At 51.7% G+C, this 125,484-nt stretch overlaps 1 protein-coding gene, 1 long non-coding RNA gene and 1 pseudogene across 11 annotated transcripts; 2 read left to right on the top strand and 1 right to left on the bottom strand.

The window, feature by feature from the left end:
- Positions 1–5,740: 5,740 nt before the first annotated feature.
- Pde2a (phosphodiesterase 2A) lies at positions 5,741–97,742 on the top strand. 10 transcript variants are annotated; one of them, XM_021243220.2, is made up of 32 exons: positions 5,741–6,025; positions 35,152–35,230; positions 45,714–45,775; positions 68,325–68,414; positions 71,853–71,941; positions 79,593–79,702; positions 80,534–80,589; positions 85,297–85,356; positions 85,975–86,128; positions 86,351–86,403; positions 86,614–86,688; positions 86,799–86,840; positions 87,343–87,411; positions 87,612–87,742; positions 88,468–88,579; positions 89,012–89,051; positions 89,150–89,213; positions 89,600–89,672; positions 89,820–89,997; positions 90,488–90,600; positions 91,320–91,397; positions 92,240–92,362; positions 92,806–92,876; positions 93,150–93,272; positions 93,634–93,721; positions 93,909–93,956; positions 94,867–94,941; positions 95,078–95,177; positions 95,429–95,541; positions 95,900–95,938; positions 96,069–96,175; positions 96,497–97,742. In XM_021243220.2, exons 2-32 carry the CDS (start codon positions 35,212–35,214, stop codon positions 96,705–96,707), a joined length of 2,766 nt encoding a protein of 921 aa, XP_021098879.2. In that variant the 5' UTR covers positions 5,741–6,025; positions 35,152–35,211; the 3' UTR covers positions 96,708–97,742. The 10 variants fall into 10 exon arrangements, with proteins under 10 accessions (XP_021098879.2, XP_004863352.2, XP_087068010.1 ...); XM_087211886.1 differs by having other exon boundaries at positions 5,742–6,025; positions 88,456–88,579; XM_004863295.4 differs by lacking the exon at positions 45,714–45,775.
- LOC110345559 (uncharacterized) lies at positions 33,867–37,750 on the bottom strand. Its single transcript, XR_002388962.2, has 3 exons — positions 37,615–37,750; positions 36,055–36,151; positions 33,867–34,022 (listed from the first exon to the last, which is right to left on the bottom strand). It is a non-coding gene; the product is annotated as an uncharacterized LOC110345559 (long non-coding RNA).
- Positions 97,743–115,789: 18,047 nt separating the features above from the next.
- On the top strand, positions 115,790–117,261 carry LOC101720861 (cyclic nucleotide-gated channel alpha-1 pseudogene; annotated as a pseudogene).
- The last annotated feature ends 8,223 nt before the right edge of the window (positions 117,262–125,484 follow it).

Here is a 125,484-nt window from a genome sequence, read left to right as displayed (position 1 = left end):
AACAGGAGCAACAGAGCTGGGGGCCCAGGAAGCGGGGGTTGCTGGAGTCCTGCAGCACTTGAGGGGGATGGAAGGGGTGGGGCTCAGTGGCCAAACTCTCACCTTTCAGACCTCAGTTCTTTGACCTGGTCACCTGCCTTCCACCCAGCTCAGCAATCACTAGGGGCCAAGAGGTCAGTCTGTCAGTTCCAGTACCTGGGAAGTCTCCATCCTGTCCTTGCTGTTGGCAGCAATGATGATGGTGCAAAGGACAATGCTAGTAAGTCAGAGAGCACTCACCACCTACTGTGCTAAGGCTTTGGATGTGTCAGCCCACCTCATTCTTAGAGACCTGTCAGGAAGGTGACCAGTAAGTAGCTAGTCAGACCAGCATCGCAGGTCCTTCCCAGGTGGGACAGACAGGCTCAGCCTTCATGCATGGAGCCCACCCTGGTAGGTGCTCTTGATGAATGGTGAACTTTCTTCAGGTCTGTTTTTCTTGCTGGAGAGAGTTCGTGGGAGAAGATCTGGGGCACGATCTGGTCTAACCTGAGGGTTTCCAGAAACCAGAGGGTTGTTTTTCTAAGAAGATAGGAAATAGGGCCTTCCTCCTGTGGTTAGACCCAGGAAAGCTCTTTTCTTACAGACCAGCAATGCAGAGACTAGCTACCCATTCCCAGGTCCTTTGAGTCTAGTCTGCTGCCCAGGCTGGAGCCTAGGGATGGAGGGGATGAGACCCCTGCTCCTCAAATTGCCTCCCAACCTTGATGGAATTATCACGTTGCAGCTGACTTACGTAATCATTCAAATATAGCAGCTGCCTTTATCCCGGAATCACACCCCCTCCATCCCCCCTCAGGTGCGGAAAGTTGAGGGGAAAAAGGTAGATCAGGGCTGAGTAGGACGCTCGTGTCTCCCAGCAAGGAGGATCCTAGTGTGCTGGATTGAAGGGTGGTGGTGAGGGAGCTGGGCCTTGGTCCCTAAGGAGAATAAAACCTTCCAGAATACGAAGCCACAAGGGTCACTTCTGCCCTGACCCATCCCTGCTGAAATTCCACACTGTGTATGTGGGGATCCCCTCCCCAGGGTCACAAGCCTTTCCTGGGTCTCTGTCCCAACTGGGGAGGTAAGTGAGGGAGAGGTGGAGAATTGTGGGGAAAAGGGGAGTTTGGGCTGTCCTATGCCGAGCCCTGTCCTTTACTCACTTTGTGACCTGGTGCATCTCTGCCCTCAGTTTCCCTGTCTGCACAATGAGGGATCGAACCCTACTGGCTGTAGCATCTTCTCCTTCAGTCATACTCCTGGAGATGCTATCAACCTTAGGCAGAAGGCACCCAGAGTCAGGTCCAACTCCATTCTAGGCTGACTTCCTTCTTTTCTCTGCCCATCCCAAATCTACTCAAGCTTCCTGAGCCTGAGTGGCACATTCCACCCGTGGGATAGGGTAGACAGGAAGAGTCACTGGCTTTTGGGCTGAGGGCTGAGCAGCCTTGAGCTGCCTCTCTCCTGACTTGACATCTGTCCTGCTGCCTTATCCCTCTGCCCAGTAATGGAGAGGTCATAGGACAACTTTCACTGATCTTGGAACCTGAAGCTGGCCCATAACTCCTCCACCCTGGGTTCTGGGTGCCCAAAGCCACTTTCCTGAGGTGTGGAAGAAGCTGTTTAGTGGTGGTGGTAGTCTTTGGTTTCCTTGCCAGCAAAGCAAAGGCTTTGTCATCCATGGGATGATAGGGTCCATGCCTAGTGTAGGAACACAGGGAACTAAGCCAAGCTCTTCCCAAGGACATGGTGCTCTTCCTCAGTCATCAGAGCTACAGGTAGCAGCTTCCTGGCTATGGAAGAAGGGGAGAAGCACTGAGTGGCTCCCTGAAATCCCCGCTCCACCAATCCTCCTGATTCTGGGTTCCTGATGACAAGACTCAAGTGTGGGTTATTCTGGTCCCCAGCCAGAGGGGGTCATCAGGGTGCTAAGGCAAACCTCTGTGAAATCCATGTTCCTCCAATTACCAGCCTTTCCCCAGAGGACTGAGAGCTGCTTCACACTGCATCTTCAGCCTGTCCTGGGGCTGGGGGGATGGGCACAGAGCAGGCCACCAGGGCCTTCCCCCTGCACACACCCCCATCCAGGCCTTACTCCTGTGTGATCCCAGGGTGAGATATGATGTGCACTTCTGTCCTTCCTGCTGACTCCTCTATCAGAATTTCTCCCTTGTACCTGTTGAGGCTGCCCAAGGGTAGGGGCTGAGCTGAATAGGACATTGGCCTAACCTTGAGGAAAACAGTAGAAAAAAATGAGATGAACCTGAGCAGAGGGGTGAGGTAATGGGACAGATGGCAAGTTAAGGATAGGAGAGGCAGCCAAAGGCTGCTCAACCCCTCAGCTCCGATCCTGTGGGAGGTGGGCAGGGTGTGTGTTCAACTCGGTGAGGGAGGGTGGGCTAGGACTTAGAATGGGCAGAGAAAAGGAAGAGGAGGGGAAATCAGGCCAGGGAGAAGCACACTATAAAATCTAGGGCAAGGGAAGGATGAATGTGTGCTTAGGGACCAGACCCTGCTCCACCTGGAACAGAGGACGGAGATGTCTGCCAGGGCCACATCATGAAGACCTCAGGCGCCAGGCTGAGGAGCTTGGCTTTGATCCTATGGGCACTGGGGAGCCACGTGAAGGCTTTGAAGAGGTGCTGCATGATCTGTTGGTTGTCTCAGGAAGCTGCCATTGGGTGCAGGGTGAACGTCAAATAGAGGAGCTGAACTGGGCTGGGGCTGGGGAATGACCAGGGGAAGAGGGAGGAAGCAGAGGATGGGGGCTGGAGGAAGCAGGCTGACGTGAGAGAATCCACAGACCTTCCGTCAGACTTGACACAGAAACGGAGGGGAGGGAGACCTGGGGGTCAGGAGTTTGCTGGTAGCTCTGAAACAAGCGTGTGTTGGGTGTGGAATATTTGAGTGTGAGGGGATGTTCCCAGAGGAGATGTCCAGGAGGCAGCCCGGAGCAGACCTGGAGTTCCAGGCAGGGCCAGCCTGGGCAACACGCCGAGCTGTTGGTGTGCTGGGGGGTGGCTCCCTGCGTGGGCGTGGGGAGAATGAGGAGAGACGGGCCTGTGCTCCTGTGAGGAGCATACGGATTGAGGGGGCGAAGATAGGATGAGCCAGGGAGGGAGACAGAGGAGGGGCCGTCTGGAAGGTGGGAGGGAAACAGCCGCACAGAAGGGGGCGCGGGCGGCGCTGAGAAGTCGCCTTCTCGGGTAGCTTCTCGAGGAGGTAGCTGGAGCCTACGGAGCCTGCAGTCCTCCCAAGGCAGTGGGGGCAGCGCAGAGCCAATTCCAGAACTGCACCCTCCCATCACTTTGGGCAACCACGCCGCTTCCCACTGCGGCCTGTCTTACTCCTTTCTGTCTTGCCCTAACTGGCAACAAATGGTGTCTGCGGACCTGTGGGCGGGGTCAGGGCCCGAGAACGCAGCGCACCGCTCAGCACCTCGGACAGCGGACACCGGGGCGACCGCCGGGGCCTTAGGGGCTGGCTGGAAGAGGGAGAATAGTCTTGGGGGGGTCTCCAGCTCCCTCCCCTTTCCACACCTCAGCCATCCTGGCACTACCCTGCAGGAGTTCCTACCCCAACACGGGGCCGTCACTCCCCTGGCTCCCCCAGTTCTACTTCCTCAGTGGAGACAAGGGACAACTATTTACTGGAACTTTAGAGACAACCCCCAAAACCTCACAATCTTTTGAGCTTGGATTTGTGACCCTATCATATTTCAGATAACAAAAACTAACTGGAGTTCAGAAATGTGAAATAATTTGTCTAGGTAGAAGGCAGAGCTGGGATTTGAATCCCACCTGCCTGGATCTAAATCCTGGAATCCCCTTTGGACCTTGAGTCCCGGACCTTGACCTTGTTCCTGCAGACCTTGTGTTTGTGGGGTCTGGTGAGGCATTGGAATGGGAAGGGGACTCTCTTGCCCCTGAAATTTCTCAGGATAAAGCCACCACTATGGTTTCCAGGGTGCAGAAGGGGGTTGAGGGGCCAGGTGAGGCCATGTAGTTGCACCTGCACCCACCCACACTCAGGAGGTGGCTTCCTTTGAATTCTTCTGACTCAGCTTCTTACTGCAGGCTTCCTGGCCCAAAAGTGGGTTCTCTAGGTGTGAAGGGGAGCTGTAGACCAGTACTGGCCTTAGTCCAGACCCTGGACATCATCCCAGCAGGCAGGAATAGAGCAGCGAGGTCCCAGGAATGGGTTAGGCCAAGAAACAAGACCCAAGTTTTGGGCTGGCTCCACTGGTTCAGACCCAATCTGACCCTTGTTCCCTATGAGTAAGACAGATGTCTGCCCAGAGCTTTCAGAGGTCTTCCGTTCTGCCTTCTGGAGCCTCCATGGGAAGCAAAGGCCACCTCACATTTTCTTCCCTGCACTTTCTAGACTACAAGACAGTTGCTTTTCACAGCACTCAGCAGGACAGGCCTCCTGCGTAGGTTGGGTCACTCCTGTCCATCTCCCTCCACAACACCCCCATGGCCTTCAGCATGGGTCAGGTTTCTATCAGTCTCAGGAGCTTCTCTGCCTGGAGCCTATTGTGTGGGTGGGGGGCATTTTCTCCCTGGCTCAGGGAGATGGGGGTCACTGGTGAGGGTCATTTGCTTAGCTCTTTCTCCCCTGGAATATACCCTCTTCTGCTTATAGTAGTCCAGCTCAGAACCTGTCCTCCAGAAATGCTTGCCAACCCCTCTAGCTGGGTCAGAGGCCCCCTCTGGTCTCCAGAGGCATGGGCGGTTCCCTCTGTCACAGTCTACACATCTTCCCTCCCCCAACCCAGCCTGAGTGCTTCTCTAGGGCGAGGGACATTTGAGCCCTGTCTGATGAGGCTGGCGAGTACTAGTGCTTGGATGTGTGACTGGATTACTGGTGGAGCCAAGGCTCCATCCCTTCTCCTGCCTCAAAGTGTGGAGCTTTTTCCACCTGCATATAACGGGAGCTCTGCTGAAACAACTCTTGTCACATTGCCTAAATTGCCCCATTCCACTGGGCTAAACTTTGTTCTGAGGAGTGTCCTCTGGGGCCCAGGCAGGGGTACAGCAGCCTCCCCAGACCTATAGCCAGAAGCAGTGAACACTCTTAATAAAAGTTCTTGCTTAGGCTTCAGCTCCACAGTATCCCAACTAAGCAGAGCCACCAAGAGGTGGTCTCTATGATAAGGTTCTGAGTCCAAAGACTTCAAGCAAAAGTCCCCCAAGTCAGCTACGCACCATCTCCATGATACAACCAGGTGGGAGAACCCAGAGGGTGGCACACAGTTCTGCATGAAGTCTGGCCCTCTCTGACTTCTAGAGAGCACAGGTGTGTCCCCCACCCTGAAGGACCCTGGTGGGGCAGCAGAAGGTCTGGGTCATGTCCACCTGCCCCTTGAGTCCCCAGCCCCGTCCCTTCTCATGATTGTAAGTCATTCATCCTCACTTCTCTCTGTCTCTCCCTCCCTCTATTTCAGCCTCTGTGTGTTTACTCCATGCCTCTCTGATCTCTGTATTTCTATCTTGATTTCTCCAATCCTCTGATCCCTCTCTTCTCTCCTTAATCATGTATTTCCCTCCTGTCTCTGCTTATCTCTCAGTCTCTCTGTCTATGTGTGTCTTTTTCCTCCCTCCAGTCAGTCTCTCTCCACGCCTCCCTCCCTCTCTCCCTCTCTGTCTGGGCCTCTCTCTGTTCCTCCTCCCTCCTCCCTCCCCCTTCTGCATTATCAGACCTGCTCCTGCCTCCTCCTAGAGCCAGCCTAGCAGCAGAGGCAGTGGCAGTGGGAGAGGCGGAGCAGCCAGGGCAGCAGAGGAGGATCTGGGTGTAGAGTCCAGGCTGAGGGGGACAGGCCATTGCTCTTGGACTCTCTGCCTGCTGGGGGTGCCTTGCCCAGAACTCCGGGCAGGGGGGTACAGGGCAAGGTGCCACTTTAGTCTGGCTAGGGAGGCAGACGATGAGGAGTGATGGGGCAGGCATGCGGCCACTCCATCCTCTGCAGGAGCCAGCAGTACCCGGCAGCGCGACCGGCTGAGCCGTGAGTACCAGCAGAGGGCTGGGGTCTGGATGAGCTTGCGCTCAAGAGGCAGGCGTCACATGCTGGGTCCTAGGAGTCCCTGCAAGGGGCCAGGGATGACATGGGACTGAGCCACGTGGGAGGATCGATTGTGTTCCAGGGCACATGGTTGCTGGACTGCAGCCTAGTGAGGGCTTCTGGGCAGGGTGGGGGTGCCTGGCATCAACCTTGGTGGTGATGAGGCTGGGGTCCCTTAGTCTGAGGGAGGGGTTGGTGATGAACCTGAACCATCCCTTTGGGAGCTGGGGGTGGGGAGTTCTGTCAAGGAGTTCCAAGGAGCTCTGGAGGCTGAGCTAGGATGGTCCAGGAGTGTGATGGTGTCCCCAGACCACCAGAGGAGTTCGAGTTCGAGTGTGTGTGTGTGTGTGTGTGTGTGTAAGAGGGAAGGAGGAGGAGAGAGAATATGAATATGAATCATAATACAAACACAGCAGTGGAACAGGTCAAAGGTTATCATCCTCCATGAGACTGGGAATTGGGGTTCAGGGCCACCAGTTTATGCAACTCTACTGCAAAGCATCTGTCCCAGGATAGGGTAGAGAGCTGCAGAGCTGGTTGGGACAGACCCCCATGCACCAGCCTCCTGTTTGGCCATGTTCAGGGGAGTGCACATGCAAGTGAGGGGTGGGCTCAGGGGAGCTGCCCCCTTAGGGATGCTGAGGTGGCAGGCAGATGTTGTGTGTCTGTTCAAGTCAGTAGAGATGCAGGTCTGTTCCAGGCTATGTAAGGGTGTGTACACGTATGTGCATGTGCAGTGTTAGGGATGTGTTGGGTGTAAAGGGGCCTGCATGGTTCTGGGATTCTTGGTGGTTGGATGTGAAACATCCTGTTTTGGAATTGTGAGCATCCTTATGTGACTGTGGGTGTTCCTCTGCACATGTTTGGGTGTGAGTGAACACTGGTGTGTATGTGAGTGTAGGTGAATGTGTATTGGGTTGAGTTTTCATAGTGATAGGCATGTGAATATGTGTGCTTTGTCTGTAGAATAGAGTGACTCAGTATGCATATTTGATCCATTTCATATGCATTCATATTTGTGTTAGTGTGCGAATTACAAGGTTGCTGTGTGTGTAGGTGGATGTGGGTGTTAACATAAGTGTTCTGGTGTGGGTGTGTGATTATGGTGCTAGTTCGCACAAATGTGTGTGTATCTTGGTGCTTGTGTAGTTGTTGTGCATATGCATGTCTGAATGTGTGTGTATGTGTGTGTCTATACATGCTTGTTCACCTGAATGTGTGGGTAGCTATTTCCTTTGCCTGCTGCTTGAGGACACAACTAGGACACTGTGGCCCACTGAGGCAGGGAGGGGGTGGCTGAATGTGTGACCACCTCTGTGAGCCCAAGATAATTCATTCTTCACCCTGTTGGGAGATGCAGAAAAAAAATAGGCAATAATGGTTCTGCCCTCTGGGGCCTCCTAAGCTTTGTAGACATAAAATAGCTTGAGAATAATTAAGGAATAAAGATCAGCATCAAGCTAGCAGGTGGAGTGGCTTTGGGAACAGCATAAGCAAAGGTCCTGGGTTGGGAGCCAGCATGTGTGCAGAGCTTGTGTAGAAGAGGGTTGTGGAAGTAGCAGAACTTTGAACTTCAGGTTTCTTGGACTTTGTCTAGAAAGCCCCAGAGAGCCTGGAAAGGTTTTATGCATGAAAGGAACATGATAAGATTTGGGCTTTAGAAATGTGCCTCGGGGATGCTGTCAAGGTTGAACTTGAAGAGTACTGAAGTCAGGAGGCCAGGGTGGAGGTCAAGCCAATGCAAGGAGCAGTGACATTGTGGCTAAGTGGTCCAAGGAACAAATAAGACCAGGACTTTCTGCAGGGAGGTCTTAGAGAACTTGGGAAAGGTTGGATGAAAGAGGATGGAAAAGGAAAAATCCAGGTGACTGGGGTGGGAAGACCTCAGAAAATCAGAATATCAAAGGAAAACGGCCCCTGGCTGCTTAGTCAGGCTAGATGTGGGCTTAGTTAGTGGGGCAGACCCTTGTGGAGTTTCTAGCCAGGATGCACAGGATCAGAGACCACAGACCCCCCCACCCCACCCTTGCCAGACAGGGAGACAGACTGTGGTCTTGTCAGGCTCCTCTGGCTGCAGACTTGGACCCCCCCACACACCTTCCTTCTACTTTGAGCCCCAGAACCTCTTGGCTGACTGAGCTGGGTCAGCTCACTGAGGGTTAATTTCCTTTACACTCCCTGAACCTCCCGGCTCCCCCTGCCCCACCAAACAGCTCCTGCCACTCTTCCTGCTTCCCACTTCAGCCTCTTGTCTCCAGGGACTGCTGATGGCTTGGCTGGGATCTAGCCAAATGGTGTTGGGGGTGGGCAGAGCTGCCGCAGTACCTCCTCCAGGCTTAATGGACTCAGAGTCTGACACTCAGTCATGTTGCTGTCAGGCCAGGTCTACACTTCCCTGGCTTCTGCTGCTGCTTTGGCCCACAAAACCTACCTACTCAGCATGGTTGCATTACTTCACTCACCCACTCACTCACTCATTCATTCAACAGGGACTCTCCAGTGTTTGCTTGGTGCTTTCTGGGCTGTCACTGGGGACACAGAGAGGACACTGCCTCGGTCTCTGCTTTATGAGGGTACCAGTCTGATTAAAGAGGCAGAAGTGGAAACCAACAGCATCCCAGTATAAGACATGTTGTGCAAAGGGAAGCTCTGGAAATTGTGGGGCCCACAGTAGCCAGGGCTTCCAAGAAGAGACACTCAAACTACACCCGATAGGATGGGTAGAAGTTGCTCAAGCAAGGAAGAGCAGGAGAAGCATGTAAAGGTGGGCAGATGTGAAAGAGAAAAGTATGCTCATGGGACAGAAAGAGTTTGGGTGGCCAGAGCCAGAAGGTGCATTGAGAAGCTGGTGACAGGACAGAAGGGACCAGCTTCTGTAGGGTCTCCAGTGTCAGGTTAAGGCGGGGGTGGGGGGTGTCATAGGGAACAGAGTGGAGAAAAAGTATTTGAATAGGGTGCCTCCCCTAGGAGGCCCTCCTTGGATGCTGTCTGATTGCATGACCTGTCCTGAAGTCTTTGTCCGTGATGGTATAAGATCGAGGCTGTGACTCAAACTTGGCCTTCTCCATGATGTCACCTATATGTGAATCCCTTACCTGGTCAACCAAGGAGTTTCCCAAAGACAGGAGCTACCTCATCTGGCTTCCTACCCCACTGATGGCTCAGGGCTGGGTACCCAGGCGAATGCTAGTGCAGCCTCCGAGTGGTAGAAGACATGGACAGCATCTGGACCACCTTCTAGCAGTTGCTTTCTTCCTTTCTGCCATGTGCCTGTGAATCTGGTGGCCCCTACTTACACACCCACGGGAATGGGATGCTCATTCCCTTCTTTCTGGGCAGCCCTTCCTTTGTGGTAGTTATATCTACCCTGGGCCTTTTCTACAGGCCTGGCTATCCAAGGCCACCTCACCTGGCCTTATGTCCTTTCTCCATCCTGGGTCATCATCCTTTTCTTAAGTGGGGCCAATCTGGGCCATAATGATCCAGGAGTGGTACAAACACATCCTAGTCAGGGAGAGGGAGAAATGAGCAGTTTTTATTCCAGCTACACATAGTGAAACTGAGTTGGAGATAGACTTTGACTCCTCTCCAAAAATAATGATAAAGAAATAGTCATGGCTTGAAAAGGGAGGGAGGATAGACAACAGGAAGAACTTTCTTCTAGTGTAGAAGGGCTGTGGAATCCCCTGGTGGTGTGAGAGTAGGCCGTAAGGGCAAGAGAGGAACTTTCCTAGGACAGGAGGGGAGCTGGAAGGGGAGGTGAAGTCCACCCTAACCCTCTTGCAGGTGACTGAAGTGAGCTAGGGAGTGAGAGATGGGCTCAGAGAGATGAGGGGATGGGACTCCTACAAACATTCAGTAGCCAATCAGTGGGCTGCTGCCCAGCAGAATGTGGCAGCCTTGAGAGGAGAGGGACAGAGCCAGTGACCATGTGTGAGAAGCCACCTTCCCAAGCTGTGCAAGTCAGGGGCTGGCATTTAGGAGAGCAGGCCATTGGTGCTGGCCTCAGAAAGAAGAGTCACTTCAGGCTGAAGTGAGGGGCCGCTCCAGGAAGAGAGAGCACCATGGAAGAGAGAGCACCATGTGCAAGGGCTGGAGGCAGAGCTGGCACAGTTTCCTTTATGCCAGGTCTGTGCGGGTGCAGAGTAGCCTAAGTATGAAGTGCAAGGATGGAGGGAAGCTTTGGGCAGAGACGGAGTGGGAGAGGAGTAGGGAATTGAGGTTAGACTATAGGAAACACTTTCTTCCAGGGAAGTGTCCCCAGCAGCCTTGACACCCTTGTGCATGTGAAACATCTTGGCCTCTCCCTGAGTCCCACAGCAGGACCTGCCAAGGGGCCCCACCCCACTTATGACTGGCAGTTCAGTGAATAAACAGACCCTGGAAATGAGGAAGTGGCAGAGTTTGAGGTAGCACTTTCAGAAAGTGGCATGCAAATGAATGCAAAGCAACATGCAAATCAGTCAGCTTGGGCTTGGCAGCTTTGGCTGGGAGAAAGAGGCATCACCCATTCCATGCTGGCCTCCCAGCCTCTCTGCCCCAGGCCCTGGGACAGCTGGAGCAGCCTTGTCTGCTGCTCAAGCACCCTGGTTTGCCTGAGCCATGAGACTGTGGCCTCCTAGGTGGGGGCCACAGGCTCCCTGTAAGCACCCCTATCCTCCCGAGAAGTTGATATATTTAGTAACAGGGATGTTTCCACACATTTGTTTCCCATTGTTCAGCTGCACGCTCCCTAGGAAAGGCCAGGTCCCCAGAGATGTGACCCATTTTTTGAAGTCCCTAAAGTCACTCTCTCACTGCCCTCCTTGAAAAGCAGGAGGCAACAAAGGCTTGTTTGGTGCAGCAGAAGAAATTTGAGTCAGCTATCTGGGAGGGCTTCCCAATAGTATTGTTGCTGAGATGTGCACACCCTGAGATTTCTGGGTGGTCTTTGGATGGTTATCTTGGGCTCAGAGTCTTCGAAGTCTTCGAAGATAGACTAGAGGATGTTGCAGTAAAGGTGCAGACAGGCATCATTACTCCATAGCTGTGAGGTCAGGTCCCAGGCACATTGCTTAACTTCCCCCAGAACCTCATGTAAGTAGTACAAGGGAGTTAATCAGACTTTTCTGGCAGGATGGTGGTGAGGAATTTCAAAGAGCAGAACTTAGTGCCAGGCAAGCAGCAGGTGCTCATAAAGGTTAGGGGCTGCCATTATGAACCACCCACACTCACCTACTCTTTTAGAAAGATGGGGTGGGGGAGGGAGAGACCACAACTAGGGGCCCAGAGGCCATCATTGTGTGGGAGAGACAAGGAGGCCTGTAATGCAGCTGTGGTGGTAATGGTGGGTATGGGGAGAAACACAGTTGCTCTGTGTGTGTGTGTGTGTGTGTGTGTGTGTGTGTGTGTGTGTGTGTGTGTAAGGGGGTGTCTCAAGACATGACCACCTTTTTAGGCTGCCCTTGCCTGGTCTGAGGCCAATCCCCAGAGAGAACAGTGGAATAAAGGGCTGGATAAGGAAGGGGTTACGCCTACAGCCATGCCCATGGCAGCTAGTGATGCATCCTGGGAGTTGTAGTCTGGTGTGAATTTCAGGAAGCATACTTTGTGCGGCCTCCTTCCGTCCAAAGGCACACTCTGCTGCTGAGGCTGACTGGTGGCAGGCCTTGATGGGTGCTGGGGGGTGTAGATCCCTAAGGAAAAGCAGCTTTGACCCCATCCTACAGGGATTACTCTCCTTGCCACGTGCTGGAGAAAGTAGGTGGAAAGGGATAAAAGGATTAAGCCATAATTATGGCTCCTTGCACATTCATACAGAAGTTTACAGCTGCCTGAGTCCTGTTTTCACATCTATGATCTCATTTAATCCTCACCACAAACTCAAGACACTGTTGTTTTCTGAATGAAGGAGCAGAGGGTCTGAAAGGGGAACTGACTTGCCCAGAGGTAATGAGCCAGTGATTGGTGGGGCCTGGAGCACAGGTCCCTCTGCCCCCGAAGCTCTTGCTCTTTGCATGGATTATTGTTCCAGATGGCAAAGGCTGAGCCTTGAAAAACAGGCAAGATATGGACAGCCAAGTTGGAGGTGAGATATCTCAGCAGAAGAGCAGCTGAGCAGAGAGCTGCTCAGATAATGGGAATCAAGGGCTGGGTTCTCTGGACTATGAAGCTGAGAGGTGCAGTAGGCAAGCCCCAGATAAAGACCTGGTTTCAGTTTGGGTGCTGTGACCCACCAGGATCAACTAAGAGTTTTGAGCAAGAGTGGACCTGGTTAGAGTTGGGGTTTATGAGGGTTGATTTTGCAGACTGGGCTGAATGGATTGAAGAGAGAAACCCTACAGTTTAAGACTTCTGAACTCCATCCTTGGAAAATCCATTACTTTGTGCCTCTTCCTTCTTTTCCCCTTGGTCTTCCTCCCCTCTCCTTCCCTTTCCTCCACAGGCTGGAGAGTGAAGACTGTGTACCATACAGCCGTGCTGTCATGTCACATGTAACCAACAGGGGGTGCTACACAGAGTCCATTCCTCCCTGGATCTTATACTTGAAGGGTCAGCAGAAGAGTGCATCAGGAGCAGAGATGAAGGGTGAAGAGAGAATAACCTGGTGTTCCTTGCCTTCCCTGACCAAATGAGAGGTCCCTGCTGCATTGGCATGCTGTGGAGGAATGAAGGCTGAACCCCACCCAGCAGAGACAGCACACAGAAAGAATTAAGCCAGGGAACAAAAGCTTCTGGAATAGGCTAAGATTTGGAAATGGATTTTAGAATGACATTGTATTTGAGGTCTGGATTTCTACTAGGTCATGATTTGCTTGCTACTGAGATGTAGGGTGAGATTGGTGGCTTATTTATGTCTGAGTGTGTGGGGGGGGGTGTGCACGCGCACGCGTGCGTATATCTGAATGTGAGCTTCCTGTTGTGCATGTATATATACAGGTCTGAGAAGGTGAGAATGTTGTGGATCTGTGTTTGTCTGAAAATGTGGATGGCTCATCTGAGTGAGTGTGATTATGGTAAGTTGTTATGTGTGCATGAGGGTAGCCTGTGTGTGTGTACATGTGCTTGGAATGTTAATACATACGCGCTAGTGAAACTGTGTGAGTGTGTATCTCCTGGCACAGTGCCTTGGTGAGTGTGGGGATGAGAAGATGTGTGTGGAGGTCTCCACCCCTGCTCTGCTGACCCAGCAAGACCATACCCAGGGTTGGGCCATTCACCACTTTCTCTCCTGAGTCCCACCTGCCTGATGGTAGAGATGAGATGTATGTAAACTTGGGCTGGGGAATTGTCAGGCTCCTCATCCATGTGTGTGGTGGCGCTCCCTTCTGTGGATTCTGCCAGTCAGTCAGGGCACTAGAGGATCAGGGTGTCTTTGTGTTCAGGTCCATGGTGGGCCAGCCAGGATCCTAGGGAATCAGATTGAGGAGCAGGATGTGGCTGGCAGGTGTCTGAGTTCTAGTCTCCCCAGGCACCCTCCTTCCTTCCTTTCCTTCCTTCATTCCTTCCTTCCTTCCCTCCCTTCCCTCTCTCTCTCTCTCTCTCTCTCTCTCTCTCTCTCTCTCTCTCTCTCTCTCCTTTCTTCCTCTCTCCCTTTCTTCTTTCTTTCCTTCTGGTGGAACCCAGAGGTGTACTACCACTGAGCTACATTCCTAGCCCTTTTCATTTTTAAAAAAATTTTGAAACAAGGTCTCACTAATATGCCCCTGGCTTGCCTAAAACTTGCCACCCTCCTGCCTCAGCTTCCCAAGTAGCTGGGTTTACAGGTACATGGGAACCCTTTCTTTCTCTCTTTTTTTCCAGTACCATGGATTGAACTCAGAACCTTTCACTTGTGAGGCAGGCATGGAGCCACTAAGCTAAATCCCCAGCCCTACATGGGAACTCTTAATGGTCATATGTACAACCTTCTAAGAGAATTTCAGGGACTCCTAGCCCAGTCCTTTTGATGTGTGGAAGCAAGTACTGAAGTCCAGAGAGAGAGTCCGTGATTAACCTAAGGTTACTCAGCAGGATCCAGGGTGAGATGACAGGGCATGGGGCAGAGAGGGGTGTGTCTGGCCTGGAAGGCCTCCCTCTCTCCAGCCTCTAGAGCAAATAAGGAGCTCTGGGTGCCCAGATCCAAGTCTGTGGCCTGAGGCCACCTCCTGCCCTTGGGCACTCCTACTCCTCCCAGGCCTTAGATGCTGCCTTTGAAGTTTCTACCAGAGCTTCTGCACGCTGTGAAACTCCTGGGGGACTCTGGAAGTCTGTCATCCCAAGGAGCATGAAGACTCCCTGGAGAAGAGCCCTGTGGTGGATGGGTTTGGGGTGGGGCCTCCTCTTGAAGCCTCAATTGCCTCCTCTTTGAGCAGGTGCTTTTATTTCAGGTTTCTATGGATCTAACATTCAAGGCTTCCCCTATAACAGTGATGGCGAAGCTATGATACCCATGCCACCCCAGGCTGTTTGTTATCATTGAAAGCTCTAAAAGGTTCACCATCACTGTGGGCCTGGGTACTGCAACAGTGCTGGGGCTGTGGGAGAATACTGGAGCGTGCCTTGGCTCAGGGAGAAGGAGGGAGGGCAGTCCATGAGGAAGGGACTAAGTTTCCTGTCCATGGGTGGGTGAGGGTTGTGATTGGGGGCTGACCACCTGCTTAGGGAAGCTCAGGTGAACCTCTTGCTTATTAGGAAGTTGGTTGCAAACTCTCTGAGTGATCTTTAAGTTGTAGCTGCCAGAGAAAGATGTGTTTTGGCCCCTTGGGCATGGGGAGAGTTGAGTTCCCAGAGTACTTTTCCTGGCAGCCTGGCTGGTGGGAGAGTGTGGGTTGGGCAGCCCAGCTGGAGGCAGGGAGACGTCCTTCCTGGAGAATTGGGGAAACTTTGCCTTCTTGGAGGTTTGGGAGCGGAGGGAGGAGACTGGCTGAGCACACTCCGGTGAAGTTGGGTGTAGGATGGGAGGAGTGGGTGGCTTTGTGGAGGTGCCGACAGGCAGACAGGCATGTCCTGAGCCATGGGGGCTGGTGCATGGGAGGCCCAGCACTGGGAGCTCTGGTTGGGACAGAAGAGAGGCTTCCCGAGGTTGAGGGCTGGGCAGGAGCTGGGGTAGCAGAGCAGAGAAACAGGCAGTCTGAATCACATCCATCCTGTGTCAGAGAATTCTGTGATTTTAAAGCTCCAAGTAGGGTGGGATTTGAGGCAGACAGAGAGAACTAATGCTTACAGGATGGGCTTTATGTTTTTAAATTACCTGGTTTAGTCACCTCAACAATTCTTGAAGGAGCTAGCCCCCTTTTGCTGATGGAAACCAAACAAATGACACTCAGATGGTTTAATTGAAGGCAGTTTGGTAAAGGAACTATTAGAAAGATGAGGAAGGGTCAAGGGAGTCAACAGAGCATGTTGAGGGACGTTTGACCAGAATCAGGGAGGCCTGTGGGGCGAGAAGGGTACTGCAGATCCCAGAACCCAGCCTTGGAGAAGGGCTTTCCTACTGGAGCTGACGCTGCTTGCTGAAGGGAGTGGGGTAGTGAGGGGTGAGAACCACTGGCCCTCTCACTTCTCACGCCTTGCTCTCTTGCCAGCACCCTGGCTCTGATTCTGGAAGCCAGAGACAAGGGAGCTAGGATGAAACGACTACTGGAGGCCAGTCTCTAGGGCACAGAGCCCCACAGGAAAAGGTAGAGCTTGGATCCAGAGGGGAAAATGGATGACGGGAAAATGAAACCCAGAAAGGATGAAGACTTAGCCCAGGTCACACAGCTGGTTGGTCTCAGAGCTGGTGCCAAAGTCAGGGCTTTGCTTCAGATACCTACACTGTCACATTCACTGGGGTCTTCTGGACAGCCAGGCGCCTCTAGTGCTTCTTGAGCACACCCATATGCACCTAAGTGTCCACTTAGGGACAGGGGCTCTTTCCTAACAGGACCTCCTTCCTCCCTATCTGGGTAGCACTGGGTCTGCCGAGGAATGTCGTCCTCAGGATTTCGTCAGTATGCTCTGGAACCCCACCCCACCAATCCACTTGCCATTCATTCCTCCCACCCTCAATGACGCCCAGCTGTCCCCTGTCCTGTGCTTGTCACCCTGGCCATGGAGATGGACTAGGCAGCCAGGCCCATGTACAGAAATCAGCCTTATGGGGCGAGCTCTGGAACCACTCATGGGGACACTTCTTGGGGAGGTGACATTGGATCTCAGCCTGCAAGAATGGAGCCGGGGATTTAGCTCAGTGGTTCCACTGCCTGCCTCACAAGCGCAAGGACCTGATCCCCAGTACCAAAAAAAAAAAAAAAAAAGAATGAATGGGAGTTTTCAGGTGGAAGGAAAGAGGAAGGGTGTTCTGGGGGAAATGGCAGTGAGTACAGAGGGTGAAAAGCGAGACATCCAGAATGGCAGGTGTCGCTCCTGAGCTGGAGGAGTGACCCAGGGGCGGAGGGAGGCAGCGGAGGCTCCACTCACACGGGAAGCAAATGAAGGCCAAAGCAGAGTCAAGCTATGGTTAACTTTGGGTGGAGGAGAATGGGGAGGGGGCAATGAGAGATGGGATGGAGATGCAGGGGAGAGACAGTAAGAGACAGTAAACCATCTGGAGGTGGCTGAGGACATGTGAGTTGCATAGATGTCAGAAGGGAAGTGACAGCCCCACCCCCAGCTCACATGCCGGAACTATGGCCCTGGCTCTTCAGTGTCAGCCACCAACGCAGAGGTGTGGCAGCTTTAGACCCTCCTGCAGGGATGTTTCTCCTTTCTCATGCTGCCTGTGGCTTCCAGACCCTGAGAACAAAGCCTGGTCACTTCTGCTTTATCTCCTGGTCACACTCAACGACCTCTGCACTGCCAAGTCTAGAACAAGTCCTTCCTTGGAAGATCTTCTTCCTGGATTTTGACCTCCATCCCTCTTGCTGTCTCCAGAACCCTGGCTTTGGGCCTCCCTAGGAGATGAATCTTGGAGGATGGCCTGCTCGTGGTGCTGAGGGAATTAGGGACTTCAGCCCAGCTAGCTCATCCATGTGCTGTGTTCCAGTGGGGACTCACTTTCAGCCTCTGCTGGCCTTGAGTCCTGACTCATTATCAGTGATAATTAGCATGTCCTGTGCAGCCTTCCGCCCCACGGAGGACTTGACAATCATGAGGTGCTATTGTGGGTAACTGAATCCCAGCTCCAGCACCCTCTTCCCCAGGCTGCTCCTCCAGCCCCAGCTGCCTGAGCCAGGGGACTAAGTGTCCTGACCACAAACATATAACACATCAAGACTCAGTCACAACCAGGACTAGGGACACAAACACCAACACAAGTACACAGAGAGAAACAATCTCAGTAGATCCTGAAGAACTCCCCACACAGAGAAGCAGCTGCAGCACTCAGATGTAGACAGGCCTGCCATCCCTATGATACAGACATCGGTGCATACTGGGCAACAGGATGACTCTAAAAGTTGACCTAGAAACAAGAAAAATAGAGCAAACAGAAATATCCATGCCCACAGCACAGGTATACAGACCCAGACATGCAGCTCAGGTGCAATTCACACGTGAATGGTGCATCCCAGGAAAGAGCTCTCACTTGGTGCTGACCCACTGTCACCCACACAGCCAGAGCCCCCATGACCCCCATATGTAGCTTTCTCACCTCTGAGCTTTGAATGTGCTGTTCCCTTACTTGACAATCTTTTCTCCATGTCCCCTTTCCTTTACCTGGCTAGTTCCTGCCATTCCTCAGACCTTGGGGTCTCCTCCAGGGACATTTCCCTTAGCCTTGGTATGGACTTTTTGATACTCCCCAACCTCAGAACTCTTGCCTACCCCCTGCCACCATTGACTGTTTTCCAACCAGTCTCCATCAAGTTTGGGATGATGGATTTTATGTTTTTGCATGCTCCAGATGAGGTGATGACTGTGGATGTGAATGGACCACTGTGACCTTAGGGCCAGCAAATGACAGAGACTGATTTTGGGTGAGTGAGTCAAGAACAGCAGTGAAGAGCCCCCGCTGCTCAGGGCTTGTGAAGACATTTTTGTTTTCCCTGGTACTAGGGCATTGAACCTAGGGCCTTCACACTGAGCTACATCCCCAGCCCTTTCACATTTTTAAAAAATTTTGAGACAAGATCTCACTAAGTCACTAAGTTACCTGAGGGCTGGGACTTGTGATCCTCCTGGCTCAGCCTCTCAGGGTACTGGGATTACAGGTGTGCACCATCACACCTGGCTCTGAGAAAACATTTGAACCCACTGCTGGCACAGCCAGGCACTCTCACCTCACTTAAACTCTGCCTGATTCCTTTTGTGTTTCTTCCAGGCTTGCTGCCTGACCCAGTTCCCTCCTTCCCAAAGCCAGCCTTGCCTCTTGCTGCCTGTCTGAGCTGCGCATGCTCACCTGGCTTCTCTGCTTGGGTGTGCACTACTCCCGCTTCTAAGCCCAGTGAAGTCCTCATCAATCGAGGCCTGGGGCCAGAGGGCACCTCCTCCAAATGTGGCTTCCTAATCCATGCCATTTAGTATCATAAAAGGAGCCATCAGGGGAAGTGATTATGAGCACAAACCTCGGGGGCCACCTCTTGGTTCAAATCTCAGCTCCTCCACATCTTAGCTGCAGGACTTGTGTGAGTTCTGTCACCTTTGTTCCCTCACTTGCAGAAAGACAGTGATCATTGAGCCCACCTCGTTAGAGCTGCTTCCAGGACTAAATGAGACAAAGTGTGCAATGGACTTGGCACATCGTTGAGCTCCCTCTCTGGGCTGTATGAGAGCAGAAAGAGCTAATGAGATCAAGGGTATGCAGGTGCGCAAGGAAGGTGCCTGGTGACTCCTTGCTAATTGGCATTGAATGAAACAAACATCTGCACACGAACACCTACTGTGCTCTCTGTAGCTACTTCTTTGCACCTCCCCTCCTCAGTCTCAGCATGGCTGCTAGTTCTGCACAGCTGTTCCTGTTGTGGGGTCCCAGAAGATGGAGACATGGCTTCTCTTTCAAAATTTATTTTTATATCTATTTTATGGAGGTATAACTTGCATGTAATAAAATCACCAATTTAAAGAGTATGAGTTTTAATAAATATATACAGCCATATAATCACCATTACAATCAAGAAAAGGTTTTATTATCTCTCCAAAATTCCCATGTGCCCTTTGTAGTTAATCCTGTGGTGTGTGTGTGTGTGTGTCTCTGTGTGTGTGTGTGTGTGTGTGTGTGTGTGTGTGTGTGTGTGTGTGTAGGAGTGATTTTTTTACAAGGCTGTGAGAGGTGCTGGGTTTTCCTTGAGTTGATGATCTGGGCACAGAGTGTGGCTGAGTCTAACATACTGCGAGATGCCAAGGAATTGCTCACCCTCCTGAGCCTTGGGTTCTGCAGGTACCTGGCCAAGGCAATGAGGTCAGACAGTGCTCAGGCTATGGCTCTCAGCAGCAGGCCCTCAACTCAAGGGCTGGATAAGTTGGAAGTGGCAACTTTGGAAACCCACAGTGTGAGTGACAGGGAGTAGAGACTTGGGGGTTCCACAAAGTGGCCCCTCCTTGGGCCAGGTGCACCCTGTGGCCTGGTGGTAAATGCCCACGTGTTGGTGCAGGCTGGAGCAGGGCACTGGTCAAGATGACTCCACTCCTCTTCCCATCTTCCTCTCACTCAGGGGCTATAATCCCCACTCTGTGGATTAACAATTCCCTGAAAAGAAGGGGGGCACTTTTGTTCCCCAGTTCTAGAACCAAATATTAAAGCAATTATATAACTAGCAATAAATTACTTAAAGTAGTGACTCACTCAGTTTAATTAGAGCGAGAGCAGGGAGGGATTAAGGTATTTTTAGAGCACACACCTCGCTCTCTCCTGAGGGGGGAGGCCTCAGTGCAAGGTGGGGGTGGAGAAAGGGCTAGGAGCTCCTGGAAGAACCCCAGGTGTCTGCCAGGAGCTGAAAGCTGATCTCTGCCCCACTGAGGTCTTAACAAAGACAGGCCAAATCAGAGCTGTAGCAAAATGAATCCAGATCAAACTTATGAACACTTTCCAGTAGGGCTTATAGCAGGATTGGGTCAGGGACACTGGATTATAAATTCTTGGAGGGCAGCCACTAGGTCTGTGACCTTCCTCCCCACCGAAGAACAGATCAAGAATAAGACTTGGGAGGCAGACACCTCTGGGTTTGAGTCCTGCCTTTTACTGATCACTGGCTGTGTGGCTTTTGGTAGGTTCCTTTGTCACAAGACTTTCCATTTCCACCATTATAAAATGGGCATAACCATGTCCACCTGCATACATATTGTAAGGATTGAGTTGGCTGGTATGTGTAAAGCAGACCCCAAGGGCTGACTCTGCTAGACCCACATGCCCATAAGGGCAGGGATTAGCTCTGTCTTCTTCACTAAAGTTTCTTCATAGAACTGTACAGACTAGGTGCTCAATAATTGCATTGTTACATGATGTGTGCAAGTTTTGCTCCTGTTCTTGTACTCCAAGTAGGTTCATTTTTATAAGATTTTGTGAGTGAAGGAAATAGGTAGTATGTGTGTAGATCCCTCACAGATGGGAGCCTGGGCCCTCTCCTCCAGGCTGAGGAGATGGCAAGTCCCAAGGGAAAAAAAGCCCGACTTCCGAGTGAAGAGCAGGGAGTGTTCAGGACCAAGGGCAGCTCCCACCTACGCGCGTTGGAGTGGTCTGGGCTGTCAGGAGAGTAGCTAAGATGGGAAGATCTGCTTGTTGTGACCACCAAAGCCTAGAGTGGGAGAAGGAGGGAGCCACCAGCTCTCAGTGTGATGGGGAGACCAGAACTGTCACCTGTCATGTCTGGGAGTTCAGAGGATGTTGGGCTAAGCATGGATACGACATCCTAAAAGACTTCTTGGAGAAAGGGAGCTGATTGGCTGGGTGGATTCGGGGATCTGTAAAATGAAGTAATAATTCTAACCTTCAGGTTTTCTAGGAGAATTAAATGAGTTACCTTTTAGAGATGCCTAGTGTATGTCTGGATAGTGGCTTGCGTCCTTCTCTTTCTCTCTATCTCTTATTAGTGGCTGTGACATGAGGAGGGACAGCCTCATGCCCTATTCAACAGCTCTGGGCCTGGGCACCCATTCACAGTATCTGGGGTGGTTCTTGACATCACCTGCACTGGCCTCTGCTGTTGGAGCCAGCTGGATGCACAGGAGGTGCCCATGATGGACCGGGGGGAGGTCTTTCTCTTTCCTGGGGTGTTGAGAAGCAGAGGAGAGGACATGGCCACCCTCCAAGGCCCCAAGCCTTCTGCCCCCAGGAGCCACTCTGATCAGCTCTCCTCACACCTCGCTGGCCTCCCAGGGCTCAGGCGATGAATTAGCCATGACAGCATCCAGCATCGCTATGACGACCGTGCCTCCATCGGGTGCAAAGACAGAGACCAGAGTTCCTCTTGGCTCTGAGCCTTTGTGCCTGTGGCAAGGATGGGGCTGGAGGGGGGTAGGCGAGGAGGGTGATGCTAGGGCCAAGGTAGGGCTCTATCTGGAGTGCACTAGAGTTGACACAGACTATAAGATGCAAAGGGACCTTAGAGACAGTTTTTTTTTCTTTCCCTCCTCTTTCTCTTGCTTTTCATTCTTCCTTCCCTTCCTCCTCTTTCCCTTCCTCCTCCTTTATCTGGGTCTTATTCCTGTTTGAGCCTCTGGGCTGCCCAGCCCTTTCCTCCACTCTGGGAATCGGACCCAGCTGGCCCTCATTCTGGGGAGCTGAGTGAGGTGGGGGAAGACATCCTGGTGGAGGTGTCAGGGAAGGTGTGTGCCAACCACCTGTGGCTCTGCAGGGAGGCCCAGCTTAGCTGTGCCAGGCCACTGTGCAAATGGCTCTGCAGAGGAGGTGATACTTGTGCTGGCCCTGGTGAGGAGTTTTCCTGTAGAGAGGCAAGGCCAGAGGTGAAACAGTGTGGGATGGGGAAATGACAAAATTCAGAGTGGGCTCAGGGTAGGATGTGTAGCTGAGAACACAGCAGGTGTGGAGGCCGACAAAGGACTGGTGGAGGGGTGAAGAGCTCGCAGCTTGTCCCACAGGCAGAAGAACTCTGAAGATTTTTGTTGTTGCTTGTTTGATTTTTAAAAAGGAGAGTTCATTTCAGAGATGGGACAACTGAGAGAGAAAGTGAACAGCTCAAGCTCCCTCAGGTCGGAAACAGATGGAGACTGCGGGCTCTGTTTAGGTCCTGTAAGGGCCCAGACTTGGTAGCCAGGGTTTTCCCAGGTACCCACCACTCCCACAAGGTGAGAAGGGTCCATGGGTGACCTTGCTCTCAATTTGAATAAAATTTGCATAAACCAGGGCCAGGCACCCTGGCCTCTGTGTGTGTGTGTGTGGTGGTGGTAGAGGTGGGCATCCAGGAAGGACCTGGAAGTCAGAAACTGATTCAGATTGGGTCTTTGGGCTCCCAGGCCAGATCCCATGTGACATCCCCTCCCACAAGGACCTTTAGCTGGGTGCCCCTGTAGGAAACAAGAGGCACCCTTGAGCCCCTCATTCTCTCCTTGGGGCTTTTCCTGGTCCCAGAGCCCAATACTGGGTCTGCTGTGTTGAAATTTATCTGCACAGAAAGGGTCTTTGAGCCCCGTTGTCCTGATGAACAAATTGAGGTCCCAAGGTAAGAGTGACTCACTCAGGGCTACTGTGGGCCAGTGGCTGGGCAGGGCCTGGCTGCCTGGACCTTGGCTGGTCTTCACTTCCTGTCTCCCAGCTCTCTCCTTGCCTCTCCCTCACCCCCCTGTGCAGCACGCTGGGCCTGCCAGCCTTGATTGATGGCGCTGCAGCTCAGCCTCCCTCCCCTTCCCCGGATACTGGGCTGTTAGCCTCCTAATCACCCGTCTTGCCTGGTGGCCACCAAGCCATTCATCTTCCCGCTTCAGCCTCTCACCACAGGTGTGTTTTTGGTGAGGAGAGGCAGGAAGGGGACATAGCAAGTCCTCCTCCTCTGAGGCCGAGCTGAGAGTTCAGTTGCAGCCCCTACTTTAGAGGGCCTGATGATTAGAGAATAGCCCGCACCCCTTTGCTGGAGTGCCAGAAATCCCCCCAGGGCTTCCCAAGAGCACTTACACATGCACACACACCCACACATACACATAGTAACACTAATAAAAGCGTTTATGTATCGAAAAATATTGTATGCCAAGCATTGTGCCAGAGCTCTGTGTGTGTAATCTCATTCATCTGGTTATTTGGGCACAATCAGTAACTACAGCCTAAAGATGAGGAAACTGAGGCTCAGAGTGGTTAAATGACCTGCATAGCACACATATCCAGAAAACGGAGGTCAGATTTGAACACAGACCTGTATGGGTCACCTCTTGCATTCACAGCTCTTGATGTACTTCCTTGCCTTTATGTGCACACACAGATGCACACACGCATGCAAGCAAGTGTTCATGCTGTACAAATGTGCATGCATGAGCTACCATGTCAGTCCTTGCCTCCACCCGGACCTGGTTCCTAAGGGATGAGGAGAAAGCAGAGCTGTAGAGGAACTGAGGGGGTCAGTGCTCATAGTTCCCAGGCTGCTCCCAGACTGACCCGCCTGTTACACTGGCCAGCTGGGGGGTGGGTAGGCTGCATGGAAGAGCCTCCTAGCATGGGAAGGGGAGGTGGGAGGCAGATCAATCATACCTTCAGCATCACCTTCCAAGAATAGGGGCCAGGGGAGTATGGTGCTACGGGTCAATTTTCTGGGCTGTGTCCCAGACCCAGTTCATGGTGTGTGGGGTAAAGCTGGTGCAGCGACCCTCCTCCCCCACCTCCACTCCTGATAACCACTGCCAGCCCCACACCTTCTCCTGCCCCTCTTGGTGCCCCCTGCCCTGGGCACTACAAATAAGGACAATCAAACTCTTCGTTCCTGGCATCCATTGCACCTACTGCTCCCCAGCCTGCCCTCCCCTGGAGGCTGACCTTGGGTGGGTGCTTCAAGAGCCACCTGTGATGGTGGCCTCTTTGGGGTGGGTAGGAAGGCCAGTGCCAGGAGCTGAGGAGAGGCAGGGCCAGTGCACCGTCGTCAGAGACCTCCATGCACAATTTACTGAGACAATGAACGTAAAGTGCTTTGTGGCACAGGACACATAGTAGGTATTTAATTAGTCTTTAACTTGCTCCTCTTCCAGGAGTCTGGAGAGAGAGGGGCTTGATACGGGCACATGGGGCACTCTGAAATCACTGACCTCCCAAGCTGGGGCAACACAGTTCAAATCCCAGGATCAGTTACAGAGGAGAGAGAGAGAAAGGGAGAGAGAGAGAGAGAGAGAGAGAGAGAGAGAGAGAGAGAGAGAGGGAGAGAGAGGGAGAGAGAGAGGGAGGGAGAGAGAGGGAGAGAGAGCGTAAGAGAGAAAGCACGAGAGAGAGAAAGAGAGAGAGAGAGAGACATCAGCATCTGACATAGACATCTCTGTCTAGCCAAGTGCCGTCACCCATCCTGATGTGGTGCTAGGAGTGGCTGCCAGAACAGGGCTTGAGAACCTCCCCAGGCTACTTCCACATTCCTCCTCTGAGGAGCCCCCGAGCAGAGCTGGGTCACCCTCTTCCTGGCTGTCTCCACCCTGGCCTCCACAGTGCACTGGTCTCAAGAGACCCAAGTTTAAGTCCTGGTCAGCACCTGCAGGCTGGTGGGGACGGTTAGGGTGAATCGCCTCCCTCTGGGGCCTCAATGTTCTCATTTGTACCTCAGGAATGATGAGCACTAAATGAGACGTTGCTGTGAAGTACATGTCACTTCCCTGGCCCCTGGAGACCAGGCTGCTTTGGCAACCCCAGAGCCTTCCGTAGCACAGTCCCGAGATGGCCTGTGTGACTCATCTCTCCACCGGGGTTGCCTGCTTCATCCTCAGGTGCCCAGTGCCCAACACAGGACCTGTTTTAGCGGAAGGAGGAAGCAAACACCTGGGGCTGGAGCTCTGCCCCTCATGAGGTGTCCTATTTTAGGATTTGTTGCTTCCGTCATTCTGGAAGTGACAAATCACCTCCTGCCCTATCAGAACCTCCATGGACAGCTGAGGAGTGGGACCAGATGGGTGAGGCTGGGAGGAACCCTAGACTGGGACTTGAGAGCTTGGCTTCCTGCTATTTCAGATATTACCTCGATGTACCAATGTGGGCAACATCTGTCCCACAAATGGTAAGAGGCACACGGGACCCCCAGTTGGTCTCTTTTCTGGGGTTCTGTGTAGAGATAGTTCTGTGTTCTGGGGAGAGGCCAATGAGTACAAAACTGGTAGTGATGCCCATACTGCCAGTGGGCAGATGGAAGAGAGGAAAGGCCCCGGGCCAGGTCAGGACTCCAGTGGCTTCAGTGCCCTTGTCCTCGTGTTTCTGCCCCCCCCCACACACACACTGGTGTCTACTCTGCCACCCCGTTGGCCTGTCTGCTTCTGTTCCTGGCTCTTTCTTCCTTTATTACTGACTCTACATTGCCTTCCGCCTCAGGCTTATCTCCTCCTGTCGGGAGTCTAGCCCCCTCTGTCGCTGCCCTGAGGCTCTCCCTCGCTGTCTGGCACCCCTGCCCCTCTGGGAGTTGGGAGTGTGGCTGCTCTGGGAGTTGGTTCCTCCCTGCTGATTGCTTCTCTGTGTGGCTGACCGGCTCTTCTCTGCCTCCACCTTCCCACACCTCTCTCTCTGAGGATGTCTTTGCTTTTCATAGTCTTCAGACTCCCTTTGTCTGCCGGTGTGTTTCTCTCTGCCCTTATCTCTGGGTCTCATCTCGCAGGTCCTGCCTGGTCTTCACCTCTCTGTTCCCTTCCTCCCCTTGCAAGCTCAGACATACAGCAGGTTCAGCCCTCCAGCACCAAGAGTGGAAGTGGTTCACCCTCCCTCTCTCTTTTGCTGGCTGCCTCGGAAGTCCCCGACAATGCCCTGAGCCCCACATTATGCCTCGTTGCTAGGCCTTAGGCTGGCAGCACCTGGCTTCCATAGCGACGGGTGCTTAGAAACGGAATGCCACGTCTTCCAGTCCCACTAAGGGAGGCTTTGCTGATCGAATGACTTTGGATCAATCAGGAAGCATGGCCAGGCTCCAGGCTGCCTCCAGCTTGGGAAGACAAGAGGAGAGGGGACTGTGGTCTCTGCTTTCTGCTTCGCGGGGACTGCTGGGTTGGGAAGAGCTGCTCTGGTGTGGCCCTAAACCAAGGAGGGACCTGGGAGGGGCCCCTGGGCTCTTTTCCCATGAGTCAGCCTGCTGCAAAAGGCATGAGCCTGAGGGCTGTAAGGAACTAGGTTTAGATTGTTCCACCATTTTTAGCTGTGCAACTTGACACGAGTGACCTCAGTCTCAGGCCCTCAGTTTCATCACTGTAAAATGGGGCTAATCATGAAGAGTAAATGAGAATAGACCGGGTGGGCCTGTACTTAGAAAGTAGCCACTTAGCCAGGCACGGTGTCACACACCTGTAATCCCAGAACTCTCTGCAGCTGAGGCAGGAGGATTGCAAATTTGAGTCCAGACTGGGGAACTTAGTGACTTAGTGAGACTCTGTCTGAAAACAAAAAAATTGAAAAAGGACTCGGGATGTAGCTCAGCACAAAGGCCCTGGGTTCAAACCCTAGTACCACATCCACATGCCACTCACCCCCACACACATGAAGGTGGCCCCTGATGGCCATGCTTCTTCCTTCCCCTTTAAAGGTATTTAAGTTTAGCCAGACATGGCAACACAGACCTATCATCCCAGCACTCTAGGAAGCTGAGGCAGGAGGAGAACTGCAAATTTGAGCCCACCTGAGGAATATAGAGATTTAGAGAAACCCTGATTCGAAATTAAAAATAAAGAAAGAGCTGAGGATGTAGCTCAGTGTGAAGGCCCTGGGTTCAATGCCCAGTACAGACAAAACCAAAGCAGAGCAAAGCAAAGCAAAACAAAACAAAACAACATCAAAACAGCATTTAAATTTAATTGGTGGAGAGTGGGGGAGGTTCCTCACATGTAGGAAATACAGTAAGCAGAAGGCGGAGGCTGGAGTGCACCTCATATGTGCGGGGCGCTTAGAGGAGGACCAGGGACCATATCTAGAAATGCTGTGGCTCTTCTTTCTCCCTGCCAGGCCTGCCCATAGAGACCACCACGGCCACACAGCCTGAATCCTGGGGCCATGGACTATCCACTGCAGGCTCCAAACCGTCATAGTACAGATGGGGAAACTGAGGCTCAGAAGTAAGAGAGGATTCCTTGATCCTGACCCCATCTGCCTTCTCCTCAGGCCTGTCTTCTAAACTAAGGACTACAGGATATTGGGACAGGGCCAGTGGGGAGGAGAGAAATAGCCAGCATGGGCTTGGGGGCAGCATGAAGGCTAGCAGGCCCATTGCACCTGGGCAGCGAGGATGGGGTTAAACCTCCCTGTTCCCAGGCCATGGGTGCCAGCCCTGCCAAGGAACTCTGAGGCTTGCTGGGGAAGGAGGACAGCAGATACTGTCTTTTTCTGAGGTGTTGTGTGGGCCTCGCCCTGTGCTAAGTCCTCATCGGCCTCCCTTCATTTATTCTTCACAACCGTGAGGAAGACCAGGTGAGCCCTGGCTTATGAGTGAGGGAACTGGGGCCTGAGGCGCTGCTTGTCTAAGATTGCACAGCTGCACAGTGCTTGGATTGGACTGAGTCACCCACGATTGTCCTGCCCCCCTTCCCCTACAACCAGAGCTCTTCTTGCTCGAACGCTGCATGGTAGGTTCCTTTCTGCGCCCCCCCAACTCCTGTTTTCAGCAGCCCCCACTTGGGCATGTGCAGGGGTTTGTGGGGTTGACCCCTTCTCTGGTAGTCACAGCGACTCAAGCCCCAAGACCATCAAGTTTTGAGGGGCAGAGAAACTTGGATGTTGGAGTCCTGGGGTCATGGCATCCTGGGCAGTTAGGATAAGAGATTGTGAGAATCTTGGGATCCTGCATTCTGGGGATCCCAGGCTCTTGAATTAATGGAATATAAAAAGCACAGACTCTGAGTAATAGGGCATTCTGATGTGAGCTCTGATTCTCCTAGAACATGAGGCGCTGGGAGTTCTTAGTCTTAAAGCCACAGGCCAAGACCTCCAGTATGATGGATATCAAGTTGGCAGGGAGTTTTTTGGAGCATGGGGCCTTGGGTGCCTGTTACTTAGATTTTTTTGCCTCAGTACCTCTGATGGGCTCAGTTTTGAATGGCCCTGGGGTGTGTGTATATTGAAGGGTGCCAGGGTCATGACAGCTGGAGGGGGAAAGTTAGGCAGCCCGGTGGGCTCTCTGTGAGGCTGGGCAGGGCTCTGGCAACTACCATTGGCTGAGGACTAGCCTGCCCTGTTCCATCCAGTCTGTCGGCAGGGCTCAGGGTGGTGAATCTCCAGGTGGCACTTTGAGGGCAGGACCCAGAGCTGTTGCTCCTGGTCCTGTAGACTGGAGGGTGGAAGGAGCCAGCGAGGAGAGAGGATAGGGCAGCAGGGAATGGGACCTCTATCAGGACTGGGCAGGGGCCCCGGGGGATGAGAGGCAGAGTGGGGCGGGGAGTCACTGAAGGGAACGAGATTAAGGCCGGGGTGGGGGGTGGGGGGGCTCTGTGCGGGACCTCTGTGAGGGGCCAGGGGCTCCATGAGGGCGCATGGTTTGGCTGAGGTTGCTGAAGAGTTTCTCTGGGCTTTCTCTGCCCTTCTCCAGGTCTCCGAGATGGTGTTTGGGGTGGGGCTACCTGCGCACCTTGAGCCCAATTGCTGACCCGGGGTAGGCTGAGAGCCAGGAGCTTCTTTCCATGTCTTCCCAGAGCCGGAAAGGTTATCAGGGCAGCTCTGAGTACTGGGATTTGCCTCTCCTCCTTCTGCCTGTCTCCCTCCCTGAGTCCCATGGGGATTTGTGACTCAGGACAACCCAGGTTGAGAGGGTGGTGCTGTAGGAGGAGTCAGCATCAGGCAGAGCCATCTCACCTGGGAAGGAGCTGGCTGGGAAGAGGCTGAGCTTCCCATCCCTGGGAATGTGCAAGCAGGAGTTGAATGACTAGTCAGAGCGAATTCAGAAAGGGGTTCGGGCAGGACCGGGGAGAGAAGGCAGTCTGGAAGCCTCTTTCCTGGGTCAGTTGCACTCTGTGATTGGCCCAGATGGCCCCGCCTTCTAATTATCCTTGAGCCCCACAGAGGAGGTTGCCCCACACTGGGCTTTGCCTTGCCCGAACAGTGCCTCCTCCTCCTGCTTTCTGTTCCCAGCCCCATGCTGGGCATGGGCAGATGGAGCTGAATCAGACCCAGCTCTGCCTAGAGGAGCCCCAGTCTGATGGAGGAGGGACACAGGCAAACATATATAGAGTTAAGTCCCACAAAGGGAGGCATATCAGGCTGAGAGGAAGGTTCTTTCACTGATTTCTGAATGTGTTTTTGAGCAATTCTTCTAGGTCAAGACTTCTAGAGCTGGGGATATGGCAATAAGCAAAACAGAGAAAAAGTCCTGTGCCGTGGAGCTGACAGCATAGCAGGAAGACTGCGCGCTCCAGAGTGACAAGATGTGCTGGAGGCATTTGAGTGTGGCCAGAAGGCAGTGTGGGTGCAGCTGGGGGTGGTGCGGCCTTGCCCAGGCTTACAGGCCTAGAGGACTTTCTGCCTGGGACCAGGGCTCCCGCTGTGTCCTGTGGGCATCTAGGAGCCACATGAGCGGGAGAGAGGGAGAGGCAGAGCTGGATGTGAAGAGACAGCTCCAGAAGGGACATTAAAAGGAGCAGGAAGAGGCACTGAAGCCACGTGCCCACCTGTGCCCACGAGTCGGAGGCATGGGGGTCTGTGTAGGGGTGTGTACCTGTGTAGAGGGCTGTGGTGTGTGTGTGTGTGTGTGTGTGTGTGTATGCGCACACACACGCAGGGGTTCTGGGAATGGGTGTGTCTGTGTCTGCAGAAAGATTCTGGTAGTATGTAGGGTATGTATGCACATGCACGTGTGCATGTATGTGACTGTGTGGGGTCACACACAGTCACAGGCCAGCTTTGCACAGAGAAAGAAGGATCTTGAGGTTTGTGGATGATGAAGAGCAGATACTTAGGCCCAAGGTATGCCAAGCCCTGAGTCCCTTGGATGTGAGCTGGCAGGTCCTGGATAGAATGCTATGATTCTCTTTCCCCAACGGGTATGGAGCTGGCCATCTGCTGTTTGCAAATGACCTGGAAATGGATGAGGCTTCTGGCTGACCTGCCCCATGTCCCCTCATCCCTAGGCCTCCGTTTATTTGGCCTGGGCTCTTCTTGACTTGGAGTTGCTGCCAGGACACATGGACTGGGACCTGGACTAATGGCCATGGGTAGTACTTCTGTCAACTATGAACTCAACCGCACACACATAAACACTTGCACACACACACATAAATGCATACACACAACTGCACGCAGATACATGCATATGCAAATACACACTTGTACTTACACAAGGCACATACCTTTATGCACACACACACACACATTCCTATAGATACACATGCATATCTGTGCACACAGAGACAGTGGAAATCACACAGCTTCACAAAGATACAAACCAGCCCACTGTATTTATACCCTATCTTTGCATGCATCATGCTCACAAAGCCTTACACATGTACATGCACACACACATACACACAGCTGCTTAAGAATGGCTTGCCCTACCCGAGTGCACAGCCATGCCACTCCAGGGCTAAAGTGCTGAGGACAAGGTCTAGAGGGAACCAGACCCTGCAGAGATGACAGCTTTTCCAGGAAGCTCCTAAGACTGTTTCTCTGCAGAGCCCCTAAAGAGGATGGTGGGGCCTTCTTTTAAGTCCATGGGCTTCACCCAGGTCTTGAAGAGACAGAGTCAAAAACTCTCTCCTGAGAAGCTTCCCTGGTTGGAATAGTCCTTGCTCATAGTCCTTGGCCTGACATGCCTGGCTGGCCCTGCCAGTCCAGGAGAGCTGCCTTCTGCCCAGTGAGGCCTGGATCCTGCCTTCTTTCACCTCAGCTGTCTGAGCTCTCAAGAGAACTGGGCCAACTTCATAGCTCTGAGAATTCCAAGGCTGGAGAAGGCCAGAGCCTTGCTTGAGGTTACCCAGGGAGTGGTTCAAGTTTGAACCTGGCCATCTGTGGATCTGACCATGATCAGTTGCAGGGTAATGAATGTCAGGAGTCAGATAGGCTCACAGAAGCAGGACACATGGTCATGGGGCATGGGAACAGATTTGGGATCTGTTGAGGGCCTGCCAGTACTTGTGGGAGATGGAGAGATGTTGACATGGAAACCATCCTTTTATTTAACCAGGCTTCCTGGGCACCAGTGATCTCACCCTGGATTGGCCTGTGGGGATACAGTGAAAGATCAGATAGTCACTCCCTTGAGGGGGCACTGGGGATGTGTGAGGAAGGGAGAGGGCAGTGTCCACTGGGGAGACCATGCTGGGGCTACTTCTCAACCAATGACAGTGTCCCTCCTGTGTCTCACAAGAGCTGACTTGTTAACTTCTATATCCTCAATAATTGGCCTGGAGCAAATTCTCAGTAGGTATTTGTGGCACGAATGAATGCACAGATATATGATACTGACAGGCAGATATGCCCTGGGAAAGGTGTTCAGCACAGGAGCAGAACAGGTTGAGCAAAAGTGAGGAGGTGGAAGAAAAGCCAGAAGTTCAGGGTACAGTGAGGAGTTGGGCACTGCTGATGGTAGGAAGGAAGGGGCAGGAGAAACAGCAGAAAAGCCATCTGGGGTGAGCCTTGGGTATCATGCTGAGGGTTTAGATGTCACCTTAGAGGTTGTGGGGAGCCCAGCGAAGGCTATGAGCGGGAGACAGCCACAGCCAAAGTGGTACCCCCATTCCAGATATTTTTTAATGTTCCCAGATGATTCTAACTTGCTGCTTTATTTGATGTATCTCATCCTTGGCTGACAAGGGTGGGGGTTCCAGGCATCAGCATTTAAAAATGCTTCCAGGAGATCCCAACATGAACAGGGTGGGGACCAGCATAGGATGGCCAGATGCAGAGTTTGGATGAGAGTAGGGATCTGTTGGGGACTGGAGGAGTCCCAGCCCACAAGAAGGGGCCACTTCCTAGCTGTGAGAGCTTGGCAAGGCCCCCCACCTTGCAAACTGGAGGAGCTTGGTTGCCACCCCTGGAAAGGGGCTCGTTGGGGAATTTCAGCGATTTTCTGAGAGGACATTTGTGAAAGGGTTCTGCATCCTACCAAGCAAATTAAAAGAAATAAGTTGCTTGTTTATTGAATGTGCTAACCTTTCACAGATGGGGAAGTTGATGCCCAGAGAAGTAGAGAGGCCTGCCCAGAATCGCGTAGCAAAAACTACGACAGAGTTAGGACTCAAACCATGTGAGGAATCCTTCAATCTGAAAAATTGACACAGAAAGAATCTCTCTGAGTTGAGAGACATAGAGCATGCACCTGGGACTCCAGCCATTGAACTGCAGTATGAGAGACTCAAGTAAGATTTAAGAAATAACTTCTCAAGAAGTGAAGGGCGTTTTTCTTAGTTACTTTTCTCATTGCTGAGACAGAATACCCAACACCCAAAATTAAAGGAGGAAAGTCTGTTTAGCTCACAGTCTGTAGAGGTTTCAGTCCATAATTGGCTGGCTCCAAGGCAGAGTGGCATGACAAAGGGGCATTGCAGAGAAGAAACAGTTCATGGTGGGCAGAAGGTAGCAAAGCAACAAAGTAGTGAAGAAGCAAGTCCAAGAGATCCTAGCAACTTCTTTCTGTGTCTTGTATATTTGATCTAGGCTCTTGGGTTTAGGGTGGGTGCCAAACCAATCAGTGGGCTGATTCAGTTATCACACACACCCTTAATCCCAGCATCACACACTCTAGGTCCAGCCACCTCTGATAAAACCCCCACCTATCACTGCATGAGACTTTGGAGGGGGGCATCTAGACACAAGCCATCGTATCTGTGGAGGCCCTGCCTAGAGTTGGGAGCACATAAGATGGTGGCTGTGCCAGGCCAGGGTTGGCTCTTGGCTGCAGGGCCCAGGTAGCCCCTCCTACAGAACATGTAGCTCTAGGTAGTGACCATAATAGATACTTCCTGGGCACTTGTATCCTCCAAGGCTATCCAAAGCTTGTGACATGTGCTTGGGATTTACTGAGAGATTTATACCCTGAGCTGGGGCTTAGAATTAGTCTTTACAGTAGCCCTTATACTGGTCATCCCCTTTTATAGAGAAGGAGACTGCAGCCTAACAAAGGAGGGGAGGGCTTTTTGAGGCCAGAGTCTTTATTCTTTTTTTTTTTTTTTGGTACCAGGGATCGAACTCAGGTCCTTGTGCTTGCGCAGCAGGTGGCAAAACCACTGAGCTAAATCCCTGGCCAAGGCCAGAGTCTTTACATATCTTTGCCCACGTAATGTTCTCAACTGTATTAGTAAATAAGATGATTTGCCCTATTTTGAAGATGCTATGAAATTCATTGAATTAGCTCAAATCACTTAGTCCCCACCTCTCCCAAAGCCCCCAGATGTGGTTTCCAGGAAGGACACGAAAAAGGCTATAACTAAGGCAGTGTCAGGGAAGCTTCCTGGGAAGGTGGGCCTCTAGCTGGCTCTGAAATGATGAGCAGGCTGGAAGGATGCAGAGGGCATCTGGATTGGGTAGCATGGGCAGAGGCCCAAAGTGAGGATGCGCCACCATGTGGGGGTGGGTCAGAACTGGAATCAACAAGTCAGGGTTGAGTTGTGGAAGACAGGCATGTCTTTATTGTGTTGAGGGTAGGGAGTCACTGAAGGTATTTGAAAGAAAAGTGAGAATTCTAGCATGGGCTAGAGGGACAGCCAGGACTCTGCCAAGCCTGTGCCAGGTGCCTGGACTGTGTCCAGCTCGGTGACTCAATGCTGAGGAAATTGCTCCCCGGAGGGAAAAGACCCAGATGAATCACCGAGAGAGGTGGGGAGGCTGGGAGGCTGGGGGCTCTCTGAGTCACCCTCCAAAGGTTGGGGAGAGGGAGTTGTAGAGAGGGGCCTGCAGTGCACCGGGTAGGATTCGGGTCAGACCACAGGGAGGGCTGTCAGGCAAGTCATTCTGGGTTTGGGGCTCGTGGCAGTCCTGTGAGGGAGATGGAGAAACTGAGGCTCAGAAAGGTGGGGAGAGTGTCTGACTAAGGTCATGTAACAAGACGTTGGCGAAAGCCAGGTGAGACCTTCCAGTCCGGACAAGTCCCTTGCCACTGCCTCAGTCGTTTTCATGGCAACTGGACTGCAGCAGGCGGGGAGTTGACCGTACACCAACTCCTCTGCCATCCCCACCCACCTCTAGCCCTTCAGGCCGGGCAACTGAGGCCGGGATGCACAGCCGCGATGGGACACCAGAGGGCGCAGAAGCGTTACGGCTGCCGCAGGGGCCTGAGCAGAGGCCGCTCTGCGGAGAAATGCGCTCCGGACGCGTGGGTCCCATCGCGGAACTGCGGACTGCGTGACCCTGGGGCTTGCACCCTCTCCAGCCTCCCCGGACGCCGCCACAGCCCTGCCTGCCAGTCCTGAGGGCCCAGTGCTCCCATCCCGCACTTAGTATTGGTGCGCCCTTGTGTGTCCGTACGCACGTGTCTCCCTCACAGATTTGCCACTGCCCCAGGGCTCGTCCGCCTTGGAGAGACCTCTAAATTTCTCCCTGACTTCTCCGTCCTTCTCCCTCCATAGGAGGGAGCGGAGCAAGCCCGGAGCTCCTGTGCAGTGTCTGCAGCCCCTTCCGTCTTCATCCTCCCCCTCTCTCCACTGCGCTGATCTCGATCTCTGGCCTGACCCCAGGGCTCAAAGTGGAAGGGAGAGGATGTGGAGACAGGGCGCGGGCTCAGAGCTGCGACCCCTGCGCAATGGTGAAAGGAATGGCGTTGGGGGAAGGGAAGGGGAGCGGAGGTGAGAGCCGGCTCCCGGCGGGGTTCCCACAGTGCACTGGCTGGGAGATGTGGCGAGGGGAGGCAGACAGCAGGGATCTGGCGAGGGTCTGGTGGGATCCGGAGATCCGACGGCCGGGAGGTGCTGTCCGCGGCGCTGGAAAGTGGGCGGGGCCGGGGCGGGGCCGGGGCGGGCGGGGGCGGGGCCGGGCGGACACTCGGACGGGCGAAGCTGTCGCGGACGCGCTGACCGAGCTCCGCGGGCCGGGCCGGCGGCGGGAGGGCGGCTGCGAGCATGGTCTTGGTGCTGCACCACATCCTCATCGCTGTTGTCCAATTCCTCAGGCGGGGCCAGCAAGTCTTCCTCAAGCCGGACGAGCCTCCGCCACCGCCGCCGCCGCAGCCATGCGCCGACAACCTCCAGGTAGGGGGCCCCCGGTTTTGGGCACAGGGAGAACTGGGTGTCCCGAGACCGCCCAGCTGGGGACAGGTCGCCAGCTCCAAAGTCTACCTTCCCTGAACTCCCTGAACCCTCCTCAGGGAGGGGGGCCCCTCCCGAGTTCTGAAGCCCACTCTTGCGCTGGGACTGCAGCCTGTACCCTGAGGGAGCCCTTGAACCCCTAGCTCACAGTGCAAATGCCAGCCTCGACTCTGAATAACGTTCGGAGCAGGGACCTTGCTGTAAGCACTGAGCTCCCAATCCCGGGTGGACCCCCAGGCCACTCTTCGAGCTCTGTTCAAGGCTGGAATCCCCTCCCCCAGAGGAGTGGAGGACCCCTACACACACTTCTGAACCTCCACTGTACATACCGGTGCACCGAGACCACCTGAACCCCTAGCTTGCACGACCCCACCCCAGAGCTGGGGCCTCAGCCCAAGACCATGAACCTCCACAGGCTCAGCTGCACCCCCATCCAGATTCCCACTGAAACACCAGACCCCAGTCCTCCTTCCAGGCCATACCCCAGGTCAGAACCCCTCATCCCACCCAGGCTTCCCTCTCCCCCTCTGCAGGACTCCTGTGCCAGGTTCCTCCCCTCTCCCCTTTAGAGGGGACACTCTAGTCTTTTCCTGCTGACCTCCCCTTCCTTTCTCTGGACAAATGTGGTGCTCCCACTTTAGTTTCCAGGTCTCTCTCCAACTCTCCCCCCCCTCACTCTCTCTCTCTCTCTCTCTCTCTCTCTCTCTCTCTCTCTCTCTCTCCTTCTGCCTCTTTCTTGTGTTTGGTCTTTTGCCCAGCATACCCACCTCTCTTGGCCTGTTTGTCTCTCCAATTCCTCTGGGTCTCTATCTTTGTTCTAGGGTCTCTTTCTGGGATCATCTCTTCCCCTTATGTGTGCCTCTGCTTTGGGATGAGGAGGGCACAGGTTCAGAGGGCAGGACAGGGCCAGTGTCTCCAGGCCCTCCATCCCTCCCTGTGTTCTCTGGCATGAATGGCATGGTATGGGCTTGAATATGGAGTATGCTGCCCTTGGCTGGTACCTGGGAAACTGAGGCAGGTGGTGCCCACATGGTGGGGCATTGGCATTCATAACTTATTACCCCATTGTTCCTGCTTTCCTGGTCTTGACTGAGGCAGCTGGAGGTTTGGGGTGAGGGAGAGGAATAGATGGCAAGCTGAGGTCAGTCACCTGAGGGGAGAGCTGTCCAGGGCTGTGTGAGTCTGGAGTGTGTGTGTTTGTGTGTAGCTTGATCTGGGCTGGATGTGTTGGGTGTGCCGTGTGTGAAAATGTGTGTTGTGCCATTGATGATTATATCATGGTGAGTGTGGGGATTGTGCATTTATGTCATTGCATGCCATGTGTGGCTAGGGAGGCAGTGTTGTGGATGTGGAGTGGTAGCAGGGTGTGTGACTGTTGTGTATATGTGGCTGTGTGTGTCTGTTACTGCAGGATGGAGTTGTTGCAGGAGCAGTGTGCATGGGGGATCGTGTACGTGGTTGTGTATGTGTTGTGGCTGTTGTATGTAGCCAGGAAGACCTGTGGTGGGGACCTGATGAATTTTACTGGATGTTTTGTCAGAGAGGAGCTGGGAGGTGGTGATTGTGCTTCCGAGTATGTTTGTGGCCTAGTGATGGGTTAGAATCATTGTGATACATCCTGAGTTTGTTGCTTGGGGAATGTATTAGGACCTGTGTGCTGGTGTTTGAGTGTCATGTGTCTGTGTGGTGGTTGTGCAACTCTGGACAGGAAAGGGTGCAACCAGGGCTGAGGAGTCTGGCTGACCAACTGTGTGGGTAAGAGGAAGCTGTGTGCAGGCAGGGTTGTCTGCGCTGAGGGGCTTTGTGTGCCCACAAACATGCGATGTGCTAGGTGAGCACATTATCTATGCAGGGTGTGTCTGCATGTGTCTCTGTCTGGGTGGCGTGTGTGTTGAATTTAATTGGATGCATGTGCCTGTGATTGGGGAGGTGTGAGGTGTGTGAGATGCATGGTGGGAGATTGAGTGTGAGTGTGATGTGAAGTGTGGGTGTGTGAGGCTTGTGACTTTTCAGCGTGAGGTGTGGCTTCTGTGATCTTTTCTCCTCGTGAGCTGTTTGTGTATGTGATGAGGAGTGCGTCCAGGGAGCTGGGGGTGGCAAGCCATAGAACATGCTGGTGGGGATAAGGGAGTGTGTGCAGATAGTGTGTGGTGTGAGGAATGACGTATCTTATGTTTGGGGTGTGGGTGGGAAGACAGCAGGTACCCCGTAAGTGTTTGTGGAGTGACGCGTGTGTGCAGGGAGGGTGCCATCCTGTTCTTGCTTCCCTCCCAATAGGGTCCCTAGAGATGATGCCCTTGCCTGTCCCCCAGCAGGGCTGCCCCTACCCTTTGCCCTTTATCCTCCTCACTCTGACCAAAGCCTTTGTTCTGGGTTTCCTGCTGAGCAGGCGCTGGACAGGCGGGCGACAGACAATGTCGTAGTCCAGGAACATTTGTTCTTTGCTTCTTAGCCTGTTTTGTGTTTGGGCCAGGGTTTGGAGAGGGCAGGGAAGGGAGGCACGTGTCAGCAAGGTCACAGTGTGGTCACAGAGAAGGGAGGGTCCAGTGCAGGCAGTGAGGCTGGGCTTCGACTTGGCTAAGCCTACCAACCCCACACTCTTCATCCCAGGGTAGCCCAGGGCCTTTTCTTGCTCATATCTACTCAGGGGTGCTGAGCAGCCAAGTGCCCTCTTTTCTATGCTCCCTTCTCTTCTTCCCTTCTTTGTGTAGCTGTGGCCCCCAGGGAGGTTCACTGGGCTGGGAGACAACCAGGAAGATCTCAGTCTAGCTCTACTTTTCTTGACTCCCCATCTAATGGAGGGAAAATAGTCCCTGGCCTCACAGAGATCCTTTTCTGAAAGAGGAAACTTGGTCATACCTCTGGGACCCCATGGTCTGATGAGGAGATCCCAGGTAGTTGAGGATCCAGGCCACACCCTCCAGAGGAAGGTGGGAAATATGAGAAAACCCTCCTGGGCAGCCTCCCAACTGGTATTTGAGAGCATAAGTCCAATACTCCTTGGGATTGGAGGCACAGGGACAGGCAGAGTTGCTCAGGGCAAGGTGGTGGGGCCCATGGTTCAGTGTCACCTTCTGGAAGGTGAGCTGAGCCTTAAAGGGTGCTGGGGAATAATATAGCCTGGGGCTGAGAAAGATTCTGGCTAATGGGCAAAAGGGATCTTGATACCAAGTAGCACACTCTGAGTTTGGATGGCCATCCCAGAGCCACCATCCTGTTCAAGCTTTCATGTCACCTTTTCTCATCTACGGTCTTTGACCAGACCATCCATTGTCATCGTGATTATCGACATCATCATTACCATTAACATCATCATCATCACCATTACCACCACCACCACCACCACCACCACCACCACCACCACCACCACCATCATCATCATCATCATCATCATCATCATCATCATCATCACCATCTTTTAGGCAGTTCTTTCCAAGTTCTAAGGTCCTTTCACAAATGTCTCATTTAACTCATGCAATTGTCTAAAAGCATTTTGGAGCCCCCACTCTGCCAAACAGGCACAGTTCTAAGAACCCAGGTCATAGCTGTGACCAAATTGATTCTATGGAGCCCCCACCCTCTATGCACAGCCACACTGTCTGCCTGCACTCCAGGCCTAAGGCAGCTGGCCTCTTCCTCCCATGTTTCCCCCAGCCTAACCTTACCTGATTCTGTGGGGCTCTCATGTGTGCACCACTGGGGACTGGCTCCTGCCAGGTTGGCAGCTCTTAGAGGCTAAGCCTGGGTCTCCCTGTCCCCCTTGCTTGTGTGCTGAGTTGAGCTTGCCATAGGCCAGAGAGTCCTATCTGTCATTAGATGTCCATAATTGCTCTGTAGCACTGGCAGCCCAATGGCTACCATCTAGGGAAACTAAAGTCCAGTACAGGGCAGGAATTTAAGGCAGCATCCTCATCAGAACCTCCTTATGCCTGCATTCTGAGACCAAGAGAGGTCAGGTGACTGGTCCAGGTCTCACAGCAAGGTGCCAGGGGTGATGCCATTACCCGGCTGGCCTGGCCGCTAGGCTGGGCTCTGGCCCCAGCACCATGCTGCTCCCTGGCTGGCCTTCATGCTGCCTGTGGCGGGTAAATGATTATTAATGACCCCCCTGGCAAAGAGACAGGAAACGCTTCCCAGCCACAGCTGGGGAGCTGCTCCCTGCCAGCCCTAGCCATCCATAGTAGCCCTGACCATGGTGTCAGCACTGATGTTATCTCCATTTCGCCTCAGCCTTCTTTGCTCCTTCTGCTCATCTACCTCCCACCTCCCTGATCCCAACCTCCCAGGGAAAGGACAAGAATAGACAGAGCTTTCTTTTCCACATTCCTGCCCCTCGCCACTTTCTCTAGCCTGACTCATCTCTACTTTCTTCCTTACCCCAAACAAGCTGGAAGTAGCCTTTCTTCTCAGAAACCTTCCCTGGATGCATGGCCAGTCCCTCTGGGAGATGCTATCCTGGGCCCAGGAGGCAATGAGTCTTCCTCATTGCAGACCCTGTTCTCCCTCTGATGGCTTGCTCTGGTGGCCTAGGGCTGGACTGGGTACTTTCTGCAGCTTGTCCCCAACTGTTGATCAGTGGAGGATCCAGCCCAGCCCCGGTATTCATGCCTCCTCTGAGCATCCTGCCCTGCCTGTCCACATCACATGCCATTTAGTGTCAGACTTTCACAGGTGGGCATTAGTAAGCAATGGCTACGTGGGTAGGATGAGCAAGACTTTCTCCACAAGTCTGAGCAATACTACTTGGCCCTATGGCAAGTAGCTCAGTCCTAGGTCCCCAGGGCTGAGATGGGGAAGGAGCATAGATGAACGGCAATGGTGGAGATCAACTCAGGGTTCATGGTGGGACAGAGCTGGGGTCCCTAATTTAGCCCAGAGTGGGAGAGAAGGTTAAGAAGGGAAGCTTCTGGAAGAAACAAATCTGAGAGCTAAGGGATGAGCCAGGAGAAAGTTCTGGACAGAGAGGAGGGGAGAGAGTGACTCTGATGGTTTGTTGGTGGCCGAGCAAGCAGAGCTGCATTCCCTGGTTGCACAGTTCTGTGCACGGAACTGGACCCTGCACTGTGAGGCAGCTAAGTTGGTGGGATTCTGCATGGGGTAGGGGAAGAGTGAAGTACAGAGAGACAAGAGACGTGGCTGGTGAGGCTGGCACAGGCCAAATTGTGCAGGACTTAGGAGCCATATTAAGGACTTTGGACATTTTCCAAAGGGAACTGGCACTAAGGGAGAGATAAAAAGAAGAGATGTGATGCTCAGGCCTGTGTGTGAGGGAGCTCCCTGGGGCATAGGATGAGAATAAGGCTGGGGTCCAGACAGGAAAAGGGCTGAGGGGGGAGGGGAGGGGACTGAACAGGGAGAGGTAGAAGTGGGAGAGGGTCAGCTGCAGAGCTGAAGGTGAGGGGGGAGAAAGCCACTGCTTCGCTGCTTTGGGTGTCTGAGAATGAGGATGGAAGACTGTGTATAAGGGCAAAGACTGGGCCTGTCCCTAAAGGGACCCTGTCTCAGGAAGGCCTCCCAGGAGGTCATGAGCGTTGAGGCTAAACAGAGACCCAGAGAGCTGGACCCTGCTCTGGGCTATGTCTTCACCTATATACCATGGCGAACTCAACATCTGCCCTGGGCCAAGAATGTTCTGAAATAAAAAGTTGAAACAATCTGTGAAATGTAATACTTAATAAAATTCAAATCTAAAAATGTAGGAGAACATTCCAAAATGAGGAGAAATGTAAATTTGTGAAAATGCTAAACATACGCGATCCTTCTAATGTAAATTGTCAGTCTCAGCTGCTTCCCTGGACTTTGGAACCAGCTCTATTGGAGCCACTGCCTCTGATGTGGTGGCCCTGGGGGCTGAGGCCTTCCTTCCTGTTCAGCTCCTTGGAGAGGAGCTGTCAGGGCCCCTCCTCTGAGGAGCCTGCCCTCCCCCTCCAGCTGGTGGCTTCAGTGGGCAGGCATTTGCTTGAGGGAATTGGTCCTGGGCACCCCCATCCACGGTTGCCTCTATTTGGGGGCACCAAGGACAGGGTGGGGAAAGCAGGATGAGGGAGGGCAGGAGAGGAGAGGAGGGAGAGGGAAGCTTGGGAGCTGAAAGGGGAAGTAAGCAAGCTGAGGAGCAGCATCACCCCTATACAAACACCAGAATTTCAGAATTTGAAAGTTGCTCATTTCCTGGAACGCAGGCATTCTGAGGTCTGATCTTGCAATCTCCAGGTTGAGCACTGCTGGCTCCTTACTCTCCTGTAATCTTACACAAGACCATATTCTGAGCTGTATTTTCTTACTTGAAAAAGGAGGAATCAGGAGTCAATATCTCCAAGGGCCATGCAAGCTCTATCTTGAGCGATGTGTGATTTGAGAATCTGGGCTTGATGGTTTGGGGCTCTCACTGGGACAATGCTAGCCTTCCACAACTCTCAGCTTCAAACTAGGACTGGGTGGGTGTGTGGTTGCAGTTCCAACATTCTGTGACTTTAAGATGCTGAGACTCTGAGAGCTGAAGATGCGGACATTCTGTGCAGCACCCAGGATTCTAGGATTTGATGATTTGATGATTCAGTGATTCTAAATGGGGCTGCTGGGAAGAGCTGCAGCCACCTGCCTTGTTAATGTCAATGTTCAGCTATTAAGAACATAACAAGAAGCAATGGAGACAGATAGCTTGGGATGGTGGGTGCCCCCAGGCCCACCCACCCCAGTGAGGGAGGGAAGGAAGGAGAGGCGCACTGATTTTAGAGGAGACTGAAGACCCATAAGACCCTTTCAACACTCTCCTGCCACAACAGAACTGGTGCATGTGTATGCAAAAGATATCCTTAAGCTTGCAGGTTTGGGGATTCGCTCTCTTCACCCCCCACCTCATTTCCCAATCACTTCAGACTTTGGCAGAGAGGAGCACCTTTCCTCCTGGCCCCCAAAGTCTCTGGCCAGAAGTGTGGACAGTAAAGGAAGGAGAGCTCTATTTGCCCCCCTTCCTGGGCAGCCCAGCCTGAGGGGAAAACAGGACATGAGCACTTCCTGAACACAGGCATGGAGATGCATGAACGCCTGCCTGAGAGGGCCCAGCACCATGAGCTCAGACAGGGACAGAGGCCAGAATGGGCAGAGAATCCTGTGAGCACCCCTTCATACAGGCTGAGGCGGGAAGACTCTGCTCTTTCCCTGAGAGTCAGGGGGCCTGAGGAGCTGATGGGGCCTCGCCTGTGTCACAAAGCCCTCAGCCCCAGCCTACCACAAGGCCAGTCCAGCTGTCCAGTATCTCTCTTGCCCCAGCACCCAGGCCAGAGTTGGGGAGGGACAGGGGTTCCAGGGGAGGATCCTGGCTTTCTAGATCCTTCTCAGTTGTGCCCTTAGAAGCCCAGCATGGATGCACACATCTGAGAGCTTCTGCAGCCTGTGAGGTCACATATCCTGGCTAGTCCAGGACACTGCACAGCAGGACCTGGAACAGGACTTTCTGATTCTCCAGGTGCCCCTTATTGCCCCAGCCTACCCATTTCTCCGGGACACCTGGGGAGCAGGAGTGGAGGCAGGGTGCTCCCCACCTGCCCAGCCTGCATGATGGGCTCTCCTCTCTCCACTCTGCTCCAGAGTCCTCCTGCTGTCCCACCCCTCCCTCTCAACTCTGCCTGGCCCTGGGCTCTCTCCCAATCCCTGGGCATCTCTATTTCTGGCTCTTTTGGAGTATAAGTCTCTCTTGAAAATAGTTAGACTTGGAAGGACCCTAACAGGTCACCAAGTCCAAACCTTTTCTTTGGGTGAGAAAACTTATTCAGAGAGGGGAAAGTCCTGGCCAGTCAAACAGTAGCCTGTAGCAGAGCTTAATGCTGTGCCTCTTCCACCCCTGGATCATGATGTCCAGGGTTTGAGAACTGACTGGGAGGACCAGTACGGGGCTGAGCACACAAGCACTTCCTGAAGCATGTGGGGCTCTTTCCCAAGCCCTTCCTCCCAGCCCTGAGCTACTGTCTCTTACTCTTCTTCACCCAGACCCCTCTCTTCTCTACCATCCCCACTGCCTGGCTGACCCCTACCTTGGGCAGACCCTGCTTTTGGGATTGAGAGCAGAGCTCAAGGCTCTTGGCTGTAGTGCACACATGTACACAGACGCACAGATACATGCAGGTATGTCCTGAGTATACACCAGTTCTGGGTGAAATCCTAATCCCACAGTTTGGAGGCTACTGTGGAACCTAGCATCCTCCCTTTCCTGTGAGTCTCCCACACCTCCCCCAGGAATCCCCTCAGGACTGCCACCGGCCTTCTCCGTCCCACTAGCTTCTTTGTGACATCTGAGCTCTATGAGCCTTGGTTCTTCCTTTGTGACCCTGAGGGCAGGTCTTTCTCCCTGTCAGTCCTTGAGCCCCCCTTCAGTGTCTTTATGAGGGTTCAGCTTTCTGGGCCAGGGTGGGGAGAGCTTTGAGGTCCCCAGAGGACAGCAGGACAATAGTGAGGCGGTGACAGATGAAACGTTGCATTTTCCCCAAAGCAGGCTCCACCTACCCCATCTCCCTGCCTGGTGTCTTGGGCACAGGTGAGTGGGCCACTTAGGCTCCTAGTCTGACCCCTTTGACCATGGGGCAGAGGTCAGAGAACCAGAAGCCCTGATCCCCTCCCCCCATCAGTTCTCTAACTGTACACCATTGGAGCCCAGGGCACCAGAGCACCAGCTGCAAACTGGCATCAGTGCAGATTCCCAGGGCATCTAGGGCTGGGTGTGAACTGAGCTTTGTGGCTGCAGTAGGGGGAGAGGGGTGGGAGAGTGGTCCACCCTGAGGCTGGGTCGGGGTAGTGGAGCAGACCCCACCTCCTATTAAGGGGAACCAGGAAGGGGCAGGCAGGAGCCTAGTGGCCCTGGGCAATGCTGTGTCCGTCCAGGAGTGGTCAAAGGCCTGGGAGCAGCTGGAGAATCAAGTGCAACCAGCACTGCCTCCTCTCTGGGGCTGGGAGGAAGGGGCTGCTGGGAAGCACAATCCATAGACATCAGGAAGAGAAGGCTCACGCCTTGTGGACAAAAGGAGTCAGGCGCTTAGCTCAGACCTCGTCATTTCCTCTGCCGGACATAGCAGGGTTAGTGGGGTCATCACACAGAGGGAAGCAATGGGCCGGAGCCAGTGCACGTCAGGCCCTGCAGCAATCAGGCACATGGGTGACCCCGTCACACCCTAGGGGACAGTCAGCCCCCTGTGGAGGTCCAGCCACACTACCATGGCCACCCCAGCAGATGACCACTCCTAGATCATCACCCCACACTGTCAACCTGGGCAACAGTCAGACCCAGTAGCAGACACAGTTAAGCAGGGAGAGCTGGCAAGACACAGGGATGTGTGAAACAACCAGACACTCTGCCACAGACACTCCAAAGCAGCCACACACCAGGTGCAGTACTGTCACCTCTCGGGTCACCCAAAGAGCCAGGGAGTCCAGCAGGTGAGCAGGTGTTCAGTGCCTGGGTGAGAAGAGGGTGACAGCAGGCAGAAAACCCAGAAGCCCCCTCCTCATGCCAGAGCGCCCGAGGCTGTTTATTTCCTAGCAGGGATGGGTGTCTCATTCCCCTCCTGCTCCCTGTCCCCACCACATGCTTCCGAAGCTGCCAAATCAAATCAGCCCCTGCACTCGCGCCAGGCTGGCATGGCAGCCAGCAGCTGATGGGAACGAAGCCAGGCTCAGAATATCCCACCGCCTGCCTGCTGCTTGGGCACGTTGGGGGTGGGGTGGGGAGGGGCAGGAGCCCATAGCCTGCCCTAGGGCCGTGCCTGTGAAAGAAGCTGGGCTTTCTGGAACTGGCCGGGGTGGTGGGCTTCTGGAGAACAAGGGAGCAGGTCTCAGTGTCTGCAAGGCCCTACAGCAGTGTCTCCGCTGCCTGCATTCGAGGAGCTATGGAGGAGTTGCTGGTGGGCAGTGGGTGGGAGGTGTAGTTGGGGCCGGGGGGGACTCAGTGCCAGGGTGGGGTGGGGGCTAGCACATGAAATCACATTTACCAGGGATTAGCAGCATCCCTGGTCTGGGAGACCCCTTGATTATGAGCAAAGTGAGCAAAGCCCCAGCCCACTGTGGAGGCTCAATGGCTATGCCAGGTGGACATTACAGATCCTGTTTTATAGATAGGGAAACTGAGGCTTAGAGAGGGTTGGTGGAGTTTCCTGGAGAGAAGCAGAAGTGGAGGGGGCTTCACAAGGTAAAGATTCCAGCTTTCCCTTCCTTAGGAGTGCTAGGCAGAAAGAAAGGACGTGGCTCTGTAGAACACTACAGAGCCAGGGGAAGAAGCAGAGAGCAAGAAGGGAGCTGGGGAGAGAGCAGGGTGCAACCAGGCAAGGCTCCCTGGGGGAGGAGCCTACTGTGGGCTTGCTGGGGACTGCCAGGAGGGCACCCTGGGGAGAAGGGGAGAAGGCCTGGCAGGACTCAGCCCCCGGCCTTCTTGTCTCTGCAGCCAGCCAGGACCCCCTTGCACAGAAGCCAGAGCCCCTGGGGAGTAGAGACGACCGACTGGAGGTGAGAGCTCATCGGAGGGAGGAGTGGGTGGGCTTGGGGGGTGGGGGCGCAGGCTGGAGGTCAGTCTGAGGGCTGCCTTCAACCCTGGGAGGACTGGGAGGCTGGAGCCGAATCCCAGCCCCGCCCCCTCCAGCCTAGGGTTACCCCACGCCAAGACCATCTCCCCCCACTGCACAGCCTTGGGTTCCCTGTCCCTGAGGAGGCCTCCTGTGGCCAACTCACCTGGGAGTCATTTCAGACTCCTTTTTCATCCTCCTCACCCCCACTGACAACTCCCTGTCGATTCCCTGCTCTGAGAACTTCCTGAGTTCTTGTCCTGTCTCCAGTCCTGCTGCTGCCTGAGTCCTGCACCCCTCAGCTCCCTCAACATTCCCTGGCTGCTTGCTCTCAGTTGCTCCCATCCTCCATGAAGCTGCCAGAAGCCTCTTTCTAATACACAGACCTGAACTTGTCATTCTCCTGCTCAAAATTTCTCCATGTTCCCATCCCCTGGCCCCTTCTAATGTCCCAGCTGGGACATAGTGCCCCTTCATCCACACCTGGCTCTCTAAAACTGTGCCCACTAGCCTCTACCCCTTCCCAGCTGCCTAAGTTCTTCTGGACTCTGCTCTAGCCTCCCTCCTCTGGGATGTCCTCCCGCCCTCCATCACCTCCAGACCCAGCTGGCTCACACTCCCTCCTCTGAGCTCTCCCACCTGGCAGTTGGATGCTGGGGCATCCTGCTGCTTGTCACCCACTGTTTGTGCCACAGCACCCTGTTTTCTCCACCATGTGACTGCATGTCTGTCTAGCTAGCTCATCCTCTCTGCCCTGTATGCCCCTCAACCATGGGGACTTGCCCTTTTCATACCTGAGTCCCCACTGCCCTGGATGGATGCCTGATGTAGGCCTGGCCAGTGCATTTCTGTTCATAGAAGGGGTGAAGCCCCAGCCCTCAGCCATGCCTTTGGGGTTCCTTGACGAAATCTGTGTTCAATGAGGAAGCAAAATGGCATGCACTTGCATGCATAAGCACATGTGTATGGTGTGTGTGAATTGGCCCATGAGTCAAGCTCATGGACCCAGCCAGCAGAGAGGAGAATGCTGGCTGGGCCAGGCTTTTTAGCCACAATCCCTTGTTTGGTTCTCACCTTACATTTGGGGAAGCTGTGGTCTAGAGGGTGTGCTGTGAGTGAATCAGGGCAGAATGGAGTCCAGATGCCTCCCTCATTCCCTGCCTTTGTGTAAGGTGGGAAGGAGGCAGGGCTCAGGAGGTCCCTCCCAGTAGGACCAGGCCCTGTTGCTGGGAGCTGGCCAAGGGAGGGGGAGGGTAGGGCCTGGAGAGTCATTATTAATTTCTTTATTGCCAATGGCTTTCCCCATGGGGTGGGAGCTCCCCCCAGAGCCGGGACAGATGGTGTTCCTGGGAGCCCGCAGTGTCTCAGCAGCCTCAGCCACCTGCCAGAAAAGACTGGATTTGTCACCCACCCAGGAAGCCATGAGGGGAGGGGGATTTGGAGAAGCCGAGGCCCTCCTGGGTAGCAGGGACTGGGCCCAGAGGGGAAGAAGCCGGCTCCAGGGTTCTTGTTTATGCCTCTGTGTACAGACCCTTGTCCTTGGCCATTGGTCCTGCTCTCTCCAAGTTCAAGCTCTATTCCTTTGCCACTCCACCAACCTCATCCTCTCCACAAGGCCTTCCTGGGTCAGCCCCTTTGTGCCCATCCCTGTGTCCTTTCTCAGCTTTTCTTTTGCCTGGGTTCTCAGGCCATGAGCACCTCAGCTCTGGGCTCTGTCCTGTCCCAAACCCCATGCCCATTCCAAAGCTGGTTGGTTGTCTGTCTGGGCGGAGCCTGCTCTGTTTCTGGGTCTGTCAGCACCCTCACCCTGAATTCCCTGCCCACGCTCAGCCCTGCTGGGGAAGAGAAGGGGTGCCCTTGGGGGCTCCCCAATCCCTCTCCCTCTTTCTTCTACTGAGGACTCTGGTCACATGGAGGCTGGAGAGACAAATTGCCTCACAGAATGGATGAACCATGGGTCAGGTAAGCATGGATTAAAGTCCCAGCTTTCCCATTTCCCAGGAGTATGACCTTGGTCCAGTTGCTTAGCTAGACTAAATATCAGTCTCATCATCTGCAAGCAGGATAAGGTACTCCATCGTTACAGAGCAGAATCACCATTGTTGGGCATTAGCACACAGAGAAGTTGGGAGAAGTTACAAAGATGAGTGTGGGTGCCTGGCCCACAGCAGGTCCTTTGAGAGCTGCCCCTTCTTGTACCCCTCCAGGATTCAATCCTTGGTGCCAGGACTGGGATGGACCTCCATGAGACAGGGCATGCTTGTGGGGTTGGCCAAGGCTAGTGGAAGTTCTATGGGCATGGCCTGTTCCCCTGGCATTGCTAGGTGGCAGCCAGGGGCACAGCACTGCCAAAACCACCCCTACCCAATGGCATGGGTTCAGCACACTCTCTTGGGGTGGCTCTCTCGCCTCTGGCCATCTGGGTGGCGGTGGTGGGTGCTCTTTGGGTGAAGCCTGGGTTCCTCCCTCAGGATTCTAGGCTTTGTCATCATTGCTCTCCAGAAGTTGGGGCTCAGGTAGATCAAGTTGATGACCTGAGCACACTAATCTTTACCAGCTCTCAGGGTCCAGATGGGGTCTTGGGAACCCCAAATGGGATGTGGTAGGGAGAGGCAGACTGGGACAAGGCATAGGTCCCACCAAGCTCTCAAAGGTATAGCACAGCACTGGCTCCTCTGTTGCTGCCCTGAAGATAAGTAAAGACCATACCCCCTTGGCATGGTATTGCTCCCCTTGCTTACGGGGTCCCTTCCTATCCACTCCTTGAACCCCAAAGCCAGTGCTTCGGCCTCACGGCCATAAACTCCCCTGCACACACCAGTTCTTTTAACCTCCCTGCCCTTGTTCACACTGACCTCTCTGGAGCAACTGTCTCTTCTTTCTTTACCTAGCCCAGATTGAATGTCACCTCCTCTGTAAGGCCTCTCAGATGGCTCCCTCACCTCAGATTGAGTCCGTTTCTTCCGTTTCCTGGGCATTCACAACTCCCAGATTTCCCTGAGCTCACAATTGATAACTTGTTGCCTTATGTGGTTATGTGGGTTGTCCATCCTTCCCTATGTGGTTGTAAACAATGGAGTTGCCTGCACCTCTCATGGGCTCCTTCCAGGCCTAACATAGGCCTGGTATGCAGTAGGTACTCAATAAAGACTTTTTTTTTTTTTGAGACAGGGTCTAGCTGTGTAGTTCAGGCTGACCTTGAACTCATTATGTAACCCAGGCTGGCCTTGAACTCACAGCAATCCTCCTGCCTCAGCCTCCCAAGTGCTGGGACTACAGGCATATGCACTATGCCTGGCTAATAAAGACTTCTTGAATGAATGAAAATGGCTGTGAGTAGGAACAAGTTGTTGGATTAGACCAGTCTTGGGGATTCTGGAGGAGGTGGCCTTGGAACTGTGACAGATAGAGAGGCTCAAGGTCAGGGACAGGGGAGGCCAGAGACCTGCTGGGCTATCAGAGAGGTCTATGTGGCCAGATTCTGACAGGACCAGCTACAGGCAGCAAGGACCAGTGGGAACAAGCAGATAGAGGAGCCTGGAACAAAGACTCAGCCCCAGAGGGGACTGCAGGAGGCTGGCTCAGAGATGAGAACCTAGCTCCAAAAACCTCTGTTATAGTCGAGTTGTGGGCTGAGGAAGGTTTAGGCTTTGGGTCGGGGTGAAGTTGAGGCCACTGATGGTGAGTGAGGGTCTGGATGAGTGGGACAGCACTCATCAGGGCCACACCAGGGAGTCAGTGGCTTCTCAGCCTGAGGAATTATGGTAGAAAGCGTCACATGTCCAGGAGACACAGGTTCCCAGGGTGAGGGAACACTGGGGTGAGGCTGGAAGGGTCACTGCAAGTAGCACTCTGCAGTCCTGAGTTTAAAATTCTGGAGCAAATTCTTCTCACTGCCACCCCTGCCTGCTCTTCCCAGACTGTGCACATCATCAAGTGGCCTCTGTGATGCCCCATGGCCCCAAGGGAGCTGCTGCCAACAAATTGCCTATAGCATCTGGCATCTACAGGGGCCCTAAGGCTCTGGCATCTGTCTGTGCCCACCTGTCACGCTGCACAGGCCTGAGGTGTACAGGGACTTGGGGCCTGGGGGGGGGTGGTTAGCTACCACTTCAGCCTGTCTGTCTTCCCATCTATCTGTCCATGTCCCTGAATGACTAGGACAAGACGGAGATGGCATCACAGATGCAGCCATCAAAGAAGCCTAGTCTGAAGAGGAGGCATCAAGCCCTGGGACTTACACTCAGAGAAGACACAAACTGAGAAGGTCCCAGGTGCTGGCCAGGCTGAGGCCCAGGAGATCCAGGCCTTTTGAGAACCTGGGAGGGATCTCAGAGAGAGGCAGGGACTGCTTCAGAGGAGCACAGCAGGTCTGAGGCAGTGCCTAGCCAGATGCTGAGGGCTCAGGGATGAGGCTGTTCGGGCCAGCCCCTCCCCCGTCGTCCTGCCTGGCCCTCAGCTGTAAACACAGAGAGAACAAGTTCCGTTTCTCGGGAAATATTTATCTGAGGCGGTGTGGGGAGCGTGTGCTATGGCCTCCTTGTGTCCTTCCTGCGGGCTGGCCTGGGGGCAATCTGTGGGGCCACAGGCAGGGCCAGGAGTAGGGGTGTGTCCTGAGGCCCCTGCTTGAATGATGCTGGCTAGGAGACTGAAATCTGTTTTCTCCAAATCCCTCAAACTGACCTGTCCTCTTGTGTTCGTACCTTCAGCCCTGTCAGCCCCATCTCCTCCAGTCCCAACCTCTAAGACTTTGCTCCTCTCTGGAATACCTTTCTTCCTCTTCGTCAGTGTTTCCTAGCTCTCAGCCCTCCCTCTGGGGTGGCTTTCTCTGGGACTTTTTCCCTAACTCTAACTGTCTTCCACTTGCCCCTCAGGCTTCCAGGAGCTTCCACCCAAGGTCCTGCTGGTCTTGAACAAAGTTGTTCAGACATTTTAGGCAGCATCTTGCAGGCTTCCTCCCTGGGGAGCACAGGCCTGAGCACCCCACACAACGCCCAGATTTCACCCTTCTGTGCCCATCCCAGTGAGGCCGGCACAAGCCCAGGCACTTGGGGATGTGGGTGGATCAAATGGGGGATGATGGAAAGTCCATGAGCCCAGCCAGCATCAGTGGGGAGACAGAGGAGCCCAGAGTTTCTGCTGGCCCACTCAGGGGCTTCGGGCTCTGTCTCAGACTGGGCCAGGCCCAATTGAGCCCTGACGACAGGAAATCCTTGAAGGAACTATCAGGATCTGAGGACTCTGAGAACAACAGGAAACAGCCGTGACAGGGGGCAGCAGCTCTGTGACTGTGCCCGGTAGGGAGGGGGTGGGGTTTCTGGGACCCAGGGTGATGTCAAGGGTGACATGAGACACTGATTGTGAGACAGTGGGTGTTTTATTGGGTGTGTGACACTGAGCTTGTGCCACGTGATACCAAGTATATGACTGTGATCATGGGGTACTGTGTAGAGAGGGGGTGAGTCACTGAATATGTGACCAGGGTGTGTGGGACTTTGTGACCCACATGTGTGAGACTGTGGGTATGCCACCACGTGTGTGACACTGAGGGTGATGATGGGTGTGTGGAAGGTGTGACATCATGAGCATCAGATATATAAACATGAGCCAATGACAGTGTACAATAATGAGTGTGGTCCTGAGTTTGTGGCTCACATGTGTGACACCGAGTTGTGAGACCAAGAACATGCCCTAAGGAAGGACTGAATGTGCAAACGAAATGTGACATGGAGTGACATCAAGTGTGCAAAAACAAGTGTGTGATGCGCCTGACCCTGAACCTGACTTTGCATGTGAGAGACTGTACACAATGCTGTGGTGGTGCCATCATGGGAAGACACCAACAAGTTCAGGCAGGGAAGTGACTCTGTCTGAGGGATGCTTTGGAAAATTGTTCTGGCTGCTGAATGTTAGGGGGAGAGTGAGGGGCACAGAGGGGAGGTGGACAGCATGTTTGGAGGCTCCTGAGAAGCTGACAAGCTTTGGAGACATTGGGGAGGTAGAAGTGACAGAACTTGATGACTGAGAAGGTAAGCATGAAGGGAAAAGGGTGACTCCCCTGAGGGTGACTCCTAGGGATTTGGTTTGACAAAGCAGGTGATGGATGACAGAGATGCTTCTGAGATGAGCAAGACTGAGGGAAGGTCAAGGCTAAGCGGGTGAGAGAGGCAAAGACTGGCAGGCCTGTACTAGGGGTACAAAAAGCCAAAAGTGCTGGTGAAGCTGTCTGGGCCAGGCATGTATTTGGGAGTCAACTGGTGTGGGTAGTTTGTTAAGCTGTGGACGTGGGTGCCAGGACAGAGCCCCTCACCCTGCACATGCTGGAGACTGTGGGAGGAACACAAGGACAGAGGAGCTGCCAGGGAGGAGAAGAGGAGGAGGGGAGGGAAGGGGGAGGCATAGGGGGAGGAGGAAGAGGAGGAGGAGAGGAGGAGGGAGAGGAGGAGGGAAGGGCAGGGTGTGGACGCTGCTGAGGTGGAAGACCTGAGACTGCTGTACCGGGCCATGTGGGTGCGCCAGGCTGATAAGAGCCTTTTCAGGTGGAGGTGGAGCCAGGAGCCCTACTGGCCGGGCTGGACAGTGCATGGGAGTTGAAGACCTGAGCACAGACAGCCCTTTGGGGACCCTGGGCTTTGAGCAATGCAGAGAAGGGGTGGGGTTGCTGAAAAGGGGTGCGGTCAGGGCAGATCAAAATATTTTATTGTGCAATATTTCGAACACACAGTACCAGAGAGAATAATACAATAAACTGCCATATACCTTCACCCAAATTCAACAGTTGTCAAGATTTGGCTATGTTTACTTCATTTATTTCCTTCTTGCTTTTTTTTTTAGTTTCTCTTTGCTTAAGTTTTTTAAAAAAATTTTAATTGTGGTAAAATATACATAGCATAAAATTTACTATCCTAACAACTTTGCCTGAGTGTGTGGTTCAGTTGTATTAAATTGCACTCCCATTGTTTTGCAACCAGCCTCCAGAATCCTTTCATCTTCTATACTGAGTCTCTGCCTATTAAACAACACCTACCCTACCCCCTGGCAACAACTCCTGCTTGCTCTCTCTCTCTCTCTCTCTCTCTCTGTTTGATGACTCTAGGTACCTTATATAATTACAATCATGCATATGTGTCTTTTGGTGACAAGCTAGTATGCTCACTTAGCATAATGTCCTCAAGGTTCATCTCTGTTGTACCAGGTACAGGATTTTTTTTCTTTTAAGGCCAAACAATATTCTTTTATACACAGTATGATTGAAATACACAGTGAATGTTTACATTTAAAAATTATTACAGCAAAAGACACGTTGCAATTAATCCCACTCAAAATAGTCTCCTTTGCTTTGAACATACACATCCTATTGTTTTTGCCACTTTCTGAAGCCAGTCTGGAAATCTTCTTTTGTGAATATCTTTGTGAGGTGTGATCAAAAATACAGTGAATGCTGTTGCCAAGTGCCATCCAATGGAAAGATGTTCACATCCAATTCAAAAACATTAAGGTGTGTCCTTATCCACCTTGTTCACCAGATCTGGTACCATGTGACATCTTGCTCTTCCCTAAAGTCAAAATGACCCTGAAAAGTCAGTGTTTTGAACTGATTCAGCACACTGAGGCAGCCACAACAGAGCAACTAAAGGCATGAAAGAGGACTTCCAGAAGTGCTTCAGAAAAGAATGATGAGATAAGTTTGTTTGAAGCAAGAGGGAGTATTTTGAGGGAGATCAATGGTAATACTGCATGTCTTTTACTGTAATAAAATTTTTTTTTTGCTACTGGGGATCAAACTTGGGACCTTACACCTGCGAGGCAGGCAGTGGAACCACTGAGCTAAATCCCCAGCCCATTGTAGTAAAATTTTACAAATTTAAACATTCACTGTATTCTCACATGTACCATATCTTGCTTCTCCATTTGTCTGTCAATGGAGACTTATTTTGTTTCTATAATATAGCTGTTGTCAATAATGCTACAAATGTGAGTGTACAAAGATCTCTTCAAAACCCTGCTTTCAATTCTTTTGAGTATATATTTATAAGTAGAATTGTTGGATTATGTAAGAATTCTGGTTTTGTTTTTTTTGTAAGAAACAACCATATTGGTTTTTTTTGGTTTTGTTTTTTTTGGTACCGGGGATCAAACTCAGGTCCTCGTGCTTGCACAGCAGGCAGAGAAACCACTGAGCTAAATTCTGGCCCAACCATACTGTTTTTATTGGTACATTGTAGGTATACAACACAATTACATTTCTCATTGGGAACTTGTACCTTTACATGATACATCTTGGTTCTTATTTTTTCCCCATTCCTAGCCCTCCCTTTACCCCCTCTACCCTTCCCTATTTACAAAGACTTTATTTCCATTTTTTCCATTTCTCATCATTTTTCCTTTCCCTTCTTTCCTCTCCCATTACCCTTACCCCTTTGGACCTTTTCTTCCTATTTTGCATTATTGATTATTCATTCTAATCATTGGTACATTTTAGGTATACAATATAATGACATTCATCATTGGAAGTTTGCACCTTTACATAATCTCTCTTGGTTCTTATTTTTCACCCTTGCACAGCCTTCCCTTCAACCTCTCCATTCCTCCCTATTTACAAAGATTTTGTTTCCATTTTTCCATTTTCTCATATTAATCCCATTTTCTTTCCTTTCCCCTACCCCTCCCACTTCCTTCCCCTTTGCCCCTTTTCTTCCTATTTCACTTTACCTATTACACATTTTAGTCCTTATTTACACTTTTAGTTTCTCACATCAGAGAAACTATTCAGTATTTATACATGTGTGTCCTATTTATTTCATTTAAGAGTATTGCCTCGATGTGCATCCACTTAGCTATAAATGTCTCTAATTTCTCATTTTTTATGGCTGAGTAGTACTCCATTTTATTAAAAAACCACATTTTCTTTATCTAGTCTCCAGTTGATGGGCATTTGGGCTGTTTCCAAGTTTTAGCTGTAACAAACTGTGCTGCTATGAACATGGGCGCACATATATCACTGTGGTATGATTCTTTTAATTCTTTGGGGAAGATCCCCAGCAGTGAAATAGTGGGGTCAAATGGGACTTCCAGTCCTAGTTCTTTGAGGTATCTCCATACTGATTTCCACAGTGGTTGCACCAGTCTACACTCCCACCAGCAGTGGAGCAGGGTTCCTCTTTCCCCACAGCCCCGCCAGCATTTGTTATTGGAACCATACTGTTTTTGATAGTATTTGCACAGTTTTACATTCCTGTCAGCCATGTATGACAGTTTTAGTTTCTCTACATCTTTGTCAGTACCTGTTATTTTCTGGGTTTCTTTGATGGTAGCCATCCCAATAGGTGTGAGATGCTGTTTCACTGTAGTTTTGATTAGCATTTCCGTAAAGATTCATGATATTGAGCATCTTTTCATGTGCTTGTTGGCTATTTATGTATCTTCTTTGGAGAAATATCTATTCTAGACATTTGTCCATATTTTAATTGAACTGTTTGCTTTTGTTGTTGTTGTTGAGTTATAGGATTTTGTTGTTGTTGTTGGTGGTGGTGGTGGTGTTGGTGGTGGTGGTGGTACTGGAGATTAAACTTAGAGCCTTGGGCAACTGAGGCAAATGCTCTAGCACTAAGCTTTGTCCCCAGCTCCATAGGAGTTCTTTATGTATTCTGGATATTAACCCCTTGTTAGATATAAATGCCAATATATTCTCTCATTCTGTAGATTGTTTGGCTGAAATACTTTAAAGCAAATCCCAGACATGATGTCATTGCATTGAAGGTGGATTATTATTATTACTGTTACTATTCTTATAATTTGATGCTAAGAGGTCTTGTATGGTGCTGAAATGTGGTAGTGTGACAAAGCCAGCATGGAACCCGTGTCTGATGCTATCAGATGGTGACACAGTGGACTTAGGAGCATGATGTGCGATGGTGAGGATGTGGGACACTGAAATGACTGTGTGTCACTGAGTATGCGAGGCCTGCTATATGAGGTGACAGCGATCCTGTCTGTGTGTCATCTTGGAGTGACAGAGCAGGGCACTGCATGGGAGCAAGAGGGCTGAGGGTGTGCTGTGGGTGATGAGGGTGCTTCAATCAGTCCCTGCCTCAGCTGATGACCGTCAGAGGGAGGATGGACATTGTAGAGTGGACAAGGAGATATATCCCATAGGGATGAAATTGATGTTCTGGTCCAGCTGTGAGCCTCCCTGAGGCTTCCTTGGGGCAGGGCAAGAGCACTCCGGGGCATGCTGCTGGTGCTGAGAAACAGAGGGCTGAATGGTGTTGGGGAGCCCTACCCAGGCTCTGTCTTCAGCACAACATGTTATCTCTTGAGCCTCAATTTCCTCAAGAATCAAATGGGGCTGTTGGCAGGATCACACTAGATAGTGCTTGTAATGAAAGCAATCCCTGGTGCTAGTAAGCGCTCCATAGTCTCCTGGGGAGCAGCCTCCTCAAGCCCTTGCACTCCTGGGCATCCGGATGACAGCAGCACCCATGGGAGGACTGAGGGTGTGCTGAAGATGGAGCCCCCCACACACACCCTCTCTGTCCCTTGCTTAGTGTTGTCAGTGACACCCCCACTCTCTCCTACATCCTCTTCTCCTCGGCTCCTGCTGTCCTCACCCACCGTCAGCCTCCAGCCTGGGCTCCTGCAGCCTCATTCAATTAGGCTGATACAATTTGCTCAATAAAAAGCCCCATAATTTGGTTAATCACACCGGCAGGAGCTCAGGTCCTGTGGAGAGGGTGAGGCATAGGGGGTCCATATCAATAGCTGAGGGCACAGGTCTCCACATGCCTGTCTCACAGAGCCCAGTGCTTGGCCTCCCTGAACCCAGATGTAGAGGCTTTGGCTTCCCGGTTTGCTCGTGTCTCTGAGAGGAGGTCCCTGTTCCTCTCTAGGCCCCTGTCTCCCTTTTGGACAATAGCAGTTGGGTTGGGGCTATTAGAGCCCGCAGCCTACCTCACTGGTCTTTACATCCTGGCTCTGGTCAGTTCCCCTCATGATGTCCGCAGGGCCTTCTCCTGGTCTTTGGGGAGGACTGGAGGGCCGGTCAAGGAGACAGGGCTCCAGGGGAAGTTAAGAGGGAGTGGGTATCCTCATACCCTCACTTGGAATTTGTCCATCCTAGTTCCAGAGACAGAGACCTCTAGTCCCAGACTTCACAGCTGGAGGTGGGAGCAAGAAGAAAGGGAGCTGCCATTTCTTGGTCACCTGCAAGGCTACTATTTCTTAACCATTGACAGGGTGGGTGGCACTGACACTGAGCCCACTCCCTTCACCAAGACTTGGTCCTCAACATTGCATCTGCCTAGAGGGTTGGGGGTCCCTTCTTTCTAACTTGAACAAAGTGGCCTCAGCCTCCTACTGAGAACCAGCTTAGGGAAGACTTGGATGGCTCCAGTTTAACCTGGGCAGCTTTTTTGTTTTGTGAGATAGGGTCTCACTATGTAGTCCAGACAAACCTTGCACTTGCTGTGTAGCCCAGCTTGGCCTCAATCTCGTAATTTCTTGCCTCCTCCTCTGGAGTGCTGGAATTATAGGAATGTGCCACCACACTCTGGGGATAGGTCCCATTTTACAGATGAAGAAACTGAGCTTAGGAAAGTTAAAAGATTTGTCCAGGTGTGTGGCGTGTGCTGGAACAGGGCAGGGGATGGTCCAGATCTGGGAAGTTGATGGAGGAAGCGATGGGGGAGAATTGGAACACCTAGATATCAACATCCTCAGCCATATACTCATGTACTCATTCACAGACAAGAACAGGCACTGGCACACATAGTCCCCTGCTAGCCACACCTTACGGCACACACCAGGCTCACATCTATGCCAACGACCCCAGTCACACGTTCATGGGCATAGGTAGTAAAGGCCACCCACGCGTGCAAATGACCACGTACACACAAAGACACAGGATACTCACATGTTCACACTCACATGGTCTCCCACAGAAGCACAATCCATACACTTTCACACAGATGTTTTCCTAGTAACCCAAGGGACATAGTCTGTTGTGGTCACATGGTGGTCCGTAGGGACATGCCATTATGGACAACATGTATTTAGGTCACCAGAAAAACAGGAGCTCCCCTCAAAGTAAGAAATAAGTTCAGTTTTGTTATGTATACTCAGAATTTTGCCATCAGAAAAATCACACAAAAGCCATTTGAATCTTCACTTCTAGGATGAAATTTATTTTGAATTACACATAGCATCCGAGGGTCTGACAGAGGGCAGAATCTTTCAGGGCCCTGGGCCCCTAAGGGTTCTGCACAGATTCATAGGCACAATCCCACCAGAGCTTCCAGGCTCACATTCACTGGCCCTGGCTGTGTGCACATGTGCATGTGTGTGTGTGCATGTGGATTTGTACCAACTCCCAGGCTGCCCTTGGGATGTGAGCAGGGAGGGTAGGAGAGGTTCCAGAGAATCCAGATGTTTGTTCTCTGGCTCCTGGGGCCTCTAAAGGCAAATAGCTTTGGATGCCAGCCTGCCTGCTGGGGTGGAGTTTGTGAGGAGCCTGCCCTGGCCCCTGGAGCCCCATGGGCCAGGGCCCTGCACAATGACCAGGCCTCATGGCCAGCTTTCCATGGGCTTTCAGGCCCATCACTTCCCCTCTCTGGGGCTTGGTTCTCTCATCTGAAAAATGGAGGAAAGAGGAGGTGAGACTGGCTGGGTTTTCCCCTTGGGACTGAAATATGTAGAGAGATGCTCAGGGCCTAGGGCCAGAAGTGAAAACCAAAGCTGGGGAGAGGTCAAGGAGGGGCCAAGGAAGTCCAGGTTCCAGGCAGGGTGTGGAGCCCCAGATGCTGCAATGTATCCCTCCAACTCTTTCCTGCACAGAGAGAGCCCTGGCCTCAGTGCCCACACCTGCTCTGGGCCCCTGACTTGCTCTGCCCAGAAAAGCAGTGGGGCAGGAGGTGGGGACGAGCATCAGGAAGCAGGGCTGGGGACTTCTGGGGCACCAGGTCAGGGCCAGACCTAGGAGGACAGGAGAGAAGAGAGGACACCACGGTTCAGGGCTGAGCAAAGGCATTAGTCGGGAGGGATGAAGAGGTAGAGAATAAGACCAAGAGTCGGGCAGAGGCCAGAACACGCAGAACCTGGGTGAAAGGAGGGAGTAAATGGCAGACAGCATCCCCTCATTCCTTCACCCTTCTGGAGGCGTCCCGGAGGGCTCTGCAAACAGCTCCCAGCAGCTGGGAGCTCTCAGCCCTATGGCCCTGTGAGGTGCCGTGGCAGTCTTATGGGGAGGAGGAGGTACAGTCATACATGTGCTGAACAAAGAGCTGCTGGGTTGGGGGACAGGAGCCCAGAGAGGCCCGTGCCCCAGGGAACAGAGTGGATGGAAGCCCAGAGACAGGGGCATGCATGAGATGACCCTGCCCAGAAGATTCCCCACCCTAACCCCTAAAAAAGAAGGGCTATTTTTAGGGACAATAAAAGTGCTCACACATTCCTGAAGGGGCAGGACGGGGAAGGGAGAGGCAGGAGTCAGGGATTGAGAGGGTAGGCCCTGCTCCGCCCCCAGCTCCAGCTTCCCTTCAAGGGCTTCCCCCAGGGAATTTCCTGGCTGGCCCTGGCTCTCCAGCCTTGTCCCCAGGGACCCCTCCTGGCACTCACATCAGTCCCTCTCTTTCTGAATTGGTTTCTATCCCTGTCTTTCTCCTACACCCATTTCCCCCCCTCTCTTGGGATTTGAGAAACAGCTGAGCTGGGCCAAGTGATGAGGATGGAGCCAAATGCAGTCACGGGATGAAGCAGGGTGAGGCTGTAGGAGACACATACCAGAGAGAAGCAGCAAGACAGGCGACATGGAGAGCCGAGGGAGGCTCCAGGAGAGCTCGGAGGACCTAGTTAGGGCAAGCCCCCTGGCAAGCAGGTGTCCCCAGGCAACTGACCACTCTGTGCCTGTTCCCCACCTAGGCCCAGAAGAGGCCAGCATTTGCTCCACCCACCCCCAGTTCTCTCCTTCCTCCTGGCCCTCAGTAGGCCCACATTAACCTTGTGCCAGGCTGATACCATTCAGCATCCTCCCATGTGAGCACCATGTCTGGCACAGGGAGAGACAAGAGATCCAGACTCTGGCCTATGAGAAGATACCTTACCCCACCTCCATACCTGAGAGGGGATCAGTCCATCTTCCAGCCAAGGCAAAGTACTAAAGGGGCCCCAAAGTTGCCCAGTGCTGGGAGGGAGGTGATTGAGTGTGGCCCAAGGGCTAGGCTGGAGCATGGGCCCCCTGCCTCAGATAGGATCTTTGTGGCCTTTCCTTGCCTCCTCTGGCCTGAGTATACCCTTCATGCTGAGGACTGAACCCCATCATGCCTGGACACTCTGGTTCTGTGAGAATCTCAGGAGGTCTGGGAGGAGGACAGGTCATCACCTGGGCAGAGGGCTTTCTGGAGAAGGTGAGGTCACCCCCTCACTCTTCTGGAAGAGCCCCTTCTTTGTGACCAGCTGGGCCCACCGCTTCTGTGCTGGGAGATGACCCTAAAGCAAAAGGTCTTGTTGGCCTGAAGAGACCCTTTGGAAAGGTTACCAGAGCCCTCAGAACAAAACACCCTCACAAGGGTCACAAGATCTGCCCCTCTGCCCACAGATGGCATCTACCCCTCACAGCTTGGCAGTCTTGGGCACTCAGTACTTCACAGGTCAGCAAACATGGCCTGACTCCTATGAGGGGCTGGGTGACGCTGGGAACCTAGAGAGGAACAGGCCACAACCTCTGCCTCTAAGAGGCCCCAGTATGACAGGGAGCCAAGTAAGAAAGTCTGGCAGCATCCTGACATGCACAATGCTGTGACCTGGGAGCATGGCTGTGAGGGTCCCAGGTAGAGAGGACAGTAAAGAGAAGGGAGGTCATCATTCATGCATTCCTGTGGCCACCGCTTCCTGAGAGACATCTGACACTGGTCCAACTCCTCACTCAGCCCCCTCTCCTCTCCTGCTGGGGCCTCCATGCATGGCTTATGGAGGTTTGGACTTGCTTTGTCCAGCTCCCCACCCACCATGGAGGCCATGTGAGTGTTGAGGTAGAAAGCTTCATAGACATTCAGGGTCCTGGAACCGGGGCTGGAGGACCACAAGTCACTAAGCCCTCCCTCAGGGCGCAGACACCTAGCCATGCCCTGCTCCTTGCTTGCATACCCTGGGGACAGAGAGCTCACCCACCTAGCTGCCCTGGCTTCTCTGACTCTTGATTATGCTGTTTGTTACATCTGCCTCTTTGTCACTGCCCCACTGTGCCCAGCTCTGCCCTCAAGGGCCTTAGGCCAGGAGACAGGAGAGGTAGAGATGGCAGTAGATCAAGATGACTAGGGTGGCAGTGGGGAAGGGGCTGCTGGTGACATCCTCAGGAGACAGGGATGGAGCCACTGTGGGTTCTACCACGTAGATGAGGAAGCTGAAGGTGGGAGGAGTGGGGAAGCCCTGAGGCGAGCCTGTTGGCTCCATCTAATGTCCAGTATCTTCCTTACAGGGTCAGCTCGCCCTCCCCATGCTCAGCTCCTGCTGCCTTTTCTCTTCCTGTTTTGCCTGTTCCTGTACCCTTTCCTCCTCTAACTCTGAACCCCAGGATGGGAACTGAGTCAGGCCCTCGGATAACTGATTGTACCTTCAAATATCCAACCTTGCCTCCAAACCTGCCTTCCCTCGCCATTCCTTCCCCCTTCTCGCCCTCGCCTCCATCCTAGCCCGATAGATGGATCCATGGGACCTGGAACAGTCGGCAGGAGCTAGAGTAGGAGCTGGGACTGACTCAGGCAGGGTGGGAGGCCCTGGGGGAGCTGGCTGTGGCCATGGGAAGGTAGGTGCCAACGCCAAGGCCGAGCTCACGAGGGAGGCTGGGACCCTCACTGGAAGGCCTGGGACAGGCGCAGGTGTATTCTACAGTGCACGTGTCTCCAGCGTGGCTCGGAGGCTGGAGACGCGGCCCTGTTGGAGTAACAACTGAAGCCGGAGTCTGCGAAGACGTGGCAGGGGGGTGGGAGAGGTTGGAGTAGACGGGAGAAGTGGAGGGAGGAGGAGAAAGGAGGGGGAGGGGCGAGGCTTCCGGTAGGGCTGGGCTCCTGAGCTGCAGGAAAACCTGTGCTCTCCTACCCACGGGCCCATCTCCTTCTCTCCTTCCTCACCCCCACCTCTCCCCTCTTTCTGGATCTTCCCTGTGATGTCCCTTCATGGGGGTGAAGGGGCATAGACTTGTCTTCAGAGCGTGCCCCACCTGAGTGAGGCCGCTCCTGTCTGTCCTTACTCCCTCTGCCTGAAAGTATCTTGATCAAACAGCACCTCCCAGGGCTAAGGAAAGAGGATCAGAGAGAGTCAGTGGGTCTCATGGTGTGATTCGCGCAGCATCTGTATCATCTGGAAATGGGGCAGAAACGCTGGGTATGGGGCCCAGCGCTCTAGTAAGCCCCCTAGGTGACTCTGGTGCATGCTAAAGTTGGAGAACCACCAGGGACCCCTGTAGGCACAATGAGTGCTTGAGAAAGGTGCTTTCTCTTCCCCCAGAGCCTCATCAAAACAGGGCACTGACATCTGAGTTAGTCCAACTCTGACCTGGGTCTCTGTCCTGCCTCCCCTCCAGATTAGGTCTCCCGATAGTCACCAAGCCTCTTTCCTTTTTGCTCTTCTCCCTGGTTCAGCTCTTCCCTATTGACGGGATGCCTGGGGGTGCAAGATATTAGCACATATAGCAGCTCTTCTCTGAGTATTTCAGGCACAGTGTCTACCAGAGGCGGCTCCTTGGGCAGGTGGCAGGCGTGGGCGGGTGCAGAGGGAGGAAGGGAGAGAGGAGGAGGAGGAGCCGCCTAGTCCTGCTTCCTTGTCTTCTGCCTGGGTGCTGGGCATGCTGGAAGGCTGTGAGAAGCCACAAAGGAAACCTAGGGTGCTGGGCTCTGGCTGGGGTCCAAGGCCCAGCCAGAGGGGGCTTCTCTAGTCTCAGAGGGGGAGTTCTACCAGTCCCTCTAAAGGGTAGGCATATGCTGGGCAGAAAGATGGACAAGTTCTCCTTTGCCTTCAGAGGGAGGGTCTCATTCTCCCGGAAGATTAGAGAACGTGTATGTTGCCCACCAGAACAGGACACAGGAAGCAAAAGAGTATAAGCGGCATCTGTGGCTGGCACCCTGTTCATGGCCACCTACCTGAGCTCCCCCATTCTGTGGGTGCCCATTTTGGGTCAGATGCTTTCCCCCCAAGTTCTCAAGATGACTGCTTGGAGGTTTGGGTGAGGAGGGGGCAGGACAGATAAGAGTGGGTGGGGGCAGGGAATACACAGGAGAGAGATGGAGAGGGGAAGACTGGCCACCCGGGAGGAAGAGCGAGGATGTGGAGGTGCCAAAGCTGTTTCGACTCAGAGGCGAGATAGGAGGGCAGTGTGTGGCAGAGATGGACATCAACTGAGAGAATCATGGAGAGAGGCAGAGAGATCACTCAGAGAGACCAGGAGAGCCTAGCCGAGAGGGAAGGAAAGAACACAGCAGAGGAGCTCCAAGGTCTTACAGGATCTTGAAGGAACTTCCCTCCCTTTACAGAAGGGAGTACCAAGTTCCAGACTGAGAGGACCCTGGCCCCCCATCATGCAGGGCACCCAGCAAAAATAGAGTTGGAATGGAATAGAATGGACAGTCCCAGTAACACAGCTTGAGTCTCAGGAGAGAGGCACTTCACTCTTTCTTGCTTTCTCTCTCTCTCTCTCTCTCTCTCTCTCTCTCTCTCTCTCTCTCTCTCTCTCTGTCTCTTTCTTTCTTTCTTTCTTTCTGGAATTGAGAATTGAACCAAAGGCCTCCAACACTAAGCTACATCCCAGCTCTTTAAAAATTGTTTTTTCTGAGACAGGATCTCACTAAACAGGCTAGGTTTGAACATTGTGCTCCTCCTGCCTCAGCCTCCCAGAATTCTGGGTTTATGGGCATGTCCCACCACACCCACTGGTACTGACTCTTGAGTTTGATGTTATTACTTTCTTGCAGGCCAGCAAGAGGGTGCGGGGAGTTTTCATTCCAGAGCAGGAGGTGCAGGGTCTAGGTGCCAGGCCACAGAGAGAGTAATAGGAGGGACTGTGGAGGTGAGAATTGGAGTCTTGTGGAGAGGAGATGGGAGGGCTGCTTGTGACAATGATCTTGACCCTCAAGAAAGCCATCAACCCTTGTGCTGGTGGCTCCAAATGGGACAGGGCCAAGGTCTCTGTTTTCATAACCTTAGGGTTTAAGAAGGAGTTAGAAGTAATTCAGTTCAGACCCTCCACTGTCTCCAAATGAGTGCAGAAATGCTGACCGGGCCCCATTCACCGCCCCAGCCCTGGCTTCAGCCGAGCCTGGACTCAGAAGAGATTCCTCTTTCTTAGTACCCGGGAGAAAGACTAGTGTGTGTGAATGGTGCTATCTACGGTGCTGATGGCCCTACCTCAGACCACAGAGCAGCAGGGAGAACAGGAAGGCTCCATCCATCCATTGTTTTACCTACCCACCCAACTACCCATCCACCTACCATCCACCCATCCATTTATTCACCCATTTTTCCACTCACTCATCTATCATCCACCCAACCACCCCCCTGCCCATCAGGCATCTGTCTACCCACCCGCCCAACCTCTATCCATCTACCCAGCTACCCATCCACCCACCCATCATCAATGAATTAAATTTTTTTAAAACCATAGAACTATATGAAGCAAAACTGGAAAGATCCACTTTTACTAATGAGAAAACCAAAGCTCAGAAGAGGAAAGGGATGTGTTTAAGGCCACACAGAACTTCTGTCATCAATCTGGGACAGGACTGGAAATCTCTGTTCTTTTCTTTTCTTTTCTTTTCTTTTTGGTACTGGGGATCAAACTCGGGTCCTTGCACTTGAATCAGGCCGCGGAACCACTGAGCTGAATCCCTGGCCCGGCCCCTCTGTTCTTTTCTATACACCACAGATTCTCCCCTAGGGTCTGGGAAATTACTTGGTTGTTATGCTGATATTCACACTGGTGTTGTTCAAAAATCTGCAAGAGCAGGAAATGTGACCTCCTCCTCACTACTCTGAGCTGGGGCTCAGTGTGTACACATGCCTAAATGCTTGCTTGTGTGTATACTGGGTGTATGGTTACATTTCTGTGTGTGCATGTTTGTGTATGGGTGTTTGCACATAGAAATGGGCAGGGGTGCACACGTGGCAATTTTGCATTTGCGTGACATGTGTAGACTGTTTTCCCTCTTCCCTTTATGATTCCTGGGCCTCTAGCCCAGACATTAGCCTGGCTCCCCACCTGTGCCTTCAATTCAGTAATTTCCTCACTTCCTATTTGCAGCTATTCCCCAACAACTCTCTCCTGAAGCAGCCACTCTGCCCTCTTGAATGCATGGCTTTGGACTTTGAGCTATTTCATCCTCTGAGTTGATGCAGAGGAGGCGAGGTTGCTTTGAGAGCTGGGGAAGATTCATGGAGCAGGTGGCATTTGAGCAGAGTGTGAAGGCCCCTTTGACTGCCAGGTCCTAAGCTCCCCTATCCAGCAGCAGTTCCTGCACCCAACATTCCCTACTCCTAGGGTGGATGCATAGGCCTTAGAGGTGGGTGGAGAGCTGGATACCAGGCAGAGACCCTTGGAATTCACTGGCCGTGTCTGCATTCATCCCACTCTGGCCAAAGATGTGAAGCCCTTCTTTGCTGCTGCCCCAACTGTCCTCAATTTTCTTTTTCTGCCCCCCACTTTGCTATTATTTTGCCCTTGGCCTAAAAAGTCACAGCAAACTGATCAATCAGAACAAAGGCCAGGCAGGCAACCACCAATTCCAGTAAAGGACACTTAAGAGCATCCCCCAATCAACGCAAAGGGCAGGTTGTGGTGCCCACCAATCAGAAGAAAGGACAGGCTCTTCTCTCTAAGCCACCCTGGGGCAGGAGATAGGTGCTGAGCTGGAGCCAGACAGGGGCTGGAGATCCAGGGATTTGGGTTCTGCATCTGGCTGTGTTCTGACAAGCTGGCTGGACACAGATGCATCATTGTTTCTCTCTGAGCCTCAGTTTCCTCATCTATCAAATGGGGATACTGAAACCTGTGCCTTTGAAAAATTTCTCCCCCCATCAGGCTTACTCCATTTGTTGCCTTGGGCTCTCTTTCCCAACTTCCCCAGCACACACACGTCAGGTGTCATTGAGGGCAGAACCTCTCAGAGGTCAGCTTGATAACCCCCCATCTCCAGGCAGCAATATGTCTACTCCTGCTGAGCCCCAGTCTGGAAGTCTGGGTCTGGAAGATTATGTTTTGAGATTACTTGAGACATCAGCTCTTCTTCCTTCTTCGGTCGTCAGCACTGATTTTGGAAGGCCACAGTTACCTGTGTGGCTGCGGTGTGAGCAGGTGTTAGTGGAGCCCTTGCCCAGGAATCCACGAAGAAGTAGCTGTACCTGTGAGAACTGGAGAGCACATGTTTGTGGGGTGGGATGGGGTAGATGCGTGTGTGGAGGAGTCTGAAGCATGTTGAGTGTCTGTGAGAATGTAGAAGCCTGCGGCTAGGTACGTGAACTGTGAAGTGCGGTGCCAAAGTGGCACGGGACAACCACTCAATTTGGAGGTTGTGTGGTTTGGAATGAGCAGCTTCTGATGTCCAAAGGCAGACATCTCTCCATGAGCAAGATGTGTCTTCATCCTGGAGCACTGGGAGGGATCAGAGGGAAGCTGGGGGGAAGCAATGGCTAGTAGGAATAGGGGTGGAAGCCCTCTGCTGCCCCCTCTTTCTGGGAGCACTGGATTGAGTGAGACGGGCAGGGAGGAGGAAACTAGCCAAGGAGACCCAAGAATGAAATGTGAAGCTGAAGCCCAGATCCCAAGCAGGACTTCCTTTGGCAATCTTTCTGATAAATGGGCATCTGGCCCATTCTTGTGCACCCTCAGGATGGGGAGCTCACTCCCTAACTTTCTCCCGGTGGCCTTTGCCTTTGTAGCCTGGCTCGCCTGGAAGAATGTCTTTTATTGATGAAATCCTGTTTTACTCCTCTGTAACCCTATGGGTCCCCAAGCTGTCCGTGGGGCCACACCCTGGATGTGTGGGAATTTGGAGTTGGAGAGTGACAACAGAGTCTGCTCTGCTGTAGGTTAAGCTGCCCTAGGTTATCCAGGCTTAGTCACATGCAAGACTTGGTTTCCAGTTCTCTCCTTACCTGGATCACATCCCTGCATGGGGCTCATCTTGTACTTACTTGGGAAGCAGTGAGCCAAGGATGATTGAACCAGATGACAAGTGGAGGAACCAGCATCTTCCCTACTTGGGTTAATTGATCTCTATTTCTGTGGCCTGCAATTTCAGCATTTTTATTTTTACCAGCCATGCTTACACTATGAGCTTTTGCTCATACATGTTGAACTTGTGGTCTACTAAAACTCTTAATCTTGTACCATTTTCATGTGAACTTGAACTCACTGTATAGCTCAGGCTGGCCTCAAACTCAGAATCCCCCTGCCTCAGCTCCTGAGGGTTGGCATTACAGGTGTGTGCTACTACACCAGGCTCGCTTTTCTTTGTGAACACAGATGCAGCCATCTTCGAGGAAGATATCAGAAAGGACTTCCAAGGGCTTGGGAGAGAGTGTGGCTCAGTGGATGGTGTGAGTCACGATCTTGCCTTGGCCTTGGATCCCCTTTTCCATTACCTTTCTCTTTGATCCCCGTGGCTCTGGCTGAGTTAATAGAGCGAGAAGCAAGGACCTTTGTTGTCCCTGTTCCGGCTCTCCAAGGACAAGGCCTGGTTCCGGGATGGGAAGACTGTGAGCAGTTAAGGCTGGTGTCTCCCTCCCTTCCTCTGGCTGCCGGGATGGCCCACCTCGGGGTTCAGGTTGCCCTGGATCCTCAGTTAGAACATGAGACTGGGTGAGACCTCCTCCCTTCTGGGGAGAATGCGGAGGGTCCTAACTGTAGCAAGCGTTCGGCCAAGTACCTACTCTTTGCTGGGCACTCTCGGAGGCACCTTTAGTGCTCAGCTTCATTTTAATTTTCATTATTTAGTGCTCAGTTTCATTTTGTCTTTATGTCAGCCTTTGAGGGTGACAGCCACATTTGTCCCCAATTTACAGATAGAAGACTGAGTCTTAATGATTCAGCCAGACACACACTGCTAATACATAGTGAAGCTAGCATTTAATTTTGGGTGGGTTTTTGTTGTTCGCTCATTTTTTTGGTTTGTTTTAACGTGGAGGCTTGCGTTTTTCCTTCTACACCAGAGTTGTCCTCCACAAAAGGCCATGAGACCTGGAATCTACCCTGGTTTGACCTCTTAACTTACTGTGAGACCTTGCCTAGGTCCCTGTCCCTTCTCTGAGCTTCAGTTTGACTGTGAGATGAGGGGACTTGGACTTCCTATGGCCCTAATGCTGATTGATTCTGAGGTTCCAAGTTCTGGGCATTTGGATGTTGGGGAGACACAAGCTTGGTCAAAACAAGGATTTTGTGTTCACAGCCCTCTGGAGCTACGCAGGTGCCCTGGCCTGCCCAGCCAAGGCCCTCACTGCCCTTTCCTCTCTTCTAGGATGCTTTGCTGACCCTGGGCTCTGTCATCGATATTGTGGGCCTGCGACAGGCTGCCAAAGAGGCCCTCTCAGCCGTGCTCCCCAGAGTGGTAGGTGCCTCTTCTCACCCTACAAGTCCCCCCCGCCCCAGCTTTGTCCAGCTCTACACAGGACCTCACGCTGGGTCAAGGAGCAGCAGAGGGTCTGCGTGTGTGTCCTGACAGGGCTGGGAGGGTGGGAGCTGAGGCTGAGCCTGGAAGAATGAATTTACATAGGAAGCCTGCAGTGTCTGAGCTAGAAGGGCCTTAAAGGTTAATGTAAAGACAGATAATGGAAGGGATTCACCTAGGATAACAGGATATGGTGGCGTCAGGTGGGTTTTGGAATATGTGCAGCAGGAGAGGTTGAGGGCAGGCATGAAGAACTTCTGAGGTGCCAGGTCTTAGAAGGGCTGGAGGCCTCAGTGTTGGGTGGTGTCCTGCCTGGTGACAGAGGGATGGACAAAGTAACCTTAAGCAATCCCAAGCATCCCTGTGTACCATCCTAATACCTGAATGGGGTTGCAGGTGTGGGGCAGGTAGAGGGTGGTAACCATGGTCACCTGGACCCCACGTGTCTAGCTGGGGTAACTGTGTCCCTTTTCAGCTGGCCCAGACCACTTCCCAACTTGGCTTCAGTGGCCACTGTTCATCCTTTAGGCAGAAAGGCAAATAAACGAGTCCTTGAGGCCCAAAGCAGCAGGGTCTCAGCTGTGCTGGATACAGGGAACTAGAGGACTTTGGGTACCTGCAGGATGGGGTCTGATCCAACTCAAGAGTAGGAAGACTTCCTGGAGAAGGAGATGCCCAAACTAATTCTTAGTGGCTTTGACTGTCCTCTCCCTTACTCTAACCATCAGCCAAGGGCAGCTTGTGCTCCAGGAAATGCAGCCAACTCAGGATGCGACCTTCCCGCTTCAGCAGAGCCCGTTGTCCCTGAATCTGCCTGATGGATGAGCCACCAGGATCCCAGAGAGGGAGGGCACTTCCCCCAAGGTCACACAGCATGACAGGGACAAATGGGATTTGGCACCTAGGCACCCCCATTCCCTCTCCTCAGCTTTGCCTTCCCAAAGCCTTGTAGAAGTTCAGTGCCCAGGAGAGGGGATAATGACTGAGCTTTATTGAGCGTGAAATTGGTAGGAAGTGGGTGGTGTATTGGCACCCAAAAATATATTATTCCAGAGAGGGATAGGATGGAGGCAACATCTGGCACATCTGGAAAGGGATGATAGGGGAAGCTGGTAAGTCAGTGTCCAGGGGCCTGCCCTGAGCACCTTGAGCCTGGCCTGGGACTGGGGAGGAGGAGACTGGTGAGGTTTTCACAGGTGTGGCGCCCTGTGCTGGAATAGACATCCTGCACTGGATTAAGCAGCCCCAAAGCTGGGGTGACAATTGTGATCCAAGCTAGGAGGTTCTTGGGACAATGAAAATGGCACCCTGGCCTACCCGGGAGACCTATAATGAGCTAGGGATGCCCTGACTGGAGGGAGGCCTGACCTGATTGCGGGGCAGGGGGCTTGGGCCCCAGAGAGCTGAGGGAGCTGAAGTCACCCTGCCCAGGGAGTTGGGAGCTAGGAAGGCCCCCCCAGGAGGGAGGAGAGCTGCCGGCACCCACCTGGCTTCCTCATCAGCACCCATTGTGCGGGCAGCCCCACGTGCAGATGTGCTGATGTGTCTCAAATGGTTCCCTCCCTCTCTCCCATAAACTTGGCTAATTTTAACCCAGAGGGCTGAAAGTGAGGGGGTGGGAGATGTGGGCATCCGGAAGTGAAGTGAAAATCTGTCCCCCTCCACCATTTGGCTCTCTGCCAAGGCTGTCGGTGTGCCCCTAGGCTGCTCAGCACCTACTTGCGCCAAATATCCCTGGCCCTCAGCTGCTGAATGCCACGACAAGGAAGAGGCTTGATATGGGGGTGGGGGGCAGGTGGCCTCTCCCTGGAATTCTGTATCCCTGAACTGCCACCCAGACCTTCATCCCAGGAGGATGAAGAGGCATCAGACCTTGCTAGGAACTCACCCCTTCAGGCCTCTCATTCCTGCTCCATGCCACCACTGAACTGTCTCAGTGTCTCTGGACACAGTGCTGGGGCACCTCCTAGGGACTGGCAGCCCAAAACAAGGACAGTGGTGGCAGGACTGCGGGCCCTTACAGTCCCAGGCTTTGCTTCTGCTGAAGGACCACACTTACTGAGGTTGGGTTGTCCACACCTAGCGCCATGCCCCCTCCTCCTGAAGCCCTCCTTGAGGGCCCTGAGAGGAGAGGAGAAGGGAGGGGAGGGGAGCGAAGGAGAGGAGAGGAGAGGCCCCTCTGGCCTCCCATGGAGAAAATGGCAGAATTATGCAGCCAGGCTGTGCAGAACAGAGGTCGGGGGTCCCTAAGGGTCACCGATTCTGCTTGGAGGGAAGGTGGCTTTTTGTCTACGGGTCAGAGAAGGGAGCTACTTCTGCCAAGACGTGGCCTGGGACTGAGGCCCTGGACAGCTCTGGACCTTTGGGAGGGAGGATCGGAGAGCTGAAGGTTTGACAAGCTTTGAGTAAGAGCTTTGATCTCACTCTGGTGATTGATCCTTCCAAAATACCAATCGGCGGATGTCTGGCTGGCTGCCGGCCCGTCCCCCACTCTCGGTCTCAGGCCCTTTGGGCTCAGCCCTCCTCCGGCCTAGCCAGCCCCTCGGGCCTCTTCTCGTTGTCCATCCCTAAGTGCTTTGAGCTCTTTCCACCTCTGCACATTCCTAGATATGGGCTGCTTGGCCTGAGAGGCAATACGGGGGCCCACCCACTCCCCAGTGAGTCTAATGCCCACTCCGGTGTATCTTAGAGGTCACTTCCTCCAGGAAGCCCTCCAGGACCCACAGAGGATGGGTGCAGTGCCCTCTTTGCACTCCTCAACTTTGCACTCCTGTCCTGGCTCCAGTCATGGTCACCAGTATGAGTCCTCAAAGGCAGGAAGAAGCCTCCTGGGCCACTCTAAGCTCCGTCCTTGGCATGGCCCAGAGTGGATGCTCAGACACTGCTGAATACCAGAGCCTGGAGTCAGGCAGAGGAGTTTCCCCCAGTGAGGTGATTTGCCTGCACCTGAGGCCTTTAAATTCTTTCCCAGGTACCTTGGATTTGGAGCGATTGTTAAGGATTGGCAGGTTTGTGGGTCACCACCTGCCTGGAACCCCTTGCAAGCAGAGAATGTGGGTGCTCAGTGTCTGAGGGTATTTTGCCATGTTAAAACCATGGGGAATCTAAGCACTCGGGAGGCCGAGACAGAAGGATTGCTATGAGTTTGAGGCCAGCCTGGGTTACACAGTGAGTTCAAGGCCAGCCTGAACTACAGAGTGAGACCCTGTCTTTAAAAAGAAAAGAAAAAGAAAAAGAATGACGGGAGAGTAAACTCAAACAAGCAACAATGCTCTGCTCCTGAGGGCCAGTGACTTTGCCATGCAGACTCCTGTGTACAGACCAGTTCAGGGCAGTGGGAACCTCTCCATAGGGTCTCACGGGTGCCTTGTGTCCTAGGAGACTGTCTACACCTACCTGCTGGATGGGGAGTCCCGGCTGGTGTGTGAGGACCCTGACCACGAGCTGCCGCAGGAGGGCAAAGTCCGGTAAGCCGTTTCCTCCACCCCCATTGCCCAATAGCACGGCCAGGATTCTCAGGGCTGGGACACCTTCCGGGGTCACCTGGTCTGAACTTCCTCTTCCAATCTTGACCCTGTCATCTCTGCCAGAGTACTTCCTTGGCCAGTTTCCTGACCTCAGCCTAAAAGGGGAGAAGCGATGTCTCTTCTTGTACTGGGGAAATGGATGGGAACAGAGAAAGTGCCAACTCTTAGGTTTTCTCCTCAATTTCTGTGGCTGAGTGGAGTCTGAGAAAGCCTGGGCTATGGCATCTACTGTCAAATCCCAGCACGGTATGACAACCCTCTGTGAGGCTGGGCTTGGGGCCACAGAATGCAGGGCCTGCAGGAGTGCATGGTGCCCACCCTCTGAGTCTGAGGGCAGGGAGATCAGAGGCAGCATCTGCAGACCTGCTGCCTGCGTTTAAATCCCAGCTCCCTGTTTACTAGCTGTGTAAATCTGGACAAATTACAGAACCTCTCTGTGCCCCATTTTCCTTGTTTATGAGATGGTGGTAATAGTGCTTGTAGGGTTTTACAGAGGATTAATGGCACTTAATATATATAAAGTATCTAAAATAGCCTGATCCCTGTAATCCCAGCTACACAGGAAGTTGAGGCAGAAGGATCCCAAGTTTGAGGCCAGCCTGGGCAATTTAGCAAGACCCTATCTGAAAATAAAAATAAAAAAGGCCAAGGGCATAGCTCAATGGTTAGAGTGCTTGCCTAGCATGTATGAGGCCTTGGGCTCAAATTCCCAGTACTAGGAATAAAAAGAAAACAAACAAAATCCAGCCAGACCCATAAAGAGCATTCATTATCTATTTGGAATTATCATATGATGGTGTATCAGAGCGGGAGACTCTAGATCAGGGGCCCAGAGCCCTGTGGTCCCTCGGTACCTCTGAGCCCACTGAATTCACCCTCCTATTTTCCAGATGGGCCAATGTTGTGAGACGTTCAAGGCCACATACCAAGTGGGACGCAGAGCCAAGCCTGGTGACCTGGGATGTGGGTCTCCTGGCTCCTGGCTGTTCGGGGGACAGTAAAAAGTGGGACTTCTTGATGAGAAAGCATGGAAGGGCAAGAGAGGTAGAGAGGAGGCTGGCTCTGGGAACCTGCCATTGTTTTTCAAGAATGGAACAAAGGGCCATAATGGGGTCCAGGAGCTGGTCCCAAGTGGGTTGGCAGCTAAGGGGAAAGCAGGACGTTCCCAGGAGACAGCTCTGTGTGGCCTAGGAGGAGAGGACATGGCTTTTCCAGGAATTCCTGAGGCTGGCCAGCCACTCACCATTTACAGAAGCCATGGAAATAATTCTGCCTGGAGATGCTGGTCTTGAGGTCCTGAGTCTGCCACTCCTGGCACCTGGAACCCTTATTCTGGGAGGGCGGTCTCTCCTTGGCCCTTCCCATGGAAGCAGCTGGTTCCTTTCCAACAGCTCAGAGCCTTCCCACCTCCTTTCCTGCCTGAGTTGGGGGCGGACTCCATGTGGGCCATACTCTTTCTGTCAGCTTCTGGTACCTTCTCCCTTCAAGGACTGCAGGAACAAAGCCAGACTCTCCCTTCTGGCCTCTGAGTTCCACCTATAGGACAACGTGATAGGGCTAGAAGGCCTTTAGAATCTTAAGGAAGAAAATGCTGTAATATCCCCTTTTCTCCTCGGAGCCAGTGCCTCTAATCTGAATTTTAAAGAGCTTTATTACCAGCTCAACTCTGCCGGGAAGGCCTTGCTGGGAGGGATGCAGAGAGTGAGGTCAGGAGGCAAGAGGGAGCATCCTTGCTCTGTCTGTCTGGCCTGCCGGTGCCCCTCAGGCTGTCTGCTGCCCTGGAGTGGGGGTCACCTGCAACGCAGGTATCTTTGAGGGGATTCAGGTCCTCTCTATCTGCAGTCCATTCTGCATCCTCCCTACAACCCCTTCAGACCCAGTGATGCCTCTGAACAAAGGAAAAAAGGCCATCAAAAGCGAATGTACAAATGCAATTAGCCCTAAGCTCAGGTGGGATGGGAGCTAAGTGCCTGCTGGGTACAGGAGTCAGAGGTTCTAGGAGGCTGGGGCAGGCCAGTGAGGAAGCAAGGGAAAAGAGGGGTCAGGACAGGGGCCTGCAGGACTGAGGGTGAAGGTTCTGGCCCAGTACTCTCTCTGAAATCTCTGTCCACCTTGTGTGGGGCAACTGGGGTCTGGTGAGCTTGCTTCCACCATGAAGACAGCAAGGCCCCAGAGCTGGCTGGACCCTGCTCTTGGGCACTCCCAGGATAGGGTTTGAGACCTAGGTGTGTGGAAGAGGGAAGAGCACTGGAATGGGAGCCAGACGGGCTTGCATTCTAGCCCAGCCCCTACCTGCCACCCTAAGTGCCTATGGGCTTAACGAGATCATGGGTACCCGGTCTTAGCACAGGGCCTACCACAATAGCTGCTAGTGATTGCTAGTTGCCCTCCTCTTCCAAGTCCAACCAGTAATACTGGGAAACTTACTTTCCTTCTGGACTCAGTCATTTTTCTGTGAAATGGATTGGGCTGATCAGGTTTCTTCTGGTGTAATCCTGTGGCTCTGGTCTTGTCAGGGAGTGGAGGCACCTGCCAGTAGGCTGAGGAGTGGGTAGGGGAAGAGGGATTCTTCAGGAAACCCTGGACCACTGGTAGGGCTGGCAACAGCAGCAGACGTGACGTGGAAGCTGGATCATAAAGTCAGATAAAGCCCAAAGGAAGGGGCAGAGAATAGGCTGAGGGTGGTATTGGGAAGGGGCAGGTGGAGATGGGTCTAGGTGGGGATGAAGGCCCCCCTTGAGCTCCCAGCCCCACCTGCCCTGTTGCCTACTGCTCTGCAGGCTCTCCCATGCCTGCTTTATCCCCCGTGCAGTTCTGCTCTTCTGCCTTCTGGAGGTGCTCCTGCTGTTTGCTCCCCCTAGAATCTTCCCTAGCCTCACCTCAACCTCAGCCAATCTCACTGCCCTCATCCTTCATGGGCCAGCCAGAGGCCACTTCCAAAAGCCTGCTCCACAGTTCCCTGGCACCGAGGGAGAGCCAGTCTTGAGGAAGGGTGTCTGGCCACCGTGGGCTCCCCGGGGGTGGGTCTGTCCAAGAAGAGTCCTGGACTTTGGGAGTCAGGAATCAGGGATCACAGGACGATCCCATGCTTAACTCTCTATGTCTTGCTCCACCCTTCTGTGAAATGATAAGTTTGGATATCCTGATGTCAAAGGCTGGTTCTGAATTCTAGGGGCTACAAGGGGGTCGTGGGGCTAAAGAGGAGAGAAATTTGGAAGGCTTCACCTCTTCTTCTTGGTGTCCCTACTCTACCTGATCGCCTAGCCTATTTCAGTCCCCAACCTGCTGTTTCCTCTTCTTATTTCATCTCATGCCATCCAAAGCCTCTGATTCCCCACTCTGAGCACAAGAAGGTACCCTGGGGAACTGCTCTACCAGCCAGGCTGAGTGTCTGCCTCCCCTACCATCTGGGGTCCCAGTGCCCAGCCTTCAGGAGTTTCTTCCCCAGGCCTGATCTGATCTCCCCTCTCCACAGAATCTATCTGACACTGCGGCTTGTCTTGGACACTGTGTATTGTCTGTGGATTCTCATATTCTAGGGGAAGAGAAGGGGAATAAAAAGGCCAATTCCTGGTCTGGATCACAGTTTGTCTTCAAGAGAGAGATGAAAGGTCGGAGAGAGGTTGATGCTCAGTGAGGCTCGGGAGGGGGAGTAGGAGGCCGGGTGATTAGTGAGAGACTACAGGTGGGGGGGTCCGTGGGGAAGGGAGGATCAGCAAGGAGGATGGTGTCAGTGATGAGATGGAGCTCAGTGGGGTACAGGGCTCACTGTAGGGCTTGGACATGCAGGCTGGGGCTCAGTGGGGCGTGGAGCTCAGTGAAGGGACTGCTAGAGGTTAAGGGGCTGATAGGAGAAGGGGCCTCATCGGAGACGAGGACCAGAGAAAGACCCAGGGCTTTGTCGTGGTGGGGGACCTGGGCACTCAGCTCTTTCCAGGCTGTTGATCTTACCAACAGTGTGCCTTCCCCTCGATTCTTTTGCCATTAAACAAATAGTTGTTAAAGGGACGGAACTGTCATAAAAATCCACACCCATTCCTCCTCTACTCTGTGCCCATCTGTCTTTATCTACAGTAGGGCAGTCCATGACCACCTTGGCACCCAGAGCTGAGTTATTGGCCTTCAGCCTGGACAGCTGGCCCTAGGGTGTGGGTCGTCCCCTACTCAGCCCCCAGCATTAGCCTAGAAGGTGGGGCAGGGGGTGGGGAAGGAGCAAGGGAGGGAGGAGCTGGGGAAGAGGTAGGGAGGGGCTCTGAACAAAGGGCAGGCCATGGGGGACTCTGATCACTAGGCAATCCCCTCCCTCATGGTGGGAGATCCTGTCTCTGTGCCCTGCCCCTTGTAGTCTGTGGGAATCTGTGACTTTCAGGAGGTTGGCTGTTCTGGGAAGGGTGCAGCTGAGGAAAGGGGGTCATGGCCGGGAATTTAGCTCAGTGGTGCCTCCACATGCCTCACAAGCATAAGGACCCGAGTTCGATCCCCGGTACAAAAAAAACAAAAAGGAAAGAGGATCACACTGGGGATGGAGTGAGGTGACATGGCCTGGCACACCCCTGCCTGGCACTGTGGTCTGTGCAGGACAGGAGGAAGGTAGGCTGCAGGAGCCAAGGCCTTCAGAAAGTTGAGGATTTTTGGAAGGCCCAGTGCTTGAGGAGGACCTGGGCCCAGTGTGATCTGTCCCAGCCTGGCCTTTCCCTTCTTGTTCAGGGCCACAGGACAATGGGGCCTTCACCGTGACAGATTTCTGGTGTCAGATTCTCCCTCTCCAATGAGAATTTTACCCAGTAGCCTGCATGATGGTCTGAAATCAAACCTGGCTGTTACCTCCCCTAGTTCCAGTCCCTCCCAGGGCTCCCACTGTTCCTCAGGGCCCTGGCCTCTGCCCTCCTTGCTCTCTACTGTCCAGCACAGCAGCCTCCTGTGACTGGACCTTCTGACACACTTGATTCTTCTCATCTTTGAGCCTTTGCACACGCAGTTCCCTCTGCCTGCACATCCTTTCCTGTCTGTCCAGGTGATAGTCCTTCAGGACTGATCAGGAGGCCTCTGTTCCAGGAAGCCTTCTCTGACCCCGCTCCTCTGGGTGGGCTGGGGTCTGCTCTTCCTCCCTTTGCCAGAGCCCCTGTCTCCCGACTCCAGTGTGGGTCTGTGTATCCGTGCCCTCATGGTGCTGGGCTCTTCAAGGCCTGGGTCCCACCCCTCTTGGTCTCTGTCCTCAGTACTGAATCTGACCCAGAAGAGCCCTGTGGAATGAATGAAAGACTTTATGTAGAACGCTCTTGTGAGGGTTTTGTTTTGCTTTGTTTTGCTTCTTCCTCTTTTTTGGTACCAGGGTTCGAACTCAGGACCTTGTGCTTTCGAGGCAGGCATGGTGCCACTGAACTAAATCCCTGGCCCTGTTTTGGTTTGTTTTGTTTTGTGGAGACAAGAGTCTTACTACATGGTCCAGGCTGGTCTCCAACTCACAATTCTCCTGCCTCAGCCTCCTGAGTCCTGAGGTTACAGGCAGGTGCCACCATGCCCCTCTTCACATGAAGTTTTTAGTTTAGAAAATGTCTTCTCACTCACGTAGGGAGGATGGGTTTAAGAGAGCAGATGGAGGCTGGAAGCTGGTGGGGAAGGCCTGTGGCAAGGTTCAGGGGAGAGGTGTCTCTGTTTGATCAAGGTCAGGGCTTAGGGGTAGAGAGCAGTGGAAAAGGTGAGATATGTGGGAGGTGATTCACCAATGGGCTGGGGAGGTAAGGAAAAGGGGGGGGGAGCCAGGACAAGCTGCAGAGCACCCATGGGTGGTTATGCTGCTTTGGCAGGGGAAGGGAGTGGAGAGGATGGGTTCAGGCTAGGGTGCCTGTTGGGCACCTCAGGGACATGCGGGAGAGACCTTCGGGGAGCTGGAGCCTGGAGCTCCTGAATGAGAACTGGAGCTCATGAGCCCTGAGCACAGAGAAGCAAATTTTGTACAGAAGAGAAGAAAGACTGAAGACAGAGCCATTTATCTGGGTGCAGTGAGAGAGACACCAAGGCAGCCCAGGTTTAAGGGTAGGAGGGGAACAGTCAGGGGTCCCCAGGATGAAGCTGCTGGGCTTAGTGACCAGCAACACGGAAACCAGCGCCACCTTGTGGTTTCCAGGTAACAAGATATCCTGCTAACCAGCTAACCTGAGGCCAAGTGCCTGGGTGGGATTTGGATGAGGGTTGCCCCTGCCTCCATGAAGCCCCACCTTCATTAATTTAGTCATCAGGCTCATGTTGCTGTCCTGCCACCCTAGATCTCTGTTCCTTCCTGGGTTGGTTACAGGCACCCAGGACAGCCCAGAACTGGAGGGTGGCACTCTGGGAGCCTCAAAGGTGCAGGGTGTGAGGGTTAGAAGGTGGGAGACACTGCAGTTCTTGTGGATTCTGAACTGGTTGAAGGAGCCAGGAGGGAACAAGTCTGGTTCAGAGTGCTGTGTTACCTTGAACAAGATGCTTAACGCCTTTGGTCCTCAGTTTCTCCAGTGGTTGTGACCTCCTGATCTAATGACTTGCAGGCCACCCCTCCTTTCCTCATCTGACCTGTACTGATTCCTGTTAGTGACTCCAAATGCATATATCAGAGTGACAGTCCCTTAAGCTTCTCTCCTGTCCAGGTCAGACAGTTGCCATAAACACGATTAAGTGGAGGTGGCATGAGAGATGAGGAACCCAAGACAATTAATCATCAAGGAGTGACGTTTGGTGACAAATCAGCTGCTTAATCAGGCAAAAAGAGCCAGAGATCTGGTAAATGTGATAGGGCAAAGGGAAAGTCATTCTTCCCACAACCAACCTCTCTTGCCTCATTGCCCGCTCCTATGCCAGTCCCCTGCTCGAGGCTCACACCCTATAGGCCTTTGGGATGGTTCAAGCATAGTGGTTAAGCCTTACTCTGGTGCTGCCTGGTTGGGTCCAAAACCTGGTAATTATTGGCCATGTGACCTTGCACAGTCTACTCTTTACTCTTTCTGTACTTTAGTTTCTCCACTTGAAAATGGAAAGGATGACAATTTCTAGCCCATAGACTTGTTAGGAATACTGAGCCAATCTGTAGAAGTTGCTTAGACTGTACATGGGATAGAAGAAAAGCTCTGCGAATGTTAGGTGTATGGTGATTACCTCTGGAGTGTCTCTCTGTGCTTAGAACAATACTTGATCTGCAGTTGTTTTCTGAGGATGGCGGTGGGGAAGGTTCTACTTTCCCCATCCTTGTTCTCCATGGGAAGCTCACGAAGGTGAGACACCTGCCCAAGAACAAGTAACAGCACAGGTAGGAAGTTGGCCCTGGCAGCAGAACTCTGAGCCCTGCTATTGCTTTCTGTGGCCTCACTATTGCTTGGGACTCTGCACTGTGCTCCATGCCTCTCCCACATCTGCCAGCAGGAGGCCCCAGAGGCCAGACTGTGGCTTCTGCTCCTCTACCTGAGGGCCAGGAGCTGAACATGTTTTTGTCCACCACGGGGCAGGTCAATTTGTCCAGATCCTCACATGTGTAGGGTCCACCCCGCTGTGTGTTCCCAGACTGGTCTCCCTCCCCTTTGATCCAGGAACTGAGAGGTGGGACATGTCTTCTTTTCAGAGAAGCTGTGATCTCCCAGAAGCGGCTGAGCTGCAATGGGCTGGGCCCCTCAGACCTGCTGGGGAAGCCCTTGGCCCGGATGGTGGCTCCACTGGCTCCTGACACCCAAGGTAAGAGCTGAGAGCCAGGCAGGAGCAGGGAGGGTTGTGGATCTGCTCCCAGGCCATGTCTGTCTTCTACCCATCCTCATCTCTGTCTCCTTTCTCTTGCTCTGTATCTCCACCAATCCCTCCATCTAATTCCCTCTCTGTTGTGCCACTAATCTTTCTGAGCCTCAATTTCCTGATGGTAAAATGGGACAACAGTTCCTACCTTGAAGGAGTGTTTTGAGGAGCAAATAAGATGATGCATGTGAAGGGCCTGGCACCTACTAGGGCTTAGTGGCCAAGGGCTGTGGCTGCCATGTGCTTGTGCCTGTTGCCAGATAGGGCTGTAGTTGTTGTCTTGTTCTCTATCACTGTCCCCATTTTTCTTTCTCTTCCTCTCCATGCCCCCTGTCCGCCATGTCTCTTCTGTCTCGTGTCTCAGTCTCTCTAGGTCTCTGTCCTCTGTCTCGCTGTGGAAAGTGCACAAGACTGGGAGTCAGGAGACCTGACTTGCTGTGTGATCTTGGGCAAGTCACTTCCCCTTTCTAAATCTCAGTTTCCTGATCTGTAAAACAGGGGTTCTCAGCCTTACTTGCCTCCTTCCCTCCCAGGGTTGCTGGGAGGATCACAAGAAAGTTGTCGAGTGAGGGGGTTTCCTTCTATGTAGGGGTCATGGTTAGGGTTGTTTTTGTCACTGGCTCAGGATCCCTCTCTCTGTCTCACTGGGCCTCTGGGTCTCTCTGTGTCTTTGTCCTGGCCTTTGTTTGAGTCTTTGTCTCCCTCCCGGGGTCCCTGCTCAGTTGCCCTGAGCCTCAGTGGCCCTGCAGGACCACCTCATTGCCCTCTTCCCTTCAGTGCTGGTCATACCGCTGGTGGACAAGGAGGCAGGGGTGGTTGCCGCTGTCATCTTGGTAAGAGCCTGCTGGGGCAGTTGGGTTACACGGTGGGATGGGGGAGGGAGCCTGTCGTGTGTGAGTGTGTGTGTGTGTGTGTGTGTGAGTGTGTGATGACAGCAACAAACTGGGATGGAGTGAGGGGAGGTGCAGGTTGGAGAATTGGAGAAGAGTTTGGTCATTTCCCATCCCCTAGTACTGGGTCCCACCTTGAATGGGCAGGAGGAAGCTACCCAAGAATCAGCAGCTTTCTGAGGGATGCCCAAGCCCCATCTGGTCTCCCTGCCCTACAAAGCTGAGAAGCCCAGCCTTTGGCACATCCAGATTGTCATCTCCTCTTTGGGATCCTCCAGGTTGGGTTGGGGGCCGGGCCCGAAAAACACAAAATGAGGTGGGACTTGACTGAGTGACACTGAGTGGGGACCAGTAGAGACTGTGGGAAAGCCAGTTAGTGATTGATTTGGGGTGGCTGGAGCTGGAATGCTTGAGGAGAGGTGGCCCCCAGGGAGGCACTTCCTGAGAAGGAATGGGACCTAGCCAGATCCAGCTGAGGCTGGGCAGAAGCCAGTCAGTCAGCTAGGGGCCCCTGGAGTGTGCCATGGAGGGGGAAGGGAAGGGCCTCAGAGGGAAGTGGGGATGTGCTTCAGGGTCGAGCTGGCCCAGGAACCCAGCCAGGGCCCCCAGCGCCCTTTGCTGTCCCTTGTAGAGGTTCAGCTCTGTCACCTGGGTGGTGGGTGAGGGAGAGGGGTGGTGATAGAGCCTTTCCTGACAAGGTTCTGCAGCTTTTCCAGTCTCTGTGCCTTCGTGGAGATGGAGAATTCAACATGTTTGTTCTCTCCTAGGTAGGGAATGGTTACCCCAAGTCTCCGTTGATGGGGGGTCTGTTTCCACTGAAGTGGCTGCCGATGAATAAGCCGGTCTGGGTGTGTCTGGGGACTCCTCCTGTGCTCATTAAAATGCAATTAAAGGGTTCCAAGGTGCCTGACCTTTCAAAGGCTGCTGCAGGGGAGGGTAGCAGCTGCCAGGGGAGGAGAGGGGGCACTCAGCTGGCTCTCTGTGCCCCATCTCCCCAACTGAGGGAGCCCAGGCCCCTCCTTGGCTTCTCTGGCAAGCTCCTTCCCCACCCCCAGCTTCTATTCCTATTCCTGCAAGGAAGGGATCTGCAGTTGGCAGAGCACTCAGTGGGTGCCTCCCCTCTCCTTTGGGCATCTGTCCCAGAGCTGCAGGAGGGCCAGGCTGAGGGGAGAGGGTCTGGGGCTCTGGACTCCTGAGAAGCCCTTCCTCCTGTTGAGGTTGTGAGCACTGGGGCAGAGGGGAGGCAGCCCCAGCAAGAGGAAAACATTTGGAAGGTGGTTCATCTGTGGACAGCACAATGGTTCCCATGTCTGCTGGTCAGCGTGGCTCTTGGTGGGCCAGGAGTTTAAGCTTCAGCCTGCAGGGAGGAAAGGCGGGTTAAATCAGGGAGATGGTTAGATCAGGTCATTTAAATTTAACTCAGCCAGCAGAATCTTTCTCTGGGTTACCCCAGGCTGGGTGCTGGGGCAAACTGTTTCTGCCTTCTAGGACCTTTCAGTTTGAGGAAAGCCAAACACAGCCTGGGGCCACCACAGTCCAAGTGACATAAATGATGCCAACCTGTGCTCTGGTGGCAGAGGTTGGAGCAGCAAAGGGCTCCTCACAGTGGAGGGAACATTAGAGTGGGGCTTTAGGGCATGGTGGGAGGTTGACAGGCAGAAGGGAACAGCGCGAGCAAAGGCAGGGAGAGAGGGAGCAGTGTGTTGGGGACAAGTGTGATCTTGGTGAGGTGGAAGCGTGGGGTGCATGCTGTTGAGGAAGATGCTACCTGGGGTTTTGGCTGCCAGAAGTTTTCTGCCACCATCCCTTCACCTCCTCAGATACCAGGGCAATGATGAGGTCTCGAAGGGTGTTTGGATTATTCACCGTCTGCCACTCCCCCAAGCCTGCACCTTCCCACTCAAGTGGAAATGCACTTCCCTAGGGCACCCTTCTTCCAGAGTGACATCTGAGAGATGCTCTCTGGGCCACGAGATTGCACACCTTCCCAGAGGCAGCACCGGCAGCACCGGAGCTCCTAGCTATTGCCAGATTCTTCAGGCAGAGGGTGCAGAAGGGAGAGGGAGTGTCACAGGGCAGATCTTGTGGGAGTCATCAGTTCCTTCTTCAAGCCCCATTCTTTTCTCTGGATCTCTACTCTTGGAATTCATTAACCCATCCATCCATCTATCCACACAGCCATTAACTGAAGAACTATTTGAATACCCATTAAGTGTCAGGCACTTTGCGCCGGGTTCTGGGGACATAGAGAAGACTAAAACAGACCAGGTAGGCCTGCTCTCATAGGCCGTATGGTCTCGAGGGCATGACACAAGTAAGCAAAATAGGGATAGAATTTCAAATGATGGCAAGCGCTAGCAAGGAAAACAAGGAGCCCTGCGAGTATGTTGGGGCCTGAGGGAGCCACAGTCAGCTGAGTGCTCTCTGAGGAGGATGCCATCCAGGTGCATGGCTGTGTAGCTGAGTTCTGGGCCTTTGCGGCTCACAGCTCAAGGCATCTTGATTGCAGAATCTTTGTGTAGAAACGTGGCTCTGTTCTTCAGTGCTGGAATAATAAGTCCCTTTGAGGAGTGGGCGTTCCTTGGTCGCTGGCATTGGATGCTTGATTTGGACCCACTCTTCCCCTCAGCTGTGCCTGCCACACCAGCTCCTTGCATGTGGATGGGTGTTTGTGCCATTAGCCATTTTGAACTTTGTGAGGTCGAGGGACTGGCAGCTAGGGTGGGCTTTTAACTTTCGCTAGAGCTCCAGTGCCCACTGCTGAGTATTCCCACTGGGCCCCAGACATCCACTCTGATTACCAAGAGCAGGTGCAAGCGTGGTGAACCACTGGCTATGTGTGAGCATACTGGAGTAACTGAGTGTGTCTGTGTATCAGGGGATCAGAATTGTGTGTGTGGATCTTGGATGCCAGAACTCAAATTTCTTGTGTACAGGTATGAATGTGCATGTGTGGATGATGTGCACACTGCAAGTGTGTGGATGTCTTTGTGCCTCTGACTGTGCCATGTTTGTGGGTATGTGTCTCTTAGAAAAGTGAGTATAAGTGGTTATGTAGGGAGTCCATGGTTCTTTGTAAGAGTACGTGGCAGCTCAGCAGTCTGGGCCAGGTTCTAGGGTAGGGGAACTCTGATTCCTTCCCTTCCCTCAGCCTTTTCAGTCTCCGAGCTCTGCACCTCCTCTTTCCCTGAAAAATAGGTCCAGGTGGAAGGAACAAGAAGGATGCCCTCCTCCGTGTACTAACAATAAAATGCCAACATATTTATGTAAACCATATGTAAATGAACCCTGGCCTCAGTTTCTGTCAACTCCCTGTCCTGTAGGCATCACAGAGAAAGCTCATCTAGAGCTTAAGCCCAAGTCTCTTGCAGATTTTCCTTCCTCCAGTCTTGCTTCCCTAATTCACCCTCTACCCCATAGACTATGGGCCCCAGATGCTAATTCTGCCATGGCTCCCCAGTACTCTTAGGCTAAAGCCTACTTCCTTAACCTGGCACTCAAGGCCCTTCCCTCTGTGGCACTCTGGACTCCACCCCACCAACATCATCTCCCCACACACCTGTCACCTAGCGCCACCAGGATAGCCTCTTGCCTGCATGGTCCCCCTCTGGCTCTGCTTGTCCTGTCCATGCAGGGAGCCTCCTAGATGCTTCCCCCCTGGCTCCATGGCCCAGGCCATGTGTCCTCTCCCTCTTCCTCAGGTATGAGGTTTTGCACCTCCCCCCAGGCGCACCTCCCTTCCCATCCTCATCCTGCTCCCGCCATGCCCACCATGAGCTTCCTGGGAACCTGCTGGTCTCCTCCTCTCCATCTGCTCCTGGCAGGGGACCCAGAGCAGCAGGGGCTTCTGAGGCTGGGGGTGGGCAGGATACAGGAGGGGCCCCCGGTGCAGGCTCTGCAGGAGCCTTGCAGGTGGTGGGGAGCTTGAGGAGGTACGGAAGCTGGTGACACAGGTAGGAAGCCCTGCTGGCAGGGCCTGCTGGGGGGCCCTAGATTGCTACCCCTCCCTCTTCTCACTGTCCTCATCAAACACCCAGGCAGAGTAGAGGAAGAGACTTCACAGAGCATGAAAGCTGGCTGAGGGGAGCTCTCACCCTATTTGGGCCTTGGTTCATCTGCCAGGTAGAAACCGCCATCACACAGTGGTGAGAGTCACGTGTAAAGCAGAGCACTCCCTCCCTCCACCATCCACCCATGCACGCTCCCCATGGCCTGGCACATGTATCTTGTTGGGCTCTTTTCTTTACCCCAGACAGAGGGGCAGCTCAAACCCTAATTCAGAGCAGATGGAGCTGGGAGGCTGAGGCTAATGCACCAATTCTAAAATCATGGCCCGAAGGGTGTTCCCAGGGCTCCAAGGTCTGTCTCTCTGATACTTGCCCAGCAATCATCCCAGTGGTGGGATTGTGCTGACGCAAAGTGAAGGGCACAGGCAGAACGTTCCACTCCTTGGATCTGTCCGGGAGGCTTCTGTGGGAGGGGAGGTTCCTGGAGCTGTCTGCATGGTCAGAAGGATGGGCTTGTCCTCGAGGCCCACAGACTGCGGTGTGTGTGTTGGTGGGGTTCTGTGTGTGCTGGGCATGCAGAGGTCGAGCTGGCAGGGACAGACTGGGAGAGGTCACAGCTGGTTCCCTTCTCCCGTCCCTCCAGGTGCACTGTGGCCAGCTGAGTGACAGTGAGGGGCAGAGCCTGCAGGCAGTGGAGAAGCATGTGAGTGGGGTAGGGCCGTGGGAGATGGGGACTGCACAAGACTGTTACAGCTGCTGACGAGACGACCTGGCCAGGGAGCTGGGCAGACCTGCTTCCAGTTTCAGCTCCACAGTCTTTGAGCTGGGTGACCCTGAGCCAGTCACTTAACCTCTCTAAACTCCAGTTTCACACCAGAAGTGGGAGAATGACAGCACTGACCTACCTACGTAGCCAGTCAAATATTTGTGCATACTTAGGAAGGACTAATTACCTAACGATCTCGAGGCTCTTTTCTGCCTGAGATTTCAGGATTTTGTGTCCTAAGATCTCCCCACGGGTGCTAGAGACAGAAATCTGACCTGGGAAGAATCTAGGGCCGGGGTAGAGACAAATCCTTTAGTGTTCATGGGACAAGTACAAGTTCATGGGACAAGTTTATGTCCCAGGGACGTCTAGGGACAGCGGGAGCCCTCAGGAGGGTGGAGAGCCTCTCGCGCTGAGTTGTTTGGAACCAGGGCCCGACGAAGAGCACAGCAGGCAGAGGGAGCGGCTCAGCAAACGCTGGGAGGCCCAGGGCGGAGAGCTCCGTGAAGGGGTGGGGGTGGGGCGGTGGCGCCCTGACCACTCGGCCCGCCCCAGACCCTGGTGGCCCTGCGGAGGGTGCAGGCCCTGCAGCAGCGCGGGTCCGGCGCGGGCCCTGGAGCGATCCAGAAGCCCCCGGCTGAGGCGGCAGAAGACCAGAAGGGAGGGGAAGAGCACACAGACCAGGACCGCAAGATCTTGCAACTGTGCGGTGAGGACCCAGCCCCGGCAGGTCGTGAGGGCGGGGCCGGGTCAAACCTGTAGGGGAGGAACCTAGAGAGGGCGGGCCCGAGAACCGGGGCGGGGCCTGGGCGGGGCCTGGAGAGAAGGGAGGCAGGGAGGGGCCTCGCAGAAGTCCAGGACTGGGCGGCGCCTGAGGGACAGGCCACCTAGGCGAGCCAAGACCTTCTCTAACTCCACCCCACGCTTGCAGGGGAACTCTACGACCTGGATGCCACCTTGCTGCAGCTCAAAGTTCTCCAATACGTGAGTCCTCAGCCCCTCCAACCCACTTCTTCGCCCTGCCTTCCTCAGGGGTCAGCATCCCCTCGAGCACTCCCGCTCAGTTCGGAGAGCCAAGTCCCGCCCCTCCTTTCTCCTCCACTAACCTGAAGAAGCTCAGAGAGGCGAAAGGGTGGGGGTGCAAGTGACTCCAGGTCTTCGATCAGGATCTCTCTCTGTCTGGCCCCCTCTCAGCTGCAGCAGGAGACCCAGGCAACCCGCTCCTGCCTCCTGCTAGTGTCAGAGGACAATCTACAGCTTTCCTGCAAAGTGAGAGCCCAGGTCCTCCGTGGGGTGGGGCCAGGGGTAGGGCTGGGGACCCGGACGGACCATGTCTGCCTTTCCACTAATTAACCAGTCCCCACTTCTTGGTCCCTAAGGTCATCGGAGATAAAGTGCTGGGGGAAGAGATCAGCTTTCCTGTGAGTCCTGTACCTGTCCCCTGGACTGGAGTCGCAGGGACATTTAAGGCACATCAGGAACTCCTGGGACCTGCCCAGAGAGACCCGGTCCTCTAGAATCTCTTGGAATTTGGTGGGATTAATCTGGATCTTGGGATCTAATTAGAAATGTTACAAGGGATCACAGTACCTCATGATCAGGAGGAATCACTTATCTACAGGAAGGCTTACTTGGGACCAGCTCACTTTTGTTGGAGTATTTCTAGATATGAAGCTGTGAGAAGCTGTTGAGATTAATGAGAGTCCTCAAATTCTGCTTATCTCTCTCCTACTTAAGGAAGACCCTAGAGTCCTCTATAAATGATTCGGTCAGGACCCCCCTCCCCCATTCTCTATTGGCTCTATCCACTCTTTGGGCTGACTGAAGACTGTTGAAGTTTCCAGACTTTAGGAGTGGGGATGAATTCAGATTCCCCAATCTAGAGAAAGCTGAGCCTTGACTCAGCCTTTCCTCACTCCTCAGCTGACAATGGGACGCCTGGGCCAAGTGGTGGAAGACAAGAAGTCCATCCAGCTGAAGGACCTCACCTCTGTAAGCTGTGGTCAGGCTGAGGCTGGGGAGGGGGAAGGGAAAACCTCCCTCACAGACCCCAAAGCCAGGACAGGCTAGAAATGGGGGCACATACAGCCCGTTGTATAGCCCATTGCAGAGCATGGTGGAGATCTGGGGAGGGAAATGGTTCCCCTCTCCTTCCTCGCCCTGACCACTCTGCCCCTGCTTTCCCTTTCCAGGAGGATGTGCAACAGCTGCACAACATGCTGGGCTGTGAGCTGCAGACCATGCTCTGTGTCCCTGTCATCAGTCGAGCTACTGACCAGGTGGTGGCCTTGGCCTGTGCCTTCAACAAGCTTGGAGGAGACTTGTGAGTTTGGGGCAGGGGAGATGTGGATTGGGAGATGCAACTGAGAGGCAGGGCAGGGCTCCACCTGGGTATCAGTGTGGGAAGGGGACTGCACAGGGGCTACTGTCCCAGCTGTGGTGAGCTGAACAGTTTGTCAGTGCAAGGCTGTGGGATTACGAGGGCCATTAGAACCTGGCAGCAGCTGCTGGCTGAGACACAAGTAATCGCTGATGCTCTGTCACCCATTTTGGTTTATTTAAAGCTGTGTTGCTGTCCAATCTTGTTTCCCTTCCCTGGCATTGCTCCTCCCTGAGGCTGGAGGAGCACCGGGGGAAGAGCAGAAGGACACCCAGCTCTGGGCTGGGCAAGTGTCTAGTCTGAGGGAGGAGACCCAGCTTTGGTCTCAGTAAATCCCCTCTGGGTACCATGTTGTGCCTGTAGTTTCAGCTCCTGGAGTGCTGAGGCAGGAGGATTGTTTAGGCCCAGGAGTTCAAGATCAACATAGCAAGACCTGTTAAACCAAAACCAAAAACAAAGCAACAGCCTGAAGAGGAAACTACATTTTGGTCTGAGGAGTGGAGCCCTCCCTTCAGGGAACCCCCAGTCTGAGGGGGAAGGCAGGCAACAGGGCAGCCTTGGTTGCGGAGCATTTTGATTGGCTTCCTGGTGGCATGGAAGGAAGGAGAAATGGAAAGAGAGGTCTGTCTTGCTCTTCCTCTTCGGTGACCCCCCAGCCCCTCCTCCAGGTTCACAGGCCAAGATGAGCACGTGATCCAGCACTGCTTCCACTACACGGGCACCGTGCTCACCAGCACCCTGGCCTTCCAGAAGGAGCAGAAGCTCAAGTGTGAGTGCCAGGTGAGTTGTCTGCCTTGAGCCCCTCCCGGGACCCGCTCACCCTGCTCACCCAGCTCTTGCCCTAGAGGGCCATCCACCAGGGAGAGGTTCATGTCTTTCTGGGCCAATGGCAGCCAGGGAGGTGACCTAGTGACCTGGAGCCCTCCTACTGGGGAGGTTCATAGTTTCCACAGGCCCGGTGCCTTGGGCTGCAGTCACTGTATGTTATCGCCCTCTAGTGTTCAACATGGGAACTGCAGAAACATCTGGGCAGCTAGAGCTAAAGGTGAATGTTGTACTCAGCAGCCAAATGATGTTAGTCGCTGACCATTTCCAACCTGCCCAGAGAGTCCTAGGGGAGGATAGAGAACATCCTGGGATATTGAAGCTGGGGACTGGGTGGGGTGACCCCTAACCCAAACCCCCCGTGATCTCCAATCTCTTCCTTCTCAGGCTCTTCTCCAAGTGGCAAAGAACCTCTTCACTCACCTGGGTGAGTGCGCTGTCCTCCTCCACTCCCGGCTGTTGGGGGAGGAGATGGGAGGGGCCTCGGCCCTGCAGCCTGGTCTCACCTGTTTCTCCCTCCCCCAGATGATGTCTCTGTCCTGCTCCAAGAGATCATCACAGAGGCCAGAAACCTCAGCAATGCGGAGATGTGAGCAAAGCCACCCAGGAGACGGGGCGAGGGAGGCCCCGGCCTCGGTCCTCATGCCTTCCTTTCCTCTCTCCTCCCCTGCCTTCTTGTGGGGCCCCATCACCACCCTTCGACAGATCCTTTATTTGCTCTCCCTCTCCCTCACTAGACTGTAAGCACCACTGACATCAGGGGCAGGGCTGGCTTTGCTCCCAACTAACACAGTGCCTAGCACGCAGTAATTGCTCAGAAAAAAATTTTTTGAGTGAAAGAATGCCTGGAGTCAGTCAGCCCTGAGAGGCTCTTACTGCTGCACTCCTGTGGGAGTCAGAAATCTGGCTTCCCCCCAAGTGGGGTGGTGGGAGAGGGGTGTCAGAGCCCTGCAGACCAACCCCTTCTTTCCACAGCTGCTCAGTGTTCCTGCTGGATCAGAACGAGCTGGTGGCCAAGGTGTTCGATGGAGGTGTGGTGGATGATGAGGTGAGAGTGTGGAGGGAGCGTGTGTGTGTGTGTGTGTGTGTGTGTGTGTGTGTGTGTGGTCTGGGGCCCCACAGAGGGCACTGGGGAGCAGGTCCCCCCTGTGGCTGGTCGGTTCACTTCCTCTCTCCTCCATCCTTGCCTCTTCAGAGCTATGAGATCCGCATCCCAGCCGATCAGGGTATTGCAGGCCACGTGGCAACCACCGGCCAGATCCTGAACATTCCCGATGCATACGCCCACCCACTTTTCTACCGTGGTGTGGACGACAGCACCGGCTTCCGCACGCGCAACATCCTCTGCTTCCCCATCAAGAATGAGAACCAGGGTGCGGGCTCTTGGATGGGGGATGGGGCCTGAGTTGCTGTGTATGAGGGCGTTGGCAAGTCACAAATCTTCCTGATTCCCCAGTCCTGGAGCTGAAGGGATTAAGTTTCCTAGATGTGGGATGTTCCCTGAAGAAACTCTGGAGCTGGGGGTGGTGGTCTGTACCTGTAATCCCGGCACGCTGGGAGGCTGAGGCAGGAGGGTCACAAGTTTGAGCCCAGCCCGGGCAATTTAGGGACATCCTGTGTCAAAATAGAAAATAAAAAGGGCCTGAGATATAACGGAGTGAAGGTCTTGGGTTCATTCCCTATGAAATAAAGAGAAAGAAAGAAAGGAAGGAAGGAAGGAAGGAAGAGAAAGAAGGAAAGAGAGAGAGAAAGAAAGGAAAGAAAGAAAAGGAAGAAAGGAGAGAGAGAGAGAGAGAGAAACTCTGGGAGGCCAGGTCCCCCGGACCCCTCCACCAGTCAGTCATTCTCAGTCCCTCTCCCCAGAGGTCATTGGTGTGGCGGAGCTGGTGAACAAGATCAATGGGCCATGGTTCAGCAAGTTCGACGAGGACCTGGCCACTGCCTTCTCCATCTACTGTGGCATCAGCATCGCCCATGTAAGGAGAGGGACTGGGGTGTGCCAATGTGGGACCCCCCTCCCACCATTCTGCTACACCTACTGGATCTCCTTTCTTTGTCCTGTGCTCCATTCCCAGGGCTGGGACTCAGAGGCCTGGGGCTGCTGGCGCACGCTGGCCACCTCTGAACCTGGGTCAGCCATGTGTTCCCCTTGTCCGTCTGAAAATTGGGAGTAGTATTTCCTGCCCTGTCTACTCAGCCTTCCAGGACCACGAAAAACTCTGGTTGTCAAAAATCTCTCCCTCTTCCCTGGAAGCAGCCCTAACCCAAGCCTCTGAGCACCTTCTTTTGGGCAAATGTTGGATCTCATTATGCCAGCCTGTGGGCAGCTCTGGCCTGGAAATCCAACCCCTGACACTGTCTCCTCACCCTCTTTTCTTTTTTTTTTGGTACCGGGGATTGAACTCGGGTCCTTGCTCTTGTGTAGCAGGCGGCGAAACCACTGAGCTAAATCCCTGGCCCTCCACCGTCTTTTCTTGTCACGAGTCTCTGGATCTATCACCCAGGCCTGAGTCAGGCTCAAGAGAAATGCAAAGTGTTAAGAGGACTGAACTTGGGCTTGAAGCCAAAAGGCTCCAACTGGGGCCCCAGTGGATGAGGAAGGGGGCTTCTATTCCAGCCCTTTGTACCAGTTCCAGACATTTCGAGGATTCCACAGTGCTTTGCTCTAGCCCCACCTTTCCCTCTTTCTCTTCAGTCTCTCCTGTACAAAAAAGTGAATGAAGCCCAGTATCGCAGCCACCTAGCCAATGAGATGATGATGTACCACATGAAGGTGAGGTTTTGTGGAGCTTCTGTCCTTCTTGGGGCCCCAGGGCCACATGCTTCCCTACACTCCTTCCCCGCCTCCCAGAATCCTCAGTGGCCTAAGTGCAGCCGGAGCTTTCTGATTGCTCTCTCCTGGGGTGAGAAGGCAGACCTAGAACAACACCTCGCCTCCTGCCCCGACTTGTAGATCTCCTTTCCAGGTTGTTTCTCAGTTCAGCCCTAAGGCTGGAAGTAGCCACAGGACTCCACCCAGGGAAGAACCTGTGTCAGCCATGTGTTCCCCTGTCCAGGGAATAATTCCCATCTTGGGAGTTACTGAAGGCTCGGAAGCCAGCCCAGGGCTTTCCTCCACTTCCTTGGGTATGGCCAGCAGTCTGAATTGCTGGTACCATCCCACTACTAGGCCCTGTGTCAGAAGAGCTGTCCTATGCCATGTTCAGAGTATGTGATAATCATTGTTCATATGGACGTTTCCTCTCATCTGTGTCTAAACTGAAGAGTCTCAGACTCTGTGAATAGGTTCAAAATTGCAGTAGGAAAGACTGAGGTTAGACATGGGGAGGAATCCCAAGAGAAGGAATGCTAGAGTTAGTGTCTGTGAAAGGCCACCATGGTTGGGAGGTCACAGGGGTGCTCCCTTATCTTTGTTGAAGGTAGGTTGGGAGGCACAGTACGTTGGGTGCAGGGCTGTGAGGGGAGGGTGGTGATCTGCCCAGTGACAATCCATGGAATGGGGCCCTGACTGCGGGGCATTCTGGGTGGGGGACCTCCACAGCTGTTGTGGGAACTTGAGGGTGGAGAGATTGGATAGGAGAGCCCATCTTTAATGCCTTGGGTGGGCCCTTCTAGGTCTCTGATGATGAATACACCAAACTCCTCCATGATGGCATCCAGCCTGTGGCTGCCATTGACTCCAACTTTGCCAGTTTCACCTACACCCCTCGCTCTCTACCCGAGGATGACACTTCCATGGTGAGCTGCTTGACTGAAGAGGTGGAGGGCGTGCAGCCAGAGGTGAAAGTTAGATGTGCATGAGAACTTCCTGTAAGATGCAGTCGATACAGAAGGCTGTGGAGGCCGCAGAGCTGGAGTGGGCATGTGCTCTGCCATCGCAGCGCCGTGGGGCTGCCCAGGGCTGGACTGGGCAAGAGCTGCTCCAGAACTGCTGATGCCCTGGGCATGTGGCCTTGGGAATTTTAGTCTCTGCCCTGTTTTTCTAAGTTTTTGTGTGTTTGGTTGCAGGAGTTCTCAGTTCTTAGATCCTTTAGATGTCTTGGAATGCTTAATTCAACTATTTTATAGTTCAACTATTTTCTAAGACTCAAAAATTTTGAGTGTGGGGCTCCAAGAAGGGTGCAGGCAGGAGGCCATCTTGACCCGATGTCCCTCTGAGCCCTTCATCCCTTCCTCTCCAGGCCATCCTAAGCATGCTACAGGACATGAATTTCATCAACAACTACAAAATCGACTGCCCGACGTTGGCCCGGTGTGTGGCCTCAGCCGTCCCCTCGGCAGATACTCCCAGTATCAGTCTTGTCCTCCACTGTCGCATCCATTGCCCCCAACCTTCTGGGATCTCTCTGAGGATGACCAGGGGAGGTCTGGTCTTGTGGGGGTGGGAGGATTCACGAGTAAGAGGCAATTCTAAGACATTGGGATCCTGAATAAAGAAAGGCAGTAAACGGGGCAGGGAAGAGCCTGGAGGGCTTCCTGGGGGAGGAGAAGTTGAGGCCCCTCTGCTGGCTTCTGTTTCCCCCAGGTTCTGTTTGATGGTGAAGAAGGGCTATCGGGATCCTCCCTACCACAACTGGATGCACGCCTTTTCTGTCTCCCACTTCTGCTACCTGCTCTATAAGAACCTGGAGCTTGCCAACTACCTCGAGTGAGTGGCCCTGGCACCCCTACACCTGGCAGCAGCTGGGATCCCCCTCCCTGAGGCAGGAGGCAGCTTCTGTGTGGCAGGCCCTTTACCTGCATCACTCATCGGGTGCTCCTGCCAGCCCAGGGAGGAAGGGGCGGTAGGCCCACTTTCCAGGGGACTTGCTCACAGTCCCACAGCCAGTAATAATGGGCCTGTCCCCTGACCCCTGCTAGGTCTGTCACACTCCAAATCAGTGCCTCTTTCCAGGAAGGAGACCTGGCTGGCTGTCTGGGTGGCTGCTGGACATCCAGCCGTCCTTCCTCAGGGAGTCCCAGAGAGGGAGCTGCGGGTGACCCCTTTCTCCTGTCTGCCCCCCAATCAGGGACATCGAGATCTTTGCCTTGTTCGTTTCCTGCATGTGTCACGACCTGGATCACAGAGGCACAAACAACTCCTTCCAGGTGGCCTCGGTGAGAGCCTGCCCTCGTCATAGTGGGGACTGTCCCTCAGTGTCTGGGAGTCTCACCCCTCCCGGAATGAGAGGAGGTGGGGGCGGGTAAGCCCAGGAGATGGAAAGAGCAGGCCAGTGCTGAGCCTCGGTCATGGGGGCCACTGGACTTGGGTGGGGAGTGAGTGGAGTTTTCTGGGCTCTTACAGAAATCTGTGCTGGCTGCACTCTACAGCTCCGAGGGCTCCGTCATGGAGGTATGGCCATTCTGCCCAACGCCTGGCCCTCCTCACCCCCACGAGGCCAGTGACGTGCAAAGTTAGACTGTGGCCCAGTTCCTGTCCCCAAACCATGCTCTCTAGACAGCCAGCTGAAGCTGCAGCCATCCCGGAGGGTGCATATCCCCTCATTTTTCTGGAGGCCCCTGGAGGGTGCAGTTGCAGACAGGTTGAGGTGGGTGCAGGGGACATCTGGGCCCAGTTTTACAAAGGGAGCACTTGGGTCTGGCATGGTTCACTGTGCTATCTGGGGGCACCTCAGTGGGGCTCTCTTCCATCACACTCGGCTTTGCCTTAGATTGTGGGATCTGGGTGTGCCCTCCACACACAGGCTCCCTGGCCCAGGGGCACAGGTTTTGGTTCAAGGCGGGAGCCAAATTTCCAAGGTGACCTTACCCTCAGCTGCCTCCTACACACACCTCCAGAGGCTGCCCCTGCTTGACCAACCCCCCAACAGGCATATGGGGCTTGCTCTTTCCCAGGAGATCTAGTGGCAGCCCTGGTTGTGCTCTCTGTTCCCAGGGATGAGCCTGATCCTCCTCCTCCTAGTGACAGCCCTTCAGCATTGAGAGACAGGGGCTTGCCCTCACCCCGTCACTGCCTCTCTTTGTCAGCAAACAAATGTTTTCTGCATGAATTAGTGTCTAGGATTTCAAGGGATCATTTGAAAACTTTCCAACCTGCGAGGCCCTCCAAGATTATCTTACTGGGTCTTTCCATGTGGCAGCCGAGGAATCTGAGGCATGGAGTCAGCCAGGGACTGGCCTGGGTCGCACAGAGGGCGGAAAGAGAGCTCAGAGAGGGGTCTGGGACCCCTGGCTCCCCTTTCCACCTGCTCTGTTGAGCCCACAGCCTGGACCGGCAGGGCCTTTCTCTCCTCTCCCTGCAGAGACACCACTTTGCTCAGGCCATCGCCATCCTCAACACCCACGGCTGCAACATCTTCGATCACTTCTCCCGGAAGGTGATGGACTGGGGAAGGGGCTAAGGGAGCAGGGGCTGGGAGCTGGCTGGGACCTCAGAAGGAGCTGAGGTCCTCTGGGATGGGTGGGTGGGGTATGCTCACTGGCGGCCATGACACCCTTCCCGGTCTGCTCCAGGACTATCAGCGCATGCTGGATCTGATGAGGGACATCATCTTGGCCACAGACCTGGCCCACCACCTCCGCATCTTCAAGGACCTCCAGAAGATGGCTGAAGGTGCCTACCCTTCACCCCCAGCCTCCTGGCTGAGGAGGGAGGGTTGGTCAGGATGGGGATCTGCCTGGGGAGCATTCTCCAGGCTTCAGACTCTTCCCCTTCCAGCATCAGCCTTTCTTTGGTGGTGGCTCAGCCCCTCCAGGCAGACATTGGCCCCTGGACCCATGAGGAGTGCTCCACTCAGGAGCCTTGTCCCTACAGGGGCCAAGGAGGCTGGATCCCTCTCCTTGACCCCATCTTTCCCCCAACAGTGGGCTATGACCGAACCAACAAGCAGCACCATAGACTCCTCCTTTGTCTCCTAATGACCTCCTGTGACCTCTCTGACCAGACCAAGGGCTGGAAGACCACCAGAAAGATTGCTGTAAGTGTCCCCCACTTTGGGAAGGCACAGGCTGGATGCCTTGACCAGCTCTATGGGCCCCCCTGCAGTTTGAACATCCTCTCTATGCTGAGTTCTGGCTGGCTGTATTTTGGGGAAACAGAAACCTAGACTATTTCAAGGCGACTTAGAGAGGGGCACAGGCTTACCCAGAGTCATGTAGCAGTGCCTGTGTCAGGTGGGCCAGAACCAGCCACTCCATGTAGTCTAGGGCCATCTGGTGGCCAGACTGGAGCTAGTGAGGTCAGGCCCCAAATGAGACTGATTTATAGGACCTCTTTGCAGTCCTGGGAATGGGCTTGCATGGCCCACAGGATATGATGAGAATGTTGTTTTCCAGGAGCTGATCTACAAAGAATTCTTCTCCCAAGGAGACTTGGTATGTGTGCAATGACCTCAGGATTTCCAGGTTGGGGGAGGGCTCCTGGCCTGGGCTGGGGGGCTTGGGTTAGCCTAACTGGCAACTGATGGAGGAACAAGAGGGCAAGCTGATGACTTGCTGCCTTCAGGAGAAAGCCATGGGCAACAGGCCAATGGAGATGATGGACCGGGAGAAGGCCTACATCCCTGAGTTGCAGATCAGCTTCATGGAGCACATCGCAATGCCCATCTATAAGTGAGTGAGCTCGTGGGCGTGGTTGGGGACCATGACCTGGAAGGTGCGGCAGGGCAGGCCCAGCTGTGGCCATCAGAGTGAACATAGGTGCTGAGTTTGTACTTGCCCAGCTCCAGGTGAGCTACAGCTGTCTCCTGCTTTGTGCCTGGCTGGGTTCTTCACTTCATCCTTGGTGGCCCCCAGTAGAGAGAACCACCATGCTTTCCTGTGCCAGTCCCATAGCTCCAACTCTTGTGGAAGTTCTACCTGTGGTGCAGCCCTCCTCTTTCTTGCTGTCCACACTCCGATTTCTGACCTCTCACCTTGCCTGTGCACCCCCAGGCTGCTGCAAGACCTGTTTCCCAAGGCAGCAGAACTGTATGAGCGTGTGGCCTCCAACCGTGAGCACTGGACCAAGGTGTCCCACAAATTCACCATCCGCGGCCTCCCGAGCAACAACTCACTGGACTTCTTGGATGAGGAGTACGAGGTGCCTGAGCTGGGTGGCACCAGGGGCCCCATCAATGGCTGCTGCAGTCTTGATGCTGAGTGACCCCCTCCAGGAACCCTCCCTGCCCTTCTCTTCCCACAACCCTCCACCAGTCTGGCCCAACTCACTGGGAACCACAGCCGTGGGCTCTACACCAGGATGTCCCATGTGACCCTGGGCACATCCTGACCTTCCTGGGCCTCAGCTTTCCTATCTAGGGAATAGAAGCAAGACTTCCAGCTTGCCAAGACTTTGTTGTTTGTCCTCCAAGAGTCCAGGGGTGGCAGTGGGCCCTGCTCTGCACCTCTGACCACATCCTGGCAAGTCCTCCTCAAGCCACGCTTTCTCTGAGCAGTCAGAAGGGTTCTTTTTTTGTTCCCTTCCTGCCATACCAGATCTGTGCCCTTTCCCTGGGGTGCCCTGTCCCCTGGGGTGTCCAGGATCCTCACAGAAGGGGAAGGTGGGACATGTGCATGAGCAGAGGGTGGGAAACAGTCACTAGTTCTGCTGGAGGACTACAATAGCTATGGGGCAAAGGTGCCCCTGAAGACCACCCTATACTTCTGGGCTGGGATTGGGGCATGCGATGGCCCCGGAGGGGCAGCTCAGTGCTCGGGAGAGAGGGGGCTCAGGCAGAAGGCAGATGGGAATGGCAGGCAGGAAGGATCCCCATGCTAGGGGACAGACCTAGGTGTGTTGGCAATGTTTCCTCCTGGCTGTGTGACCCTGGGCAAGCTGTCTCTGCCACCCCAAAGCACAGAGAGCCCAATCCGAGTCCTTCAGTGTCCCCTGAGTGTACCCTGTGGCCTGAGCTCCTCTCCCATTCCTGCAGCCAGAGAGGGACCTGGCCTGGCCCTAGCAGGGCTTCTCTCCTCTTCAAGGCCATATCCACCTGTGCCCCGGGCCTCTTGGGTCAGCCCGGCCACCGGCTTCTCCTTCTGTGTTGTGTGTGTTGTGGGCAGGGAGGGGCCGCCTGCCTTACCTACTCTGAGTTGCCTTTAGAGAGATGAGTTTTTCTAGGACTCTGTGCACCTATTGTATGTGGTCCTGTGGGCTGACCGCTTTGTACATGAGAATAAATCTATTTCTTTCTACCAACCCTCCCTCACAGGGCTATTTGGAGACTTTGTGCATGGGACGGTTGGGAAGCAGAACTGGGAGAGGCAAGCACCCTTAGAACTCCTTGGCTAGCAGAAGTCCCACCCTGGTGGAGTTGTAAGCCTATTGGGATATACTGTGGGCCACTCTGGTGGGGGCTAGAGGTGGGGGCGAGAGGTGGGTGGCAGATGGGGAGGCCTGGGAATAGTGAGGATGCAGTGTTGGCAGAGACTGTGGACTGCAAAGGGAGACCCGAGAGGTTGTAGCAACCGGGGAGGCTGCCTGGAGGAGGTGGCCTGGAGCTCCTTCTACTTTGTCAGTGTGCTGGCCTGCTCGGTCATGAGCACCTGCATAGCCAGGACCTGGGCCACTGAATCTGTCCTGAGCTGCAGAGATGCCTGTTTCTCTGAGCCCATCGAAGGGGTCCCCTCAAGTCAGACTCCACACCAGATCCAGGCCTGGGTTGCATCTGTGGGACTAATCCCTGCTCACCCAGCTATGAGAGCATTGCCTCTGCTCAGACAGGGCAGGAGCAGATTGGGGCTCTGCCTGGTGGTCTTCAGACCCTGACCACCAACTTTCCTAACCCCTTCCTATCTCTCCCTGCTTATCACATCAGGATCAGATTGATCTGCAAATGGGCTGGACTCTGTGTGTCTTCTTTATTGGAGAGGGCAGCCTGGGAGGAGATGGGACAGCCTGTGACCATACCAATGCCTGTGGGATGCCTCTGGGACTACAGAGCCAACCTGCCCACACTGTGCACAGCCTGTTGGATTTTGGAATCAGCTCTCTGGGCTGAATGTTCTGAGGGCCCCAGTCTTCTCCAAGGGTGTGAGTTCCAAGCCAACGCCCTGCCCAACCCTGCTCTGGGCTCCCCTAGCTGTTTCCTCACAGCACAGAACCTAGGCCTGGCCAGGAGGCCCCAGAGAGGAGGGGGCACTTCCTGGCCCAAGGCTGGCAGGAGGTATCTATACTAATGGTGCCTGCTGATGACAGGGCCTATATGGGCGACACTGGTGCTTTTTTGCCCATGACCCCTAATCCTGAATGTATGTGTGTGTCCCTCTTAAACCTTTCAACAAAGGGGAAACCCAATCTAAATACAAACCCAGGGGCTTTCCTGCCCTCTCGACAGCACATCTGCTTCCCCAGCCCTCCCTTGAGGCACTTGCTGTGACATATACCTCCCTGTCACCAATTTGAGGGAACAACCCACGGATAATTTCCTCATGCAGGCAGGACCCTGTGCCCACAGCTAACTCTGTCCTTGACCCTGGTGCGGAGGATCTCCCAGCTTGATCCAGGAGGCAGATCCCAAACTCAGACACAGGCAGTGACAAGCCTCCTGGACACCAGGGCACAGGCTCCATCCTGGACTGCAATGCCAAGAAGTGAGGTGAGAAGATGAGCAGGTGCCATTTTCCTGCAGGTGCTGGTGGCAGAAGAAACTGCACACAGGAAGACACAGAGAAAGGACAGGCGGTCCATGGAGGAGTGAAGCAGTGCAGGGGAGATAAAGCCAGCTTAGGAAGGCTGTACTCCAGGCTGTAGGGTTGCCTTTACCGTGTGGGCCGGGTTTCCAGTAGGAAGTGCCTGCCGGAGAGCAAAGAAATGACTGCGGGGGGGGGGGGGCAGGAACCATTCTGTGGGGGATGTTCTGCCCTGGGCTGGGCCAGGAGAAGACCTGAGAGACGCCAGATAGGACTGGTAGGACCTGGTGACCAGTGGGATGGGGTGCAGAGAGAGGACTGTGAGGTGCCCTGGAAGGTGGGATCCATATCCCTCTGGAAGGGCTTCTGGGGGCTGCTCAGCGTCAGCCTCACATACCCTGCTGTGGGGTGGGCTGGGCTGGGGTGGGCTGGGTTCTCTGGAAAAGCAGGCAGTGTGGCTGGGGAGAGGGCCCAGAGGAGGGGTGGAGGACAGATGGGAGCCCTCGGGCAGCCCTCATCAGGTCACAGGGCCCAAAGCTAGCGCTTTGGCTTCTTGTTGCTGCCCTGCCTTCCCTCAATGATTGCATTTGACATTTTCTTTACACTTCACAAGGACTCTGCGGCATGGAAACTGTTAGCTTATTTTGTAGCTAAGTGGCCTGAGGTTCAGAGAGGTTAAGAAACCGCTGAGGTGAAGATGTGCGCACCAGCTGTCTGCCTCCTCTCCCAGGGCCGCTTCTCTGGGACAGAAGACTTAGGAGGACAGGGCCTGCATCTTCAGTCTGCGGAACTGTGGTGGGCACAGGAGTGGCAAGTAGGCAGGTTGGGGCCTAGAGGAGGAACTGCGATCAGAGAAAGAGTGTCCGGGCGAGGGCGAAGATGAGGGTGAGGGTGCGTGCGTGCGGGTGTCTGTGCTCATGCTTGGAGGTGGGGAACAAGGGGGTGTGATTTGGGGCGTGCACTGCAGCCTGTGGCCACCAGGTGGCGCGCTGCCCCCTCAATGGGCTCCTCCCCAGAGGTCAGAGAGGGGCGCGTGGGGTGGGGGGTGTTGTGAAGCTGCTCGCTCCCTTCCCCCGTGTGTACCCTCTCACACTCCCACACTGACACACGCACCCGGCGTCACATGCTCATTCTCTCACACAGACACCCCTATACAGACTCCACGGGGACCATGGGGAGGTTTCTTGGAGGCTTCTAGTCCCTGCGGCTATTCTCTGAACAAGACTGAGCTCCATCAGTTCCACCTGGGTGAGACCCTTGTCTCCTGGGGGCGTCTGCCTGTGGAGTGGCCACCCTCTGAGAAGGACCCTTGGGGCAGGGGCAGGTGTGGTCAGGAGTGACCCCCCACACACACACCATGGGAAATAACTGCAAGTGAGCATGGCAGCTTCGGTCCTATGCTGGGGCGGCAGAGGCAGAGCGGGGATAAGAGGGGCTGGGGCTCAGGGGTCTTGAAGTTTGGATGGGGAGGACAGGTGGGATGGGGGCGAGGACATTGCACACATGAGGAAAGCAGGCTGGGAGGTGGGGAGGTGCAGGGGCTGTGCTCAGGGCCTCAGCCCACTATTGTCTCCTTGAGACAGGGGCAAGGGGGCCTTGGAGCGATGGTGGGGTGCTCCTGGGTGTAGGGAGGGGACGTGGGCCGAGGAGGGCACAAGGTTGCCAAATGGGTGGGAGTAGGCAGAGAGAAGGGGATGAGAGATGGGAGGGTGCCAGACCTGGGGAAGTGAAGGGAGGCACAGAGCCCTCGGGGGATCAGGGCAGCCATTGTCCCCAAGACCAGGCTCTGGACAGCACCTGCAGAGAGAAAGAGTCCCTTCAGGGTGGGGAGGAGCAGGAGGCAGCGTGGTGGGATGGGGAGGGGAGAGAGTCAAGGATGTCAAGAAAGGCACTTCCAGGTTCTCTCTCTTGAAACTCAGCAAGAGTTAGTGCCACACGCAGGAGCCTGTGCTCTTCAGCCCTATTCACAGTCCCTCCAGGATTCCCCTTCTCTCTTGGCAGGATACGCATAGAACTCCTCATTGGTCTTAGTTTTTGTGTCCATAAACTGGGATGATGAGCCTCAGTAGAGGCCTTTAGGCTACATACAAAAGGGTTCTTTGGAAGGGAGGCCAATCTGTTCTGGGTAGTTGGGGTGAACAAAATCTGGGTACAGCTAGCACAGCCAGACTGTTCTGTGAGGGAATACTAGGACACATCCATGCAGTAAGTGTGGTGGATCATCAGGTTTGGAGGTTGGTGGGTCAGGTGTGAGGATGGACAGTGTGGAGAGTCCCTAAATCAGTGATGGTGAACATTTTAGAGCCTTCAGTGATACAAACAGCCACTCTGGCATGGGCGCAGTCCACCACCACTGCCCTAAATCATCCCTGGAGAACCGAATGGAAAGTGTGGAACTCTAGGAACTAACAGCAGCACCCTGGGGTGGGTTGGGAGTGGAGAGAGATCAAAATGAGAAGCTGGGTTGGAAGAGAATGCTTGTGCCACCCATGCTGTCTTGGACAATTGTCCTCTCAGTTTTGCGTATCCAGGAAGAGGCCTCCTCTTAGTGCAGCTTCCCTGGGAGAGTCCCAGCCAGAAGAGGTGCCAGAAAAGGAAGTGCCCTGCTGTGGCTGTGTGGTACGTAGCACTCACCTCTGCCCCTTATCTTGAATTCAGGACCCCAACACAGACTAGGGCCTGCTTTCATCTTATTCCCAGGGTACTTCACCATTCTGAATCATGGTGTCCTGAAGGGAAACTCAGGCCCACAGGTCAACAGAGTATGTTGGCTAAAAGAAAGACAGAAAACTGGACAATCCAGACACATCCGGGGCAGACCTGATGGAACAGGTGGACCCTGAATTTAAAATAAATGTTTTAAATTTACTTATGGCGATAAGGGAAAATAACAGCGACATGAAGTAAAGAACAAGAAATCATTTTAAGGAGAATCAAGTGCCCAGTGTAGAGGGGCATGCCTGTAATCCCTGCACTCTGGGAGACTGGGGCAGGAGGATTGCAAGTCTGAGTCCTGCTTAGGCAACTTAGTGAGTCCCTGTCTCAATAGAAAAAGTAAAAAATGGGCTGAGGACATAGATCCATAAAAAGGCTCAATCCCCAGTACAGGAGAGAGAGAGAGAGAGAGAGAGAGAGAGAGGGAGAGAGAGAGAGAGAGAGAATAGTTGAAGGCAACAGATGAGATAGGCAGGCTGAATCCTGTTGAAGAGAGAAATAGTGAATTTTAAGAGTCAGCTGGACAAACTCTCGACAAAGGCAATAGGAAAGTGTTGTAGTCAGTGGTTTGCAAAGGAATAGATTTGATACAGGATATATAAATTTATAGGAGTATCTTATAATATTCACCCAAAAAGTCAAATGCAGAAGAGTACAAGAGACCTGTCCATGCTAGAGACCCAAAGAATCCAGCTGAGGGCCTGGATCCCACAGCAATGTCCTGCACGAGCGCAGCTGGAGGCCTAGAGCCCATGGCAATATCTCATGCAAGCCCATATCAAGGATCTGCACCAGAAAGACCCAAAGGTCAGTGGTGGAAGCTAGAAAGTCTGGGCTGGCAAGGTAAAGGATCTGTGCCACCAGGCTGAGGGATCTGCACTGGAGCCAGGAAGCCACACTCAAGGCAAAGACCAGAGCTTCCCAAAAGAGAACATCAGCCATCCCCAGCAACAGCAAGCACCTGAGCTCCTCCTTTGATGAGAACAGCTGAGTTCATGTCAGGAAAACCAGCCACAACAAAGCTTCTCCTGGGAAATCGGCAGCATACAATCTTCCCCTCCAGTTCTTGTTTTATGCCATTGGCAACATTCCTGAGGTGGGGCTTCCATGCCCAGAACCACACTGACTCAGTTCAGCTGGGTGTTCCCACTTATGTTGACCATTAGTTAATCCACCACAGAAAGGGACAAAGAAATAGAAAGTGTAAGAGAAAATATAAATTGTGGAGGATAGAAATAGAAATGCCAACATCCAGATGAGGGGACAAAAAAAGTGTCATTGGTCAGCTTTCCCATCACTGGAACACAATGCCTGACACTCACAGTGTAAAGGAGGAGAGGTTCAATTTGGCTGATGGTTCAGGGGACTCAGTCCATGGTAAGCTGGCTCCAAGGCAAAAACATCATGGTGGAAGGGTGTGGCAGAGGAAAGCTACTCACCTCATGGCAGGCAGGAAGCAGAGAGAGAAAGGAGGAGGCAAGAAGGGATATGGACCCTTCCAGATCACATCTCCTGTGATACACCTCTTCTAATCAGTTCCACCTTCTAACAGCATGTTTAGCTATGAGTATAATGGCGGATCAATCCACTGATGAGTATAGAGCCCCCATGCTCCAGTCACCTTCCAAAAGCACTATCTCCAAACATATGAGATTTGGGGGAACATTCTAGATCTAAATCATAACAGTGAGAAATATTTATAGAAAGAAAAGACATAAATGTACTATACTAAAAGTTGAGCCAGGTGAAGGGGCACACACATCTATAATCCCAGCACTGGAGACTGAGGCTGGAGGATAACAAGCTCCAGCCGAGCCTGGACAATTTAGCGACTTAGTGAGAACCTGTCTCAAAAAAAAAAAGGACTGGGAATGTAGCTCAGTGTCAAGGCTCGGGGTTCATTCCCCAGTACTGAAACAAACAAACAAACAAACAAAATGAAAAGAAAGAAAGAAAGAGACTTAAAATTAAAAGGGGCCAGAGAGTATCAATCAGAGGAGATAAGGGAAAAATGTACAGATACATTACTTCATAAATTTAAGACCACCAATTTAAATAAATTTTCAAAAACCCTAAGAAAGAAAACACAGATTATCTAAAAAGGAAAATGAATCAGGGTATCATCAGAGTTCTCAACAGCAATCACTACTGGTTGGAATTCAAAATGGTGCAGCCAAAGAATATAAATACATATTCCCCACACTTAATAGAGAACACGTAATCTTCCAGAACAGCGGAATATTTGAAAAATAGATTATCCACAAAGCCACATAAAACCCTAAAAATAACAAAGGATCAATATACCTCACTTGCTGATCACAATACAATAAATGTATGTATTAAAGTTGATAATAGAATGTTTAAATTTCCATATATCTGGAAATTGAAAATTATCTTATTAAATTACCCATGGGTTAAAAAGAAAAATTATAAAGGAAATTACTATATTTTTAGAGCTAGATTATTTTTTTGAAATCTTACTGCTTATCGACATTTGTGAAATGACCAATCCAGTACTTAGTGCAATTTATCTTTAAATTCATGGGGCAACCCACTTTCTGGTCTCCCTTCTGTCTCTCTTAGAAGCTTTCTCAATAAATTCTTCCTACTCTTAACCTCCATTGTTCCTAGAATTCATTCTTTGATTTTAGAGGACACGAACTCGCATTTCGGATACCTAGCAGGTTTGGGAGTTACATCTCTTCCCCCTTATCATTTTGGAGGTCTTCCACTGAGATTACTGTGAGGAACTAGAAAGCAGTGGTTTAAACATGATTGGTATGGCTAAATCAATTGAAACTTGTGCTTTAGGAGTACCTACTGGAGTAAGGGTATGAGTTTCCTGAGGAAGATAAGATCGAGGCGCTGGTAAAGGATTGGGAACTCCATATCTGAACCTCGTTCTCCTTTGGAATGTATTAAGGGGCAATTTAGTATTTCTCTACACCCACACATGCTGTGCCTACCTCCTAAAGCCAAAATAAATATACAGAAGAAAGTACTGTCTATGATGCTCTCTCACAATTAGAATTACACTGTAAGAGAGAAAAAAATAGTAAACAATAAATAAATAAATAAATTCATGTATCAGGAAAGAGAAGACTCTATAAATGAATGAAATAAGTGAGCTAAGCATTTAACTCAAGATGAACAAAAGAGCATAAAAAAGGAAATAATAAATATAGGGCAGAAATAAATAGCCTAGACAACATCAATAATAACAGCTATAGAAAGTTACCAAAAGGGCCGGGGAAGTAGTTCAGTGGTGCCAAGCCTGCCTGGCAAGCGCGAGGTCCTGAATTCAATCCCCAGTACTGGGGGGGTGAGGGGGAAGAAAGTTACCAAAGTCACAAGCTGGTTCTTTGAAAAGATTCATAAGATGGACCTCTGGTAAGACATAAAATAAAAGAAAGGAAGAATGAAGGAAGGAAAAAAGGAAGGAAGGGAGGGAAGAAGGAAGAGAAGATGCAAATATACTAAGTATAGAACAAAAATCAGAAAATATTTACAGATACCAGAGAGGACAAAAGCATAATAAAAGATATAATAAAAAAAATATATGCAGGGTGGGGAATTAGCTCAGTGGTTCCAGGGCCTGCCTCGCAAGCGCAAGGTCCCAAGTTCGATCCCCGGTACTGAAAGAAAAAAAAAGGATTAAGCATAAAAAATATATATGCAATTACAATTTGAAAAGTGGACAAAGATATATTTCTAGAAAAATGGAAAAATCACACAATACAAAATTTGAACAGATAAATGTGTATTAAAGAATGAAGTTGTAGTTAAGAACCTCCTCTCTTCAAAAAGTTCTTCCAGCTGGATGTGGTGGCGCACACCTGTAGTCCCAGCGCTCAGGAGGCTGAGGCAGCCTGGACTACATAGCAAGACCCATCCCAAACAACAACAGCAACAACAACAACAACAAAATTCCAGATAGCTTTGCAGATGAGTTAATTAACTTGCAAAGAAATTATGTTCTAACTAATATACTCTTCCAGAAAAGTAAAGCTGCCAACTCATTTTATGAAACTAATTTGTTCTTGAGTCTCAAGACAATAATAATTCAGAAAAAGATAACGAAAGATCAGCTCAGTTTCACCTATGAACTTAGATGCAAAAATCCTATGTAAAATACTAACCAGATGCAACAGAATATTTATAAATGCATCATAATCAGATGGAAAAATTTCCCCTAGGGATGCAAGGATGGTTTCATCTCATAAAGTCTATCAGTGTAATTCACCAGACTTGAGAAAAGTCATTCTAATTGGCATGAAAAAATGTATTTGATATATTTGGTACCTATTAATGATTTAAAAGAATTTTAATAACTGGGATTATAAGGGAGGTAACTTGGAAAAGGCAATATTCCAAAAATCTTCAGCAAACATTGTAGTCATTTGTTAGTCATTTTAGTCAAGGTATTCCCTTTAGGAACAAAAATAAGACAGGGATACCCACAGTTACCAGTACTTTTTCTTTTCTTTTCTTTTCTTTTCTGGTACCGGGGATCAAATTCAGGACCTTGCGCTTGCAAGGTAGGCGTGGTGTCACTGAGCTAAATCCCCCACCCACCAGTAATATTTAAATTAACTCAGTGCTAAGCATCCCAGTCAACACTTTAATGAATGGAGAAGAAATAAAGGATGTACCTTTTGAAAGGAACAGACGAGACTCTTACATTTCACAGATGATACAATTGTTTAACTAAAAAGCAAACAATCAATAGACAAACTGTTAGAACTAATAAGAGAATTTGTCAATGTTGCTGGAAAAAAAGATAAAAAGTAATAGCATTTCTCCACAACAGCAAGAACCAATATAAAAAAATACAACTTACAAACAAGGACTGAGGATGTAGCTCAGTGGCAGACTGCTTTCTTGGAATGTGTGGGGCCTTGGGTTTGAGCCCCAGCACTGTAAAAAACAAAAACATAAAGCACTAATACACAGCTTGCAATAGGATAAAAATTATAAATCATCTTAGAAATTGACTTAGGTGGGAATACATGTGCTATCTTTAGGACAATATCTAGAGCTCTAACAGGAAGCAGATTATATGAATAATGAAGACACATTCCATGCTCTGGATGGGGTAACTTAAAATTGTTACAAGTTAATTCTCCCAATTCTTCAATCTCTATTCAAATTCCTATTGGATTTATTGAGCTCCTCAACAAACTCCTATAAAATATGTGGAAAAAATATGTGACTAGCAGAATTAGTTTGAAAAGTAAAAGTAAAGAGAGGTACAACATTAAAAGTGGTATTAGTGCAAGACAGACTGATGAACCGATGGAGCAGAATAGAGAGCTGAAAGAGGAGCATAGTATAAATACGAACTCCATCACACTGCACAATAAAAAAGACCTAAATCTAGGGGAAAGTATGAATTGTTGGCAAAACTCATTTATGATCTGGAAAACAAGAAAACTGAATACTTACTTCACATCATATACATAGGTGCTGCCAGGTGGATTACAGACTAAATATGAAAGATGTAAGTAGAATGTTAACAGAAGAAAATGTAGAATAACTTTGTGTGCATACAGGTTGAGCCATACAAAAAACAATTTGTGAGGGTCAGGGATTTAGCTCAGTGGCGCTGCGCCTGCCTCACAAGTGCAAGGTCCTGAGTTCAATCCCCAGTACGAAGGAGGAGGAGGAGGAGGGGGAGGGGGAGGGGGAGGAGGAGAAGGAAGGAGAAGGGGGGGAGGGGGAGGGGAGGCCCCCAAAACAATTTGTGAATTCAATTATGTGGAAATTGTGGGCTTCTGTTCAGTGACATATATCATGGATAAAGTTAATAAGAGAGCTGATAAAATGGGAGAAGTTATTTGCAATGTTTAAAGTTGACAAGGGGGCTATATCTGGAATATATGAGAAGCCAACAAGAAGATAGCAATTGAAAACAAAAAGGAAATCACTAGAATAAGCTATTTATGGAAGAGGAAATTTAAAGGACTTGGAAAGAATGCTCAAACTCTTTGGTTACCAGAGAAATAGAAATGGAAATAAGTCATTTTATACCTATTAGACTGACAGAAATCACAGAGCCAGATGATATCAGCTGTTGGCAGGACTATGGGAAATTGGAACTCTGAGACTGCCTGTGGGAATGTGGCCGGATGCAGCCCTTCTGGACAGCAACTTGGCAGTATTTATTGAATGTATATATATGTACTATAAGCCATAGTGCTCATCCTCGGTATGTATATATGTAGCCTAGAGAAATCTGGGGCTACAGGAATGAGGATGGTGAGAGAGTGAGTGATGGGCATGCTGAGTGGTGATTACCAAGGTCAGGTGTGTGCACACCGTGGATTACTATTTAGCAGGTAGGAATAAGATACACATAGCAACATGAATCCTAAAAAACATGGCTGGGTGAAAATAGAAAGAAATAATGAAATCTATCATACAGTATAATTTATATAAATTAAAATATAGGTATTCAGGATTCTGATGTTGATTTTATAAGAATTCTCGTGAACAAAAGGCTGGACATTATGCACGTGATTATTTTTGAGGGAGAGAGGGAACACCATAAAAGGGGATAAAAGGGAATAAATAACTAAAATAAGAGCAGGCCCTTGGATGGACCAATGATGGGCAGTGCTGTGAACCAAAGCAAATGATCAGCTGCACCTAAGGTTAAGGGAAACAAAAACTATAGGCACATGAGGCGGACCTGCCTCACACAGCCTTCTTTGACTTCCTTAATTGTTCTTTTTTTTTTTTTTTTTTGGTGCAGGGGATCAAACTGAGGACCTTGCGCTTTCGAGGCAGGTGAGGCGCCACTGAGCCTAATTGTTCTTTTTTGAGAATTTAGCTGTGTTTAGGAGCAGAGAGTTTTGGAGCGTATTTGATTTCTGGCCAGTAGAAAGCCTCACTAAGTACTTACTGAGTGAATGAAGGAAGAAGTGATAGATAGGCAGATGAATAACAGTTAAAGGAGCTATGAGCAAATGACTTGAATAGTAAGTGAATGAATAAATAAGTAGGCCACTGCATGAATGAGTGCCAGAATGACTGAGAGAATGAATAAAGAGGTTAATGAGTAAATGAGTTGGGTGAGTCAATACACAGATGAATAAATAGGTGAAATAATTAATGGGGGAATGAGTGAGGAATAATTGTCCACTTGTCCAGACCTTGGCAGTAGCTCACCAGACAGGTAGGCACAGTTTAAGTGGCCATGGGTCTGTTTGATGCTCTGAACACTAGGTTGCATACCTGTGCCTTCTGGGAAAGGTTGGCAACCACAACACCTCATGGGAGGATTAGACCACCTTGGGAAGACTGAGTAGGCCTGGTTGTAGGCTCCAAAGCAGATCTGCGGGGAGAAGAATGCAGCATCTCCCAAACCTGAGGACTTCTCCCTGGCCCAGACAGCGGGTGGGGAGTGGGGGAGGAGACAGGGAGTGGGGGTGGGGTGGGGGGGACCAACTGGCCCTGTGTCTTAGTCACTTTCTCTTCACTGGGACAAAATACCCAACACCCACAACTTAAAGGAGGACAGGTTTATTTTGGCTCACAGATTCAGAAGTTTCAGTCCATGTTTGGCTCCAGGTTCAAATGCAGAAAAGAGCATGGTGGAAAGGTCTGGGCCAAGGACAACTGCTCATTCCACACTAGCCAGGAAGTGAGAGAGAAAAGGACTGGGGAGGGAGATATCCCTGTCCAGGTCATGTCCCCAATAACGTGTCTGCCCCTGGCCAGGCCCCACCTCCTAGCAGCAAGTCAGCTATAGCACCCCCATGGTCCAATCCTCTTCCAAAAGCTCTGCTTATGAGTCCATGAAGATCCTGGGGGACATCTTGGTGGAGCAGCAAGTGTCCCATCTCAAGTGCTCCCAGGCCTCCTGGGCCATCTCCCAGGACTCTTGCAGCCAGCACAGGCATCATTAAAGGTGTCTGGAGCCAGTGTTCTGAGAGTGAAGCCTCAAGCTTGGGGCAGGAAGGAGGGAGCTCCCTGAGCTGAGCCATACTGTATCTCAAGCCTGTTCTAGGCACACTTCTGTCTGTGTTTATCTCATTTACTACCAGCAATTCCCTTGTATGGATAGGGAAACAGATGCTTAGAAAACTCATGTGGCCTACCTAGGGCCAGCCAGCCAGGAATTGCTATAGCCTGGGTTCCAACTCCAAAGTTATGAGTCCATCCCCTGCCCCAAAGTCTATGCTCAGTCCCCACCCTCTAACAGCTCCTGTGGCCAGGTGGGTGAGTGGCCCTCAGGGTGGACATGCTGAGGGAGGGGATCTATAGCAGCTGCAGCCCGGTGAAGATGAAGAAGGGGTAAGAAAGACTGCCAGGGGTTTCTTCATCTCTTCATGATATTGGCTGGATGAAAAGAACAATCTCTTAAATGGGAGGTTCTCCCAAGGAGGGGCAGGGGAAAACCCCTCCCCTTTTTGCAGTAATGAAGATTGAATCCAGGCAGTGTTCAGCTACATTTCCAGCCCTTTTATTTATTGTTTTATTTTGAGCCAGGGTCTTGCTAAGTTGCGCAAGCTGGCCTCAAAAATGCAATCTTCCTGTCTCAATGTCCCGAGTAGCTGGGATCATAGGAGTATGCCACCATGTCCAGCATACTGTCCCCTTTGTAGGAAAGGGAAACTGAGGCCCAGAAGCTCAGCTGGAAGGAGCAACCTTCATAATAAATGGAGCTGAATGAGGATTTCTGGTGCCAGATGGAAAAACAGATCCAGAAAGGGGCAGACACTTCTAAGATCAAGATCCAGAGCCAGATCAGGGGTGGGTGCCAGCTCCCCTTTCCCAGCCCAATTCCAGGGATTGCAGTTTTTAGTCTTCCAAATTGCCAACCTCAGGCTCCAATCAGGGTTGGAAAACTAAAATGACACTTCTCAAACTCTACTACAGATTGGGTTTCATGTGTGACCTAAGAAAGCACTCTTGATAAGATGTAGAGGTAGAAGTACACCATGGGTATTGGTAACTGCATGCAGGTAAATAGAATCACCTAGAAAGTGCTTGTGATGAAGATGTCTAGGTTTTCCAGGAGTACCCAATGTCACCACTTATCCTGACATGCTAACTCGGCCACATTAAGAAGTGTCTAGGGCTGGGGATTTAGCTCAGTGGTGCTGGCACCTTGCCTTGCAAGGTCCTGAGTTTGATCCCCGATACACCCCCCCCCCCCCGCAAAAAAAGAAGAAGTGCCTAGCAGATTAGTAAGCACACTTCTGGGTGTGTCTGCAGGGTGTTTTCAGAGATGATTGGCATGTAGGCCAGCAAACTGAGGGGGGAAGACTCACCACCATTGTGGATAGCACCATCCAATAGGCTTGTAGCCTGCCTAAAATAAAAAGGAAAGGGGGAAGTTAGCATGCATTTGAAGAGCTCCATTCTGCTTGAGCAGGTACATCTTTTGTAGCCATTGGCTTTGGAAATCAAACTCCAGTTTCTTCAGCCTTCCAACACAGACTTGGAGTGACAACTCTTCAGGAAGCTTTCAGCCCTCTGACCTTAGACTGGTGCTGCATCCTTGATCCCTCCTGTTCTGCAGCTTCCAAATTCTTGGACTAGATCTTCTGGGCTCTCTAGCTCACAAATAGCCATGGTAGACTCTCCATCCTCTGATCCTGTAAGCTTTCCTAATAAATCCCCTTGCATGTATATATATATTTTCTATTCAGTTTGTTCCTCTAGAGAACCCCAACCAATACACCCATGGAGGAGTTTCTACTATCTAGGGCCTCACATAGGTGCCAAGTTATAGGTGGGAGGATGGCGATGTCATTTCCACTAGAACATTCCCTGGTGTGGTTGGGCATTATGCATTGCGCTGGATGCATTGTTTTTGCCTCTGTTGTCTTTAGCTGTGTAGCATTAAGGCTGGTTCTCTTCTGCTGCTGCTTAAACCTGCACAGTGTATACAGCTAAGAATCCTGACTGACACAATTCTCTCAAAGCACTGATCCCATTGGTTGTAATTGCCTGTCTCCTCCAATAAAACCTGAGTTCCTTGAGGGAGGAAGACTAAGTCTTGTTTATTTCTATATCCTTATCACCATGCAGAACATAAGACAGTGTGCACTCAGAAAAAAAATCACTGAAAGCTTAAATGAAATGTTAGTCACTATTATTAAAAATCCAATCTGAGAGATTATATTTATAGAGGAGCCTGGGGATGGCCTGCATATCTTCAAGAATATCTCAGTGGTGATCATGGCCATGCAAGAGTCACCTCATTCAATAGAAGATAATAGTCTGCTCAGTAAAACCATGCCTGCATGACGAACAGGCAGGCCTCCCATCAAAGGAAATCATGTTCACAGTGGAACCATGCTTGCATGACCAGCCCCAAACATCAATCAAACCAAACTAGCTTCCAGAACACCAGCAGGCTCCAGGATGCAAAATGCTTTTTACCATCGAATGGGGCATATAGAAATAGGACAGAGAAAAAGAACTACATTCATTTTATATTACCATCAAATCAATTTTAAAATATCACTAATGGAAAATTCCTCTTTAACAGAACTGCCTCAGAATATATGTTCATCTTTTCATGTGACCTGTGACTCTTTATCCTTGAGTCCTTCTAGTGAACAAAAACACAATTTTGTGTTCTTTTTCTTTTAGTAATTTTTCCATGACACTCTTTTAGGTGGTGATGCATATGGACCCTCTTGCTGGCTGCCAGATAGCCCACCAAGGGAACTTTTGGATAGTAGAATGCACTGGTTAAGGGCATGGTCTCTAGCATCCTGGTTCAAGTCCCTGCTCTGCCATTTCCTTGCTCAGTTTGTGTTTCAATTTCTTCATATAATAAAACTTGGGATAATAATAAAGCTTCTGATGGCTGTTGTGAGGGTTAGATGAGAAAAGGCATGAGAAAACCATGCCACTGTCAAAGCTGAGGCTGTCTGAAATGCAAGGGTTTATAATGGTGCATTTCTGGGAACAAGGGAGCATCATTTCATCTTTGAGCAAAGGCTGAGGGGTTAGAAGGGAGGTTACAGGAAGGCCTTGGCCTCAGAAGGGGCAGAAGAGTCTTGAGTTTAAAACAGAAGAGTCTCATGTAGCATTCTAGGTTGGTGGGTTTTGTTAGTTGAACTGCATCCCTCAAACAGCCATGTTTAAGTTGTAATCTCCAATACCTCTGAGTATGACCTTATTTGGAAAGAAGGCCTTTACAGACGATTACATTAAAATAAGGTCATATTGGATCAAGGTGGGGCCTGAATCCAATGACTGGTGTCCTTTCAATAAGAGGGACATAGAGACACACAGGAAGAAGGCCATGTAAAGAGAGGCTGAGATTGGAGAGAGATTGCCACCAACGGCTATGGTCTGAATGTGACCCCCAGAGTTCATGTGTTGAAACTTGATCCCCATGCAACAGTGTTGAAAGGTGGGCCCTTTAAGAAGTGATTAGGTCATAAGAGGGATTAATGTCATGACTGTGGGAGCCGATTCATTATTGCAAGAATGTTTGTTATACAAGCAAGTTTGGATTTAGCTCAGTGGTACCGCTGCCTGCCTTGAAAGTGCAAGGTCCCGAGTTCGATCTCCAGTACCATAAAAAAAAAGCAAGTTTGACTTCCTCTTGTCCTCACATGCTCTTGCCCTTCTCCCTTCTGTCACAGCCTAAAGGTCCTTGCTAGATGCCAGCCCCTTGATCTTGGACTTTATGGCTTCCAGAACTGTGAGCCAAATAGATTTTTATGCATTATAAATTACCCAGTATCAGACGTTCTGTTGTAGCAGCAAAGAGGAGACTAAGACAAAAGCCAAAGAAAGGGAAGGATTGCTGACAACCACAAGAACCTGGAAGAAGCAGAGAGATCTTCCTTTAGAGCCTCCAGGGAGACCATGGCTGTGCCACCACTGCAATTTCACTTTTAGCCTCTAGGACAATGAGAACACATTTCTGTCATCTGAAGCCACCCAGTTTGTGGTACTTTGTTACAGCAACCCTAGATGGCAGGGGAGGGGTCCTTCAGGTCACAGCGCATAGATGCATCAGAGAGAGCAAGGGATGTGGCTGAAGACCATCATCTTCTAGCTATGGCATCTTGGATCTAGATGGCAAAACAGTTCAATCACAGAAGACCACCTGGGACACACATGTGAGCCCAGCCCTGCTCTGCAAGGTAGAATGACTCCTGAGGGCAACTAATGATTATGTTCCAGGCTCTCCTTCCCCATCAGGGCAAGGCTGGAGTTACTTTGGGCCGAACCCTTCTTCAGCTCTTTCCTGTTCTGCTTGCGATGTTCCCTTACAGATAGTTTCTGACAAGCACTCTTATGTTTGTCAGCTGGGTAGTCATCTGTCACTCACGGAGTGGTCATTATGTGATAGCTAACCTGACTCCATTTTGTGCCTCATCACCATTCCCTCCATTTCTTGTAAAGTTGAATGATTCTGGGTGGTCACCTCCCCCTCGCCCCTTGGGAGTCCCCTCCCTTGATGCCGCTGCATCCCATTTGGTAGAGGAGTCTGCAATTGTATGTTATCTTTACCTTGTAAACAGAATACTCTACACCTGTGTGATATTTTGTTCCAACTAAACTGTATGAAACTTCCCCTGACCCCCCACTAATTTAGCAAAGCTCTGCTCCTGTGAAATTCTGCTGTGCTCCCCCTCTCCCTGAGCCCTCTCCAACTAGAAGAGCCACTTAAAAGAAACCTGCAAGCCGCTTTTTGCTTTTCAGTTGTCAAGAGATTTTCGAGTGTGAGCCTCTCTCCACAGCCGACAGCCAGCAATAAAAGGACTCAAATTTAGCTCAGAGTGTGGTGATTCTCTATAATCTCTAGCAATTTAATGTAACAATTACACTTCCCCAGGCCCAGGCCTGTGCTAGCTGCTGGGGGAGGGATGGATGCAGAAGAATTAAAGCAGGATTTTGTCCTATGGGAGCTCATGGTAATCTGTGAATCGTTAGTTAATTAGTTAATTGGCTAATGAACTACTTAGTTCAGCACGCATATATTGAAAACATACAATGTGCTGTTCCTGGCCAGGCATTGGAAAGGCTGCAGAGGTAAACAAAATCAGGCACTGCGATGGTTGATTTATCGTGTCAATTTGAGAAGTTTGGTTAAGAGAAGCTTAGCTAAATCGGCTCAGCAATTCCACGCCCTAGGGGATGTGAGATCCACCCTAGGGCTATCACCTGGATGGTATAAAGGGGAAATGAGGAAGGACTCAGCTGCTTCTGTTCCTTTGGACGAGCTCTCGTCTTCACCTTGGATGGCAGCTTCCAGTGGAGATCTTTCAGCCTTCCATCACAACCCATCAGCCTCCTGATGGAGACTCACACAGGACACTGCAGTGTCCTGAAATCCTTCAGTCTCCAGTGTGCAGACAGATCCTCTGGACTCTTTCAAATCCTACTCTGTGGGTGGCCATTGTAAGCCAATCTTGTAAATTCTTATATATTTGTAATCTTATATATTTGTACATAATCTTATATATTTGTAATATATAATTCTTATATATTTGTATATTTATATCTTGTGTTATATCTGCTTCTCTAGTAAATACTGACTGATACAGGCACTAAGCTCAGTTAAGCATCACCTTACTTGTGATTGTACCACGAGGTTACAATTACTGCAAGAGCATGTTTTGATGAACTTCATTCTAATTACCTAGAATACTGGCTCATTTTTGATTACTCACCAGATGCAATCTATCTTCTTGGTATGTTTGTATAAATGGTAACATTTGAGCAAACAGCACAGGTTACCCAGGAACAAGGACTGTTGGCAAAGGAGTGCTTAAACTCACAGACAAACCTAAGTTAAACTTGCAGGGATTTAGCTCAGTGGCACCAGGCCTGCCTTGCAAGCACAAGGTCCTGAGCTCAATCCCTGATACCAAAAAACAAAAAAACAAAAACAAAAGCATTGCAATTTAAATATGTTTTGTCGGTGATCTGCTGTATTATAACCTTGGATGTAACCATCCAGAAATTAGATCAAATGGAATGTTAAGGCTTTCTTGTATGTTTGAGTTCTTCCAGAGAACAGATACAAGGACTAAATATTCAAACATCTTCAGGACTTCTAACCTTATTATATTATCATCATAATCCCCTGGATTCATGTGTGCACTAATACATTTCCAAAGCTAATATTGTGTATTGGAATAGCTTCGGAATAGTGTATCCTGGTGTTAATAATTCTGTATTTGGCCGTTGGGAAGCCTTTACTTATCTACACTAATGTTGACAACCATTGGCAAACTACCACTTCCTGTGAGGGATTTTAAGTATGTTTGTGGTGGTTGATTTTTTTACTGGAACATTGATTTTTCTGTTACTGTTTTTGGTAATATTGGTTATATGCTTTCCAATATGAATGCAGTCAGAACAGGATTTCAAGCAAAAAATGATACTATCAAACAGTATATGTATCGTTGAAATATAACCAAAGATAGAAAAGAGGGTTATTAAATGGCTCAGCTATCTATGGACCAACAAAAAAATCAACTGACAAGAAAGAAGCCTTGTCAGAAATTACAAGCAGAAATTACCATCCGTGTTCATCTAAATACATTAACAAAGGTGCTCATTTCTGCTGACCGTGAAGCTGGTCTGTTAGTAGAGCTAGACTCTAAGTCTGTAGACCTGGAGATTATCTTTGTAAGGCAGAAGATACTGGATGAGAGATTTACATCATCAAAAAGGCAAACTTTCCATGGTGGCAGATCCCAGAATCACTCTTTGGGGGAGAAAAGCATTCTTAACATTCAAGGCAGTAAAACTGGCAACCAAAATATGGCCAATATTAAAAGTATTGGCTATGCAGACTTAGTCTGTCTTTATAGAAGCTTTTAGTACTCAGATACCGAAGTTCTGCTGGAAGAGAAAGGGAAGAAAATACAGAAAAAAAGAAGGTCTAATGGATATAAATATTGCAATCCTGGAAGTGAGCTTAAAGACCTCAGGAAAAGGTCTTCCGAAGGATGTGGTCAGTGATCTACTAAGCGCCTGCAGTGTTTGCCTGAACCCTGGCTGAGTGTGAGTCAATGCAGTAGAAGCCGAAACAAAGATTAACCAAGGCTGAGAAATTTCTGAAACTGCCACAGAAAGAAACTGCCACTAAAGGATGTGAAGAGTGGGCCCAGTCTAAACAGAACCAAAAGCTGATCATTGGCAAAGATGCATCTCATCTCATGATGCTTTTGGTCATGTGACCATAGGCAACAATAATTTGGAAGAAGATCAAGTTGGAGAAATTTTCTATAAGGAAAATGTGCTTTGGGGCAGGGCTTGAAGCCCACATGCTCATGTGCAGTACTATGATTAAAGAATCACTGTATCTTGGGAGCTTTTACAATGATAATGTACAAAGATATAAACTGATTAACTTGTCAATATTGGTATCTCTTGATTTTTTTCACATATGCTATTTATTTATTTATTTATTTAATTTTTTGGTACCAGGGATCGAACTCGGGTCCTTGTCCTTGTGCAGCAGGCAAGGAAACCACTGAGCTAAATCCCTGGCCCCACATATGCTCTTTTTATGTAATAATCTTTATAAAAGTGACCATGTACCCCTCACTTTCAGGGAGTTTTCATTGTTGAGTAAAATCAATTCAGAGTCATTAGAAATTATCATGTATATTACAGAGAGACATTATGCTATCAGACTTGGTTTTGAGACCTGGATCTATGGCTTACTAGCTGTATGACCTTGGGTAAATCACTTAACTCTTTATGTTTCAGAAACATTTGCAATATGGGGTTTACATCTGTGTTCTCTTAAATGTTGTACAGACATATAACACAACATGTGTAATGCCCTTAATGCAAATAAATATCTTTAGCATGGAGCTTTGCACATAGTAAATGCCTAACAAAAAGATGCTATTATTCATGTCATATGTCATTTTATCTAATGCTTCAGAACAACTGCATGAGGGATGAATAATTACATCTTACTTTACAGATAAGGCAGCTCTGATGATTGCATACTCAATAGCTGTTCCCTTCTTCCTCACTGTTAAAAAAGTAGGTATTGTTTGGGTGTTCATTATTCTATATTCAGAAGACCTACCCTCCTCTCTAGCCTCAAGGGCATAAATCATGATTAGCTCAACCTAAACACAGTAACACCATTCCTCTGTGGGATGACTGATTTAGGCAGCCACATGGTTCACTCCTTCCCAGTTACCGCAGTGTCCAAGCTTTTCCAGGGGTGTCCTGGTTTTAGTACTAGTAGTACTGCATCCCAGAAAACCCTTCATTCATGGGCAAACTGGGATGATTGGTCACCCTCGAGCCACTAATGACACCTACAGGTATGTGTGCATGAGGAGCAACTGGAAACTTTTCCTGCTAAGAATAAATGATAAAGGCATATGTGGGAGGAAGTGGTCTCTTTGTTTCTGTGTGTTATGTTGAAATGGTATAGCCACCTGGTAACCATAAGAGGAGAAAAGCAACGTGCTGACGATCGTGGGTAAAGAAATGGGCAGTCCTTGAGAATTCTGTACTGGAAATACAAGACTCAGCTGTTCTTGTTATGAATATAACAAACCATAAAACTTACTGGTATTTGCTCCTTGTAGCCAAACGCATCCTGATGAAAAAATGACACCCAGCTAGGAAGTGGCAGAACTGGGTATGAGACCATTTCCATCCTGGGTTCATATCTTAATACTAAACACCAGGACAGGGATAAGTATAAACGCTGGGACAATTCCATTAGTCTAGTATTTCTCAAGGTCCGTTACTTTTCTGAGATGCTCTCTGCGCAAATGGGTTTGGAAGACATGACATGCTCTCCTTTTTCCAAAACATATTCATTTTGGGAGGTCCTGTAGGAAGATCTGTTTATCTTGAGTTGGCTCAGAGTTTCTTTGAATCATTTCAATTTGGATTTTTGGCTTGTTTTTGTTTTCCTGAAGCCTGTATTTAAATCTCCCCCAGATGTTCCATAGAACAAAGTTTGGAAACTGATACAACAGTCACAGAGACTATCTCGAAGTGAGTCCTGAACAGGAGACCACTGACTTGTTTTGGTCTGTTGTCTGATGTGATACTGATAGTGCCCATTCCACCTGATGGGTGTCTGAGTTAAGGACAACGAACTATGTGATCAGCTCAGCTCTGGATGAGGAGGGTTAAGGGTTAGGGAAAAGAGCCCTTTCAGAGTCCTGCTGAATGTTGTGGGCAGAGTGGAGGAGATGGTACTGCACATGGGGAAGAATGAGGGCAGTATGGAGTGTGACTCGGCACTCACAGTATGTGTGGTTAGGAAAGGGAGATATGGCCATGGTAGCAAATGATCAACCCAGACAGGCAGTGAGAATGGCAGGAGCTTCTAGGCAGAGAAGCACAGTGGGTGGCCTGTGGTAAGGGGGCTGACATGGCATCCACAGCTAGTATGCTCTCCAGGTCACTATTTCCTAGTATCCAGGAGCAGGGCCGCCTAATGAGTTGCGTAGGCAACAGGAACCCAGATATGTAAACAGATCTGGAAAACCAGAGCCTGAAAAGAAGCGAAGGAAGCAGCTGAGGCCTGAGTTTGCTCATCCTTCCCCTGTATTTTTCCATTTACCATCTGTCTCCCTCACTTAAAAGGGGAGCTCACTGAGGTCACATAACGACTATGTTCTGTCCACAGGTGTACCCATATCACCTACAGCAGCTCCTCATTTGTGGTAAGGGCAGACTAAATATTTGTTGAAGGCATGAATGGGGGTGCAGGTCTGTAATCCTAGTAATGTGAAGGCTGAGGCAGGAGGATCGAAAGTTTGAGCCCAGCCTGGAAAATTTAGCAACTTAGCAAGAACTTGTCTCAAAATAAAAAATTTTAAAAGGGCTGGGGATATAGGTCAATCTGAATGCCGTGGATTTAATTTCTAATACCGGCAAAATACATTTTTGTTGTTGTTGTTCAACAAATGAATTTGAGAGAGAATACTTTTCTAAGCCACCTTCCATATAGGGTCAGAAAGGTATTAACACTCAGCCTCCAGAGAATGCTAGGGACTTGCCGAGAAGTTTACCTCCTTTAGCCCACTTACCTCTCAAGGCCAGTGATAAACCAACAAATCCTACTCATCTCGAAGCCTGTTCAAGCCCCCCATCCTGCAGGAAATCTTTCCTACATGAGGCACTTGGGCTTCACAGAGCCCCTGTGAGCTGTGCCAAACCTGTAACTACCGCCTGCTCGGTGTGGTACTTCATCAGTCCGCCTCCCACCCGGCTGTGAATATGAGAAGAGAGGCTGCTTCTCTTGCTTCCAAGCCAGCACTAGGAGCTGAGTGGAAATGAACCAATCAACCCCCAAATTGGTAGGTTTATCTTAACATTGCTTCCACCTGAAACACTCTTCTGGCAGTGAGTCCCTGCTGTTCTGTGTGTTCTGTCTGTTAGGAATGCTTTCTGCCCCATGCTGAATCACTGGGCAAGCAGTGGCTTAAACAACCCAAACACTTAGTGACCTCAAGCAAGCAGAGGTCTGCGGGCTGGCAGCCAAGGCTGGGCAGTGCTTCTCAGACACCATCCAAGGCTCAGACTTGCTGTGGCTTTCTGCTCTGCCACCCTCTGGTGCTGGCTCGTAGCCTCATGATATAATATGAGTGAAGAAACTTCAGGCTTTGCATCTGACTTCCAGGCAGGAAGGCGAGAGCAAAGGGAAGGCCAAGTGCCCTTTGGATCAGAAAAGCAAAAGCTTTCCCAGAAGCCTCTAGCAAAACCCTGCTTCATCTTACTGGCCATGCTTTGGAATGTGGCCAGATCTAAACATGAGAACCTGGGAAACCAACCATTTAGGTTTTCCAGCCTCTATAGTTAAGAGGACAAAGGAAAGGGGGCTTAAGAATGAGAGACTGAGTGTTGTACTAATCACCAACAGTGATTGTTATGCTCTCTATACAAGGAAGGCAGAAAAAATAATCAGAGTGGTGGGGAGGGGTGAAGGGCTGGCAGAAGCAGGGCAATCATCTCTGTGCTATGCACGTATAATTTTTTTTTGGTGGTGGTGGGGGACCGGAAATTGAACTTGGGGCCACAGAGGCAGGCGCTGGAAACACTGAGCTAAATCCCGGCCCTCCATGCTGAGCACTTACGATGGGCTGTGCTAGAAAGGTGTGGAAGGAGGAGAAGCTAACTTCTCCTGGAGGGAAGGCTACCCAGAAGGAGTGACATATAAAATTGAAATGGCAGTTAAATGCATGTAGAAGGAGCTGGGAAGTGTACTTGAGACAGAAGAAGGTACAGAGGCAATGTTATGGGGAGGGGAAGAGAGCAAAGCACGTTTGGGCGGTAACAGAAAGTTTCATTCTGCTGGAGTATAGGATGCTCAAAAGAGCATTGGGACTGGCAGGGTGAGACCACCGAAGATATGTGTGCTTAGAAAGGCTCAGGTCTCCAGCTTGGGTGCCGGGTAGATGGTAGTGGCACTTTCTGAGATTCACATCACGGAATACAGTTGAGTAATGTTGATTTTGGGGGCTTCAAGATGCGATCACTCTATATGATTTTTCCATGGAAGTCTTATCTACTCCCTTGACTCAGGGACCATCTATGACTCCTAAATCTATACCTCCTGCTCAGATCTCTCTTCTGTATTCCCAACCTGCATGTCCAATGCTGCTTTTGCTGCATGACAACCAGGCTCAAAACGGTAGCTTACAACTGAAACCATTTATTTACTTTCTGAATCTGTATGTCAGAATTTTTAGGGGCTCAGGAATTAATGACACCCTTAAAACATAAAGATTATAGGGAAGGCAGTCCCCACTATATCCCCCATTTAATTCACATGTATTCACGTCTGTAAAAAACATTTGGAACATGCTGGATAATGTAACCACAGAATGCAAGGGGCAGCCACAAGTGCAGCTCTTATGGTGGATGAAGTCTTTTTATTGGAAAAAAAAAGTGCCTCTGGCACTTGGCTTCAACTCTGTGAATGTGTTCTTTTCAATCTCTGTTACTAAGGAGAACAAAAAGACATTCATATATAGACAGGAAGAACAGTAACATTTATGGTTGTGCCTAAGACCATGATAATTGTCCTGTTCTCTGTCACAATGTAGTCTTCTAAGACCTTGGTCATTTTGACTTTCTGTAGAAGATCACTCTGGTCTAATGTATTGATGACATCATGGCAACTGGATCTGATAAACAGGAAAATGGCATTACTTTGAATGTTCTAATAAGACACGTGTGTCAGAGGATGGAAGGTAAACACTACAAAGATACAGGAGCTTGCTACACGGGTGAAGGTTTTAGGGAATCTAGGTCTGAGAGATGCTGGGACATCTCTTCTGAGGTTAAGAACAAATTATTGCACCTTATCAGTAAGCAAGATACACATATCAGATGGGTTACTCAGATTTTGGAGGCAGTATATGCCACATTGAGAATACTATCCCAGTGCATTTACCAAGTAGCTAGAAGTCTAACAATTCTAAATGAGACCCAGAGGAAGAGAGGACTCTACAATAGGACCAGATTACAGGGCAAGCTACAGTGTCAGAGGTATCCATGGAGATCGGGATGCTGGGTGGAATCTCTGGCAAGTCCAGTCAGAGATGCATGGAGCAGAGCATGCCTGCTACTTTACAGAAGCATGCATTCAAAGAGCAGTTTCAGACATACTAATGGGCCCTTGCAGAAACTGACCATGGATGGATGCCAAGTAATTATGAGGTGGAAGTTGCCTATCATGAGCTGGGTATTATTAGAGCCATCATCTCATGAGAAGGTCAGGAAGGCACAGTAGTAATTCATCACAAGATGGAAATGGTACATCTAGGCCTGCAGTATAATTAAGTTACACAAACAAGTGGCTCAGAGCTCCATCACATAATCTGTGGCACTGATGTCTCTCCTGGAGCTCATTCTGTGTCCTCATGGGGCTTTCTCTATGATCAGATGATAGAGGAAGAAAACATCCAGACCTGGTTCATATATGGGTAGGCTCATTTGTAGGTTGTTGTGAGCTGAAAAGAAGCTTCTGCCACACTCGGGGGCCAGGCAGTAAAGAAGAGAAATCCTCCTACTGGGGAAACAGCAGCATATTTGGTTGTAAGCAATGGACACTGAGTGTGAAGCTGTCTGTGCCCCACATCGATGTTCACTAGGAAGCATCCACCTTGGAGGAAACACTGCATAGCCTGCTGGACAGGATGATTTTTCTGAGGGTGTCAGCCAGGCTCTGTCTTTAGCCACGCCAGATCTTGCGCAATGGGCCCATGAATGGAGGCATCCCAGTGGAAGGGATGGAAGCTCTGCCTTGGCCTGACAGCACAGCTCCTACTTGGCAAGGCCAATCTTGTTGCTGCTCCTGCTGATTATCTAATGTGCCCACAGCAGAATCCCCAGGGTGGTTCCATCCCTAAAGAAGAGCAAACAAGTTGACCTCATCAGGCCACTCTAGCCTGGAAGGAAGAGGGATTCTTGTTCATAGGAGCTTAAACTAGCTCTGCATATGCATTGGTCTTTCTTGCATTTTGTGCCTCTGCCAGTACCCAGGTAGAGCTGACAGTGTTTCTGGCTTCCGGGACCAGAATGTGGTCTCAAATGGCCTCAGTCTAAGCCCATTTTATAGTGACGGTCATTCCCACAGGATCCACTGGTCCTGCTACAGAATGTCACCTGGAATTACCTGGCCTGAAAGGTGTAGGGCAGGCACTAGCTTGGGGATGGTACCTTGCAGGGGGTCAAAGTGCTGTCCCACTATCCTAAAGGGTAGTCAGCAAGGGCTGTTATGAGGACTCTGTCTCCATCAGTGGGAACTCAGAGGTCCAGAAACCAGAAGGTCAGAGGAAGTGCTCCTCTTACCATTGTGTCCAGCAATCCACCTGGAGGAGGTTTGTTTTGTGTCCCTACAATTGTAAGCACAGATGGATAAGAAGTTCTGATCCTCAGGGAGAGGGAAGCTCTTCCATCAAGGGATACAGGAGGGTTCCACTTAACCTGAAGACACAGCTGCTTCCTGGAGGCTTTGGATCCAGGGGTTCAGAGGCAAACATAGATTTACTCTGCTGGCAGGGTCTATACCACCCTGATTTTCATAAGGAGGTTGCTGACATGGAATGAGAGCAGAAATGAGAAGGCGTACAGTTTAGGGCATTCCCTAAGATCATCCCTGTGCTCCTGTGCTCATTAATGACAGGAATGGGCAATTGAGGCACCCATGGCCTGACGTGAGTGAGACAACTAAGGGACTCAACCCTTCAGGGTTACAGGGGAGCAGCTAGATCAGCTGAGGTGTTGGCTAAGCATGAAGAAAATTCAGAATAGGTAATGGTTAAGGAAAATGATAAGCATCCACGAGAAAGGTGGAAATTCACACCATGCTGAAAGCCTGCTTCTCTGCAATCAGACGAGTTGACATTCTATGGTTGGACAGTAATCTCTCTTGGTGAGGCTGTGAGGACAATCAGGCTCACACATTGCTGGGGAAGTGGAAGAGGGCAGAACCCCTATGGGAGGGGAGCATGGCAATGTCTAGCAAAATTACTTATGCATTTACCCATTTCTAGGAATCTGTTCCAAATAAACACTGCCAAAAACCTGCACTGACATTAGCACACGCTGCTCAATACAATACTGTTTGTATTCACAAAAGACTCCGAGGAATGTTGTGGAGAGCTGTACTTCTTTGCGGTAGTCCTTAGGAAGGGGCTGGAATCTGGTCAAAATGCTAGGTGATTTATTTGTTTCTCACTGATGTGTACTGAGTGCCTGTGATGCACTTGGTGGTTTACACATGTCACTCCATTTAAGCCCTTCCATTTGTATCAGCAGTCTTTAACATAGAAATTCTCAGACTATACCATGAAAACATAGCCAAACATTGCAACAACTCATTATGCACAGAGATGTTCACTGCAATATTATTTTTAAGAATTTAAAAAATATTTTCTCAAAATTATGTAGGCACATGGTAAAAATGAAATGCCAGACAGTACAGAGGAGCAGTAACATATAATGGTATCCACAATTCCCAGTGCTACCTCCCTGCCTCCAGTTTGGTCTCCAGGGGCAACCAGCCTCTTTGAACAATTCTGCTTTTATGTCTTCAAGGGGTTATGTCTACATCTTTAAATAATGTGTTTGTGTGACTGGATTTATCAAGCCTACATATTATGTATTGGCTTCCGGACTACTTATTTCTCTTTAAAGACCCAGGACCTGGGCTTGGGACTGGCAGGAAGTAAATGTTAAATAAATATTTGTTAAATAAAAGAATAACCTGAGTCGTCAAGGGGTGGGAGGATATTTGAGAGAAAAGCAGAGGTAAAATTGTAGATGCCCCCTTTTTTCTAAAAGGACCCTGATTTAATTCAGGGCAGCTGTGCCCGCAGCAGATAGAGACCAAGTGACCCTCCCCTAGCCAACGAGATGTAAGTAAATGTTGCTGTCTGGAACTCCAGGGAAAGGTTTTTATTTTTTTTAATTAAATTTAATTTTTTTTTTGGTACCAGGGATCGAACTCAGGAACTTGCGCTTGCGAGGCAGGCACTGGAACCACTGAGCTAAATCCCCAGCCCCAGGGAAAGGTTTTTAAAGAAACTTATATCCATTGGCATATCACTTGGTCTTTTTTGTCCTTGTGTTTTTCCTTCCTGGAATAAGGATGTGATTTC

This window comes from Heterocephalus glaber, unplaced genomic scaffold, assembly GCF_053883595.1.
Source record: "Heterocephalus glaber isolate CG9 unplaced genomic scaffold, H.glaber_assembly_v1.0 deba00001428, whole genome shotgun sequence".
NCBI classification, from domain to species: Eukaryota; Metazoa; Chordata; class Mammalia; order Rodentia; family Bathyergidae; genus Heterocephalus; species Heterocephalus glaber.
This window is presented reverse-complemented; position numbering and strand designations above follow the sequence as displayed.

What these genes read in the sequence shown, in the direction of transcription:
- Pde2a (XM_087211881.1), top strand. Translation starts at nt 44,862, where the DNA reads ATGCTTCCGAAGCTGCCAAATCAAATCAGCCCCTGCACTCGCGCCAGG. An exon ending in AACAAGCTTGGAGGAGACTT is followed by an intron (nt 87,743 to 88,455) that starts GTGAGTTTGGGG and finishes GTGACCCCCCAG; the next exon opens with CCCCTCCTCCAGGTTCACAG. An exon ending in TCGATCACTTCTCCCGGAAG is followed by an intron (nt 94,942 to 95,077) that starts GTGATGGACTGG and finishes GGTCTGCTCCAG; the next exon opens with GACTATCAGCGCATGCTGGA.